Source organism: Clupea harengus, chromosome 8 (genome assembly GCF_900700415.2).
Source record: "Clupea harengus chromosome 8, Ch_v2.0.2, whole genome shotgun sequence".
NCBI classification, from domain to species: domain Eukaryota; kingdom Metazoa; phylum Chordata; class Actinopteri; order Clupeiformes; family Clupeidae; genus Clupea; species Clupea harengus.
In genome coordinates, this window is record NC_045159.1 from 6,634,986 (window position 1) to 6,754,256 (window position 119,271).

General features: G+C 42.8%; 3 protein-coding genes across 12 annotated transcripts; all 3 read left to right on the forward strand.

Moving 5' to 3' along the window:
• The first annotated feature begins 5,758 nt into the window (after positions 1 to 5,758).
• clk4b (CDC-like kinase 4b) lies at positions 5,759 to 13,046 on the forward strand. 3 transcript variants are annotated; one of them, XM_031571649.2, is made up of 13 exons: positions 5,759 to 5,855; positions 7,016 to 7,173; positions 8,286 to 8,553; positions 9,160 to 9,250; positions 9,562 to 9,628; positions 9,901 to 10,017; positions 10,478 to 10,644; positions 11,217 to 11,311; positions 11,640 to 11,769; positions 11,893 to 11,975; positions 12,108 to 12,187; positions 12,531 to 12,621; positions 12,735 to 13,046. In XM_031571649.2, exons 2-13 carry the CDS (start codon positions 7,016 to 7,018, stop codon positions 12,873 to 12,875), a joined length of 1,488 nt encoding a protein of 495 aa, XP_031427509.1. In that variant the 5' UTR covers positions 5,759 to 5,855; the 3' UTR covers positions 12,876 to 13,046. The 3 variants fall into 3 exon arrangements, with proteins under 3 accessions (XP_031427509.1, XP_031427508.1, XP_031427510.1); XM_031571648.2 differs by having other exon boundaries at positions 5,787 to 5,950; XM_031571650.1 differs by lacking the exons at positions 5,759 to 5,855; positions 7,016 to 7,173; positions 9,160 to 9,250 and having other exon boundaries at positions 8,374 to 8,553.
• Positions 13,047 to 13,684: 638 nt separating this feature from the next.
• On the forward strand, positions 13,685 to 87,214 carry LOC105907470 (collagen alpha-1(XXIII) chain). Of its 4 annotated transcripts, none has more exons than XM_012835817.3 (31): positions 13,685 to 14,298; positions 14,817 to 14,886; positions 65,054 to 65,089; positions 68,850 to 68,857; positions 69,932 to 69,958; positions 72,197 to 72,223; positions 72,491 to 72,517; positions 74,495 to 74,521; positions 74,783 to 74,809; positions 76,943 to 77,014; positions 77,729 to 77,854; positions 79,236 to 79,262; positions 79,399 to 79,425; positions 79,541 to 79,594; positions 79,798 to 79,860; positions 80,092 to 80,136; positions 80,281 to 80,358; positions 80,500 to 80,535; positions 80,688 to 80,732; positions 80,822 to 80,911; positions 81,375 to 81,428; positions 81,849 to 81,914; positions 82,417 to 82,443; positions 83,285 to 83,353; positions 83,505 to 83,567; positions 83,910 to 83,936; positions 84,054 to 84,107; positions 84,472 to 84,558; positions 84,871 to 84,936; positions 85,901 to 85,939; positions 86,051 to 87,214. In XM_012835817.3, the coding sequence occupies exons 1-31, from the start codon at positions 14,008 to 14,010 to the stop codon at positions 86,051 to 86,053; spliced, it is 1,758 nt and encodes a 585-aa protein (XP_012691271.2). In that variant the 5' UTR covers positions 13,685 to 14,007; the 3' UTR covers positions 86,054 to 87,214. The 4 variants fall into 4 exon arrangements, with proteins under 4 accessions (XP_012691271.2, XP_031427507.1, XP_012691272.2 ...); XM_012835818.3 differs by lacking the exon at positions 76,943 to 77,014 and adding an exon at positions 76,482 to 76,541 and having other exon boundaries at positions 13,686 to 14,298; XM_031571647.2 differs by lacking the exon at positions 80,092 to 80,136.
• A 21,919-nt stretch (positions 87,215 to 109,133) lies between these two features.
• On the forward strand, positions 109,134 to 117,288 carry LOC105907454 (heterogeneous nuclear ribonucleoprotein A/B-like). Of its 5 annotated transcripts, none has more exons than XM_012835788.3 (10): positions 109,134 to 109,321; positions 111,321 to 111,379; positions 112,684 to 113,081; positions 113,514 to 113,682; positions 113,760 to 113,918; positions 114,030 to 114,161; positions 115,038 to 115,179; positions 115,672 to 115,836; positions 115,931 to 116,016; positions 116,595 to 117,288. In XM_012835788.3, exons 2-9 carry the CDS (start codon positions 111,344 to 111,346, stop codon positions 115,999 to 116,001), a joined length of 1,272 nt encoding a protein of 423 aa, XP_012691242.1. In that variant the 5' UTR covers positions 109,134 to 109,321; positions 111,321 to 111,343; the 3' UTR covers positions 116,002 to 116,016; positions 116,595 to 117,288. The 5 variants fall into 5 exon arrangements, with proteins under 5 accessions (XP_012691242.1, XP_031427513.1, XP_012691246.1 ...); XM_031571653.2 differs by having other exon boundaries at positions 115,038 to 115,167; XM_012835792.3 differs by lacking the exon at positions 115,931 to 116,016.
• Positions 117,289 to 119,271: the final 1,983 nt, after the last annotated feature.

The window sequence follows — 119,271 nt, forward strand, 5'->3', positions numbered from 1 at the left end:
AAACCATATACACTTACACACTGATTTAGACTGATGGCACAACAGAACATTTAGAGAGGCAGGGCATTTCTCTGAGGGCTGTGAGTTAACTTCTAATCCATTTAGATGTCTCTGTCGTGCCTGCCCTCTACTGTTAGAGACCCTGATCTGTCCGTGTTTGCATATGTGCACGCACTCCTTAACATATTACATCACCATAAGAAGTCTAACTCAACCTGATTAAGGGCATTCACTTAGAATATACATTTACAATATACAACATAAAATCTATCTGATTTGTTTAGGTCTTTGGCTCATTTTCTAAAATTTCATCTTGAATGCTGATCCTGATCCTTGTCAAATGTCCAATGATGGCAGTTCTGGCGAGCCCGTGGTCTGTTTCACATCACAACATCATCTGTTGTGATGTGACTGAGCTGATAGAAAAGGCTGCGCACCACAGCATCAAGGAGCCAGTGTGCCCCCCCCACCCCCCACCCCCAACACACAAGACTCCTGGCTGGCTCTCTCCGTCTGCCTGTGCCATACCACAGCGGCAGTGAGACATGACAAATCCCCACTCTTGCAATCAGATAGCACCGTTTTCCAACTCTCTCCACGCCAGCGGCGGCTTTGCTCAGCTAGAGAGCTCTGCTAACGTCCCACTGGCTGAGAAACCAGGCGTGAAGGATTATTCACACGAGCATCTGAGATTATAAATTAAATAACACGCAGGTTAAGATTTATGTCTTCAAGACCCATAAGCATGCTTTCACAAGCAGTTTTATTTTTTTTTCCTTTTGAGCTGGGGGATGTTTCGGCAGAGGATTAATTTCCCCTAATTAAAAGAGGTCATTTTTCTTTAACAGCACCACTAAATGGGGATCCGGGGCCTCACGGTCACTGCGTCCTCTCAGAAGGTGAGCGCGTGTAAAAACTGGACGACAGCCCAGGATGAACTGAATCACCATTTCCTATCCCGAAGCGCAGAGAGGGCTCAGCACGGAAAGAGCACTCATTGATTTTCATCATTTAATTAAAGTAAAAAGAGTCTTGCTGCTGTCTTTTTCACATACATTTCTCTCAAGGTATTAATCAAGGAATGAGTCTCAGCCACAATTAAACTGTGCTCTCTATTCCAGTCAGTCTGCGGGAGAGTGCAGTAATTAATTTCATGGAGGACACTTTCTTTAACAAGCCCATAGCAGTAAAACATAAACCAGCCATCTAAGTGGTTTATCAATACCTGTCCCGCATCTTGTTCGGTAAGATCCGCACATATCATGTAGTGTGACAGTAACTCAAGAAAAGTGAACAGCAGAGCATCATTCCTGTGAAATACTGGGTGACATAAAAATGTAATAATGTTCTTGAATAGCATGTATATGGAATACAAACTGATAATATTTTACAGGTTAACTAATGTCTTGTGTCATATATATATATATGTGTGTGTGTAGCACCAAATTGAAAACTGCATACTATGAAACATCACATGTGACACTTATACACTTATCATTTAATGTAAGCCAATGTGTTCAAGTCCCTACAATTCTAATTATCCTCAGGAACCCTCTTTCTGGTAAGACTAAGCACTGCTTCTTATTGTTTTTGTCCAGTCAGGTCCTTGAATCCCATTGGACACTGAGACCATAGCAACTGAACTGGCCAGCTACTAGGCAGATTGAAAAAAATGAGTTTGGCCCAAACAGAATGTTACTGACTGTGAGCAATCTATAAATTAGCTCCACATTTAGTCCTCAGTCAATCTGTCAGTCACCGCCAGTCTGTTTATCTATCTGTCTGGATTTTTGCTATCTTGAAGTTATAGAAGCAGTCTGTCTCATACCCTGAGGCAGCCTAGCCGTTCCATCTCATTATTTTGAGTGCCCTCCTTTTCCACACCCGCTACACAGCCATCCATCAGGTTGCTACTGTAAATCACAGGCTGAGTTAACCGACTGTCAGACCTGTCTCACTCCCTTCTCCTCCATCTGTTATGTGGACATCAAATAGTAGGAAGTCATATCTCTCCTCAGTGTCATTATTGAATACCACAATAGGTACAGTATTACTACTTCACTTTTTACACACACACACACACAAACACGCACGCATGCACGCACACACACAGACACAGACACACAGACGCGCACACACACAGACACACACACACACACACTCTCTCTCCTCATATAGGCTCTTTAGGCTCCCCCCTTTAGGCTCCCCCTTCTCTGGGGATATAGTCTCCCTAGAGGTCCCTAGCTAAATGTGTTTGGGTAGATTTTGAGAACAAACAAACAATCTATTGGAGATCAATAATATGTGGGCTGATGTCCTTGCCCTTGACAGCAGTACCAGGTCAAGTTTTCCAGGACTTTTGGAAAGTGGCATTCTCCGAAGTTACATTAGTAGTGAACTTGCAACATTCTATACAGTTGTATAAATACCCCAAAACATGCTATAAATTACCCATAAAAACTCAGTGTGTTCCCATCCTAGTTATGTCACAGACTGCATACAAGTTATACATTCAGACAGATGTAAACTTATGTAAACTTATTTTACTCCCAGACAATTAGAGACAGACTATATGAAGAGAACTTTAAAGAGCCAACACTGCTAATGTGAGTGCCATGACATGAGCGCGTTACACAGAGCCAGTTGCAAGGTGTCCCAGCACGTCTTACTCACCCTTCTGTGTAGTGCTGTCATACTTCCAGGACTTGAAGCAGGTGAGTCCCATGCTGCAGGTGTCCGTCTCTGTCTCTCGCAGTCTCCTAGCCGCGCCACGGCAGTTGTCCTCTGAACGTGTCCATCATTACCCGGCGTGCTCAGTGGAGACGGAGGGACGGCTGTGTCATCGCCGAGAGGACGCTGATCAACCTGAAGCCGCCCGAGCGAAGGCTCCACAGCGCTGCCATGGCCGGACTGCTGCACATTCGTCTCCCTTTCCCGATATCTCCCTCCCCATTCATCTCATCAATAAACATACTGTTCCATCCCTTTGGCACCACTGTGTTCAGGGAGATGGGGCGGGTGGGTGGGGCTGAGGGTGTGTGTGGGGTGGGGGTAGACGGTGTGTGTGGCGGTTTGGGGGCGGGGCGGGGGGGGGGACTGCCGGCGAGCTCTGCGGCAGAGCGGTCCGAACCGTAGAGGTAGAGCCTGGCTTCAGCATCCTGCCACCAGCTGTAATTACTTCAGTTCAGTACAGTACAGCATCTCAGGCAGGGCCAATTTCCCTAATGCATACCCACCACCACCCATCCCCCCCACACACACTCACACACGATGAGCCCTCCCTACCTCCCACCAGGCATCTGGTTTAATGGCCATCGATGTGATCGGCCCTCACCCGCACACAATGACTCAAGAGGTCATAAAGATGTGAGCGGCTGCCCGGCATGTTCAACTTTTGAACCGTCGTCCATTACGCTAAGAGGAGACGCGCTCACGTCTTTTACCCACTCCCTCCCCCACTACGGTTGAGACACACACACACACACACACACACACTCTCTCTCCCTCTCCTTCTCTCTCTCTCTGGTCTCCCTATCCCTGCATGTAGGATTTATGGCCCTGCCCAGGCTGAATCTCAGGGATATATTGATCCTGATGAAAGAGGTTCACTTCATTTGGCACAAGAAATGGTCTTCTTTAGAAGACTCTACAGATCCCATCAGACCAGTGTGGTCTGGCTGGAATGATAAGGCCACTGATGTGACCCCTGAATGACAAAATCAGCACCATAAAAAAACCTGCTGCCGCTAGAAACATACTTGTTAAGCTTTTGTTATCCAGACGCAGTTCAATATGAGTCACAAACATCACTTTATTCAGCAACAAAATTCTAATCAGAGCAATTATCTGTGGTTGCCCTGTACTTAATCGTATTCCTCTGTACCTCTACATAGAAAAGATTTTTCTCAGGACACACTGGCCAACATCTTTAAAGTGTCCCACGAGGCACCCTGACCCACTGTACTGCTTCTGTTACCCGTCAGCTATTTCAGGGTGGCAAGATAAATTGCTTTTAATATATGTCACTCTGGTGTGCTTTTTGTAATCATTGCCCAGAGACTCAAGTCACGCAACAGAGAAGTGAAGACGCACAAATGTGACAACTGCCTCTGTGGAACCTGCGAAGGTCAGAGGTGGATATTTTCTCTTTTGAAGATGAAGGCTCATTTATATTCAAAGCTTAAACAGGGGAGTCATTTGCCTGTCATGGATGCTCTCTGTGTTTGCCCATGGAAACATCATCCCCACCATGCAGCATGAGAAAGAGAGTGATTCAGTCCACTGCTGTAACCCATTCCAATTACCACTGAGAGCTTTCAACTCCCTCTGTGTCAATACACCTGTCCCATGGCATTCACGAGGGGAGAAAGGGCTCTTCGGAAAATGAAAACAGTCACATGACCCCCACCCACCTCACACCCACTTCTTATTTCATTAATGCTCTTTCATCCTGTCTCACCATGCAGTCCACTTGTTATTGGAGAATGGGGGTCTTTCTTTGTGTTCGCCTTCTTCAAGTTCTCCGTAGCTTGGGTCAATTAAACTATCTACCTTTAGAAGATTGTATTTATCTCCAAATACATTTTGATGGTATATGTTCATGTGAAGGACCTGTCACCAAACACCTGTCATTCCCACTAGGTCTGTGTTCCGGGACAGAACACCCTGCAAAAATGTAAGAGAAGGTTTCACTATACAACATTGCCAAATATATCGTCAAAATACACCATTTAACAAGCATGCTAACAAGGTTTTATCAGTGCTATCTGGGCTGTTGGTGGTGTTTGCAAGGTCTTTGCATGCCTTTTAGGTAGTGAACCCACTAGTTTTAGACCAAAACTCCTTACTCCCTCTTAACAGCCACTTCTGCCATCTACAGATAAAAAGATAGAATGACAACAACTGACCTTGTTTCATTTTAATGAATCAGCTGTACATCTCTGTAGGTGAGAGGAATGGATGTGTGCGGTACAACGGGAATGAATCTCTTTGCTTTTAATCTTATAACCACCAGACCTGAAGGCTGAGATGCATCTCTGTGTGCCAGCACATAGTAAAAGCTAAGATTAGCAGAGCTAGTAAACTGTACCCATGGTGCACTGCCATGAAATGATTACTTCTCCATGTCAGGAGACAGTGGTAATGAGAAGGGTCATGGCAGGACAGTACACATCAGCATCTTTTAGAAATAGTATCTGTAATAATCACATGTGATGGACTACTACTGAGTTTAATACCATCTGCACTGGGTTTGGCAGGAGAAGAATATCAAAACTATGTCTATTTTCTATTATTATAAAGCTACTAGGACTTTTGTCAGAATAAAATATACTCTCTTAGTAACATTTAGTATAGAGCATTGATAATTCCTAAACATCTTTATGACAATGATGCCAAGTACACCCACATAGCAATCAGAGTCAAAGCAGTCAGATGAATATGCCAAACATAGGACTATGTTATGATCATACGCCTGTACTTATAATGTGTTCAGAGAATGCCTGACACTAATCATGGTAGACCCAGAGAAGTAAAATAGGCCTACTTCGTGTAGTGATTGAGTCGGCCCAAAGGAAATCTATTTATTTTATTTAGCATCTGAAGTGCTTCGGCCTGCTTAGGCCCGGGTAGCCTACTTTATACTTAAAGCTAAAGTCTCCACTTTTCATAACTTTTCACTTAACATTTAGATTTTCTGAGTTACTTGTACAATTTATGCTAAACATCGGCGTAGATCCGGTCCCTGAACTGGTGTTGATTCGTTTCCTGTCATCAAAACGATTTCATCATTTCCTCGAAAACGACTACATTTCCCGTCTACTGTGGGGAAGGTACACACATCGTCGCCATTTCAGGTTAGAACGTTCGACGTGGTGAAACAGAAGTTAACAGAAGTCGTCGTGTGCTAAATTACAGTGTCTTCAAGATTTGAATTAACGAGTCGTTTGAGGTAAGGACATATGTAACGATATTCATAAAGGATGTCATTTAAATTTAAACTGAAGACGTATATGTGATTGCTTATTATAAACCTTCTGAGTAGGCCCGTTTTCGTTAGCTAACTTAGCTCGCATAGCTCATCTTAGCCAACGTATTAGCTATCGCTAAGGTTTTCGTGGTCTGTCTTATTAGACTGTCGACATTTCTAGCGTGAAACATTTTAAATGTTTTCTCACAATGTGTGGATGTTATTGAATGTATGTTATGGCAATTATCGTATCATGCATTTGAAAATACATAAGTTACCGATTGTTAGCCTAAGCTAAGGCTAACGATTGCTGGCTTCAGTCACAAATCGAGCTTGTTGGCATTGTTCTAGGCGGGGTAGGTTCGAGTTTATGCTAACGTTAGGTCGTCATTTGCTAGATGTTTACGAGACGATAACTAGGATGGCAGGTTAACGCAATAGTCTGTACATTCGCCAGGGTTAAAAGCGACCACGTGATAGACCTAATGGTAACGTTAATCAGTGTTATGTAACTAGATGATTGATTAGCTAGTTATTTTGATATCTGGACAAGATTATCTTTTTTACAGATGGCTAACGTTAACCAGCCAACGTTAGTCTAATATACGTCTAGCTAACGGATCTAATTCTCGGGTAACGTTAATATTAATAAGTAAGAATTGGTTGTTCAGATCTAACGGTTGGTTTTTAGAACAGGCAGAATAGTTTCGGGAAGGATTATTTTTGCAAGTTTAACAACTCATTTCGTGATATTTGAATTACCCACAAGTCTTTGCGCGCAAAGCCCCCCTTTACATAACAATACATATGCGCCAATTTGCTTGATAACGTTATCGTTGTTCTTAGCAGAGATGCCGTCTCAGTTTTTTCGCAGCAACAGTATTTTACGTTTATTTAGCATGCCAGTTGGCGGTGTGCTTGTGCCAGTGTGCTTGTTGATATCACTGCCAGTGGATTGAATTTTACAACCTAGACGCGTAGGAATGTGTAGGGATTGACTTCCATGTCGTATTTTATGATGGACCTTTTTCTATTCTCGTTTGACAGATGCGTCAGTCCAAACGAATGCGTTCGAGTGATGGCTGGTTGTCGGAGTATAGCTTGGAGGAGAGACTGGAGATTCGCAAGCGACCAAGGCGAAGGTCGCGCAGTGTTGACAAGGAGAGGAAACCAAGAAGGCTTCACCACTACAAAACATACGAAAGGTATATCGAGCGACTTTGGTGTCAACTATAACTTGTAAACTATGGACATATATAGATTTTGTATAGATACAGTATTTACTACCCACGAAATTCCTTATGTAGTGTAATGAGCTAGACCATAGGTATGTTACCTATTTCTACATGTGGCATAGTTTAGTTACATACTAATTCATTTAGCTGTCAGTATGATGGACTGTTTTCGTTAACATATTTTCTTCTATGGAATGATAAAGCTATATCTCTTCAGACGGTGGGCACTTTCATTTTGGAATAAAACATAACCTGTTTTGGGGACTTGAGTAATTATTGTAGGCTATGAGGCTTCTAACTTCAGGGGTCACCATTGAGGCCTGTTTATCTGTAAATTGTTGCAAACAAACTATGATTGAAAATATACAGAAAATGAAAGTGAAACGTGAACATTCTAAACCTAATTATTCAAATAACTAGTGGGTCTTATCTCTAGGTTTGCAACACTTGCTTGTGTTAGTATTGATAACTGGAATTTATATGAATATCACTTGTGTGTGTGAACTTTTTGGGGTGTTGGTTCAGTGGAATGTGAAATCAATAGCGACACTATTTGTTTAGCCAAGTAAGATGCTTGTACCTGCCATATTTTGAAGTGGCCGCGTCCCTCTAAATTTACTATGACAACTGTGACGGGCTAAGGCATGGCTTCCGCTCTTGGCATGCTGACATCTTGGGTGAAAGAGAAGCAGTAAACATCTTCCGAGGGCGTGCCTGCGATTTCCTCTAAGTATAGTGCACCTTAGCAGGGGGTTTTCTTTTCTGGGAGGATACTTGATGCTTCTGGTGCCTGTCAGATCAGAATTTAGTGTCCCCGACCCCATCACTCCTGCTGAAAGGTCCAATAAATTCAGCCATAGGGAAGAGGGCAGCATTGGCCCTTAACCAGAAAGCTTAAGGGCCTAAAGCTTTACAGTTCTAGAGTGTGTTTTAAAATCATTTAACAGTGACTATGGGACTGCAAAGTTTGGCTGTTGTATAGCAGTAGCGTTCTTTCTAGAGGAGTGTACACCAGCTGTCGTAAAACACGGTTTTAAAGGATGCCATATGGCGGTGTGTAATTCTGCCATTTATGATTTCAGGTGTCACGTGCACACTAGGAGACTGGAGGTCAAAGAGAGGCGTGTTGTGAGGGAGGCCAGTCTGGAGCCTGAAGGCCATGGGGCGAGAGACGCCGATAGGAGAGACCCCGATAGGAGTGACCCCGCCAGGGAGCGCGAGCGAGACCGAGACTGGCACCACTACAGCAAGTCCTCCGCTCGCAGTGGCCGCAGCTTCAGGAGTAGCCACGGACACCATCTCTCCCGGCGGCGCAGTCACTCTAGACGGCGCAGCCATCACTCGGACTCGGTACGGCGCTTTCCACAACATGCGCACACTCACTTACTTGGATGTTTGCTCAGCAAGTTCACAGAAACAGTATGCATTAGGTTACTTGAAAAGTCATTGAGGGTTAATTTGTTTTGGACAGGGAATCTGAATTTTATATAGTTGTTTTCTGAATGTAATGTTGTAGCTGCATAAGCAACATAATGTTTCCAGTTTTCATAAAATCCAGTTTAGTGTTAAAAAATGGCTGGAGGGTTTGGTTTTCAAAGCAGTAAAGTCAGTATGCGGGACCTCTTAAGGCTGTGGTATTCTCATTGAATACCTGCTAGATTGTATTTCTACTCTGTAATCACCAAAGCCCTTTTTCTGAAAATGTGTTGCCATGTTTTTCTTCTGTAACACACACTATGTGGGCCCTGTGCCTTTCGCGGGAATTTGAAATTGCTGCCGCCGTGGCCCTGATGCGGGTTTCTGAATGGGCCGAATGTCGTCCCCTGCGGTCACCCCCCTCGCTGAATGAATGAATGGCGCGTTCTGGCCTGGTTCTGGCGGGTGTGTGGTGGTGGTGATGATGATGGTGGTGATGGTGGTGATGCTGGTACCCATGAACCTACCTGCCCCCTCCAGAGGAGCCAGCGCAGGAAGAGAACCAGGAGTGTTGAGGATGATGAGGAGGGTCACCTGATCTATCACAATGGAGACATGCTAAGAGCAAGATGTATAGAACATATACCTTTCTCTCTGTACCTTTTTTTTTGTTTTGTTTCTTGTATTGTGGTGGGATGACTTGTGTCAGTGAAGACTAGCATCGGGGGTTTGGCAGTTTACTGCTTCGCTAAATGTTTTTGAATTCAGTTCGTAACTGGAATCTGATAAAGATTCTGTGTTCAGGGAAGACTTTATATTGTCAGGTGGGAACACAGATTAACAATAATTACCATTTTAAATGAATTTGTCTAGTTTAGTTTCTTTGGTTCATTTCTCTTGTTCTGGCGATTCTAACGGCTGAATTTTTACTCCCAAACACAGATGAAATTGTGTGTACTCTAGGCGAAGGAGCCTTTGGGAAAGTGGTGGAATGCATTGACCATTCAAAGTAAGTAATAATAATTTATTTTTATATAGCGCTTTTCTAAATACTCAAAGTCGCTTTACATGTGCGAAGACAAACAAAACAATACAACAGCAAAAAATAGAAAAGACAGAGGATCAAACAGAACAAACAAACAGAACATTTTAGTACTGAAAAGTAATGGATCCCAGTATGATTGAATGCATATGAGTACATGTCCATTACTACTGAAGCAAAGCTGGCCTCAACAGGCCGCTGCGTTCCATCCTACTCAAGAGAAATGTTGAATGTTTCAGGGACGGCCTGCGTGTCGCAGTGAAAATCATCAAGAATCTTCAGCGCTACCGCGAGGCGGCTATGTCTGAGGTGGAGGTGCTCGAACAGATGAATAAACTGGACTCCAGCAGCAAATAGTGAGTAGCAAAGGTGTTGGTAATGCCCTGAATTAAATAGTGAGTAGCAAAGGTGTTGGTAATGCCCTGAATTAAATAGTGAGTAGCAAAGGTGTTGGTAATGCCTTGAATTTGTTAAGTGTGCTTAACTTGGTACTGTTGCAGATGGGAGTGGGGAAAATTAATCTAATGGCAATATGGCAAGTCAGTAATTGCTCTGCTTGTAAGCTTATTACTTCAAATAATCCATCTTCAAGTGCTCGTATACTTTGCCCATGTTGGTCAGTGTCTGTCTTTGATTTGCCTGTGGCCCTATATACATAAATATATGAGCTAGTATGGAGTACATGTGGCCCTCTCTGCTCTGTCGCTATATGATGGTAATATTATTTTTCCACACCATGTGGCTGAGAGTTGTGTTTCTGACTAATAAAACCGGGTGCGTGGAATGTGCTGAGTCATGAGTCTCCCTCTCTTGCAGTCCTTGTGTGAGGATGCTGGACTGGTTTGATTACCACGGACACATCTGCATCGTGTTTGAGCTGCTGGGCCTGAGTACATTCGACTTCCTGAAGGAGAACGGCTTCATGCCCTTCACCATTGACCACATCAGACACATGTCCGACCAGATCTTCAGAGCCGTGTTGTGTGAGTATGCGTTTTCACCGTGGACAAATTAGCTCAGTGGTACTGTTCTATCTTTTTTCTGTGACCCTCTTCAACACAATACACGCACACAGAGTATATGATGTGTGGAGAGAGTCAGTGGAGTGGGACAGTGTGCTAAAAAGGCATCATGGTACTCCAATATTATCAATATTGAGTGCTTCAGATATGATTGACTTGGATCTGAAACACTCAGTTCTTGCATCCTTGACATCATCATCATTAGGGTTTCCGTGAACTTCGTAATACAACTCTAAGGGGTGTTTCATCTAATTGGTGGTGGCTAATAGCTGAAAAAAGTGGTCAGCCTATATGGGCCTCAGAGTTTCTGGTAGTTCTCACGGTGCGGGGCTGACCCAGACATTTAACCAAAGCGTAGGCCTGTGGTAATTCTGGGCAACAGCTTGGAGCTATTCTGGTTTGAATATAGATTCATGTAAGTGTGTCCATATGGAGCTGGCTTTTTAAACTGTTTCGTTTTACAGTTGTATTCTTGTGTTATCCTCTTTGGACTAACTGAAGGTCTTTGTTTGTTTGTTTGTTTTTGTTTTTAGTTCTTCATCAAAATAAGCTCACTCACACTGATCTTAAGCCTGAAAACATTCTTTTTGTGGACTCAGAGTACGACATTGAATATAATGCCAAAATGGTAAGTAAAATCATTAGTTTATACAGATGAATTATGTTGTGGACAGGGGTTCTTATTGTTTGTTTTCTGTGGGTTTTTTCCCCTTGACTGTAAAAAAAAAAACAAGTTCAGTAGGTTAAATGCACCATGGGAAAAACAAGACAAAAAGAATTTGAGGAAATCATTCCTTCAGAATTTTATAAAAGACAAACTCCAAGTAGAACCTTAATTTCATTATAAAAAAATAAACAGTTAAAAAAATAAACTCAAGCCAGAATGCAATACGAAGATGGTTGTGATTTTTTTTTTTATTATTATTATTATTATTTATTTTTTTATCTCTTTACAGAAACGTGACGAGAGAACTTTGAAGAAGCTGGACGTCAAGGTTGTGGATTTTGGGAATGCCATTTATGAGCACGAGCACCACACGTCAGTCGTGTCGACGCGTCACTATCGAGCCCCCGAGGTCATCCTCGGTGAGTGGCCCTCTATCGGGCAGCATGGGCCATGGGAGCTGCTGGAGAAGTGGGTGGGTTTTACATTCATGTTTTTGAAGTAAGCCCTACTAAAATGTGTTTTTATTTTCTTCGTTCCCCCAGAATTGGGCTGGAATCAAGCCTGTGATGTGTGGAGTCTCGGCTGCATACTGATCGAATATTATCTGGGACTGACTCTCTTCCAGGTAAGAAGCAGCAGGCCATTTTGTCCGTTTAGATTTTTTTTTATCCTGATATTTGATACCGTCACCTCTGCTGCCAGCATTACTTGGTGTTGTTCTGATAGCCAAGTGACCTTTTACTTCTTCTTTTGGCAGACACACGATAGCAAAGAGCACCTAGCCATGATGGAGAGGGTGTTGGGCCCAATACCCTCCCACATGCTTCAGAAGACCAGGTACGTCCTCTGCATACTGTTGCCGTTTGTTTGGCCGTCTGTTTATTTGTTAATTGCACACCACCGAGTTCATGTTTTTCTAAAATATGTTTGTAATAACTTCTCATGGTGTTTGAAAGTTACGCTTTGTAATGTATTACCCATGGTATTCTATTTAATATGTTGTAGTAAAATTTTTGGAATACATGAATCTATCTATACTGCCCAGTGTGAATTGACACCTACAGTGAATTTGCTATAGAAAGGGTGATGTGCTCAATATTTGTCAAAGCCTTTTCCAAATTAACTTTGTGCGTATTGAAATTACGAGTCTAATTTTGTCTTTGTGCGTCTGTGTATACAGGAAGAAACGCTTTGTGTATCATGAACGGCTGGACTGGGATGAACATAACTCTGCCGGTAGATACGTGAGGAAACATTGTAAACCGCTGAAGGTAACGGTCATTCTGATTTCATTAAATGCCATGACATGAAAGAATGCCTGAATGTATTCCATGAACTCAAAAGCATGACTTCTAGGTAATGAGTTGTCTCTTTCTGCCCTCAGCAATACATGTCTTCCAAGAGCGCTGAACACGAGCAGTTGTTTGACCTGATCCATAAGATGATGGAGTACGACGTGTCCAAACGGATCACCCTGGAGGAGGCCATCAGTCACCCCTTCTTTGCTCCTCTGAAGGATAAATGACCAAAAACCCTTCACTGCCCGTTTATTCACGCTCCAAAGGAGAGGGACCCACCGGACTGTATCAGTCTCACTTAAATTGTTCATTCTGTGCATATTTATTTCTTGTCATTAGGAAATGTACATTCACAGTTGCTCTTTGTCTTTAATAAAACCTGATTTATCTAGCATTAATTTCATGTGTACGTGTTTTCTCTTGCATTGATTTTATTTGCATTGAACACTGCTACATTTGACCACTGAGTGTTATTCACAATAATGATCATCTACTTTTTTTTCCTAGTGTATATTAACCGTATTTAGATCGGAAGATATTGTGGTCTTAATTACTTAACCCAGAACCAGCAGTGTTCTTGATAACAGCTCGTTATAAACGTAGAAGCATGTAGTAGAATAGTTTGTCCAAAGGATGGCGACAGAGAGGTGTTTGCAAACGGTTTTCTTGGACTCATGCAGTGAATCAATTATTTGTACTCCCTCTATTTACTTACAATTTAATCAAAGTAAACGTAAATTAAGACGATATTAATGTACGTGAGCTGTTTATACTGTAACACCAACTTGATTGTTGCTTAAATGTTGCACACCAACCATCCACAAAACATCCCATGGGATCAAGTTCATTGTAATAACAAAGGCCATTATTAGTTTTTTTCTTAGTTAAAAACTACGTTTGGAGAAAATCACACGTGCAAACGGGAAAAAACTATTATGTATGTAAACAGTACCTTGAACAAGAAACAAATGGAGGGGTTAAAATATTTTTTCATCACGTCTTAATATCCACCGCCTGAAGTAGTCGCAGGAAGTGAGGGACCCCTATGTTGGTTTGGGATTCGCATGCCTCAGAGTGAAACAATTTAACCTGCCAGCCCGCGTGCAACTGTGCACAGCTGAGAACAAGCACTCCAAGTCGGACGCTCAACAGCAATTGGGCAGAGTTGCGCACGCTGCATGTACACGAGGGTGGTTCATGGTCATAAGCGCAGGGGTGACATCCGATAACTTAGTTGTCCCTGGCTGGCTGTCTTACCATCCCACTAATCAGCGCTCTTCGCGTAATTTAACGAGTGAGCTGGAGTTGGTTTGCGCGCGGTCACCAAATTAATTTCGAACTTTTTAAGTAACCGTCAGGATGGACGCGAAGGAAAAATCGAAATTAAACCTAAAAGAGGAAACCAGTAAAGGACAAAAACCTTCTTTTTTGCATTGTTTGGGAGGATTGCCAACAGTTTTGTGTGTCATGATGTCTATTTGCTCGATGGCTTTTTGTTTTATGATGAATTTCAAGACGTCTCATCTGGAGCACAGAGTGCAGGTTTTGGAGATGGAGCGACTGTCCCTGATTCATCCCTTACCGACAGCACTAGAGCCAAATGGAACAGTGTTAGGACTGCAGAAGACGATCGAAAAACTTTTACAGGAGGTGAGAGAGCAACAACTTAAAGGTCCTGTCTATTTATACCGTTGTCATAGTACGCTTTGGCATGACTACAGTGAACGAACTGATCCCAGAGTTCGTTCCATCCCTTCACAACACAAGTGCCGCCTGTCGCACAGGATGCCATCACGCGTCCCGTGTTAAATATGGTTGTGTATGTGTAACGTTGCTAGCACTCAAACAGTTATGTCTAGATGTCCATCATCAACAAGCCTATTTTTGCCCGCTCATTTCTACAGATGACACCCAATTTCTAGTTATTGAGCAGGTGTTTAGAGGCTAATGTCACAGCAAAGGACTTTAATTTCATTGTTAACTATACGAGTAAGCAGTCTAGGTTAGATGCAACATGTTCGTCATCAAAGTATTGAGTTTTAAGAATCTAAAGCTTCATAAAAACAGTGTTGTAATACTGTTGGCTGGAAAGATTGTGAGCTTTATCAGATCAGTCAGGTGGATTTTTACTCCATGTTACATGTGTTTCATTCTGTCTGCCATAACAGAAGCTTAATTCCATGGTGCCCAGACTTCGCACAGCGAGGGAGGCAGAAGGTGCATGTTCCTGTCCGCCAGGTTTGTCCCTTTCTTATATAACACATGCTCCTGTCCTCAGACCACTTCTCTCAGTTGCCCAGAGGGTGAAAAAGACACACAAAGGTACATTTAAGGCCAAGTGTTTGGGGTCAGTATGTAGCTTGAAGTCATTGTGAGTGTATCTCTCATCTGAGATGCCTTTACTGAGATGTACTGCCGCAAACTGCAGCATGGGCAGGTGGACTTAAAAGAATCTGACCTTTCCGGTGGTGTTGAGGTGTGTGCATGGATGCTCTTTGAGGTCCCTGCGGATTTCATCCTGTCCCTGTAATGTTTCATTCACAGAACAAGTGGGTGTCTTATGTTTCGTAGTTGTATTAAATCTCTTCTTCATGTACAGAGCACATGGGATTGAACTGTGCTGTCTTCACTTCAAGCAGTATTATTTGTGCCATTGATATAAAGCATATTTCAAACAGCATTTTCACTTCACTCATTGATCGCCTCTTGGCTTTTTGCGATTCTGAAGTAGCCATTCATTTATGGCACATCTTCATTAACTGAGGCGGCACTGCTTTGCCCTGGAAAGATGCACTGTGTAGACAGTTTGATAGCTGCAACCGCAGAGCCACAACAGAATGCCTTTCATAGATTTCATACAACAAGAAGCACTTGCATGTGGAACTTATAAACTTTAAAATGCGGTTCTTCTCTCCACAAAGACAATTCAATGGTATGGGCGTATTGTGCAACCTTGGCCATAAGGCATTCAAATTTATAGCCGGCTATTGAGTGAAAGCAGAGCAGACGGAGTGCTTAACCTTTCATGCATCTGTACACTTTTTTGCGCCCCTCTCATGTTTTTATTCCCTGGCAATCTGCTTTTGTGCCTCAAAGACAACGAAGGGGGTAACCTTCAGAGGGACTTCAGAGACGTGCCCCGTCGGTGAATAGCACAATTATGAGCGGAGTGAATGGATCTCTAGTGCAACAGAGTGATTTCATGGCATCGTAGCCTGCTGAGGCGTTTTTTGTCTCCTGCAAAGTCCGCCGGTTTGTCTGAAATGTGCTTGTGTTTTTGGCTAAGTACCCTGGGGATGTTAGCCTTTGGAGTAGATTCACATTTCAGGTTTTATGTGTTTAACATTTTATGTCCATATCCATCTGAAACACCATGCATATGTTACTGTTAAATCTGTTACTCTTCAGATAGGCCCTCAGCAGCTGGTGCAGATATAGGGGGGTTCAAGAGCACATCAATTTTATTCTTATCAGAGTGTTAGGGTTTGTTGGTAAAGAACTCTACAGTTGCTCACAGCTATGGAAGAGATGTTAATCTCTCATAATGGATCACAGTGTCCATATAAAAAAAACACTCTAGTGATCCGTGTAAATCACATGAAAGTTAGAATATTTACAAATATCTTGATATCAATAGACTGATTAATCAGTAGTAGTACCTACTACATTAGGTTGATCTGATGGAAGTGCTAATTGTTGTTAGGTTATGGGACACAGCTGTGGTTCGTTAGTTAATTAGTCATGGTGATGACACATTTTCAATGACATGAGGCTGACACACCGAACAGTCAGCTCTTGATCATGACTAATAAATGCAGCTCATTGCTATGTGGGTTTGGAACGGATTATAAGTGAAATCCTGTACATCCTATTGATGAATATCATGGTGAAAATCAAGGAATATCACTGTGAAGCAATTTCAGGGGGGGTAGGCTATATTTCTTTTGAAAGGTCATTTGATTGACATTACATTGAAGTGATTCAAAAGAAGCTATTTTCCAGATTGTGACCAGGTCCATCAGAATTGTTGTTTACTAAGAGTTTACTTGCAGGCTGACTCATTAAAGGTCAGGGGTCTATTTGTAAAGAAAACAATTCCCATGCTTACTAGTCATCGTGAAGTTAAAATAGGCCGAGGTAATGACATTCCAAGGTTCTGATCTGTTCTCTCTCTCATCGTTACAACATAATTGTTCTTGAGATGGAAAAGCACACTCTTACATACACATACTGTATACGATCTTCTGAGAAAGATACTCCAACTGGATGAGACATACAGCATTGTGGACTACAGGCCGGGTTGTCACTAAATCATATACAGTGGACATGTTAATACATACCGGTAAGACGAGCTAAGCAGAACTCAGTATCTCACTGCTGAGTCATTGCTTCCTACACAAAACGTTTTCATTGTATATTTTTATATATTCCAACATACAAAAACAACAGAGCCTCATAACCTCTGTCTGAAATCGCTTGAGGGATATGTAGACATTTGTCTTGGCCCTACCCATAGCTCTAGCCTGTGAAAGCAGGGGTTCATTTGGAGAGTTTCTTTTTTTTCTGATTCAGAGGAAGAGACCTCAAATCTTAGCTCTGCAATCTATGGCTGTATATATGATACATTCATGCCTTTGGCTATCAGGTGTTTGCTATTAACATGGTCTAGCCCCCCACATCTAGAATCAGATGGTATACACATTGGCTTTTAGAGGGAAACTAAGAACGTTCTCTCAGCTTGCGTGAATGCTGTTCTCAGGGAGCCTTGTTTTATAGGTGTGGCAGAATGACATCCCCCCGTGGAGGAGGCCAACTCTAGCGGGTTTCCCTCAGCGGCCCATTACCTGTCCACATAACTTCACCTCAGAGGTGGTTCTCAGTGAGCTGCCATGGAACCCTTCTGCTCTATCTCCACGGCTTAGCGCTCACACTCAAAATGTTTGGTTTCTGGGCGCATCTCACTCAAGGGGTTCTGGAAAGTTGGCATGCCAGGTGTACTCAGTAGCGTTTTAAACAGACATGCAAGGGAATTTCGGGGAAGGGAGGGAGTGTCTGTAATTTACAGTATAGAGTGACCTCTAGGGGCCAAATGTCGGGGGAGGGGACTGTTGTACTGTTTAGCATTTCAGGTTTATGGTGTCTTACATTTAATTGCCTTGTAAGTGTGGTCCCCTAAAGACACTGTAATGTTCTTGGGTGTTTATGTGCTGTGTAAATGGCTTGGATACATGTATGTTAGGCACAGTTAAAGACTTGAATGCATTTACATTTAAGAGTAACCGTCTAAAGTCATCAAATGAACATCGAGGTTGAAATTGTTGGCATAGTTTAAACCTAGAATGTTCGAATGAATGAATGTGGCGGCAGCCAAATACTGGATTTCTATCATGAAAATGGACAGGTTTGCTTGAAGCTCGGTGAAGTAGGATTTGCCAATCCCACACTGCTCTTGGCATAAGGATATAAAGTAAATGGCTGTTGTAGTGTTCGCCCTTTCCCAATTAAAGCTTTGTGCTTAAACAGGAACACTAGACCTTGGAGTTCTCCACTTAATGTGGATACCTTCCCTTAGAAAATGACTTATTCAGCCAAGAAAATAACTTATTCAGCCAAAGGATGTTGGCACTATGTTCTCCTAATGGGAATGCCTGCTGAAAGACCATTCGACAGACGACCAAGAAAGAAGTCTGCGAGAACATGAACTAATGGGATAAACAAATGGTGGGTTGACCCAATGAAGGCTTTTCAGGACTTGCCTTTTGCTGGTGAATCATTGGCCTCTGGGACCTTCGTAAGTGAAGAAATTATCCAGGCACTGCATCATACAGTAAATCTGAGCAAAAAGAGAAGTTGGACTTTATCAGCTCCCTCAGCTATTCAGGCCAAAAGAAATTACTGTGCGAGTTCTGATAAGAACAGAAAATGGTTTGACCCTGACCGCAGAAGTGCTGCAGTACAACAAAAACACTTGAACATTGGCGAGCATTGTCGGTGGTCTCTGCTGCTTGCATTGTTTTGTTAGCTCTTGAACTCGTAGGAGTGGCTTTTCTTCGTAAATGGCATGTTTGTCTCTAAAGAGTGCCAGCAGTATTTCAATAAAAAGGAATCCTAAAAAGGGTCCTTAAGTCCCCTTAGACTTCTATGGTTGGCTCAAGTCTGGTCTGTTGTTACACCATACTTTCTGGCTTATGGCAACAGTATGGAGTTTTGGTCTAAAACTAGTGGGCTACCCATCTAAAAGCATCCAAAAACACCATTGCTAGCCCAGTTGGCACTGAGAAAAGCTTCTTAACGACAGGTTTGTTTACCAGTCCTTCGCGTGACCATGTATGTCATGAAGATGATACCAAAAGTTGTTAACAAACACATACCTCAGAAAGTGGCAAATGTGTTGCATAGTGTTGCTGTAACAACGCAGAAACACATATTTCCCCAACTTGCGTGTATGTTCATGTGGGAGAATTTTATTAATGTGTCAGAAAGATATACTGAGAGAATGGATGAAATGGAGATCCTGTTGCACAGATGTACTGGATTATATGCGGTTTGTCCTGGGAAAAAAATCATGCCTTTCCTTTTAGATGCATGGCCTACTCATCCTCACATGTAATACACACATTATCACATAATTTCTCTTGTTGGTGTCTGAGTAATGAATGACTGTGGTTGTCTTAATTCCCTGGTTGCGTGCACTTATGCACTTGTATAACAGTATGGGGACAGATGGCAATTCAGTGACAGTACTTTTTGCCTGTTGTCTTTGTTTCCCCCAACTCTGACATTGGCCAGAGCAAAGATGTCTGTGTTCTTTCAATTCAAAGTCTACAACCCCTGTTAACAGAGAAAGAGAGCATGTCTGGCATTTGTGTGTGTGTGTGTGTATGTGATGATGTGTGTGTGTATGTGTGTGTGTGTGTGTGTGTGTGTGTGTGTGTGTGTTTGCACATCAGGAAGAGGGAGAAAAGGAAATAATGGAGTAATAAAGAGCAGAAGCAGACACTTCTGACTGAGGGTCTGGTGTAATGGCCACACGTCCGCTTGTGAGGTCAGGGAGCAACAGCAGGAACAGTGGTGATCTTCCTGGATAAATGTAGCTTTAAAACATTAATCCCTGTTTTATAGGCCTCCCCATGGAGGGAGCTGTAATGTTTAATACTTCCTCCCAGCTCTCCCTATGTGGTGCTTTGTCTGACCCGTAAGACTGTTATACCTACTGTGTAATAATGACTTCATGCATGTATTCATTCTTTGATATTAAATGTTGGGCAAAGATATGGGAAGAAATGAGTGTACGTGAGAAGCAGAGGTTGTTTGGCTGCTTGGGTTGTTCTGCATCTGGCATGAGCGGGGCCAGATCTCACTGAGACCTTCAGTGCTCGCCGCAGGAGTGTGCAGCGAGGTTCTGGAATGTTCACGGAGTTCATCCGTGTGGCCGTGGCTCTCGGGGAAGTGAAACCAGAGTCCCTCGGCGCCCCGCGTTAATAGCTTCATGCCTCATCAGGTATTGGCTTGTGGAGTGGGTCGGGTTTTTGGAGGTGTCAGGATATTACAATACAGCATGGCGGGGAAAGATATCCGCTCAAGTTATTTGTGTTGTCGCCAGTGCTGCTTGTGATGTTTGAGTAACTCAAGCGCTCAGAGATGAACACTGATATGCAAGTCGGTGTTTGTTATCGTGGGGTGTGGTAACCCACGGTTTGTCAGGTTGTAGAGCGGGAACTTTGTTTCATTTATTTGGTTTCAGTAAGGAATGCTTTTGCAGCCAGCATCACAATCTAGGTTATAATAAAAACACTGAGGACCAGTACAGTGCCTCAATCTGGTCTTATTGAAAGCATGTGTACATAGTTTGTGGGAGGGCATTTGGCGTTCTCTCAAATGCAGTAAAATCCCTCTGCCTCATTCTGTGGCAACATTTCACAATTTCATTTATATGATATGTGAGGCCTTTTACTTTCCACGATAGCAGCGGGAATGGAAGCAATTATGGGATGTTGGGCTTCATTATCCCCAAAATAGGTGATTGTTTGATTGTCTGATCTTGTGGGAGATGCACTCTCTTTCACACACACGCGAAGCCCAGCAAATAGTGTCACTGGCTTCGCAGAACACGTCGTATGTCCTCTGTGTGACTGCCTGGTTCCATTGTTATCACTGCCACAGTTAACCGCAATGGTTGGACATTGTGACAGGTCCCATTGATCAATATATTTGCAGATATAATTAAAACAAAATGTGTGATAGTCTGGGTGTGGTGCTACGATGTATCGCCACATACAGTCATTTATCACCTTTCTATGAAAGTGTTGTCTGCAAAACTGTCAAAACATTGAATGGCATGAAGGTTTTACTTTGTTTATCAGACTTCAAAGATGACTGCAATGTGCCACACCGTGAGAAGAACTAATGTCATAATTTAGTAGCCCAGTAGAGTCAGTGTATGCTAAAAATATTAGTCCATTCATAGATTGATAATGATAGATATTAGGGGTGGGGAAAAAAATCGATTCTTCGATTTCTCTCGATTCTCTCTAGAACGATTCTGTCTCGATTCAGAAAAGTTCATAATCGATTTTTTAAATTTTTTTTAATTTTTTTTAATTTTTTTACACACATCCATTTTGTGTTGAAATGCAAGCTGCATCGATTATTGCATTGTTCATTTAAAGTCATAATTGTGACAAGGAAAAGCTTTTTCTCTAATAAAAGAAAAGAGAAGGTAATTCATCTGTTGATTTTCTTTAATTATCAAACACAAAGTAGGAAGTGATTTGAGACTCTGAGTAGCAAACTCAAATGTTTTAAAAAAAAAATACATCGATAATCATTTTATCGGTTTAGAATTGATAATCTATAATCGGTTTAGAATCGATAATCGGTTTAGAATCGAATCGTTGACCTCTGAATCGGAATCGAATCGAATCGTGAGGTGCCAAGAGATTCCCACCCCTAATAGATATATTGTAAAACACCTCACATTAGCCTTCTTAACCCCCTCACACACACCATAGTCGTCATCATTGTGACTGACTTTAATCACAATGCGTAGGTAGGTTGAAAAGACATGGGGACATATTACAGGAATATTTCATATGGTAGTACAGTAGGATGAATTGCGCTGTTTAGTGAAGTCAGGTTCAGGGACATAGCCAAAAGAAAAAAACACCCAGACCCCACACCTAGATAAATGTGTGCTGCCTGATTTATGGCTATGGGTTTTCGTAGCAATGTTTGCTGTCGAAGAGTTTGTCCCTGCTTGTAAATTGTCGGTTGTTTTGTGTCAGTTTGCATGCATGGGAGGGTTGGCAGGCCTGTTGCTCTTAATTTGTTGAACTAGTGTGAAAATGCTTGTTAAGAGCCTGTGGTTGGCTGAAAAGGATTTCACTCTCTCTCTCTTTCCCTCTCTCCCTATCTCTCCCCCTCCCTCTCTCCCTCTCTTTCTTTTCCTCTCTTTCTATCTCCCTCTCTCCCTCTCTCTCTCTCCCTTTCTCTCTTTCCCTCTCTTTCTATCTCCCTCTCTCTCTCCCTCCCCCCCCCTCTCTCTCTCCCTCCCTCTGTCAGGCAAGTTTGGGGTGCAGTGGAGTACATCTGTATTACATGCTGATGGCAGCTGCGCTCATTGTCAAACAAACAATTTAATGTCACACAGAGCATTATGAGTGCTGGGGCTGTGGGGTCAAGGAATTCGCAGTGTGCTCTCTTGGTGTGTGTATGTGTGTGCATGTGTGTGTATGTGTGTGTGCGTGTTTGTGTGTATGTGCGGTATCTGTTTTTGTGCGTGTGAAGAAGGGAAAATTTGAATTGAAAGAAAAGTGCTCTGTTGCGACCACTGCACTAAATGGGCAGCACTATGTTGAGTTGCGTGAGCATCGGCGTAATGATCCAAAGTGCCTTCAGCCAGCCAGAGAATGTCATTTTTTTGTTTCCTCCAGTTGGGTGGCTGCATGTCATTTCTTCTCTTAATTTAACCTCAGTCCTCTCTCACTAATTCCTCTGAACTGCCTGACATGGTGAATTAGAGCCAGGTCTCTTAAACCGTCAGCGTACTGCGATTACTATGGTTTTTGGCATGACACTGGAAGAACTTTCTCACCTGTTGTTTAAGGTAATATTCCCTTTCTCGACACCTTCCTTTAAAATACCATGTGCACCATAATATCACCAATGATTCAGACCTCGTGCATTTTACCAGTGCGGATTGAGAAATCTTTCCCAGAGAGTTTTGTGATCTTTCCCAGCCCCAGTCCATCAGTGATACAGTCAGCCATTGCTCTTTCCTGGCAAAATGATAATGGACCTGGGCCATTTTGAATGAAGCGTAGAATCCAAGGCTGGTTATGCAGACTGCTTTCCAGTCAAAGTTGCGTGCTGGGATTGTGTTCAGATGATCCCAATCTCCTAATTGCCCCGTGTGTGTGTTTGTGTGTCTGTGTGTGCCCTGTTGTTGGTTTCTCTGATTGGCGGGCGATAAGATGTTCAGGCTTCCTCCGGAGCGCTGAGGAGGTTGAACACACAGACAGGGTTGCCCAGGCCCTGGGATGCCTGCAGTGTGTTTACCGTTGTCTTCCTTCACTGAATGATGTCTGTTGCATAATCAGGCTCAGATGAAATCCCTCTTGTTATATTGCTCTCAGTCAAAACATAGAAATGTGCTGGAATGTGTTATCTTTTTCCGATCTTAATTCATACCAAACCATACTCTTGTTCCATATCAGTTTTCAGAAAGATTACCAAGCACTTCATCCAATAGATGACGCGATAGATACAAATACTGTTTTAGATTTTTAATGGTTGGAGACAGATCTCGACAGAAACGTTTAGAAGCACCACTGCTACTCATCAAGCTGGGCCCAGGAGGATTCATCTTGACATGCCTGTTATTTCTGGACCTCTGTAGGTGCTATGCTCTCTGCTAGGAACTCTGAGTGAGCACATCATTAGGCACATTTGCTCTCCATGCGAAACAGGTTCACGAGATGGACCTGTGTAATAGATATTGTAATCACGTCTTCACTACTCCAATAAGTGTACATTAACACATTTACCACTGGACACGATTAGGCTTGACAGTCTCTGACAGTCTAATTTCAGATTCTAAACAGCTTTAAACGACAACTTAATTGATGTGAGAAAAGTAGTAACTCAGGTAGCTCAAATGAATAATGTGATCAAACTACAGACTTGAGACCCCTGTTTGAGTGAAGTGTCTGTGGCTTCAGATGCAAAATCGACCTGTGTGCATATGTCTCTCTGCGGGCCTCATGTGCCTATTGCCCCTGAACAAATATGGTGGGCAACCAGCTGGTCAGTTTAAGAGTGTGCAGGACTGTGAAAGCTGAAATTCTCACAGTCGGCTGTTTATACCGCGTGTCACGACTTGCCAAAGGCTGTCCGTCCATGAGTGGTCCGGCGTTTCGAAACTAAACGACTTGCTAACACGTCAGCCTGCTCTGGCGGTCGCGAGTGAGATGCGCCGTGGGCAGGGGAAAGAAAACACTAGACACCCGGGGACTGTGTAAACATGCCTTGGACTGATTAAGCCCCTTTCCCGCTGATTCACGTTGATGGGACGATAAAAGCACAAAAACAAAAAAAACGCAAGTCCACATATACATTGTTGCAGGTTTGTTGGAGTGGAAAGATGGGGTAGGGTTTGCATATTTTCACCAGGTCCCTAGACAAACAGGGAACAGCATTTTAGTTCTAGTGAAGACCTCTTCAAAAACAGCCTTTTGTATCCAAATTCATATCACTCTGTATCATATTATATTGTGTTGAATTCATCTCACTACTGTGTTATCTCATGTATAGAGTTATCTTGTGTTTGAAACTGAGATATGCTACCAGCCGCAAACAATACTACAGATGGTATTAGAGTCTGATTTAATCAGCAGACACTTTTGTAGAGCACTGTTTGGAAAAAAATAGTTTTTTTTTATTCAGGCAGAAAAAGGGAATGCAACCCATTAGCAATAGCCTGTTGAGTGACCATGCATCCTTAAATAGAAATGACCATGTGTCACTTAAAATAATAACCGTTTCAACAAAGTTAGTAGCTGCTATTTGATCGCTTCAAGCTTTATTTAGCATTGCTTTGAGTTTGTGGTGTATTTTGGCTAAGACTGTTAGAGGCTGTTGGCTCGTATGGGAACAAAACAGTTCGGCATATCTGACCTACTTAAACCACTTACTTGAAACAGTTCTGGAATAATTTGAACTACTTCTGAGTTGTTTGTGTGTCTCTTTGGTTTGCGAGTTTGTTTCCAACTTGTTTGTTTGTGTGTTTCTTTTTTTTTTTGTAGGTCTTTAATTCATTACACCTTTATTTGTTTCTTGTTTGGCTATTTGTGTTGATGTCTTTGTTTACATGGCTGTTTTTCGCTTGTTTATGTCCATGTTTGTGCCAGTCTCTGTGGCTTATTTGTGAGAGGACTGAGCGAGGCTGGCGGATAAAACAGGCTTGCACTCCAAGAGGGATCTGTGTCCAGATGCAGGAATGTTAGCTGCGTGCCTGGCAAACCTGAGATATCAGAGCCAGTCAAATATAGGCTCTCGCTGGCACACCCATCTAACACATAAAAGCACTTCTGCCTCTGCCCTCTGCCCTATGAAGTCCACACTGATTAAGGGCTTAAGAGGTACCATCCTCTGCACACCATGTTGCCTTTCACTGTTTGCCCTGGGCTGGTTATCTCCATTAAGAGGTGAAGACGTTGCTCTGATTCCCTTGCAGCTACTGCCACCGTGACACTATAATCTTACCAAGATTGTCTCATTCTGTCGTTGGTCCCCTGTGAATCGTCGTTTGACCTCAGCTTGCAGACTCTCCCACGCCTGGCGTGTCCTTGTTGTTGGGAGGAAGTGTGTCTGTCTCATTTCCTCTTTATCTCCGGGGCTGAGGGAAGCTTACACCCTGCGCCGACAGGCCTCAGTCCAGCTGTCCTGACATGTTGTGATTGATGAAGGTCGAAGTGCACGTGTGTGTGTGTGTGTGTGTGTGTGTGTTTGTGTGTTGCGGGCCACTAAGAGGACCCCTAACTTAACGCGTGGTGTGTTGAGCGTTGACTGTGTTGAGTGTGCTATTGCAACTGGATTAGAGATGCTATTTCCGTGGCTTCAAAGAGGCCAAGTTTAGTCTCATGTCATATTTCCTTTTCTTATTTTTATGCCATCACTGTCTATATTGGCTTCATCTCTGCTGTTGCCCCGACAACTGCATTTAAGAATGCAGAAGTATGGTCACCTGGTGTGGGAAGATGTTAGCAGATCAGACACAGGAACCTAGAGTGAGCCTCATTTTATGGAGGGCATAAAGCCCAAGTCTTTCTCACACACACACACACACACACACACACACACACACACACAGACACACACACACACAGACGCACGCACACACACACACACACACAGACACACACACACAGACACACACACAGACGCACACACACACACACACATACACACACACACACACACACACACACACACAGACACACACACAGACACACACACAGACACACACACAGACGCGCACACACATACACACACATACACACACACACACACACACACACATACACACACATACACACACACACACACACACACACACACACACACACACACACACACACACACGTCTCTTGACACTGTCTTATCTGTGCTAACGGCCCCCCGCCAGCAGAGACATTGCCCATGCAGAGTCAACCATGGGTCAGGCAAAGAAAACCGGGGGACATCCTCTCAGCAGTGCGGGTCAACGCAGACCTTATGAACTCTGCTCGTGGTGTCCGGCAGTAAGCTCGTTTTCCCCGGTCAAGTCAGAACGTGTGTTTGGTGACCCAAATAGAATGTTGCACTCACAGCTGCCCCAGGATTTGTGGTAAACTTGTTTCACATGGACTGTGAGCTGTTAAGTTGCAACAGGAGAGCTGAACCTCCCAGCGCATAAGCAACACATCTGCCAACAGTGTAGACTTGATTACAGATACAGTTACAGATATACAGATACAGATGCAGACACACTCATATACTCACGCTGGGTGACTTCAGATGAGCTAGTAGCCTTTAAAAAGGACAGATACATAAACACAAGCTAAATAAGAAGCACCATGAGATGGACGAAAGGTGGGGGGGAATGTAAACTGTGTACCAGTACTCAGTACACAACACTTTCTCATACATTGTCAATACTGTCATATCAAGAGATTAAGGATAAGAAAAGGCTAAACTGGCTCTGAGGCAAACAGTGCAAGAGGCGTGGAGTTAAAAATAGGTCTTGAATTTAAAAAAAAGCAGTTGATAATCTGTACTATCCATAAACTGATGTTCGTCACTCAGAAAAAGGAGGCTTGTGGTTAGGTAATATGTGACATACGATGAGGGCTTCAGATTTTACTGTCATATTGAAGTGGATGTTGGAGCACTTGACTGTTTAAACAGATGGTGAGTTTAGTCTCGGCGTGATTCTATGGAAACAGAGAAAGCCAATTCCAGAGAGAGAGAGAGAGAGAGAGAGAGAGAGAGAGAGAGAGAGATAGGGTGTGTGTGTGTGTGTGTGTGTGTGTGTGTGTGTGTGTGTGTGTGAGTGTGTGGGCACGTGTGTGTGTGTGTGTGTGTGTGTGTGTGTGTGTGTGTGTGTGTGTGTGTGTGAATCTGTCCTAGCACATGTGTACTTTAATCAGATCTAAAATGGGACGCATTCATGTTATGTGGTTTGTAAAGGTTTGTTCTGCAGGGACTCACTAAAGATCAATTAAACAACGCTGAAGCCCATTTGTGAAATGAGAGGCGGACCTCTTCACTGTGATTGAGCTTAATGGTGCTAATTTAAACTTCCAAAAAGCCCCTCCCTGCTTGTGGTAGAGGTGCCTCAGCCTCGGACTAGATCCAGCTGCTCAATCCTCGCCCCTGATTGACGATGTTTGTTCCTCCGAGGCCCATAACATAGATCAAGATCCGCTAAATATTTGAGAGCCTTATATTTACCAATCATCTAAACAGATTTGATCCCACTCCACCTTGCGAGCTCCAGCGCAGCACGAAGAGACTGCAGGTGTGTGCAGACGGGCCGGTCCTTGCCAAGGCATGTAGCACGAGTGCATTCCTCGCGCCGTAGAGTGTGGTCTCGACCTGCGTTTCTCATTAGCATGTCATTGAGTTTAACTTCCTTGGAAGTTTTTTTTCTCTTCTGCCACCCCCTCCATCCCGCTGTCGGGGCTGTCCTACAGAGGCTGGAGCCGGACCAGAGCTGCCGTGCCGTGCCGCGCATGTTTATGCCATTACCTCCAAACGGTCCTGCTAACAAGGACAAACAGTAGGGACAGTAAATTTAGCGAAAGTGGCAACAGTAAAACGCAGCCTTTCCTGTGTACTTGACCCTGACCACATTGCAGCAGGTGAGAGTTGCGGCTTTTTTTTCCGACTTGGCCTTCAGGCTCACCCTTGCACGTTGAGAATTTGTGAACTTTTTCTTTATATCTCACACGTTCCTGCACATGTGTGTGTGTGTGTGTGTGTGTGTGTTTGTGTGTGTGTGTGTGTGTGTGTGTGTGTGTGTGTGTGTGTGTGTGTGTGTTTGTGACAGACAGAGAAAGATTCAGATAAAAATAATACAGTAATAAAATGATGTTCCTACTGTGCACCAGTATCCACATGAGGGAAATGAATTAAATATCTGTCTTTCTCTCTCTCTCTCTTGCTTCTTTCTTTATTTCTCTCTCTCACACACACACACACACACACACACACACACACACACACACACACACACACACACACACGCACACAGTCTCTCTCTCTCTCACACACACACACACACACAAAGTCTTTCTCTCTCACACACACACACACACACACACACACACACACACACACACACACACACACATCCACACACACATGTACACACACACAAACACACAATTACACATACCTTGGGGGAGGTTATGGACAAGAGTTTTTCAATCCTCTTTGTTTAAAAAAAATTAAATGCGTACAGCCATGCTGATAGCTTTAGCATCGAGGCAGTTGCTGCTCTGTTTAAAATTCTCAGTTCAGTGCTGTCCAGTTGGCATGACGCGAGAGCTTTCAAGACCATGGGAAAACCTCCTCTTATAAAACAGGAAACTAGCAGTGTAGTCAGGTATGTCTGGATAGTGTGTGCTGAAAAAATTGCCCTAGGCCATGTTTTTAGTAGGTTTTTATTAACAATAACCCTAAAAGGTCATCAAACAATAATACAATCTCATTGGAAGCTACCTTTCTAAAATACTCTTGATGACCTAGAGTTAAGTCCTAGACGTTAGCTAACATGGGTAACGTATCTGCTGAACAGCTCTTTAAAGAGGGTCAAATGATGAGCCACAAACACAAAGCAGAAACCTCTTTTTACTGCTCTTGGGCAGGGCTATGGGGCCTGTGGTCTGAGCTGGGATACATCAGTTTTATGCAGACAAATAAATTAATTCACAGTTTTGCGATCCACTGGGTTTTAAAGAGAACTGTTTAGTGTAGTATCCCATTTGACAAGGAGTATATGTAAACTATAGTATAGTCTGGGGTCTTGTCACAGTCACGAGCCAAATGTGAGTACTGTAGGTCTTTATAGCTGTGATGTTACTAACAATACCATGTGACCTCAACGTGTTCTGTTACTTTAATACAGCACATAGAAATAGTTCCTTAATAAAACCTGAAACAATTTGATATGACAATCTGATTGTTGTGTAATTGGTAATAAGAAAAGCATTACAAACCTCATTTCGACTTCATCTGTCTTATTACAAACTCGATAATATAGTTTTCCCTGCGTCAATGGAACGCAATGGTTCTCCTTTACAAACTGGGCCTATGCAAATACATGTGTATACAGCCTATATAGTGACAGTTTGGTTTAATTTATGTGATTCGTTAGTAAGTTCTTTATTTAAATTTGTCGTTACCATTCTAAAATGTAGAGTGTATTACTTACTTTACATTGTGTCCTGTGGTGAGATGTTGAGAAACAGACATCAGTCGTGTTCAGCAAAAGTAGCTTAGTTTCTTTTATCCTGTTATCGGTATGAGTAGTGGTGGGGGGTTGCAATTAACTTATTTTTGTCCGTTTTGTTTTGTTTTTGTTTTTGTTTGAGTTGTGGAATATTTCTATTGAAGAATCTGATTTATACGAGTCATATTGTGCTTTAAGCCTTAAATTGACATTTCAGTTCTGGTAAAATATTTTTTTTTTAAATGTATTTGACACACCACAGCTGATTGAGCTGTGCACAGTAATGTTGAATGCAGTGACTGGTTCAACATGACAGAGATGATGATCTATACTCTTCAAGTAATCAGGCTCACATGTATAGCACTCAAGAGGAAGGTCCCTCCAGAAGCCTCAGACCGAAAGCATCCTCAGTGTGGGAATATTTTGCGGAAACTCAACAAAATGGTGGTTTGTTGTCCATGTTGTTTACATATTTGCCTAGTTGCAGACTTTTGGGGTTTGGCCCCTGTTTGGTTCTGCAGGCTGTTATCCTCGAGGCCCTGTTTTTAACAACCCTTTTAATGGAGCGCAGAACAGCATGTACTAGTGACGAAATTCATAGGAAGAAAAAAGAATCCAATTATAGACCGATTTGTTTGTGTGTTTCATTTTACTATTTCAATAAATAAATAAACAGTAAATAAATAAATGAACAATAAATAAAATAGTTTTAATATGTTGGTTTCTGAAAGCCTGATGCTGGCTCATACATACACAGACACATACACACACGCACACACAGACAGGCGGGCAGGTGAGTGGTATGACCATGCTGCAAGCTGGGATGTCAGCAGGGTGGAGGGATTGAGGGTGGAGGGATTGGGATTCTTGTGGCACCGGTGCACTAAAACAGCACAGAGGGGACTGTGGGGGGGTAATATCCATTCAACACTGCCTGACAAACACCAGGCTGGCCACTCCAGCCCACCACAGAATGTCTGGAATCCAGGGTGTCCGCGCTGCCGCCGGTAACTGGAGGATGGCGCTCGCGTGGGGTTTGTGTGTGTAAGAGTCCGTGTGCGTGTGTGTGCATGCGTGCGTGTCTATGCCTCTGTGCCTGATCGTGTGTGGTTCCTGCAATGAGAATGTGTATGTTTAACCTGGTCAGGTTTTGCACTGAGGGGTTTGTGTAAATAAAAGGGTAAGCCCCGCGGGTGAGAATCAGAGCAGTCAGACAGCCTCTGAAGAAAGGCTAACACCTGCCAAAACATCTGAACAGGCCTCTGCTATTTCAATGAGCCATTCTTATATGGCTTTCGATTATTAATAGATCTGAATCATTCATATAAATCAAGGTGAAGTACTCACTGTTATTGCTGTTACTTTTCTTAGACTTTACCTCCCTCTCGCTCTTTTCTTTTTTTTCCTCTTTTGTTTTTCTTCCTCCTCTGTATAGATATGTCAGGGAAGCGAATACGCTTAAAAGAGAGGGAAGAAGAATTGTAGACCTACCATCTGCTTCACTCCCATGCAAAATGAGTTCAAACTGACCACACAGTGTGACGTTTCAAGGTGCATGCTCTTCATCAGGCTAAAGACCGTATTATAAACAGGTCGTAAATTCACCGGTATATGCGGGCTGCGCCGTGCTCTCGCTTTCGAACCGATGAGGAGCATGTAGCCGTGGACATCACGTCTGGGAGCTGAGAGTGGACTCATTCGGCATGGGAGCGAAACCGAGCAGACTCTGTATCCTCTGGTCCTGTGTTGTCTCGCTCTGCCACCTATGATTGACTGCGGATGTGCACGCTCTTTGGCCCCTCTGTAGGTAAATACACAGCTCAGTGACACCCCTTCCTATCTCTTTTCAACCTCTGGTCTCCTAAAGAAGAACTATTGTCTTCTCATTTTTTATGGTTTCAGAGAAAGACAAACATAACAAATTAAGTGGCATCAGTAAACCCATCAGAATCACGGCCAAGAGGACTGAAGACACCATTAGTATTGCTCTATAAATATCAGTGGGGTTATCTGAACATCTCAAAACATTCCCATCCGGTAAGTGCATGCTAAGAAAACATTTGTGATTGTGTTCCCAAGGACATAACCTTTGGTTCTCAAGATGTCAAGTGCAGCTATTTTAAAGGGAGGGTAGAGGGAGGGTCGCCTTTGGATGTGAACTTGTCAGTTCTCGTTCAGACACCTCACCTCACTCAACCAGTTTAAAGAGAGGGACTCCACAGGAATGAGAGGAAATCTCGAACGACCGTAGATACTTGCATCCCTGAGACGGTCACCCAGCATTTTGAGTATATGTCAGTGTCAAGTTGCCATCAGTGGTGGATGTGGGGATGGGTGGTTGAGGTGAGGCAAGGCAAGGCAATTGTATTTATATAGCGCATTTCATGCACATGTGCAACTCAATGTGCTTTACATATACAATAGCAGGAAAGACAATAAAGAATTAAAATGATAAAAAAAATAAGAGTAAAGTGAAACAAGTAAAAAGAAGATGATAAACATAAAAATAAAAAGATAAGAAAGTTAGTGTACTGGAAGAACATAATCATATGGAATATAGGTGCCACAACTCACAGTTTAGACAGGTGAGAGGGAGTAGTGGTGGAGGGTGGGTGGGGGTGTTTTCCTCCTTTGGTGGACTTAACTGGTTGAGCTGTGCTAAAGTACTGGCTAATGCTGGTATCTATAATTGCGCACAATTCACCCCCGAAATAGCCCTTTTAAATGGTCATACCATTGTAAGTCAGCTGTTTGTTTCTCATTTTCGGACAATAGAATTAATTGGATCGGCACTCATGTGCACATGTTATGAGCGAGAGACACCTGTTACGCATTATCTCCGACCTCCATTAGCCCCCTTGTCTCTCCCTCCCAGTTTGTGTGGAATTCAGTTTTGAATTTAAATGTTCACTTTAAAGCTCTTGACTGTATAAAATGATCAAAGGGGGTATACAGTGATCAACTGAGCATCTGGACAGATATGTGAAACTCCTTGAGGTCCAGAGAGCTGGTGTTAGCGATCCTCTGGGGAACTGAAAGCGGTGTTAGATGCCAAGTGTGATGGTATAGTGAGGATGCAAGTGTGCATCAGAGGTCCACTCAAGGTCGGGCCAGACAGGGCTGAGAAAAAGGAGCCGATCTATGGCTTTCTTCATAAATGTTATCTCACATCATAAGGTGTTTGAAAACAGTTTGAGGATTTTGTCCTGAACTCTCGGGGAACCCCTCCTCGAGTAGCTATACTACCTACTACTATGGGGCAGTCTGTGTGGGCCACATAAACATTCCAGATTTCCATATGGCGCAGGGTGAAATGTTAGCTCAGTCTCGGCTCAGTTGGGACATTGTGCAACGGCACGCTTCCTCTCCCGGATCAGCATGCAGAGGGCTAGAGGGGCGGCTTAGGGGGAGGGGGGTGGGGGGGTGGGGGGGGTGGTGCTGCGACAAGGTCACCTTGTTTCCAAGACCTATTCCAGTTCATTGTACTGTATGTCCTGAGTGAAAGAACTCAGTGCTCTCTCCTGATAATGTTAACAAACATTTGCATATTCTTAATGGCTTTTCATATGGAGTATTATGGTGTGACCTCTGAATACAATGTTAGTGAATGAAATTAAATTTAAAAGTTAGTTTGTGATTTATTTTTGGACATATTTGTACCTGTTTTTGAGCTTAGCAGAGTTACAGCAGTCTCAGGATATTTGTCGTGTTGATGTCTTCGACAGCTGCGGACTTGTGTGCTTTCTCTTATGTGAACGACCCCTCATTCATTATGATTTCAGGGGAACTGCACTGTATCTGCATGGTGAAAGTGGAGCACAATTATGCTAAGCATTTCCTGCGTATCTAATGGCATTCTAATGGCTGCGGCTTGCAGTAGGTCGGAACATATAATGCATTGGTAGCTTTTTGGAGCTCTTCCCACAGGGCAATGACTGCTCTGGGCTGGTGGGGCGTCCCTGTCGGTTAGGCCGCCGCCTCAGTATCTGCTGCTGGAATGAATTAAGTTCAGCTCTGGAGACTGTGGTCAGTTAGCACCACCGTGCCAGTTTAAGTGGGACAGACACTCTGATCGGTTTGGGGGCGGCGGGACGGGGAACGAGGACGGGGGATAGAGGTTCTGGAAACGTCTGCGGCCCGTTGACACCGGCTGAGCCGAGCCCAATTGGATTTCCAGCGTGCCTATTGCGAGAATGTGTGCGCCGTGTGTGCATGTATATATTTGTGCGTGTATTTAGTCTGCGTCTCATTAGGGGCCGAGCGCACCCACAGCAGCCACGGTTGAAATGCTTGTCTGCTGTTCGGGGGGCTGGAGCAGAGTAAACTTTAGCACAAATGGTTTACCTCCCCGCGGAGCAAAGCCGAAAAAAAAGAAACAAGTAACCAGCACCATATGTGACCTTCTTTAACCTAAATGTTACCGCCATACCATCATTTACATAAACTAGTCTCACTGAGGAACAAACACGGCAAGACAGACACTGATCCATGGAATATAGTATTTGTGTATTTGTGTTGATCTTTTATTGACTTTTATAACAAGGAAACAAAGACAGAATTTATGTAGCGATTGTGCACCACACATTTCACGCTATCCTTTATGAATAAGACAGTAATGGCAGTAAACACGATTTCAGATTGTAAACAGTAGCCCGCCTGCCACTTCTACTTGTTCCAGAACAAGATCCAGTGAAGAATGCCAAAATAACGAAAAACCTTGACTTGCCCTTGTAGCAGAACTTGAATTCCTGTTGTAAAGCAAGCGGGTTTAAATTATAATAGTCTCTGGAGTGTTTTCCCTTCGGGATTCACAAACACACTTCAGCAGAACTCGAACTGATCTCTCTCTCTGTATATGTGTGTGTGGTGTGTGTGTTTTCTCTTAGTGTCAACACTACAGGTGGATTTATAGCGCAGTCAGTCTCATCAAAGTAGTCCACCCCGAATAGACTGTCAATGTCACCAAGCAACAGACTTTATCTTACCTGCTTCCCCCGACCCCTCCATCTCTTAAATTTGTTTTGGAGCCACGGATCCCTCAACCTGCACCCCACAGTAAGGTGCTGACAGGCAATCCTGTTTGCTTAGGTGTGTGTGGTGTGTGTGTGTGTGTGTGTGTGTGGGGGGAGTTGGAATCTCACCTTGTGCACATGTTGGTTGTTAGTCTTCATTATAACGGTTGACCTCACAGACATGCTGACCCACAAAGGTCATTGAAGAGGAGCGAGAGAGATAAGTTACAGAGGGGTGTCAGGGATATGTTAGATCTTCATACATTTGCCTTTATTACATTTTGTCTTCGTGTATTTTAAGTTTTCGACATAGCTTTCCTTTTTTTCATGTTTAGATAAGATGTCCTCAGTCCTCCAGTTGCCCTCAAGCCAGATTGATAATTTTGTCAAAGAATTTAAGAGGGTCTGTTTCATCGTTTCCTAGGTCAAAGACGGATGGATGGATTCAGTATAAAACAATTTTTGTCTTTCTGGTACACTTTGGGCTGAGCTCAGTCATGCTCAACCATTGGCAAATATGGCAAACATTTCAAGTGATCAATTATGGCCCGTATTTGTATAAAGATGATCTGAAGGTGTAGACATTCAGGCTCCGTCAGCCTCTTAAAATGACAAACATCAGATATAATATATATAGTGCTTGATAAAGATGGCGCTTAGTGAATGGTGCTGTCACAACTCCCAAAGGTTGCTTGCGTGAGAGCAAAGGCTGCATTCAAGTCCTTCTCTAAGGTGCTCAAGGGTTACAGTAAGTCCTAGACTCTGTACTATCGCTGTACGATGATATGGAGCATTATCTTGTCAAAAGCACCAACTCTCTTCTGGGTACCTGGGCTGCTTTGAAGTTAAACTATGCTCTGATGTCTAGGCATTGATGGTCAGGTATTAGAGGGCCCAGGAAACACCTCATAATTCAATTCAATTTTCAATTCAATTTTATTTATATAGCGCAATAACAATACAATTGTCTCAAGGCGCTTTACAGAGCCCAGAGCCTGAACCCCCTTAGTGCAAGCACAATGATGTAATGTCCCCAGACCGGACTATTGCACCACGGGCGACCTGTTCAGTTCCTGGTACATGGACTTATCACGTATGCTGCACTCACATTGCAGATTGTCTGCCAGGCCATGTGGATGAGTTCATCAGACCATGCTGGACGGTGCCAAAGGATTATTTCTCACTGACCCTGTTCAGCATGTTATCTACTTTGCTTCTCTTACAATGTGTGTTACGTTGAGAACACATTGATGAGTCTCTACAAAGATTCTGTTTAGAAATGTGATGGGTTCCCACGGTCCTGGAAATCCGGGAAAAGTCATGGAGTTTTAAAATCCCATTTTCCAGGCCTGGAAAAGTCATGACATTCAGTTCATTCATTGAAAGTTTTGAAAAAAGTCACGAAATTTGATTAATTATAGGTCTAATAATTAGGGCTGAACGATTTGGGGAAATAATCTAATTGCGATTTTTCCCCCAAATATTGCGATTGCGATTTAATATGCGATTTTTTTGTTTTATCCTAATTTTTTTCCCAACAAATCGTAATGAATGATTTCAATATGACCAACACAATATTAGATACATTTATTGTAAAATATTATTTCCCACAATTAGATTTTTTATTTAACTGCTCATTACAGAATCAAGAACAACAAATCGGTGGCTTTGCCACTGTGCATTTAAGTAATTTAAACAAAGTAATTGTAAGAATAAACACAAGGCATGCACTTTTTAAACAATGTGCAAAATTTACCATCTTAAAAAAAAAAAAAAAAAAAAATATTATTTAAAAAAAATTTTTTTTTTAGATCACGTTTTTAATCGCGAACGTTGCGGTTAGAAAATCGCGTTCTATCATATCGCGATTAAATCGCAAATGCAATTAATCGTTCAGCCCTACTAATAATTTTATGATGTTATTGTACTCTTGCATGGATAATGTTTCATTGTGCGAATTACTGCAGCGTGATACAGTTTCCACTTGAATTGACAGCTTAACTAGCCTATTTACTAGACAGCAAATGGAATTTGTTTTTTTCATTCAATAATTAGACTCTTAGAATTAGAAAAATACGCAATTTTGTGTAGTTGTAGGTTGTGAAAGGTCATAGAAATTTCAATAAAGGTCTTTTGAAAAGTCATGGAAACGTTTTAAAATGCTATGAATGAAAATGGGTGGGAACCCTGGATGTAAGTTATATGGTTCCCACTGTCACTTCCTCTTTAAGACTTCACAATGGACATTTTCCATCCCATTGACCCCATTGCATGCAACAGACTGTTTACTGCAAAAAAATGTGGCTTTATGAAAGGCCATAATCAGACGTGTTTATAAGGATGATTTGTATAATGCTATGATTGCTGTGAGGGATTTTACCATGATACATCATAATATCTGGTAGCCAGGTTCTGGTTAATCGCGAACGTTGCGGTTAGAAAATCGCGTTCTATCATATCGCGATTAAATCGCAAATGCAATTAATCGTTCAGCCCTAGTCTTTACTCTAGTTTACACTAGTGAGAAAAGAACATATGTCAGTTCCATACGAGCCCATTACCACAGGAAAAAAGTAACAGGTGATCACAAAATAAATTTTATTCTGAAAAAACTGGTGTGTTAATTATTGGCACCACCTCATTTAGTTTTGTGTGCAGCTCCCCTTTTGCCAACAGAAAAGCACGGAGTCTCCTCTTGTAATGGCATGAGAACACAGAAGAAGAAGAAGAAGTTTTTCGACTATTTCTCAATGCAAATTCTCTTTTGAGTCCTGGACCTTCTCTTCTGCACTCTCTTCATGAGCTCAACCTACAATTTTTCAACTGGATTTAGGTCAGGGGACTGGGATGGCCATGGGTTGATTTTGTGTCATTTAACCATTTTTGAGTCGATTTTAATGCTTTGGAAAGTTGTCCTGCTTGAAGATCCAACCACAACCAGGCTCTGGCTTCTTGGCAGAGGCAGCCAGATTTTGATCTAAAATCACCTGGTGCCTAATGTCATGTATGTGAACAATACTGACCTTTGGAGGACAAACAGCCCCACAGCTCCTCCACCATATTTAACGACTGGCCTAAATATTTGGGCTTTAGGGACCCAATGGGTTTTTTTTTTTCAAATCAAAGTTTTAGGAACCAACATTTACATCTCCAACATTAAGTAAAGACAAATATATCATGTTGCACACTTTGTTTCTGTGTTCAGTATAGTTTGGTTTTGCCTCCTTTTGTCTGCCAACAGCACTTCGCTTTGGATTTTGTAGCTTATCAAGGCCCCCCTTTACTGGTGATGGGCGATAATATTTAAAAATAATATCATGACATGAAAAGGTATTTTTGTGACAACAATATGAGTGAGATATGATCAAATACATGAAATTCACACAATTCTCACAATTAACTGTCATATCTTCCTTGGATGATTTCTAAAAAACTGGCTACCACAAAAAAATGAATTTGACTCTGTTTGGCTAATACTATATTCAGTCACCACATCTTAACCACACTATAAACATCAGTCAGGCAACATCAGGCAATCAATCTTCATAGACTACACGTGAGGACAGTCTGCAGTACAGAGTCTACACTAGTCCGGTTGCCAAAGTTAAACCTAGAAAGGTTTTGTCAGGCTAACTGTAGAAGATCTATACATTAACTACATTAGCTCACCTTACCATGTGTTCACCTGGGGGAAGGTCACCACTGGCAACTGACCGGGAAAGAAATGGTGGCAAAATAAAAAAAAATGTAGTTGCACTGGCGACCATTTTAGGGATGAGCACCTGGCAGCCTGCTTGGTGTATGGTGCTCTTCTCTGTAGCAATCTTTATTTCTACGCCAAACCCACCTTGAGCGCTTGGAGTCAAAGAGCTCCATTTTTGTTTCGTCTGACCACAGCACCCTGTCCCAGTTAAAGTTCTAGTGGTGTCTGGCAAACTTGAAGCATTTTTGTTTGTGACGATAATATAGGAAAGGCTTTTTTTGGCATACCGTCCAAACAGTTTGTTGGCATAGAAGTGACATCTTTTGGTGGATTTGCAGACATGGTGACCCCAAATGTTACCAAACTCTGTAATTCTGAAATTGTGGTCTTTGGAGATTGTTTTACTTCTCTGACCATCCACTGCAATGCAGCTGCTGATGAAATAGCTTTGGGTGCTCTTCTAAACTGGTTCATTATTAGTTTTGAATTTCTTAATGATTGCCCTAACTGTTGATATAGGCATTTTAAATCGAGCAGCTATTTCCTTGTATCCATTCCCTGACTTGTGCAAGTCAACACGTTGGCCTTAGTGCAATGGAATACTTTTGAATCTTTCCTATGGTGATGGATGACTAAAGGATTTGGGCCTTGTGTCACCTCATTTGTACATCCCAGTGAAACAGGAAATCATTGTTGACGGCTTAAAATGTCCTAAACGCTGAGGCCAATTTATAATTAGTTAAATATGCGTGGGAACATACTTCAGTTATATTTCTTTAAAAAACAAATGTCTTGGGTTGCGATTTGTGAATGTATTTCTCACTAGTGGTTCCTTTATTATCAGAATAAACGTACCTGAAAAAAAGGTTAAAAACAATATGTTTAATATATAATAGGATTAATAACTAATAAAGTGAACTTTTCACTTTCAATCATCTTGCAGGTTATGGCACACCCTAAGTCAGCCACTGTGGTGTTGTTGGTGGAACCGGGATTCATTGCACAAGACAGCCCTTTTCCAGTCATAGGCCATCTAGTGGTTGTAGTTCTATCCTGGTGCGAATAGCTTCAGTCATTTATCATGGTCAGAATATGTAGTATCCTTAATGGTAGGTATAGGGAGCACTTGTTGCTATTGTCTACCACTGGTGTCTGCAATATGGTGATGCAATATGGAGAGACTCTACATTGTACTTCATTTTGAAAATCAGTTCCTACATTGGCCATCTGCACCACGCAACATGAAGTAACTTGAATGCATACAGTACTCCTCGGGGCAAATGAGCCAATGACAAATCGTTTTTATTGGAAAAGGGATTATTTCTATCATGAAGTACTAGCACCCATTATTGTTTAGACTTTCCATAATGGTTCAATAATGGAATAACTTTTGACATGTGAGCCAGTCCCATATTTCATCAACTCGTTATGGCTCCGTGTTCATGGTACTGTTGAAAAGCTTAGATGCTGTTGAATTCAGTAATAAGCTTAAACATTTGTAGCTTGGGCACGTCAAATTAGTAATTACATTGTCCATTGAATGTGGTGAGTGAGAAGTATACCAGCGCTGACTGGAAATACAATACCAATGCTGGAGATGATCGAAAGCTTATGGTCTTTTAAACGCACCCATATGCATCTCTACATCTTAAGCATCAGAATCACACTTTTCATCCTCGGTATTTCTCTACTGGACACTCTCTCTGTTTTTTTACCTGGTGGGGCGTTTAGTTTGACTTGTAAAAAGAGATACCATTTTTTTTACCCATTTCAGATATGGCCTACTCTTAACATTTCTTTGCCTCTGTATAACCTTGGAATGGTTTCGAGCATTTAACCACTGTAGCGACCAAGATATACTGTACAGTATGTGGTCACATTTCTCAAGCCAATTGTAAAACAAGAGGTACTTTTCTTGTTTTGTATTTTGACCATGGCAGACATATTTTTGGCAGCACAGATACGCTTTTATTTTATTATTCAGAGCCATGGGTTAATTTGTGGTCAGATGTTTATGTGGCTCTGACAAATGACAATCGAGCTAGAGCTCTCATTGTCTGCCTTACTGAGAAACAGGGAGAGGAGGGATTGGCAAGATTCACCTGAGTTTGTTCATTTAAGGGCTGCTGAAGTGTCGTGGAATTATTTGCCTCCGCTTCGTAATTGTGTATAACTGACACCTTGGCGGTCGTTATCCCGCTTATACCCCGGTTACAACACATGTATTTAGGGATGCATGTATAGCCCGCAAAGGAAACATTTGGGTCTGTTTAAAAGGAAGGCAATCTATTTAGTTTGTAGTACTACTTTCTTTAGTCACAGACAAGGATGATGTTAGTAGTCTGCATGGGTACAGTTGATTCCACTGGTGCAAAGCCCAAACCCTTTGCTTGCTAGCTGTTTCTGATTCTATGCTTGCTACTTCTCCAGATAACATGTGGAGACATTAAGAATACATCGTGTTTACACCACTTGGCAAAATGAGAGAATACGATTATTTTAGTCATTCATTAGCTTGCCTGACTATACACTCTCTATCGATGGGCAACTTTTCAAACCGTTTTTAACTACCATTGTTATAGTTACCGTGCAAAATGCACTCTGCTCAAATGAGGAGTTGTGCAACACTACGCTGTTGACAAGATGCTGTCTTTTAACAGCAGTGTTATTTTCTGCTCATTTCACGCTGTTGCACGATACACACATGGAAGCTATTTGACTATTGTGAAGGAGTGAACGAGCCCGACTCAATTGTTTCAAAATTAGAATTGTATAAATCTGCCACATGTGGCTGCTGAACGACAGAAAGACTTGTCGTGTCCTGCAAACATTTCATTTCATAGTAGTGTGTATCAGATGGAGGCGAAACAATTTGGCAGAAAGGGCAAAACATGGCCTTGATCTAACCGCCATTTATCATATATTCTGTCAAGCAATGTAGTTGAGTCATTCAAAGCACTTGTTCCCGGAGATGGCTCTTTGGCACAAGTTGCTAAACAAGAGTGTTTCTAAACAAGCATCTTTCTTCAGCTCAGGAGGTAATTCTTGAACAGCATTTTCTTGTGTGGGAGGGTGTGTGTGTGTGTGTGTGTGCGTGCTGTAGTGTGAGTGTGTGTGTGCTGGAGTGTGAGTGTGTGTATTGAGGTGTGATGGTGTTGGGTTGGGTAAGGGGTTATTTATGACCTGATGTACATGAACAGAAAGCATTAGGGATCTGTGTAAGTGACATCATCACTAAAGTATAATATAGTTGGCTCCATAGGGCCCAGCAGTCGGCATAAATAACACAGAGGTAATGCTGCGTAGTGTTTCAGCTTACCGATCTGTGAACTCTGGCAGATTTATGTCCAGTTGTTCTTCCAGGGCATGTGTTTGTAGAGGACCATGCCCTAGCACACGCATATGGGCTTGTTTTTGAATTTCAACAGCACGAGGATACCTCAACCCCCGTCATTGGTATTGATGGTCTTGTCGTGCAAGCAGCCCTGTTGATAGCTGCGTTTGTAGATGTTTCTCCCATAGCGGGTTTGGCGCCCACACCCCATGGTATGTCAGGCCCACATTAACACATGATCTGTTGCCAGACAGGTGTCGGACATAGGCTAGTAGTTTTGTCCACCTGTCTTCATTCAGTTCACCCATGTCCGTGTCGAGTGGGAGTGAAGCTGACATTGCACAGGTCTCAAAAGACATGTCTCTCCAATACCTCTTCATGCATTGTTGACATGTATTCAGTGTGCATGCCAAGTATAAATGTACATACATACATACATACATACACACACACACACACACACACACACACACATACATACATACATACATACATACACACACACACACGCACAAACACACACACACACACACACACACACACACACACACACACACACACACACATACATACATACATACATACATACATACACACACACACACACACACACACACACACATACATACATACATACATACATACATAAATAACAGACAGGCCCATATACATGTGTTCTGTATGCATTTGACTGTGGGTACACATATGTACTGTCTCCTGTAGGTGGTCCATCCCAGGCCTGGTGTTATGAGTTGTAGTCTCCGCTGGTTTTTTCTTGAAACTTTAGTGCACAGATGTTGTGATTTTTTTAGTAAACATACCATTCATCATGATAACAGTATTTCTCTATTAACATGTAAACATGATCCTTAGTGTTCGTGTGAACACATTTCCTGTGACCAAATATCATTACATGCGAAAACATAGGAAGTCATTGGGTTTCATAGATGTCGGGGGATACGGTGTTAGCTAAGTTGTTTATCTCTTGAATCTGCGGCGAGCTTCTGCAGTTGCGTCTTAAAGTTGCGAGTCTGCTTAAAGGAGCAGTCCTAGATTCTAATCCAGTACACTTTTTGTCAAATTTTGCAAATTGCTCCTCACGGTCCTCTAGTTGTCCATTCAGTGTTTGTGCTCCAAAAAACTGGTGTTTGTACACAATCCTGGGCCTGTATATGGGAAACAAACATTGAGGCTGGGACTGAGCCATAAACAATTCCAGCCAATCAACACATTGCCATAGGAGCATGGAAGGGAGGGGAGTAATTTGTCAACAAATATCAACAACCTTTCTCCAAAATCCCAGACTATGCCTTTAAGTGTGTCCCCGTGTCCTCTTCCTCCTCTTTCCCACCCCCCTCGTGACCGAAACACGACTGCAGAGTCCCTGGCCCAGGCAGCTGAGAGAGAGAGAGACAGGGCTGGCGGAGTCAATCTCAGTGCTTACTCTGCATTTCCCAATCAGGTTGAGACTTTCCCCCGCAGCGATTCCGACAGAGCAAGAGCACAAGTTACAGGCCAAACGCATTTACTGCGGAGAGCCCTCAGTATGAGCCCGACAGACTGATGTCTGATGTCTCCTGGCTGGTCTTGGGAAAATTATACTTTTGAGTGGAGGAACATGGCAACCGAATTTAGTAGTCTGACAGTTTCATCGCATTATTTCTTCAAATTGTGACAGGACAGATGTTTGTGTCGTGACTTGCATGGCAGATTAATTCTCACTGTAAGCACATCACTTGTATTGACTAAGCAGTCTGACAGCGTTAAATCATGTCGGGTACCCCCCTCTCACATAGCCAAGGCCTTGTTGTATTAATTATCGGGGATTCTGTATTGGCAGCTCTCGGTTCTGATCGCTCCTCAGTATTCCCTTCGGCCCCTCGCTCAGACGCCTGTGGACTCCCAAGGATTTGATGCAATTTCCTTCATGCTGTCTGTGGTACCACTGCAGAATGACATTTGCTTGCTTTCTCTCCGCTCCAGGAACATTGATATATTTTCCTATTGCATTTCCAATTTTGTCTGCATGGTGCTGCAGCTTTAGCCCGCTTTGGCTTGTCGTCGGTGAATAATGGCGGTTTGAATGAACCCTGACGAACTAAGTGATCACAGTTACTCAGTCTTCATTTTCTTTTAAATTTAATTCCCGTGAAATGGGATGCTTGAGACCATTAATCACATTACGGTATGTTGTTGCTTTATGGCCACAGAGATATGTTCAAACTTCAGCGTGAGCTGCTGGAACAAGAAACAAATCCCCTCAGCATTGTGCTTTAGAGTGGGAGTGACATATGAACTGACGTTTGGTCGTTAGCGTCAGGCAGCTAAATCCAGACTGTCAGTGCATGCCCCATTCTCTTGGCCATGCACGTTCTTCACAAGTGTAGCTGATCTCAGATAGACCCAGAGTCTCTGTGCTATTCTAAAAGTCATGCTCACTCTTTTCATCTCACTTAAATGAGCTCATAAGACACTGTGTGTAGATGTGTATAAATGAGTATCGGCCTCTCTGCTTGAGTACTGCCCTGCCTAAGACATTCTCTCATGTTAATGGATTGCAGTTTTATCATTGAACATGACATTGTGTATGCAGTAGCTGTTTCATTTGAATAGTTTGTCCGCTGGATCTTATGAAAAAAATGTACGATGCCTACAAGACACCCTGATGTTGATGATGATGAATTGTGAGGACCGGTTGTTTTTGATAGGTAAACTAAAGCCATGCTTCAGCTTGTCTGTCTTAGAACTGGTCTGCAAATTCCCTTAAATGTGAAGATTGAATTTTAATACAAAGTGATTGGTATAACCATGCTGTATTTCCACTTTCCGAGATGTAACTGCCCTGGACTTTGACTGCTTGAATTGTTACAAATAGCAATGCAACTGTTATGGTTATACTAAAATGTTTATGTGCTTCCTGTAGTTTAGCTAATAGCTGAGTGTTCTGTTTAGCTAGCACCATGACATTTTTCAAGATAAATATATGGTTTGACTCGCAGATGGTCATTATTTTGTTCATTTTTCCTCAAATGAACTGGCTCCTCAGAAGTCACAGTGGACCGGTGAACCACACGACTCACTTCTCTAATGGCTCGACCGCATCGTAATGTAATAACAATTTGCTGTGGAGAAACTTGTTCTGCCCTCTGCTTTCCGTCAGCATGAGAACAACAATAAAAAGAAACGTTTCACTCAGACAATTTCCTGTACCGTAAACCCAATTTATAATCTATATCTGTAATCTATATTTATTAGCATTCTCTCCTATGTTAGAATGTGCTTATCATGAAATATGTTTTTTTTTTTTTTCAACCACTCGAGAAGAAACACAAATCACTCGAGCGACTGCGTGGCTGTGGAATGTGAGTAAACAGGCAGTTTGCGCCCACGGAAAAGCATCAGCCATTAGGCATGGTTTACCTCACGTTCCGCCATCACCGCAACAGCGGCAACCCGACAGAGATGTTATTGAGAGTTGGATGGCAAGGAGAGAGATACAGAGAGAGAGAGAGAGAGGGAGGGAGGAGTATGGAAAAGAAGCAGGCATCTAAGGGGTAAAGGTCAAAGGTTAACCAAGAGGGACTTGACGAACACCAGTGTGGCCCGAGACCTGGTGCGCCTCCATGGCACTGTAAGTCCTAGTGGGCGGACATCATCCCACAACGTGGAGGGTATGGTTCATTTTTCCTCCGCTGCTGACATGAGGAGCATCAGGGTGATGTGAGGGAGGGCCAGAGTTGAGCTGGGAGACTAATACAGGCCTGAAGAAGTATTTGTGAATCTGACAACATGTCTGGGTGTCTGTGTGTGTGTGTGTGTGTGTGTGTGTGAGTGAGTGGGGGGGTTGTTCGAGGTCACCAGAAGTTACTTTGTGACCCCGTAAGTGTAGATATGTCTCAAGAGAAAGAGCAGACTCTCCATCACTGAAGTGGCAGATCTACCAAGAGGATCCACGCAGCCCTATACTCGTGTCCGTAACAGGCGGAGAGGGTCCCACTACCAAACCATAGGCATGTGTTGAATTACAGAGATTGACCTGGAGAAGGAACTCAATATGGGTTGTATGGCATTTGGGATGTTAGGAGTGCACTGACTCTAGGCTGAGAGTTTACATAATTTATCCTTCTCCTGAATGTGTGTGAGGTAAACAAGTAGAGCTGGAGTTTATTCCCCTCTTCTGCTGCAGGTTTAGGAGGGAGGCTTTGATGTGGTATTTATGATGTCAGTAGAGTGCCGCTTCAATGTGTGTGTGTGTCTGTGTGTCTGTGTGTGTGTGTGTGTGTGTGTGTGTGTGTGTACTGTGTGTGTGTGTGTGTGTGTGTGTGTGTGTGTGTGTGTGTGTGTGTGTGTGTGTGTACTGTGTGTGTGTGTGGACAGGACATAATCTGCCCAGATGCCAATCTGAATGGATCAATTTCTGAGCAGCACGTTGATGTCAGTAAAGGGATTAGGCAGTCAGATTAACGTAGCACATTTCTTTCAAACAAAAGTCAGCTCTAAGGTCGGAGGTCAGAGGACTCTCATAAACAGTGTGACTGAGTTAGAAGGTGGATTTGCCCTTAGGTGCTATGTTTGACAACAGGACCAAGGGATCTTGTCATCTGTCCAATGGAGAAAACCAGATCTCTTTGCTCGCCGTGGAGGATGAAAGTGTTCATAAAGTATCTGTTGTTAATAATCTGTTACGTTATATATGTATCTAAGGACTTCAGTTATAAATTGTGAACTTCTCTGTTATAAACTGTTTACGGAGACTTACATGAATGAGGAGCCCCCTGTCCCATCTCCAGTCTCTGTTTACCAGTATCTGTCAGACTCTACAGTCAAAGCTTTTGTCACCACCATTCAGCTTTCAGTTTAATGACTGAACTCTCACTGCATGTCAAACCACAATTGGGATTGCATTGGGAAAGATTACACATAATAGTCAGTACTGTCACCACTGAGAAAGACCAAGGTGCAACACCCTGGCCGTATGGCTATTGCTGCCACGTGGTAAACTGCTAAGCCATGAAGTGTTCTCCTGTCAGCAGTATGGGATTAATATAATGAATGATGCGGGCACTGGGGTTTTTATTAAAGGCACTGAATCACAGGGTCAAGAGTGGCAAAGCCTTGTAGGCGATGTGACTAGAGAGGCTATTTATCTTCAGTTACATTGTGTTCCATACTCCAGGAATCTGCTCCCAATTACTGAAGACTGCAGAATTTCAGTTTTTTGAGGGCTCTTCAGCTCAAGGCTATACAGAAGCCTATAACATTGTATCTCAAGGTTACTATTGAGTCTTGGCCACATTTGTCTTGAGTAAACATTTATTCACACAGATGTTGAAAGTCTTATTACATAGCATACTTTGAACATTTTTGGTTTGAATAGTACAATGCACTCTAATATAACGCTCTTCAAGAATGTGTTTGAACATTTTATTGCCCCAGTCTTGTAAAGGCACATGTGTCATTATTTGGTGTTGGAGAAGTTTGAACTTGTTGATGTGATAAGTTGGTAGGTTTTGGTATCCGACCAGTGCAGCCCACCTTGGCCTCTTCTGCAGGCGCCCTCTTGTGGCTGAAAATGCAGTTATCAGAGTTGACAAATGAAAATCTCCATACTTTTCCCCCAATACTTTTTTGACAATTGCAAAACCAGAGTGGTGTCTCACTTTCTGTGGCCATTAACTGTAACATTTTACCTTGCTTTCAGACCCCCCCTCCTACTTCCACCCCCGTCCCTCCTCCTCATTCTCTCTCTCTCTCTTTCACTCTCTCTCTCTCTCTCTCTCTCTCTCTCTCTCTCTCTTGTCTTTCTCCCTGAGGGGAGGAAAAGGCCTTTATGTCTCCTGTCTGTGTCTGCCCCTGTGGGGGAGCGGGGAGCTCGAAGGATCTCTGATGTGCGGGCGCTCGAATTCCTTGACACGTTTTTAAACGTTTCCTCATGAGCAGCGTCCTGCTCCAGAGTGGCGTGCGCCGTGGAGTCCCTCTGCTGCTGCTCATCCATCCACACGAGCCCCCCCTGTCCAAGGAGTGCCAAAACCAGGGGTCTTAGGGACGGAAAGCAGCACTGGACATGTTGTCTCTCTTTATATCTCTCATATTCATACGTGGTAGCATTTTGTCTTTCTCCACTTTTGTTTTTTCAAAGACAGTCCCCCCCCAATTCCCGAGAGCTGTCAATCCATTTATTTTTCCGAGTAGCCTCCCTGATCTGACACGCTGTTGACGGGCCCCTGCTCCACTCTGGTCTACAAAGGAGGGCTAAATCTATCAGCTCTAATGGCTGCAAAGTATATTGTGATGGAGAGAGACTTCCCTTGTCTTCTTGCATTATTCTTGTGGATTTTTTCGCTGCCAGTGATAGCAAAACATTGGGTCAGGCATACGGTCCACTGTCATGCGGTCCGTTGTATTGTTAGAGTAACGGTGCGTGCATGAGCTGCTGGTGTACATTTTTGAAGGGTCAGATATGAGGCAAAATGGTCTTGTCGTTGACCCACTTGTAAACTCTGGTGGGATTAGTAGTGGATAAAGTGGATGTAAAAGCTCTTTTAAAATGATTTATTTGGCCGAGCTGGAGTTGGTTATTCCACTGTGTTGCGGTTCGCCATGCAGGATTTACCAGGAATGTATATGTTCGATGGGCTGCTCAAGAACTGCTTCCCTCCTAGCAAAGGTCAGAGGAATCCTGTTGTTCCAGCATGCAGCAGAAATCTGCAGTTAGTTTATTATGCTTCCATAATCCACAGACCAATCCACAGCTCTTAGACCTGCGCACCCTTGACTTAATCTGGAACAGCAGAAGGTGTCCACCATGGCCATTTATCTTTCCCACTTATCTCTCTCAGACAGTTGTCAGGTTCTCCCTGGCTAGACTTTCATGGCTGTGAACATCCCCTCACCTGTATGCATACTCTGTGGTTTAGCCTAGTAAGAAAGCTCAATATATCCCAGTTTGCTGAAATGTGCGGTGTTGTTACCGTGCTAATTAAACATGGAAATGAGATGAGGGCATAAGGTTAGTGGGAGTGGATAAGCCAGGCCTTCACACCCATAAATTCCCATAAATTGAACACAACGTCTGTTTATACCGCAGCATTTCTCTTTGGCAGCATTTCCCCGATCTCTCGTTCCGTCTTCTTTTTTAAATTAAGGCTATGTCTGAACTGTATTAAAGCACTCTCGTCCTGTCATACATTGTATTAAGTTTCATCCTGGGACTGCTTTTTGTTGACATTTCTATTTTCCAGCCAAAGTGTCTGGCTGACTGGAGCTCCCCTTCTCTGTGGGGTCAGGCCCAAAGCTTCCTCAAGAGCAGCTTAGCATAATGGGGAGCAGATAGGAGTAATTTCACATGGATCTGTGTTAGGCCTGTTGGATAAAGACGAGGTGCTTACAGGCATGCAGGGCGGCCGAATCAGGAAAGATTTATCACTGGAGGAAGTCCGAAGGTGAGGCAGGCAACAGGATCAGGATCAGCTCTGCCAGGATCAGCTCTGCATGTCACTGATATTTTCACCAAGCTAGGTGTAACAGTATGAGATTTTCACTGTACCCTAATCATTACAAAAAATATTACATTTTTGTGCGTGTGTATTTGGACCAGTAGGCTATTATCGGTAGTATCATGTTGCCCTGATCTTTCTCTTTTAAGAACTTGATATGTGTTGCAAACAGTAACACACAATCATTTGCAGTTCAATGTGCCGTAGCTTTTTGGGATTTTTGTTGAACGTGATGGAGCATTCATGAGGTAGCCTATCTGATTTGTCCTTGCTTATGCTGGGTTTAGATTACACGATTTCAGCCCAATTTTGATATTATTTAGTCGTAGCCGACAAATTTCCAACGTCTGGCCCAAATATGAAGGTTGGGAAAGACGCCCAATGCCGTCTAATCGAAGAACTGTGATGTGGTGTCTGGGACATCCCACAAGACCCCAACAGAAAGTCTAGCATACAAGACATTTCTCTAAAATATCTCTTTTAGAATTTTGTTGCTGTTTTGTGGCTTCCGCTGAGAAGAGAACTTTAAAGTTTCAGGTATTGAGTAGCAACATGTTACTTGCTAACTGCATATAGTTTTCCATAAAATGCCTCCTTTATTGATTTTGTTTTACGGCTCCTCAGAATTTTGCAGAAAGTTCCATGGGCCATCCCAACGTTCTGAGGTCCTTCTGCTTTTGATTCAGAACTTTCATATCATTCCGCAAGTAGTTCATTAACGTAATATCACGGCAATTCATTGTTACTTGCAGTCAGCAAGTAATAAATTGCTACTCAATACCTGAAACTTTAAAGTTATATATAGTTTTCCATAAAATGCCTCCTTTATTGATTCATATATGTATGTATGTATGTAGTATATGTATGCAGTGGTTCTACCCTGTTACCTAACAACATTAGCGATGGAAGACATTCACCTTGTATTGATTTAAAAGCTTGCTTATGAATATATTTGCAGGATTGCCAACTTTAATGGCCATCATTGATTGAGCTCTCGGAACGTTGAGTGAGGTCTGAGCAATTTGTTTTAATTTTTTACCATCCTTAACACAGCTGAATTAGCATTTTCCAGCATAGCTAGTTGTCAGTGTCTCTTATTAGCTAGCTGTTTTAAGTGGGTTTTTGAGCTTGAACTTAATAAAACATTTGGTGAGCATGATTGATGGGCATGTGTTGAGAGTGATTTACCACAAATAACACTGATCCTGATAGAGTTATACATGTCTTTTTTATGGTGAAACTGCCATTTTTGGGAGAAATAAGTGTATGAGAGCCATGCATTTTTTTAAGATTGTTGTGTTCTGTGAAACAGTAGAATACACCTATATATCACACAGCATATATCCAATATATTAAACACTCACTTTGAATGACTGTTTTATCTTTAACCCAAATACAATAATTTGATGTAGCAGACACATGCTGGTTTTGAATCATGGCTCAAGAGCCCCTGCAAACCATTCAGTTTTTAACAAAAAAAAAACAGAAAAAGAAATGTCCTCGCCAATGATGAATTGAAAACACTTCAGAACTGAAGAAAGTGTTGTGGCAGCAAATACAGGGAGAGAAAGAGGCTTTTAAAAAAAGGCTTAACACTTTTGGACAGAAATCAAGCAAAGCCATTTTTAATCCAAACCGATATCCCCTCCTGTCAGGCTCCCTCCCCTACCACTGCAGCCATTACTGTTCCTGTGATCTAGGACGGCTGGTCCCAGTTAGCTCCGAGGAAGCCCACTGTGCGCTCGCTCTCCTCACAAACTTAAAACGGGGGGGGGGGGGGGTTAGGGGACTTCCTCCCCGCTGAGCCAGCTTTAAAATGTAATGCCGATCCGTTGTCCTGCTGGGGGCGCGAGTGTTGAGTGGGCCTGTGGTGAACGCTCAGGTGAAGAATGCATTAACTAACACGCCTCGACCAGCCCAGTCGAGCTTCTAATGGCCGTCTCGCCCCTCTGAAGGACACGTGTTGAGTGCGACTAAAATGATGCGGCTTTAAAAACTGCTGCAGGGCCCTGGAGGTTCGAGTCTGGCGATCAGAGACAGCATAAGGGTCGGTGCTGAAAGTGCCAAGAACTTTATTAGCAAACACCAGCATGCTCTAGTCTTTTCTTCTCCCTGTGCTGTTTCTCTTGTTTCCGATGCTGGACAAAGCTTGTAAAAAAAAATATATATATATATAAAATATGACTTTTCAGCACTTATTGTTTGTCTTCTTTTATTTTGTGGGATCTAGGGATTTCATGCAGCAGAACAGAAGGAAATGCTGCTTTTATCATCCTGCATTCTTTCAGAATATTGTTCTTGATAGGTTGCAGAAAAAACTCAAGATACATACAATTCTTGATAATAGTAATTCAATATACATATTGCAAAGACAAGCCCAGGATTTCTGGGAATGTGAATTAATATGGTGCCTCTGTCAGTTCAGAAGTTCAAGAACTCTGGGTAATCTGTCCTGGTTCTCTGCAGGTCTGTCCCCCCTGGGTTGTCTGGGAAAGTGTTTACATCCTGGTCCCGGTGAGGACAACTTGAAGGAGTTTTCTAATGAAGTTAGAATTTAATTAATGACTCTCTCATAGTTTGCTCTGGAGGCATATTCCGTGCAGTGCGAAAGATTGTGTATTTTTCTTTCCTCCCAGCTTTGTCATAACCCTTTAGCCCTCTTGGTGACCCCGAGAGAAGAAGTGGTTTGTCTGGTCACTGTATGGAGCACAAGGAGTAATGGCCCAAATTAATCACCCCCTTGCCTTTAATGATGGGGGTCACTTTAAACAGACCTAAGACTGACGCTTGAAAAACAAATAGGGGAATTTATATAGCAAAGTAAGGTGAAGGTAAAAGTCAACGAGGTTAAGGTTGTTTAAAAATGTCTTAAATGCTTTTTCCTGTTTAAATCGCTGGCATTTGTCGGGGTACAAGGATACATATCAAATGAGCAGATGCAAAATTATTTTTGAAGATATCAGTGCTGCTGGCCCGGCTGCTTTGATGGGACTGAACTCCGCTTGGCCTTATCGTGACAGTAGAAACCTTGGGATTATGGGAAACACGTTGAGAGTGCAGAACGAACCCTGCCGACTGGCCAGCGCTCCAACGCTTCAGGGTGTGAAAGAGGTTACAGCAACAAGGCAGACTCAGGACGCTGATAATTACTCCAGCTTGAGGGGGTCACTGAGAGTTCCCCTTTGTTTTGGATCTGTTGAGGTGCCAGAGTTGCCTTGCTCACAAATATTTTATCTTCCATCGACCACTTGCCCAAAGGAATGTTTCCTGTAGCTTTAGTGCCACACATGGAAGCGTGTAAAAGAAAACACGTATGTGCACGAAAGTCCGCTCGGCCAGACGCGCGGCACATCACGCCGGTGTTTTGGCGGTAATAATATATTCTTGTCATACCCTCCACATAGAGCAGAAGGAGGCATCAAAGAGGACCTGGTGGCTGTTTAATGCACTCGCACGCAGAAGCCTAACTAGTGCACACACACACATCATTTACACCTCTGTCTTCTCACAGTTTACCTTCTGTCCGTACATGATGGACATGCATGAGTTTGGGCTTCTGAGTTGATGCCTTCCCTCCATACAGTAAAGGCCTCCCAAAAAATAGAGGGGGGAAACTGATTGCAGAAAGCCCAGTAACAGGATCCACTGTTTATTATTGTACATGTATGTGCCCCGCTGGCGTGCGTGGAAATGAGAAAAAGATGCAACCGCTCGGTTGTTGTCGGGACGACGCATCTGGAGCGCAGGACAGCTCTGCTTCAGGGACGGCGTCTCAATCAGTAGTTGGATATTCTATCTTCCCTTCCCTGTGCAGATTAGACACTGCTTACGGACGGGGGGGGGGGGGGGGGGACGTCCTCTCCTGTCTCTCAGCGCAGATGAGTTAGTGTTTCTTCCACACAGGGCCCCCAGAGCCCTGGCCCAGGTGTGCAAGTTATCCTCCAAATTCCCGGGATTTATAAATATACTTCCTGTCTGTCTGCCTGCCTGCCTGCCTGCCTGCCTGGCTGCCTGCCTGCCTGCCTGCCTGCCTGCCTGCCTGTCGGACCAGCAGTGTACATGTGTCTTTGTCTCGCTGTTTGATTAGTCCTTTGTTGTCTACTTGCATGGCCTTTTAGCAGGCGCACTCCTCCATTTGAGTTTTTGACTAGCTGTCCGTTGGTCTGTTTGCTTGTTTGTGTGCCTGTCTCAGTCTGCCCATCTGTTTGGAGGTTTAGCCCTGGATTCCCTCAGTATTCTGGCCAGCTCTCGCTCTGCTTAGGCCCAGAAGAGCTGGCTTGAAGGCTTTGAGGAGTGGGAACCCAGTTAGCATCCATCCAGTGCACACCACATGTGAGTGTGAGTGTGCTTTGTGGTGGTCAGGTGGTCTTAAAAGTCGTCTCCACGGTGGTGTAGCACTGATAGGTGCTAAGCTGTCTCTTTAAAGGACTTTAAAGCGAACCTCCATCTGGAACCACTGAAATCAAGACACAAATCAGAGACATACAAAGAAACACAATCTGCACAATTACAGTCACTCTGAAATATGTTCTGTGAGACACAATAGGAGCTATTGTTCCGAGAAGATAAACATACCTCTCCAGACTTTCATTTGTGGCATTTGTGCTGGTTTAGCGTCAGGGACGTAAATAAATAGACAAATGGAGTAGGACAGTCATAATGGTTTCAATTATACCCCATTTGGCGTTTGTCTTCATAGCCTGGCTTCAGTTAACAAAAAGAAGACTCCATGTTATGCCTTTTTTCCCCTTTTGTTCAACTAAGTATTTGTTGTTGAATTACAATGATCGTCATTTCTCAGTGGGAGCTTGCAGAGGGAATGACCATGTGTTTGTCTTTCTCACCAGCCTCAGAACTGAAGAGTGGCATCATATTTAAAGCGCCCACAGCCCCCCCAAAACTGTTTGCAGCCCTTGTGTGTGTTTTGCCCCCAATAACATTTGGTTCTATTTTTAGGATGTAAAAGAATTACACCAATTTCAAAGATGCCAGTGATGGTTGCGTAGGTCTGCATTGTCCTGTGGAATGAAAGCCTTCTCTCAGGGCTAAATGCCTTTTATGTGGACTCCGATGATATTATGGGATGGCCAATTAGGTACAAATGAAGCCTAAAAAACCCCATTTTCTTTAATTATGATAATCAGATCAGTCCTCCCTCCAGCCTTTCGCTGTGGTTTGGCTTTTTTGATGACTGTCAGATGCCACATAATAACTTTAGGATAAAGATTTGTCATTCTTGCCGTGTCATTCTTTGCTCCACCTGTCCATCAAAACTGTCAGCGTTATGGTTTTAAAGTGTGCAGACAAATGCTACAGTGTGTTGCCACCCCACGCTGTCCCCCACAGCTCCAGAGCAGACATCAAAGCAGTAGCACTATGTCGATGCTTTAATATGCTTCTTCTTTTTTCTGCATCTCGTTCTGTTTGGTTGCTGGTGCGTTTTGAAGCAGGCACACAGGATTTCTTTTTCAAGGGTATCAGTAAAATCAGTGTCAACCACAGCACTGATTTATTCAGCCTGCTCTCCGTGACCTATTATATTACAGGATCAATGGGTCGTTGGGCGAGGGGCTGGGGGGGGCACATACGAAGGCCAGCTAAAGAAGAATATGCTTACACATGCTGGTAGGGGTAGAACCCTGGTAAGTGTTACACAGAACATCATTCAAAAGGTAGACTGGAAAAACAAATGCTGATCATGCCCAGACCTTTTTTTTTTTCAAATAAATCAAGCCACAAAATTTCTATTCGTCTTGGGACTCGAGAATAATTACTCAAACCCGCATGAAAAACGGATAACCAGCAGATTTGAGGGATATATGAAACTATTTTTTATCAAGTGCAATAATCTAACAGCACTGGTGAGAGAATGATTCAAAACAGCCTATAAGATTAGTAGTCAGGAATAGGAGTAGGAATGTATGGTTACATGTACAATGAGAGGGCTTGGTAAGAAGAGCAGTTTTTTTGCAAGATATTTTTTACATAACAAAAATGTATTGATGGGGTCTAAGTCACAATAAGGATAGAGCCACGGTTGGAAAAGGCATGGATAAATGTAAAAGGAAATATCCCACAGAGGATAAATGTTTTTCTAGTTAGTTAATCAAATGCACCTTTTCTTATGGGAAGTGGCTGGGGGGGTGGGGGGGAGGGGTTGTTTGCCGAGCTCATGTTTCAGGGCGCAGATCTGGAGGCTGGGGTAATTATAATGGTCTGGGCGCGCCAGAGAGAGAGAGATGTGCTCAGCTGGAAGAGGTGGTTTCTCTCAGGTTTGGTCCAAGCCAGGATCACAGCTGTCTGACATGCTGTCTGTGGCCCTCAGCAGAGCTGGTGATCTAACACCCTGCTGATGTAACTCATGGACAGGGAGAGGGAAGTTCACATAGCCATGCAGCATGTCGGATTCTTCCAGTGTCTGTGTATTTGCCATGGGTTTCTTGTAATATCTTGTAATACTCTGTGATTTTATTGGGTAGATTTATAGATGCAGTACATCCGCATATAGGCGAGGTCATTATTCTGTATGCCTGTATTCCGTTAATTCATATATATGACCACATTCCCACTGTAACATGTCTGGTTGGGAAACGGCTCTAAAAATCGGGGTTGGGAAACAAATGTTTTGTACACTGACCGCAACTTTATTTTCCTAATACCAGTAACTAATCAACAGCACATTTCAGGACTACAACCAATATGGCAGGCCTACCTGGCCGTATAAATTCTTTGCGGTTTGTCTGATTTAGGGGGAATTGTTAGATAATGAGAAACAGACTCGTAATGGTGTCCACAGTCTGAACACATCCACTGACTCATCCAGCTCAGACACAGCACCCCTTTGACGACTACTAACTCATCCTGTCAGCCTGAGACCCAAGACACAGAAATAGGCAGAAAGAACAAATCTAAGTAGATATGAGGCACACAATAAATAGATACAGAGACAAGGCCTCACATAATATGAGAAGTATGAGAAGACAGTGACAGATACAGAGCTTTCCCTGGGAAGAGTTGGGGGGGGTGATTGGCCATGTGTGATGTGGCTGTTTTCATTCAGTTTTCATTGATGTTGGTTGAACCTTGCATATCCAAGCTGATTGAATGTGAATGTGTGAGACTCGTCCAGGGTTTCACATAATCATATTTTAAACCCATTAGTCTTTCAGTTTATCATGATTTATGAACTGTGTGACAAGGAAGGCCATCTATATGATGTTTTTGTATCTAAGCGATGTGACTGCCTGAACCTAGGTGTGTAGAAATAAGATGTTATTGGTTTTACCACTTTTAATCTCCCAAAGATATCCATAGCGTAGTGTTGCCCACTTCAGTTCATTGGCCAGCGCAAAAATATGAAAATGTGTGTCGAGGTTTTTTGATTTGCTTTGAGGTTCTTAATTTGATTTATGTTGTGTCTCAGTGAACGCAATGGCCGGGGCTTGTGCGTTCCAGCTCTTGGCTGGCTGTAAAATGATGTCATGTGGATGAAAATCCCAGATCTTTGGTGACGGCGGATTTATTTCTGATAACGAACTCAAGTAACGAATAAAAGAGCAGGCGAGTGATTCAGTAAACACATGTCATCCACAGCCCTGGAAGAGGTGAAAATCGGGAGTCTGCACATGCTCATTTAGGAAACAGACAGAGCTAGACAAAATGTCAAACAAACATCTTCAGTCTCACTGCGCTAGCAAACAGAGTAGAGTTGTAGATTGAAGCGATGGAGTTTCTACATCCCTCTGCTAATCCTTTTGGTTAGTTCTGTTCTGTTCTGTTCTGTTCTGTTTGTTGTTTTCTGTTTCTCTACAGCCACATGGTTTTGGTTTGGTCTTCCTCTCGAGCAAGGCATCTCTCAAATAGAGTAATCTCACCGGTGTTCTCGTGAGCGTAGCCCATTGGCCGCCTCTCATAGCCATTATACTAAACTGGCGGTGCACCCCAACCTGTGTTAAATCTCAGGAAGTCCCTGGTTGATCCCTGCTGCTATTGTACAGTTGACTGCAGCTGGATGTGGACATTGCCTGTAATGTCTGTGACTGGATAAGGCTGTTGATCAAACAGCTTCATCTGATGGTCACCCCCCCACCCCCCCCCCACACTTCACTGCCTGTTTTCTCCCGAAATAAGAAAGCTTTAAGAACTCTCCAGCATCTCACGCTTGCTGCTCACTTATGTCAATGAAGTTTCACGAGCTTCAGCCTGTGTTTACATCGTTACAAAACACTACCCTGCTCCACATCTGTGCCCATCTGGAGAGGATCTTTCTTATAGACCTTAACAGTGCCCTGTGTACACACGCACACATACACACACACACACACACACACACACACACACACACACACACACACACACACACACACACAGGCGCACACACAGGCATACTTTTGCACACACACAGATGCACAAGCTCGTTCACTCAAGGGTGCATACATACACACCCACACACACAAACACGGACAAAAAAACACACACACACACACACCCACACACACACACACAGAAACTTCTCAGAGAGACACGAGGTTCCTCTTCCTTCAAGGGTCACGGCCAAGTAAGCAAACGGCCCTGGTACTCCAAATGAAGAGCAACCTCCTGTGTCTCCTCTCCTCTCCAGCTCGCTCGCTCACTCTTTCCACTCGGGGCCGTCGTTGGTGGCAGGGGCAGAGTGAACGAACGAGCGAGCGGGGACTGAAGGATGGCTTAGCAGAGACGTTCGGCCCACAGCCAGCACCATGAGGAAAGGGAATGTTTTCACAACTGGAGTGGATTTACTTTCACTGGAGAGCTTGTTATATACAGCCACATTGTTTTCTGACCAGCAACCCTCCTCTGAGCTGTACACAAATGCAGCTATTGTACTTGCAGGGAGGTTTCACTTTCCCCAAGGTCTTTGTTATACTTTCGTGTCTCTGTCCCCATTGTTTGGCCGTTGAGGTTGGTGACTATATTATATGGGAGAAAATATGATATATTGGTTATTGTAACGTAGCTGCTGATAGTTTTTGAGGAAAGCCCAAGTTAAAACCGCCCTGGAGCCTAAAGAGTAATGGCAAGAACACTTATTATGTTTTCGCTGTCAGGATCTGTTACTGGTAAAATTATGTTCTTGAAAACTCTAACATAATATTATCTATCCAGTTGTATTGTGAATCCTTTCATTTCCAGTTTTTTTTTTAATATTTGGACTTTTTCAAGTATATGTCTAAGATGTAATGTTTTCAGTTCAACAGAGCTTGCACTTCTAGAGCCCTCTGAAAGCCAAGCCTGTGGTTTGTGGTCCTCATACTGGAAAGATACTGGGCTGTCGGTCTTCATAAGGTTCTGCATACTGACAGATTACCCCACAAACATGTAGCCATGCAATATATAAGAATTTATAAGACTTTTAAACAGTCACCCCAGCTTCCCTGTCAGAAGGAAACCTCCTGTGTAACCTTTGAGGATTGAGGCATCCTTTCCCTACTGTAATGCAGGGTCACTGGCGTTCGTCAGCGCTGTGACTGAGGACCCCCAGCTTATCCCCTGCATAGGCGCCCCACTTGATGCGGAGCAGCTTGATCTTCCCCACAAACGTGTCAGTCACTGTCGGGGCTCTGATTTCCGCTCTCAGCGGGGGTCGTGATACGTCGCTCCCCGAACCCCTCCGGTTTTGATCTGGCTCAGTCATAATACGGGATTGGGTTTCCTTTAGCCCGGCAGCTTCCAGGACAGCGCCCCATCGGTGCAGATCCTCTATTTGTTCAGTGGAAGTTTCTAATTTAGGGAGAGATCACAGACCTGTGCAGTGCTAACCTCGGGGAATAGCGAGGCACAACTCAATTAAGTGCCTTATCTGCAAAGCTGCTGTTGGATTTTGTGCTTAATATGAGTGTGTCCTGTCTATGGATCTTTACAAGCTGAGAGATAACACTTCCGTGTTATAAGCCAACGTGCGTCAGAAGAGTTGTACAGTTATTCGGCCATTAGTTATCTAACTTATGTTTTTTCTGTAAATCATGTCCAGGCTCCTGGGGTTATCAGAGATGTCTGTCCTGTGTGTGCTGGGGCCTGTGGGGAGTGGGTCACTCACCCCTCTAGAGTGGACGACTGCATGAGGCTTGACTGATGAAACAGCTTCCCTTTTATTTGACAGAATGTTTTGATTGCTTTGGCATAGCAACCGACCATATGTCCGTCTGTTTTTGTCATAAAAGTGTGTGTGTGTCGGGGGGGGGGTGAAAGATTTGCACCTGGTTTTCAACAAACAATGGCTTTTAAAATTGATTTATTATTTCTCAAATGTGTTACCAACTAAAGCACTTGCGGTGACACAAATTACTTTTAATGAGATCGATCCAAACAGGATTTGTGTATTTGGACTTCAACATTACATTGATGTCAACACAAATCCGTCTTCATCCAATGCCGTTTAAACATGAGGATCAAGTCGGATCGGACCGTGTATCAACGTCAGCTTAAGAAAAAAGACGGGTTTGATCAGCCTTGGCTTCTTTCTGGATTTATTTTGCATATTCCCTTGTAGATTCCATGCTAAAGTCCTCTAGGTTTCCCAGCGCACACATGCCCAAAATTGCAAAGGCGTGTAATTTCATGGATTAAATTGACGCGAAAGAATAACAATGTTCCCAAGGCTAGATTTCATCAAGGCAAGATTTAATGCAGTTCCAATCAAGCCCTTCACTGGAGCCGGGTAGAGTTTGATGAATTGTGTAATTGTTCCCCCATAAGTTCAAATAAGCTACAAATAAACATAGTCAGGTTAGTGAGCTTTTGCCTTTAAAAAATGGCAGATTTCCTCAGGTATCAACTTTCCATGGAAACTCTTTAGTCCCCCATGGATTTACTGTAGTTCTGGAAATATTTTGGAGACAGCAGCCTGTATGCATACTGCACCAATTAAATCTAAATTGAAGTGCAGCTTCACTCACTAGACTGCTTCCAGGAAAAGGTTCCCATAAGCACAGGTTGAGGATCAGGTTGCATGCTACCCAGAGACATTTATCTCATTTTAAGCTAACTTTAGAGCTGAACTCAGGGCTGTGGAGCTGTTAACGTGCACAGTGCATGCGTGTATGTGTGCTGGGATGATGAAGTGTTCTGCCATATTTGGGTTGCACATCCATCAAATGAGGACTACTAATTAAATAACAATTACTTTAAAACTAATTAAGCCACCAATCTCATTTGCAAACACTATAAAGGGAATCCATCTGAATGTCTGCAGACAGTTTCAATTTAATGTAGTCATTTATATACCAACTTAGATATTATTTATGTGCATATAACCTAATTACCTGCTGGCTTTGTGAAATGAGTATATTCCAATTTTTTTTTTATTATTTGTCAGAAAATGTCAAATGTGTTCAGAGAAGCTTTATGTTTTGGCAGAAATTACCTGTGAATAGTCTCCATGACATATGCATGTTTAGATGAGGTCAACACACAGGGCTACTGCCAATAAGCTGTGTTTTAGCCAAGGAGTTTGATCAGCTAAGAAAATGTAAAGAATTACCATATCATTGACTTGTTACACATCAGTGGATAACATGATGATTACGAGAAGCAGTGCTGACATTTCCAATGAAGAATGTTTGGCAGCATGTTCATTTATTTCAAAAAATGAACATAAGGAATTTGCAATTTAGAGAACAAGCCGGGGATAGAGAGAATGGACATTATTTCTGTATTGTGGAATTGGAGGTGATGTCCTGTGGGTTTCTAGTGTTTCTCTGTTTAAATAAGACGGTTATTGCAAGAGACAGGCTGTGAGGTTTGAGCCGACCCTCTCCAGTGAAACAAGCCGTCCAGGCCGATACTGTGCCCTTACATGTGCTCAACAAACAGTGAAGAATAAATCAGACTGTAGCAGTGAAGGTCTTTGTTGTCTTTGAACTGGATGTGGAATTGGTGGAATTGTTGTTGTGCCTCTACAAAGGAGCATGGTCCGCTTCTCTTTATAAAATCTGAACCAGTTCCACAAAACAGGTTTAGACAAACATTTTTGACATAAGTAAGGTGGACACGGACTGACCTAGGGCTTCAGATTGCTAACAAAATGTATGACAGAGACACAAATGTTTTCTTTGATGTCCATTGTATGCCCATTTGAATCTATAGAATTAGGACCACGGGTCTCTCTATACTAATGTGTTTGTTGAATCTTTGCGATCGCCTCATATCTGTGAGAGTGCACCACTTGATTATCTAGCTCAAGAAGAATGTGCTTTGGCTCCTTCAGAACTCCAGAGCTATGAAAATACACACATGCATGTTTCATACAAATATGGCCCTTTCATTCGCATCATTTCAATTCAGTTCATCTTCGGCCAGGTTTCTGATTTTGGCAGAGTTGTGCTGAAAGTTTTAGCACATGAAGTATCATTGTAAGTGCTACTGAAAACTGATGTAAATAAATGCATGCATGTACTCAGTTGTGGTGTGTGTGTGTGTGTGTGTGTGTGTGTGTGTGTGTGTGTGTGTGTGTGTGTGTGTGTGTGTGTGTGTGTGGAGGGGGGGTAGTCATGTTTCCTGTCGCGGTTTTTTACTCTAAGTTTATTTAGGCAGTGTTCTGCAACAGCGCCTTTGTATCTTAAGATGTGGAGAGGGATCCGTTAGTGGGAGCAGATGCTAAGGCCATTTATTGGTTTTTCCTTCTTTCTTTTCACACCTTTTGTGTGAAATAAGCCTTTTTCAGGTGTAACAAATTAGAAATCTTAACATGTAGCACCTGTTCAATTAGTGGCCACGGAATTTATCGTAATTAATGTCGGGCTTTGCCGCGCTTCTTAATCCGACACCGATGGAGGCCTAGGCTTAGGTGTGAAGTTACTAATCAACCCCAAAGCCCTGTTTGAAAGCTGAGAATAAAGGCCTTGTAGTCTGTCTTATGATCTGAACATTAGAATCCATTGGTACCTCCTCGAAGGAGGTTATGTTTTCTGTTCGTTCGTTTGTCTGTTTGTCTGTCAGCAGGATTACACAAAAACAAACCGGCCGATTTTAATAAAACTGGCTGGGGAGGTATAGCATGGGCCAAGGAAGAACCCATTACATTTTGCAGTGGATCCGCATCAAGGGCCTTGGCGGAGGTCTGCGCTCTCTGAGTGCCCGTCTGGTTATAATTAATTTTTTTGTTAAATTTTCTGTTTAATCTCTTTTTGCTATCTTTCATTTTCAAGTTGTCAATGTCACGATCCACAGAATACAAAACTAATTTAAACAAAGCTGACTCTTCCACAAGTGAATGGACTTGCAGCTCAGTTCTGTCTGTGTTTGTGTTGGGGACCAAAAGAACTAACAAAGAGAACCAGAGCAAAAACCGAGGCTGATAAATCACCTTCTCAGTAACTGGATGAGGACTGGACACATTAAAAATCATCAAACATGTTTTGGTAACCCATGACATTAAACTTACATCATCTAACATTAATTAAGTGCAGTAATTAACATTAACAAAGCATGTTTTACAGCCTGGTATATTGGTGAATGTTTAACCATTTTGATATTATATATTTTAGCCAGCTGCAAATTAGGGTACCAAGCTATGGGCTCTGGATGTGAACTCAGCAATATTGAACGTATGGTATGGGCTGGTTCAAGACCATTGCCCAAGACATAATTAGTGAGGTTTGCTAGTTAACAGTGCTGCACGTTACAACTTGCTTAAAGAAAGGTTCCATATTGCACACCGGAGTGCAGCCATTGCAGTCATAAAGTTCATAATCCGGCTACTTTACTTTACCTACAGCCATTTGAACTTCGCAGCTTTTGTTCAAGAGGCAAGTCAAACAGCAAATGCATTCCTTAAGCAGTACTTGTCAAACAAAAAAGCACACCATCCTGTCGACAGTTAGCCTAACGACAACAACATCTCTTTACCTGCATCTGGTTCAATAGCCTTGGCCCTAAAGAAAACAAGAGAGCAGACCATCCAAAACCCCAAGCATTCACATTTGACCACAGGTATTGCCATTCCCATGTTTGATTTTCATTGATTTGAAGCAGTAGACCAGCAGTATCTATTACCTTATCAAACCTCCCAGCCAAGCCCTGGGGATTAGAGGAAGAAAAATATAACAGCATAATGAGATGGTATCAAACTGGGGGTAAGCAGTTAAAGCTGTGGATTAAGCTACTACTACATAGAGAACAGCAGTCAAGCCTTGTCATGACTTGTTTTGTATGTTGAGTTTTCTTCACCCACTGTTTTGTCTGTCATGTTATCACAGCAAAGATATTGTTTAAGTAAGTTTTTTTTTTTTTTCACTCTGAAGTTGTCAGTAAGGTGAGAAAAGCTGGGATCGTATTACCTACAGCTTGTATTGATAGCTATTATGTCAACCATTTTTGAGCGGACTGTGGTGCACCCTGTATCATTGTTATGTCTAATAGGGTAGCGTTAGCTTTGAATCACTCGTGACCATCTTTTGGTCTCTGAACTAAGGCCAGATAATAAGGACAGATAACGTATATATTTGGATATATCAATGCTAGGACAGAAAGAAAACATCTGTGTTACACAGTCTGTCAATTTATTTTTGTTCGTGACAAGTCCCGCACAAACCTACAGGGTAAATTGACTTGAACCGTGGATGGAAAGGATTAGACGCTTAAGTGAGTTTGAAATGTCTTAACTGCTCCAACGCCTTGTTATAGTAAGCTCAAAGTAGCCGTGGTGATTTCACCATGAAAGTGCAATGGCGGTCTTGTCAAGACTGATCGTGAGCCCATGGGTGTAGCCTTGTCGGCTCTAGATTTCATCGCCTGTTCACTGCTCATCACTCAGCTCCAATCTAAGGGGACGCTTTATCAAAGCCGAGGGCTCTCGTTTTCCACTGACTTTTGTTGTTCCCAGTCATACTGAAGACAAAATTCCCCAGCTCCCAAAAAAACATCAGGGATGCCTTTCGAGACGTGCCTTGTTATTAACGGAGCAACAAATCTTTCTACATCACTTAGCCCCTCATGTGAGCCGGTCGTGTTAACGATTGAGTTTGTTTGCTTGGCTGCCGTGATGTCATTGTTGGCAGAGCGGGCTCTCCAGAGGAGGGGAAGCGTTCGGTGGTCCCCACGTTTCCTCTCGGGCCGTCAGGAATAGCCCTTTCCCAGCACTCTTATCGTGCAGGGGACACTCCTCAGGACGTCTCGAGTGTAATCAGCTCCGCCGTGTCCACAAATGGGAAAGGGACCTGCCTTTTTTCTCACGCTGGAACCCCCCCCCCTCCCCCCTCCTGTTCTGGGTGTTCGAACCCCATCAGAGATATCCCATGGTGTGGATGGTAACATGGCAGTCAAAAGGGAGACCATGGTTGTTGACTGCAGTGATGTAATTTACTTTTTTGCAGTCGTGATATCTGCCCAGTCACAGCCAAACACAGACGAGGTGATGCAATCGCATCGTGTTTGTTCACCCACTGTCAGTTGTGTTTGGAAGGAAATTGGGTTATCTGGTCAACTGAGGAATTATCAATATATTGGGGTAATGGGTGGGGCGAGAGCAAAGACAATAGACTGAAGAAGAAAAGTGTTTTGATTCTGATATCCTTTGTGATGTTTGGCATGTCAGAATGTGGTAATGCAATTTAAGATTTCAAATAACTTCATATTATAAAGACACTTAAGAAGATAAATACCAATGAAATACATGTTATGTTCTTTTTCGGCAGGACAGGAGTAAAATACCCATTGTTTTAAATTGACAGATTGTAAATGGTTATGGATGCTCATATTGTTAGCCTTTCACTGTAAAGCCACATTGTCACGTCTGTTTTCCACAAATGAAATATGATGATATTCAAAGCAAAAATGAATGATTAAAGTGATCTAGTGTGTATTTACTCTCGCTTTCTTTGTCTTTCAAAGGGCCTCCTGGGAAGCGTGGTAGAAGAGGCAACCCTGGTGAGTTTGTGGAGTAATGTCTCTCTTTGAACTCCTCATTTGTCGAACATCTGTGTGGAAAACAATCTTGTGTGCTCTAGCTTGAGTAGAATATGGTGAGAGAAAAAAACTAAAAACTACAAAGAGATTTTCATCCTGAGCAATGTTAACATACACAAACATTTCTGAGTTGTGCGAGTTCTCTCTTGAACAAATTACACGAGTGTTCATCTTTTTTGTCCTATTTTCCCATGTGTACGTTTTGTGATAAATTCAGGAAAATTGAGTCTTTGTCCAAAAACATGGCATGTTTGTGTATGTTTGGGCTAAATTGGTCAATGGAGAAGCCGGTGAGATAGTGGAAAGTGCCTGTCAGTCTGCAAGGCTGTTTATCTCCTTCAAGTTGAGGCAGTTCTTGTAATTTCCTATTTGAGTCATTATGGAGGTTTATTGTTTAGGTGATGGTGTTTAATTCTTCTAGCCAGACTAACCCTAGACCCTTATATGGTCAGAAATGGAGTGGATTGCGGAGACAAGCAGGGTAAAGTCCCCTGGATATTTAGTTGAATCACACTGTAGTCAACGTGACCGCATGATATCAAGCCTGGAGTCGGTGAGTTGTTAAAATCGAATGCCTCTGCGATCTGACTGAGAGAGTAATATAAAACATCTTGTAGACCAGGTCACGCTTTACAGAGAGGTGATTGATTTTCGACAAACATCTGCGCCTCTCCCGAGAAGTCTCATATCCAATAGCAGAGTGTGAAACAGCCAGGAAGGGCCCTTCTGAGCTCTACGGTAGCCACAGCTCAGGATCTGGCACCCAAATGTACATCGGCGTGCTTTTTAGTTCACCACAGGTGGGTCACAAAGCTCCTAAATCTTCCTGCTGTTTGTCTCCCCGGGTGGTCGGGCGATAGTGCAGGGGATTACACCGACACCCCCACAGACTGCATCCACTGAACAGAGCAGAGCAGAGCAGATATAGCTTTTGGCCACCTATGGTCCGCATGTACATTAGTCGAGTTGTTCGAAGCCGTGTAGATAGGAGGGGAGATTGTCCTCTGTGCGCAAGGGGGGAGGGTGTGTAGTCACCCTGCGTCTATGGATAGAGAGCCCTGAACTGTGCCAGTACTTGTGGGAGGACGCACAGACAGAGAATAACCACATCTTTGTTCTGTGTTTGATTTCTTTGGCTGTCATGACAGGGGGGTTGAGGGGGGTGGGGGGTTTGACAGGCTCCAAAAATCACAGCGACATCTCCATAAAAAAGCACCCCTGCAGCACCTCCCCTGCTGTCTGTGACCCGGTTTGATCTGCTGCAAACGACCTGTTTTTACTTCCAATCGACCTTGCACTCTCTGGGACACACACATGCACACACACACACACACACACACACACACACACACACACACACACACACACACACACACAAATCCAGTTGTTTCATGATGGATTGAATGACAGAATGTAACGGAGACCAAAATCATCTTATCTGCTGTGTGTCATTGTGCAAGATTAATCATTTGTTTAGCTCATAGCACGATTGCCTCCAGGGTCCGAGTCCTCCCCTTGGCTGCGGTGTCACGAGTTCTATTCAGTGTTACATTCCTTCAGTGGTATCAAATCTCCTCTGGCATCTCAATATGACCAGAGACAGACCCCCTTAGACTGTCTCATGCATACATCTCTTGTCTCTTCTGATGAGAGATCAAGGGGGGAACTATGCAGCAGTCATGGGAAATTGCTCTCATCTTAGTTCAGTGCTAGGCCTATCTCCTCTTTATGTCCTGCGACACTGAGAGTATGAACGCATGACCTCCCTCCCCATGGCTTTAAAAAAAAAGAGAGATGAAAGGGTTTCTTTTTCATCAATATGCTTTACATTCTTAATATATGTGCTTCATCTAAAATGGTGTCATGTGGGACCAGACTGTGCATGCTTCATGCCCGGTCTCTCTCTTCTATTTTTTTTTCACTCTGCCAAAAAAGAGCTCTCTGCCCACACATTGTTTCCACGCTGGGCTCAAATGTTATTGAGATCGGCTTTTTGGCGCCTGGATCTAATTCCTGAACTTAGAACAAAATCCTGAATTTGCATTTATCAAAAATACATTGCTCAGTCAATGGTGCCCGTGGCATAGCCGTGCCCACAACAATGCCAGTAATCACAAAGGAACACCAGTCGAGATGAACAGCCTATCCAGCCGTTGTCTCTGATCCACTCTACTCCCATCTAAACAGTTTACAGAAGATTGTGGTGGTTTTGTCTCCGTGTTTGTCCTGTGTTATTGAATACATTAGCATAGTTCATAAACACACATTTTCTACAGACTTTTACTTCAGGGCATGTAGCCAACATTAGGGGTGAAGTGTAACTATTAGGAACCCCGGTGACCATGTTGTTGTGGCCATTCCCCTTCAACAAGAAGGCTACACAGGCAGGGATTGAGGGTTGAGGACAAGCATATTCTTTGTCTATTCCCAATGCAAATGTAGACCTGACAGAACATGGTAGCTCACTCAGGCATCAGGAAATGGACTGAAACCAAATATGTTGCAGTAATGCTTCGGTCATCCCCAGTTAGCTAACTGCAGTGAGATGAGAGGGGGAGACAGCAGCAGCTTGTGTAATACTACCTTTATAGATGAGCGGACAATGGCTTGTGTTCTCACTGGCCACTAGTGGATGAAGTAATAGGCGCGAGGTGGGGTGAACGGTTGAGCTGCACAGGAGGTCTGGCGGGAATGACGGAGGTTTCGAGATCTAGGTAGCGAGGTCTATACATTAGCGGCTTGTCGTAGTCAGGGAGAAAGTGGATCGGCACGGTGGATCCAATAGCAATAGCTGTGGTCCAGTCCAAATGCCATAAAGAAGTCCATAAGAACGGTCTGAGCTAAAGGTCCTTTCGAGGTAAAGTGAGTTACAGCAGTGAGAATAGAACTAATGTGTAAATGCATGGATATCTTCAGCATCTTCCTCAGTCATAATGGCTGCATACGCTTAATTGAGGGATAAGCTGGCTTGAGTTTGTCAGAGAGATTTTCTAAAAGTATTTTGAGCAGAGGTGTGGTAAGAGGGAATAAGATCCGGGGGGGGGGGGGGGGGGGGGGGTGAAGTGGAATAATAAAGACATTTCAGCCATTACTGGGGGAGTGGAATAGGATAGTGTGACGGCACTGGAGGTCTTACATATGCAGATAAAAGGCTCTGTTTCAGGGAATTATCATGTGGATCTGCATACCAGACACGGGTTCTGTGTGTGTGTGTGTGTGTGTGTGTGTGTGTGTGTGTGTGTGTGTGTGTGTGTGTGTGTGTGTTTGTGTGTGTGTGGTACTCCTCATTGAGGAGAACCATGCTTTAATGTCAGTTATTCAGTCATTTGTTTGGCATAATTATCATGCTTAAATTATTTTATGTCTGTGCCCTGAGTGTAACTACCTGTCTTAATATTCTGTCTTAGTACAGGGTAGATAACTAGATTAATGTCTGTTTGTCCATTCCTGAGTGTATGTAAACCACTATTGCCTATAGAAATAATTATTTTACCTCAGGTGTATGCATATACATCAGGGCATTGCTGCAAAAGAGCCCTGTGCTCAGTCAATTCTCCCTGAATAAATAATGATGATGATGATATTCATATTCATAAGAACCACTTACAAAGCAGTATGCACTGCAGAATTGATGTTTTATAATCACGTTGTCCACCACAGTTGTGCCACATAAAGGTTCCCACAGTAATATGTCTGTGTTTCTTTGTCTCTTGTGTTTCAGGAACACCTGTGAGTAGCTTGTCTTGGTCGTCTTGGTAACGTACACATGAAGCTTTTGTTTGTTTGTGTTTTTGATACTGTGAATCCACTGGCTTTGATCCTTTGAGAACATTGGGTGGTTGTGCATCACCCGTGAAACTGCTTCTTCCAAAACTGTGAATGCCTCATCTAATGTAGTTGCCACTGAATATACAACTAATACAATTCCTTAGGCTTGACACAAACAAGTGATTTCTAAGCTTAACAGGTGCCCAAAAGAACAACATTGAGTGGTGTCTGATGTGTTTTTGTGTTGACGCTGCACTAATCCGGATCTGCTGAGAAACGTAGCGTTAGTTTACCGTTTTAATCATCCCAGGCTGAGGATCATGTGCATAAAGGCTCATGGCAAAAACAGAATGACTCAGAGTGAAAGCATTCCTATCCTAAATCCTTGGACCATATGTCAAATTGGTTGAGTTCCACATGGCCTTATGACATACATGGTGTAGACCTTGGCCATGCTGAGATGGAGTTCTATCACTCTTGCTTTCAGAATTGATTACATGTTGCCTTTCATGACAGCAGCAGATGAAAGTGTTACAAAAAGAGGGACTGAGGGAGGCCTCAGTCAGAGCTTTGACGCAGATGTCTATGTCCTTATAAATGTGTCTCTCTGCAGCAGCTGGGAACTTTATGACGCCACGGAGGGCAGCTCCTCTCTGCTATCATAAGCCAATACATTATGGCCTTCACAGATGCCTTGTCACAACAGGATGATAATATAAATACACTTACAGACGAACTGAATGTGTATAGATATTGCATCCAACACTTTGGATTCATTGGTGAACTTTGGAGTTTCAAGTGAATGAATTATGAGGTCATTATGAGGTTCAAGTGAATTAATGCATGACGAAACAAGGTTTACATACAGATCTAGGATTTAAATTATGTATGGTTTTAAACAAATGAAGTATTTACTTCAAAAGCATCTATATTCACAATGCTACTGCCTCATATTAATGAACAAAAAATCCATTTGTGTCTTAATCCTAATCCTGGTTTTGTCTTGTTTTGTTTTGTTGACTTTAATCCTACCAGGGTACACCAGGACGGGACGGCTATCCGGTAATGTCCATTTCAGTGTTCTCCTTTAATTAAAGAACTGCTCACATCTGCTGTCTTCCATGACCAGTACAGGCTGCAGTGTTGTCTTAACTGCAGCTTGTTCTAGTTTTTAGGGTCAGTGCCCCTTCTGAAGTAATGACTTTGTGTTACGACAGAGCAACACCTGGTGGCTCTATGATGAACAACAGCTTGAAAGAGCGTGTGTTCTAATTAGTTACTGTGGCTGTGCTCTCAACATACGAGATTGTAATTCAACATATGTGGAGTATGTTTTCTTTTTTAAGAAACGTTTGTAGATAATAATTTTTAATGTGCTGTAATTTATCTCCCTGATGAAAGAAAATTGCTGCTTTGGTGATGTGTGATTTTGCAAACTGTAGGAAATGCATCGACTCTATCTAAGAATGGATCATTAACAGGAATATATCAGCATATTTAGCATGCTTTCCGTCAGTAGGCCATGAATGTCTGCATCCATGCATCTGCATTAGGCCTGTTGTTCTGAATCGCCAATTCCCGATATCATAAAAGCAAGGGAACAGTCGAGGACCATAGCCAACCCCTGCAGACAACTGGGTCCAGATGCAATTGGTTGCATGCCTTGGCAGCCCTCGCGCTGCCGTAAGATCAACAGGGAAATGCAAAAGCCTGTGAAGTCGGTCCAATAATAACAAGCGAGCAAGTCGGAGCTGGATGTGCTGTGCAGAGCCACATGTGGGCTTAGCTGGACTTCCAGTTCCCTTTCCAAGCGATCACTAAACACTCCATCCATCTCACTCTCTCCGCGTTAGCGTCTGCGTGTGTGTGCTCGTGCTCTCCCTCTCACTGCCCAGCCCTCTGCCCAGGCCTGTGTTTATAACAGGCATTAGTCCGGTTTGGAATTAGTCACAAGTCCATTGACAGCAGTGCTTTTGACGCGGGTCATCCGCTGACCTGAAACGATGTAGCCGAGGCGAAAGCCTGGGCGTGTAGTGGACTGTAAGCGCAAGTGTTTAGTTTCCAAAAAAATAAACAAATATGGCCAGTGAGAGCAGGTGGCCTGCTGTGTGCACTTCATATGTGTTAAAGAACCAAAAAAAAAAAAAAACCTTTCAACCTCAAGCCAGAAAAAGAAAGAAACAAGTTCATCATCAGGTTTTTTCTAAAGAAGAGTTGAATGTTTTTGTTGGTTTGTTTTGTTTAGTCTTTGACTGTTTGCAAACAGTGGACACCGAAGCTCTCTGCTCCCGCTAACGAACATCCCTGACCATACACATGGAAACACTCCGCCTCGGCAGCGGATTCTCAGGGTTATGAATATGAAATGAGTTGCAGTTGCCCTCGATTTGTTCTTTGTTCGATTTTTTTTTCTTTTTCGGGGAGAAGATTTGCTCTGTGGCCTAACACATGTGTGTTAATAAGGGCCAGGGTGAATCTCACCAGCTGGGGGGATCTGACAGGAACTGATGCTGTCTCTGTGGCCCTGTGGCAGTAGGGTGAGGAAGGGGCACGTGGTGCTCTGAGCTCTGGGCAGGTCAGCGTGGTCGTTGTCAGCGGGGCTGTCCAAAGCTATTGAGTTCCTCCCCGTCAGCGGAGCATAAACACACACACATCTGGGCAGCATCTCCACGTGCCTCTCATGAAGGGATCACAGGCCCCTGGACTCCCTGATGGCTACCTGATCAGAGAACAGTTTAGGCTTGGGGTCAGAGAAACACAGGCTAAAAAAAAAAAAAAAGCGGCATACACACTGATACTCATTTTTCTGTACTTTGTTATGTTGATCTCATTTCATTTAGTAGACGCTTTTATCCAAAGCGACTTACAAGGATGTATACACATTTTACATTTACACTGATGGCACACAGCACATCAGGAGCAATTAGGGGTCTTGCTCAAGGACGCTTCGACAGGGAATCGAACTAGCAACCTTCTGATTACTAAACGACTTCTCTACCTCCTGTACCACCTGTGCCCCAATGTTCTGTACACGTGTGTTTTGGGGGGAGGGTGGGGTGGTGGTGGTGGGGGGGGGGGGGGGATTGTTCAGCAAAGTAATCCGTTAAGTAGTGGAATCTGAAAACCTTTGCTGGGTCCTATCAGTGTGGGAACATGTTACGACAGCCACGGTCTCTCTGACAGTGTACAGATGTGAGTGTTCTTAGATGACCTTTTAACGGGGGAAGCCCCCGAGAGGCATGCGGTCCTCTGGACTGCCTGTCATAACGTGCGTGTCCTTGATCCCCTCTCTCCATCCAGGGCCCCCTCGGCATGGACGGGAAGCCAGTGAGTATCCACATCTGTCATCACACTGTCAGATTAAGGCACAGAATAATGTGTTAAATGGAATATAATAAAGGGCTTGTTCTGCTGTCTGCTTGGTCAGCTCATAGCCTCCATAGCTCATGGCTGCGGCAGATCTATGTGTCACTGAGGGGTTTGCTCACTGGCCCACGGCCCTCCAAGCTGCTAGAGGCATGAAATTCAGTGTTTATGTTTTTTTTTTCCTCTCTAAATGTCTCTAAACTTCTCTTTTTTCTTCTGTGCTATCAGGGCATACCTGGGCCGAAGGGAAGTCAGGTATGTGAGTCTCCATGTCTTTATCAGAGTGGTTCTAAGAGCTTTGCAAATGGCCAAGCTGATGTAAACACAATCATTGGACCAGATACTGGAAAAACAATGAAATATCTTCTCAGACAGATGGCGGAAAAGCAACATGTGTATTTGACCAACTCATCTGTGACAGCAGGAAATACACCATGTCACAATGTATTAATCAGTTGTCTCGTGTCCGTTAGCTTCGCATGAGGACACCGGGGGCCAAATCTCACCAGAGGTCTTTCCCATTCAAATGTGTTGTATTTTAGCAAGGATGGATATGGATCAGGAATTTGGGAACCAGACGTCTAAATTGGAACTTCATATTTTTCAGATTTATATGAGGTGATAGAATACTTTAGCTATTTGTAAGGCTACCAAATAAATGAGCTACTGATTGTAAAATATATTTTTAGCACCAAAGCAACCTTAGTGGTATCTGCATTATAGTTAACAGGCCTGTATTATACTGTATATATATGTATATATGTACACACAAAAATGACTGCTATTTAGGTAGGCTTGAGTGCAGAATATCCTATTAGTGAAACCTGTGCACTTCTAGAATACAGCCACCGAAATACTCAAATCATCTGCTGCTGTTTCCACTGGCAGTCATCTGTGTAGCTGGTCAGACAGCAAATGCATTTGCACTGGCATCGTTCTGCCTGTAGTCAGTCACATTGCAGGGGGGTGAGGTTGCTAGAACCTCCAACAGTCCAACAGTTTCTGCTTTATCCAGAACATCTTAACATGGAACATCAGAACACAGCTTCTCCAGAACCGCAGAAGAGGAGAGGGATTTTCGAGTTAGCACATGCAGTAGTGATAAGCCACTCAACCAAACTGCCCCTTGAGAAGTTCAACACCAACTCTGTATTGTCTCTTAGCGCTCCCTGCTGTAGTCTCTCAAGGCTGCAAACGTAATCTAGTCTCTTCAGATAAATCTCTCTGCCATACGTGTGTGTGTTTACGTCTGAGGGGCCTGAGAGGAATGGCTTGGGTGAATGGTGTCAAGCGTCAAGCACACACACACACACACACACACACACACACAAACACACACACACACACACACACACACACACACACATACTAAAATAAATGAAGTGTGTCAAACTTGGAAGGAGACTCTTTAAAAACCCATCACATTAGAGCAGTTTACACATCTAAACCAGAAGAAACTAATAAACAGGTCATAATCGCTCCAAGGCCGGTTGAAAGCAGGTTGTGTTTTGCGGCTGTCATACATGTACAAGACAACTGCTTCAATCCTACTTGCTAGATGCACACTGAGTTTAGTCTGAGATATTTAGCTGCCTTTTAACGGTAAATCATTCTATTAGTATTGGCTGTGTGGCACAGTGTAAGTCCTCTCTCTTCGAGTCGAGTAATCTACGCGTATGGACCCGAGCTTTCAGGGCTTTAGCTAACACATGGGGAAGTGCGTTAGAAAGGGCCAGGACCTGAATGAGCAGCCGTGCTTTCTGAAACATTTTTCTAAATGCCGTCCATATGTCTGGGAGCCGTCAGAGACTGTGAGAGGCAGAGAGGCCCGTCCGTTTTCAAAGACAATATCAGCAGATGTACTTCAGCTCAATCACCACACGCATCCACATCAGGGCCCCGCGAGCATGTATGACTTCACAGGATTCATGGCAGTCAGGAGAAGCTTAAATGTTGCCCGCGGAGTGATTGTGTGCGGATCACGCTATCAGAGACAAGCCAAATGATTTTGTGTCTGTCATTTTCTTGGGGTGATGTGAGAGTTTGAATGAAGAGAAAGAATTGTGTGTGTTATAAAACGAACTGCTCAGTTGTCAAGTATGTTAATTTCTTAAAGGACCATGAAACTGTTATTTTAAAACAAAGGGCTTTTGGAGGAGGGGTTGGGGAGATTGTATCCTTTCATGCAAGTCTGGCTCACGATCCCTCTGTTTATTTCCTCTATGTTGCCAGGGATTGCCAGGAATAAAAGGAGAAAAGGTACGTTATGAAAACTGTCCATGTGTGTTACTGTACAGTTCACCACGCTATGAAAGTACTGTAGTAAATGTTTGGGGCATAATCAGGAACAGACCCCCGACATTACAAGCATTTTAGAACAATGGCCTCTCAGAAGAACAGGGGATCGAATTAGATGTCATTTGTGTGGTGCCTGTGTCAAATCCGATTGGCCAAAATGACCTCTTTTTTCTTTCTTTCTTTCTTTCTTTCTTTCTTTCTTTTCTTTCTTCTCTTTCACAGGGTGACCGAGGAGACATGGGGCCTAGGGTGAGTGCGTAACCTGAAATAGAGCCTCTTTGTAACCCAAGCAGAGACGCAGCCACAGCTGCCATTTGAATCATTTGGAGCAGCATCTCTGGTCATTAACCGCTACACTTATGTACAGCATGGAGCCTGCATGGGTAGCGACCCATTCCCCCCCTCTCTGTATCCCTCCACTGGCCAACCTCTCCCTTCAGTGTTCCTCTCCTTCCACCCCCCTGGGGAGAAAATATAGTCCATGACCAATCAGGAATCTGACCAAAAGGGTCGTACTGGTTTTCTATTTATAACATTCATAGTCATCACAGGCCAGCCATTTAGGCAGTTTTAACGGCAGTGACCTGAAGGCCCCATCGTCCACGAGCCAAATTGGCTCTATTAGAAACAGTTGCTGTTGGCCTGACCTCTTAAAGTGATTATACTGAAGAATGCTTTGAATAGTTTGCATCGCATAATGTCCACCATATTCACTGACGATGGAAGTTCTCACCAAATCATTAAGTAATATGACGAAACGGATATAAACGAAGAACATCCCATTAATAACTCACACAGAGGACTGAGTTATAAAGGAAAGTCCACCCGTCTGTGAAATGTTATTTTTAACAGTAAGTTGGAGGGAGTTCCTGGAATCAGATTAAAGTTCTCTGGGAAGAACCTCACAACTTTCACAACCCAAGAGTCAATTAAAGCGTTTTTTGGGAAAAGAGTTTTCCTCCTCACAGATGGCAAATTGTTGTGTAACCCTAGCTCACTTAACAGGTGGACCCATGGCCTTTCGTTTGTACTTGACCTCTGCACCCTTGAATGGAGGGAATTAAGGGCAGCTCAGGGTCACCCCTCTGCCTCGTCCATACCATCCATTACTGTCAGTGCTGACACGCCATTGCTAGAGGCGCATTGTTCTTCAGCCTTTAAAGCGTTTTTTGTTTGCTTCTCATTGAGACGGCATTCAGCATTTCTTGGATGCATGAATATAACATGAATGGCGAGAGAATGTCGGAGAATATGCGAGCTTGATTTACCCCGGGTCTTAGGCACGGAGTTGGGGATGCAGCGATCTGGGTTTTTAGCATCGCTATTTGTGAACTGCGCTCAAAAGTCAGTGTCACTGTGGGAAGAGAGCAGAAAGAAAAATCACTCCAGGGAAAATGTGATTTTACTCTCAGTGACCACAGCTATCCACTCAAACCACAGCCCCCAATGCAAACCTCATGGCCATTATGCGTCTCTTCCTCTGCGCTAGTTATTTCAGTCCGCGTCAGAGGAGTGTGGTATCTCCAGACCCAAACTGTTATGATATTTAGAATGCTCAGCGCTGCCATATAGTCTGCCAGAAAAAGAGAGTCACCCTGAGCCATGATATTCAGATTTGCACATTTTGCTCTAAATTTTTGCCCACCCACCCCACACACACCCCACACACACCCCACACACACCTACACCTCAACTCTTAAATATGGTCATGTAAACAATCTCCACAGCTTCTTGATCTGTGATGTTCCCCACCCTGCTCTCTCCTCGTCCTGCACTCTACCCCTCTGGCCTTCTCCGGCCCCACCTCAAACTCCATTCATTCATCCCTCCACCCCTCCACCCATCCCCTTCCTACCTCATTACCTGCCCCTGCTCACCCTCACCCTACCCTCTCTTGTTGCCCCCACCCTTGCATTCCCAGGGACCCCCTGCGCTCTCCACCTCAGCAGGCCTGCTCAGTAATCAGATTCTCACAGTGAAGGTTTGTTCTTCGTCTGCCAAAACCCACCCCGCCACACACACACACCGACACACCCACACACACACACACACACACACACACACACACACACACACACCCACACACACATATGCCCAGTACTGTCTGTCTCCACAGCCGTGTCACTCTGTGTTGGGGTCCACACAGTCTCCTCTTAATGCTTCTGGTTTCCAGGTCTTTGATGCTGTTCCGCAGCCTCTTCTCATCCCTCCCTTTTCATACTGTTCCTTTGCTCTCAAGCTTTTTTGCCTTTCTCTTCTTGTGGTGAGAAAAGGGCGTGTCACTCAAAACTGTCATCTTTTCATTAGCCGCCTTTGTTTTCAGACTCTCTGTTTTTTTCCCTTCCTTTTCCTGTTTCTTTTTCCTCTGCTTCTTGGCTGTAGATGGTCTTCCCTCGACACGACCACGGCTTTCTTTCAGGTGACCAGCACGTTTTTCAAAGGCGCCTTCTGAAGGTAGAGCCAGCCTGTTGCATGCCTTGGCTGCATCTTACAGTATCTTTCTTTCTTACCTTCTTTTTCTTCTCTCTCTCTCTTTCTCTCTATTCTGCTCAAATCTTGCATGTGTTCACTTTGCCGGCCTTTCCACTCACTGCTATTAGTTCTTTTATAACTTTTTGTCTGTTGGGACCCCTGGCTGTTTCCAATTAAAACTGAGGGAGAAAGTTGGAAAAGTTTAGACCCCTCTCATAAAGGCTATTTGAATGAATTGCTTTGTTTTATGGATATTGAGAAAATTACAAACCTGCCAGACCAAAAGAATAAAAATAGTATTTTTCTCTTGTCAACGCAAGTGCCCTTTTGTAATATAATTGGGCAAAAGTTATTTATATAGAGTGCTGTAACAATCAACCACAAAATCTCTTTTGGTCAACATTTTGAGTTTTCCAGCAACATTGGGCTGTCTTTAACACTTTGGGTTTGGCAAACTTCCCCCACCCTCCAAGATCTGCCAGGCAGGACTAAGGGTGCCTCAGCCGTCACATTAGTTGGAACAGGCACAGCTGACACACACACATTATATGCATGGAGCTATCATTGTATTGTTACCAATATACAGTATATGATTATATTTAGCATGAAAGTGTAACTTGTTCAGATGTGTTGTTTTGGTGCCTATATATTCTTTAATTCACTATCCACCCACCCACACCACCGTTATCATTTCAGGGGGATCAAGGACAAGCGGGGCCCCCGGGCCCTCCAGGGCCTCCTGGGACTCCTGGGACTCCTGGCCCCAGGGGACCCCCGGGGAACACCGGCAGAGACGGACCGAGGGGCTTCCCCGGGGAGCCGGTACGTTCTGTCCAAGTGCTTTCCCTAATGTGAGAAGGGACAGCAGGCTTGAGTCACTCATCGATGAGTCACACACACACACACACACACACACACACATTACATCCTCCAGCTCCGTGCTCCAGGTGCTGCACTCAGAGAGGGGAGGGCAGCGATGCTCGTGGCTCACGGCTCATGCTCCGGCCTAATGACTCACCATTAGTTACCACGACAACACTCTTGTGGCCTGTCCTTAACTTCACAGACTTCTTCATCCGTGAGCCATGTAGTCTCCTGTCACAGGGATACATGAAGCAGGCCAAGAAACCCAACACTCCACTGGTTTGAACAAACAAACAAAAGGCAAACAATGAGCAAGCCTCAAACCCCCCCCCCCCCCCCCCCCCCCCCCGTGTCTGTCAGGCTCGTTCCGACTGAACCCAAAAGGGTCCGCACAGCCCGGGACGCCACAGATGCGACAGATCACGCTGGTGCTCATATTGAGAGCAGATGTTTCAGGGTCAACGAGCTCAAAGGCCATTTCCTGTTGTTGTCTCCCTAATTGTGTTTATGTAAGCTAACCGAAACCACCTCATTAGCTGTTGGAGGAGGCTGATGCGAAGCTGTGGCTTCTCACCAGACGCGTGGTGTTAACAGAAAAGACACTCTGACGTCTCTGGGATTTAGTTACAACCCAGACACCCCAGTGTATTAGCAGTCTTTGAGGCCTGCCCCATAACTCAGTGCATCGAGAGCTGTCACCAAGTCTCATCGTTAGGCCATATGTATGTTAGTGGAGCATGACTATTTGACTATTTGAAGTGTCTCTGTGACATATCTTCCAAAGACATCAAATGCCTCTTGTGATGTGAAAGTTAATGATGTAATATCTTTGTCTGAAAGAGTTTTGACTTAAAGATGTAAATCATCTGGCGGCACCTCTCATCAGGCAGGAGCATGTCATCATTAATGAATGCCTGCTTAAAAGAAGAGAGACACTCTCCCCTTAAGGCAGCCCAGAATACAGTACTTGGCTTTTTGAATGCTGGGAGAGTTTAGAGGCTTTGTCTTTGTACTATGCCCTCAGTCTGTTGGTTGGGCACACAGACCAAAGAATTTATGACAGGAAGAGTGGGCTTAACATTTTATTCTGCTATGAAGTTTTGAAGTCTTCTGTCTTTGGCTCTGTTTAACTTGTGAGGTAAATTGTGCTTAACTACAAAAGAATGTCAGGCAAATACTTAGGAGCCGTCAACTCAGCAGCATTTCACTGAGCAGACCATTAGCCAAGCTTCATACTGACCTCTAGTGGTTATGGAGAGAAATTACTCCTCACTGATCATGTTCATGTTCATGTCTTGTATTAGATGTATTCATTTAAGCCTTTATCTGTCGTTCACAGGGACCCCCAGGACATAATGGCATTGAGGTGACCTTTTACATTTTCTTTACCTCCACTGCTCACATGCATTTTATTTAAATAGAGTTAGGACAAATAGAAGTAGAACAGCATGCCTTAGAGTAGAGATAAGAGATTTTAACATTACATTTTAACCTCTTAACAGGGACCGAGAGGGCCCCCAGGCATTCAGGTCAGCATAAAAACTCAGCCACAATTAGCCACGTGTAATAGCGCACACACGTAGACTCAAGTGTGCATACTCGCACACTCCCTTAAAGTGACTTGACGTACGGGTGTTCTTTCAGGGCATCGATGGTGAAGATGGGGAACCAGGGCCTCACGGACCCCCAGGAATAAAGGTGCTGTGATCTGGTCTACTATGATAAATGGAAAGAGTATGGTCAGTCTCCAACAAATGAGACATTTTGGAGACCCAGTTTCTGTGTGTGTTCCCCCCTGCCACAGTGCTGGTTGTGGGTAAAAGAAAAACAAAACAAAAACATCAGTGCTCCAGGACACTTCTTCGTGAGTTCATGTGTTGTCTCCTGTTGCTGTTGTCCAGGGGGAGGCAGGTGCGCCAGGTGGCCAGGGAGAGAGGGGCCTCGATGGGCTTCCAGGGATGAAGGTGAGCCCACCTGCCTGCCTAGCATCAGAGATGGAGTCTTGTACAAGTACAGTACTTGTACAGTAGGAGTCAATGTTTGAAGGGATGAGGGTTAACCAATAACTGCATGAGGCATTTTGGTGCACACTGGTTTAATGGCAGAGACAGGATTAGCATATGACATAAGCATATGTGAGGTATGTATGAGGACGATTTAATAATAATATAAATATATAAATGTGGTTTCTACAGGGGGACAAGGGGGATTTGGGAGAGCCGGGGCCTGAAGGACTCATGGTGTGTAGTTCTCTGTGTGTGTATTTATTTGTGTTTGTTTGTGTGTGTGTGTCTGTCTGTTGTGTTTATTTGTGTGTGTTGTGTTTGTGTGTGTGCGTTAAGTAACTTGGAGTTTTGCTTAACTCCTTCTCTTCTACTGTCTAGGGTACACCTGGAGAGAAAGGAGCCCCTGGTTCCCTTGAGAGACTTGACCTCTCTGGAGAACTGCACCATGCTCTTCGGGTGAGTTCTCTTGGAAAGATGGGTTTCTGTGATGGAGTTACAAAGCATCCAATGCTCTGCACATGTACACTGCATACATTTTTCGTTTTTGTGTGCCCATGTCCACAAATGTCATCTAAATACGTCCCTCTTACTCTCCAGGGACCTCCAGGGCCACCGGGAGATGAAGGACCCAAGGCAAGACCCTCTTATTTAGTTTGACACAGCATTAGGCAGTAGAACTGATGCTTGTCGGTGTTAATACAGTGGCTTTGAAGCCGGACATATGATTGCAAGTGATTTTGGTAATGTATGTCATGTGAGTGTGTTTGTTTGTATTGTTCTCGCAGGGAGATTCCGGTCTGCCTGGCATACGTGGAGCAGATGGACCACAGGTGGAGTAATATCTGACCAATTGTTATCATTCAGCATGAACAGAACAGGAACAGGACTCACTTTGGAACATGTTTGAAATCCTCTGTAGGGCCTGCAGGGGGTGAGAGGAGAAGACGGGATGCCAGGATACCCAGGGGTGAAAGGAGAGAGGGGAGAGATGGGTCTGTCTGGGCCATCGGTGAGTCTGGCGATCATGCATACATAAATACATATGCATATATGTACATGCATACATACATACTTTACATAGATACATGCATACATACAGTATGTACAGGTCATACATTCAGTGGCTGTTGTTGAAGCTGTAATAGACTAGGTGACAACATTTGAAAGTGTGTGAGGGTGGGTCTGCCCGAGGGCACACAGAATTGGGCACTAGCGTAGCTGCACTGGTTATCGGCCAGTCTGTTAAAAATCGGCCAGTCTGTTAAACAATCAAAATGTTAAGTCTATTAATTAGATTGACATGACGAACGTAGCGGATAACACACGCGTGCCGCTATTATACCCCGTTACGATAAGTGAGCAAAGACAGAGGGAATATTTCACAGCACTTTGAGTACACCTCTGTTGGGTTTGAAAGGAAATGACAAGTTTCTGCCTGCCATGTTATTTACATACACTTATCACTCTGTCAGGTTATGGATGGCCTAAAAGGAGAAAAGGGAGACGCCTGGATTCAGGACAACCTGGTCAGTAAAGCATGTCTTCACCTATGCAGATGCAATGCACTGAGTGGGAATTGTACCATAACTTGTTTATATGTGCTTGGCAAGAGCATATTATTGCAATTAAACCAATCATGGTCTGTTTAGAATACGTTTACTATCATGTCGACATAGTAGCAGCACAGTATCAATATTTTAATTGGCTAGATGTTATCATGCAAATGATTATGTTCTTTTGGGCACACATATTCGCCCTTGGCATTCTATAATACCCACGTTGTGGGCGCATATATGCCCCACTGGCAGCACACAGGTTAAGAAGTTACATAACAGTGAGAAACTGAACAGGTGCTCTGGCCTTTTAAGTGCTGTCTGTGCTATATTAAAAGTACAGTACGGTAACCTTGTTTTACTGAGGCGCAAAGGTCCCCCTCTTCCCTGCAGGCGCAGATCATTTCACTGCCCGGCCCCCCAGGCCCGCCAGGACCCCCCGGTCCCCAGGGACTCCAGGTGAGTCAGGACAGGTGTATAGGACATTTGAGGAGCGAATGATCGTATCCGAGTCTAATCAGAATGTATTTGTCTTTGAGTAGTATAGACTTGTTATTGGGTTTGAAGCATGATCTCTTAAAGTAACACTATGCAACAATTTAACAGTTTTTTAGGTATGGTTTTATAGGCAACTGGTTTTGGTACCATCCTTAAATTCATTTTGATAGCATATGGTCATGTGAAGGACAGATAAACACCTGTGTCTTTCCCACTAGCCATCGAGGATATGCCCTATTTAGTTCTGCATACCGGGCTGGAATAACCTGCACAAATGAAAGAAAAGCTTTCACTGCATGACATTACCAGCTGTACTGCCAAAAGTGTGTTGGCAAGATTCTATCTGTGTCAACTGGGCTGTTGGTGGTGTTTGCAAGGTTTTTGCTTGCCTTTTAGGTAATTATCTTGCTAGTTTTGGAACAGAACTCCTTATTGCTGCTTTAACAAAGCATTTGTCTTTCAGGGCTACTATGGAACACCTGGCCCCAAGGTAAACATCTTCTGTGCTCTGATCTCCACTGGTTTAGACTGGCAAAGCCTTGTTCTTAAACAAACATTTTGTGCTTTGAAATATAATATTTATCTGCCATGTCAAAACATTGTTCTACATACAACTTAGTATGTTCAACCCAGCCAATGTTCATTGCATTCATTTATGTGTGGAACTTTTCCACCGGACATGCAAATTGTGTATACTGTATGTAATAACTTATGAATCGATCCAAATGAAATTGAAATGATTGGACCAGCTAGTAGCTCTCTGGACAATTTCTGTTATTTCTGTTTCCCTTGGGCTTTTTTTTCAGACACTCTTTATGAAACAATCCACATAAGTTCTGATCTAATGGATCAAAATGTTCTATCTTTTCTAAACCCCTCAACAGTCATTTAAACATTTTTGTACGGTATATCAAATGAAAACATGAGGCATAGAGCACCACTCACTGTTCACTGACTGTTGAGCATTTCCTAAACAATCTTTGCATCATGGCCGCATTACCACCTCAGAAGTGCTTTCTTTTCTGCCACCCGAACACTGTGTCTATTTGTGAAGTATTGCCCCTACTTCACAAATAGATTGCAGATATTTCCCACCAAACCGGTCCTTAAAGTTTGACAGCTTCACATAAATAAACTCTGGTGGCTTAGAACCAAAACTCTGGCATCATGTTAAATGGGTTATAGTCCACACTAACTCATAGCAGTAGCCTACGTGCATCCAGACGCATGTGGCGGTATGTGATAATGAAGTGATAATTCAGTCATGTTGTGTTAATAATGATGTTTATTTGGTGTGAGTTTTGGTGTTAAGTTTGACTCTGTGCCTAAAGGGGGAGCCAGGTGAGGCCGTGAGAGGAGAGAAGGGGGGGGAAGGAGATCGTGGTACCCCCGGTCCAAGAGTAAGTCTTGAGCTGCTGCAGCAGAACTCCATGTTTCACCATTCCTTTAGACACGGACAAGATACAGTTCAGACAGAACCGTGTACCCATCCCACATACTGTATAACTTTCTATGATTTAGTTGAGCTAAGTTTGACTCTCCTATGACCAGGGTGCTCCAGGGACTCCAGGTGCTGAAGGTTTAGTCGGCCTCCCAGGTTCCAAAGGAGAAAAAGTCAGTACATTTCATCCATTCAGAATTCAAGTGTACGATACTCATGTTAATGTACAAGGCGTGGCTGTTAAAAAACGCGACTAATGCTGTAATTCAGTTGTAATGAAGAAAACATGTTATACTCATACAACTCGTATATACAGTACTTGTAATAACAGTCCCATTATTCATTAACCACACCTAGAGCAGGCACCTGGAGTGATTTCTGTCCTGGTTATAAATCCACGTTATGACTTGAATATTGAATGCACTTTATGTGAATGTTATGCTAGAAATCAGACTTTCATTTGTTCAGAAACATTTCTTCATTACTATTGTCTTCTTACATATGTATTGCCACAGGGCAAACAAGGCCTGCCTGGATTAGATGTAAGTATTGGATTCCATTTTGTTTGGTTCATGCTTAATATGGATTGCATTTAGTGTGATGAATGGATCTTTTCTGGGGGTCCTTTGATTGGGACTAAGAGTCTCTCTGATCATCAGGGTTTCCCAGGACTGATGGGAGAGAAGGGAGAACTGGGAGCCAAAGGAGACAAGGTTGGCGCCGCAATCAGTTTCACTCAGTAGCCAGCCAGCTAGCTGGAGATGTGTTCCATGGATCAATTGATTATGGAATTATGACGGTCATGAGGAAAATGTTCATTTTATTCATGTCTCCCTCTCTCTCTGTCTCTCTCTCTCTCTCTCTCTCTCTCTCTCTCTCTCTCTGTCTCAAACGTTCTTCACATGACAGTCAGTGACTACTACTTTGTAGTAGTAAAGTGGTCATAACGGCCAGATTCCATGCTAACAAACCCAAATTTCCGCTGCAAAAAGAAGGACAGCACGAAAGTCAACTGAAAGAAGAAGAAGAAGAATTAGAGACAGCATCCTCACGTCCCGTCTCCTCTCTGTCCTGTAGGGTGACCGCGGCCAAGGGGGGAAGAAGGGCCTGAAGGGACAGAAAGGCGAGCAGGGTCCTCCTGGGCTAGACCAGCCCTGCCCTGTGGTACGTGACCTACTGAATCATAGGCCACGTTAATGTGGACCACCACTTGCTTGACCAATACTGTAGGTGCCGTAACATCACTTCAATTATGGGCTCCATATCTTTTTCTTCTAGGCTGTAAAATATGTGGCTTCATGATAGATCATTTTTACTGGCTTTACTGGCTACTAGTGAGATTCTTTTTTTTCCCGGTTGTGTTATATTCCCCAATGGAAGATATATGAGTGTGTCCTGTATGGATGATAGTTGTAAATGTGTGAAGATTGAGACAGAAATGAGCATAACAGAGACCTGCATGAATTTCAATGGCAGGACACCAGAGATTTAAAAGGACATGATGGGGAAGCAGGGCTACTCCCCGCCGGCCCTTGCCCCCTGGTATAGTATATGTGTTCTGTGTCTGTGTGTTTCCCACAACCCCCCTCATCATCAGCCAGCTATCCCTCAGGCAGTGGTTACTGGTTTATGTGGAAATTAAAAACCAATATCTTACCGGCCTTTCCATACTGTGACCAGGAAATCAGTTTGACTTTGTGTTTGGTGGATGACTTCAACCAATAATCGGTTATGCACCTCTATCAGGGATTCTGAACATTCGTGTACATGTCAGTAAGCCAATACATGCATGATGACTAAAGACTATAAGCATTCTTCCATCTTGGCTAACTGCCTAAGGGGAATTCGAAGAGCAGAACTCCTGATGATCACAATGACCACTGCCAGAGGGGGGCCTCTGTGAATGGCTTGTGCTGTGTTTGAGTGTCTTTGGGGGCTCAGGGTAAACCACGTACTATTTTGTAGCATTCCAGTCAAGTAGCATTGGCTGTCAGTGCATGCAGTACCAGTGCTTGACCAGCGTATGTGGTTTAACCCCTCTGTTGAGCTCTCTGGTTTGCCCTCTGTGAAACGTTTTTGGGTGACAGTTGATCACACTTCGTGATATTCCACTTGATCTGGACTATGCCCCTAAAGATGCTGAATGTGACCTCTCCTTGGTTTCAGTGATTGTGGCTGTGATTGTATGAATACCAGAGGCAGACAAATACTAAATATATGTGGAGATGTGTGTGTGTGTGTGTGTGTGTGTGTGTGCATGGCGTTCAATTTGTGGTTTGTGTGGTGTACTCGTGCAATGAAAAATCATTATTCCTTTCTAAGTGATTGCGATGGAATGACCTCACAAAATCATGTGTTCCCTTTCAACACGGGTGCAAATGTTGAGATTGCAAATCGGTTAAATGACTGGTCTGCCTCGTGTTTGCCTGCTGTGATCCTCTCCTGTACCTCACGGCTGCCAGAGCTTTGAATGGCATGCAATAACCTGTTCTATTTCTGCCCGCAGGGTCGAGATGGGCTGCCCATACCAGGCTGTTGGAACAAGGTTTGTGCTTTTCGTGCTCTTGTCTCAGATCTCTAGGTAGATCGTAAGTTCTATCATCAAGTATGTCTGAAATGTAATATTGGTGTTTCTCTTCTTTTTACTCTTTTGCAGTGATCATTCACTTGGAGGCATGGGATTTGTACATATCGATATATATTTTGCAGCTAACACACTTTTTTTTGCCCTTTTTAATATTTTCTATTTAATATATTGAGGATTTATATAGGATCTGTCTATTTTTGGTGTTTTGTTTTTACATAAACGATGGCACTACATTTTGAATATTTGAATGAAGGATGATGCTGTGGCATTAACACAGTGCTTTGTACCGGACACCTGAATGGAGATGCATGGGAGTAGTAAAGGACAGCGCTCATAGGATGGACAGAGAATGCTGCTACACCTCTTGATGGGAGAATAGGAGGTCAAAAAAATAACAAACAAGACGTCATATGATTATTGCAATAGGATGCACATCCTACTACTTGCCATATGCATCATACACACAACAGCATGGCCCTCTGTTTAAGTGGAACATATGATGATGTTCTGGTTAAAAAAAAGGAGCCAGCCCAGGCTTACGTTGGCTACCGGGCTTTTAGCAAGTGGTTTGAATTCACGTTAAGGTGACCTCAACTCTCAGGAATTCTGTCTTTTCACATTACTCATATTGACAAAGAACTCTGCAAAGCAATTTAGTTAGAATAAGAAACACAGAACATGTAAAGTAGGATATGCTATGGGTATGAAGTTGTATTTTTGTTTGTTTTGTACTTTTTAAATAATGTGTGTTATGAAAACTGCTCAGCCGTGGAATCTAACGAAAGTCTGTTTGAATATGAAGATACTGCTTTATGAACTGGTCAGTTTGAGATTGTAATGGCGTCTATGTAATGTGCACATTGCTGGTTGTAAATAACATGTCTATAATAACTAGAAATTAAGGACATTTCAGTGTCTTAAGTATGTTTGTCTTTTCAGTATCATTTGTGTATATTTCTTTGAAATACCCGTTGGATTAAATATACATTTTGTTAATTATGTCTGTTACAAGTTCTCTGTATCAAATGGACATCCTTTTTTCAATTCACACATCATATCCTGTAAACTCTCTGTGGAATATTTACCCATAATTCAATGCAGTACTGTGTACTGCTCCTGCACCTGTGCCTTGTCATATTGTAACGTGTACCCATCTATCCGTAGACATGCAGTGCATTATGCTGGTAAAACTAAAGGGATTATCATAGAGTAAATCCAAAATACTTCTTAAAACGATTGTTTTGTTTTTTCTCTTGTTACCTCACATACTACTTCTACTACTAGTACTACTAGTACTACTACTACTACTACTACTACTAATCATAATAATAATTGCCATTGTTGTTATTATTATTATAATAATGATGATAAACAGTCAAATGTTAAATAGCGAATGAAACATCAATCCTGACCCCCAGGTATGTTCTTGCAGACTTTATCCGAGACACTGTGGAGACCTGAACATACATGCAGTGTTTTATGGACAAATCCACGTGCTTTTATCAACAAAAAAGGCAAAAACAAAAATGTACCAAATGGTTATTCAATATGGCAGATAGCTCTCCCACGGCTACCAGCCTCTCAGGAAGCTGTCGCATCAACCGTGCTCCCCCACACTCGCTTTAAATAAAGCCAAACGATTATCTAAATTGGGAAATGCCATTATGGATACACCAGTGTGTCAAATACATTTACAGTTATTAACATAGGATACATAGTCAGTGTACATTTTCCTATTAAGTACATCAAAGCATTATTATACCCCCCTTAATAGAATAATTACATTCTTGCATAATGTTACATTAATTAACAGAGCGTAATTATCCCCACACTAACCAGTCACTCTCCCCCAGCCCACTTAAGGGAATAAAGTAGACTATCTTGAGGGGGGAACTGTTGCGGGACCAGGAAGTGGTAGCGTATATTTGTTGGTGTGCGAAATTAACGGAATGAAATGAGTTATGGGGCAGCAATGACTGTATATAGAGTCTGGTCTGTATATAGGTGTAAAGGTGTAATGGTAGCCAGCCTGTACAATGTTGTGCAGTGAGTACTGTAAGATAAATTTGATTTATCAAATTTATCTAATCATATCACATTTAATCAAATGTATCAATGAAGTATAATCACAAGAAAAGGGTAGTCAGAAAACAGCAAGTAACATCTGCATGGGAAATGTAAAGCAGAGTCGGACAGGAGAGAGCAAGTTAAAACTGGGACAATGGCCCAGAAGAGGAGAAAGGCATAAGGATAAATCTTAAGTGGTCAAGGCTGGGGCACAGATAAGGGAAAGTGTCCAGACATACATGTCAGCAGATTAAAAGCAGAAGTTCTGTAAATGGGAAACACCACAAGAATCATGTGTTATAACTAAATGCCGAGTGGAAGACAGTGTATGTGGGCGGTGCAGGGGGCCAGAAGTGACATCACAGAATTAGGCCTTAAAAGTGCGAGCATCCTCTGTTTAGACTCTAGAATGCGAATTCTCCGGCTTGCTTGACTGTACTTGACTGTCTGTTGGGCAAGTTGTATTGTGTCAGTACCTACCAGTAAAACTCAACCTTGTTACAACAAATTGCTTCGTATGGTGGTTCCTCTCCAAAACAACACGACAGAGTAATTTAACTCTAACCCATGGGTATACCTGAGATTGCCTGAGATGTTTGAAGGTTAGTGAGTGAGTACTGAAAGTTTGAATTATAATAGTGGTAAATGAAGAACGAAATCAAGCCCGTGGTTGCCAGTGACTCATCTGATTTGGTTCCCTTTGGGAATTAATGTTCCCCCTTGTCTTTTCACCGAACCTCTAGAAACAAGAATCGCAATTGAGGTACAGAAAGCAAAATTGGCCAAAAGTATTGCCAACATCGTCGTCAGAGGTCTCAAAGTTTCAGGTGGAACCACTCACTTATTAAAATTCAGTTGCGCTTCTCGCTCACAATAGTTCTGTGAATACAAACACCAACAAACAAGGCTGACTTTCAGTCAGTTTTATTGCACCAGCGATTCACTGCAACACACACGTGTTAACGAGGCAACACAGGACACACACGCACACGCAGGCCTGAGGTCGCTGTGAATTCACTCTCTGCTTTTAACCCATCCCGGATCGTCCTTCCTCCAGGACCCTCCAGGAGCAGTGGGCAGCTTCTCAGCGCCCGGGGACCAAGTGAACCGTCCGTCTCGGTCAGGGACGGACAGGAGTGTTTTGTTCTTTTTTGCATGTTTTTCTGTTGGGTTTCTTAGTGGAGGAAGCCCCTTGTGAACACGGGGAGAACATGCAAACTCCACACAGAAAGGCCCGGGAGATAGCCCCCCCCCGAGCACTGAAGGTCTGGGGAGGACCTGCCCCCTAGAGCCAACAGCGCCCCATGCGGGAATCGAACCCATGACCTTCTTGCTGTGAGGCGGCAGTGCAAGCACCTGATTGTGCCACACACAATGCATATGGTAACCTGGCAAAAAACAAGAATTCTAGTATAGTGGCATAAACGGAACAGGAATTCCGAGGGGAACGGAATCAGGTGCTTGACCGGCACCACAATGCCAGTTGGTGCATGTCTGTAGGGGGAAAGTAAGTCAGTAGGCCTGTAAGTGTTGCCGGGTGTGTTAGCCATTTCAGTAAAAAGGAAGGTGCTGAAAAGTCCAGAATGGTAAGTAAGAGAATACCTGGTGCCATGTCCATTAATAAGAGGCAGGGGCCCAGCTTGCCTTTTCCTGCAGATGGGTGCGGATCATCAACAGAGAAGTTACAAAGGACTTTGTTATCAGTCAGTGGAACAGTGATTGTTCCACTTATGCACACCTTCCTGTCTATGACTGATGTAGGCCATTTCTAGACCGCAGCTGTCCAAATTAGGTTGTGTTGAGTTTAGTTTGATGGGAAATTAAATGAATGATCCACTAATTCAAAGTTTCTATGAAATCAACATTTGTATTAGCTTATTATGTCAATCAAGTGCGTGTGTGTTCTCTTTATTTCCGCAAACATAATAAATGCATGCTACCACATATGCAGGCTATAGCCACAATCACTATGCCAACTGCAAATAGCAACTGAAGTGTGGGCATCGGATAAATACACAAAACAGATTTCATTTTCGACGTTTTAACTGTAGCCTAGAAATACCTTGTATTCACAAACTGCATTAATATGACAATACATTGTACAATAAATTGCATTAATGTAGACATGCAACTGACTGATTCCTATTAAGGATATTTCACATACAAAGTGACCTTGCTATAGGCCTATACTGTAACTCTGAGGCATCATCATGTTGACGTGTTATTGCACAAGTTGCTAGGTGCTCCTCGCCCATCGTAGCATGCAAAAGGTTTTTAACTGTTTAAAGGACCCATATGTAATAGATGCACAGTACTAAATCATAAAATGACCATGATATGTCATCAGAGATTAAGGAAACTTTGAAAAAAACACTTCAACATTCGCGTCATCACATTCATACTCGTGGGGCCCTGTGCAGTTGGGTAGTTAAGGCAGTCAGCATTTGAGATACACAGCTGGTAAAGTGATCCCAAGTAGTGCTGGCTAATGGCGTCATGCTAACACACACTAAAGTTAGGTTAACTGCTATCAATCACAGCAGAGGAGCCGACTGGCCATGGCTGTTTACTGCCTCTGCAACAACAATCATGACAGAAATATAAGGCAAGTTTGACTCCAAATTGATTGAATTTAGGAATGTGATTACTCTATACTGAGTAATGTTACTCATGCCCATTTGTAGCCATAAGCTATTGATCTATCTTATGGAATAGAAACCATATTCCCGTTTATGAAGAGTTTATTACATTTTGTGATCATCAATGGATGTGGTCAAATTTCGCCAACGACACTTTTTCTCACTCTGTCATTCTTCCTCTGCACTTCCTCTCTGTGCATCCTGGACCAGGACCAGGTCCTGAACTCTCTCTTCTCTCTGTTGCTCTTCCTCTAGATCCTCTGCCTCTTATACCACTAGGACCTGCACTGTCTTCTCCTCCTCCTTCCTCTAGCTCGTCCTCTCCGCCCTCTGCCTCTCGGATCAACGCCACCTGACCAGCCCTCACTGGCTTCACTTGACACTGGTGAGGTAACTTCAGAACTGAGATATGCATCGGGCTGCAACATGGAAGAACAGTAGGCTACTACTCAGAAATAGATGTGAAATTATGTTCTCTATTAAATTGTGCAATATGTTACAGGGGCCTGTAAAGAAGTGACTCCAACTCCAGTGTTTTGTTTTCGTGATAACAGGCTTAGCTTTGGCTAACATACATAGCCAACCATGCATCTAGCTAACACTGACAGAGTATAAAAAATCCATATGAGCTAGTTTATAATTTACAAACAATAGAAACACTGCAAAGGTATACATCTACTTAGAGTGTTAGAATGTTGCTTGCCTTTGTCAAAGTTTAATGTTGAGCTTGTTTTGCACTTGTTCATGTATGTTCAGTGTCCTCAACCTGGCAACCTGTGTGAGCTTCGAGTCTGGGGAGGCGTGGGAGGTGGGAGCCATTGCTCTGTATATTTTGAATTTGGACTGCAGTACCCATTTTAAACGCTTGGTGTCAGTGCTACTATTGCTCCTTTAAGGTGATTAAAGAAAAGTTCAATTTGTATGCTATTCAGAGGTATTATATTTTTTAAAGGGGAACCAGATTTGGGAACGCTAAATCCATGTCATTGGCTATAACAAAGGCTAAAACCTGGGAAGCTCATCCATTTCCAGACTTCTGAACATTTTACGACAGGAGAAACACGAGCTTTCAATGTTTGCTTACAAGTCAAAGGACATAGTGTGGTGTTTTTCACCCACTGCAGGCAGACATGAGTGTATGTGTGTGTGTGTTTTAAAGGGACTATCTTTTAAAATGTTCCACATCAGAAAATGAGTCAGAAAATGCAAGGAAATAATTGAAGACTAAGTTTAATGCTGTAGCAGGGTACTTGTTATTGAACTTTTCTTTAATCACCTTAAAGGAGCAATAGTAGCACTGACACCAAGCATTTAAAATTGGTACTGCAGTCCAAATTCAAAAGAACCTGAACCACAACCTTTAAAAACTGCGGTCTGTGGAAAATGCTGTAAAAAGCAAAACACAATTGATAAAATAACTCACAGCCTTATTGGAATTCATTAAACACACAAAGATGCCAGGAATAAAGGGCTAGTTTCAAGGGGCCGGCTGCAGTAATTTATATAAAAAGTCTCAATCAGGAACCTGTTATTTTAATGTTACCTGACCTTTTTGTGGCGTAATCTTTTAATATTAGGCCAGTTCTTTTCCTTCAGATGTCTTTGTTCAGGCCTACTAGCAATGGAAAACCATGGGGCGTCTACTTAATGAATATTTAGATAGATATCTTGGGTTATGGATATTAAACTTATTCTTGCATTTTTCCTATGGATAATGACTTCTGAGTTGTGCTTATACAATCAACACAGTTTCAGTTTCCTCTAGGTCACACTTGGCATTTTTCTTCCTATTTCTGTTTTTTTTTCTTTATGTCTTTTTAATCTGTCAGTGCCAGGGGGTTGAGTGACAATGTAAAAGAAAAAGCCGTATTTTTTTGTAGCCTATGATAAGAACTAGAAAACCAGCTTCTTTTTTTCCTAATGCCATTCCACAGTCTTCAAGTATTTGTAAGGATAGACGCGTTCTACTTCCAAAATAAAGGCGATTTTGGGTGACTGTTAACTTAAAGTAGAAAAAACCGCAAAAAAAAATATTTTGACCAGTTTATCCACAGACGCGTTTCGGCCTAAGCCATCGTCAGTGTGTGATTCCACAAAGGAGGAGGACACCTTTTTTTGGAGATCGCAATTGGGTGATTTGTGGCCTTCACATGGATCTCCTCGTTCTGCTGGAGTAGCCATAAGAACTTCCTGTGTGCCGATGCAGATCCATTAGGTCACTTTTGCTTTTAGGTTATTTCTTTTGAAGAAACTATACTCATTACAAGCAATATATGTGGATGTAATTCCTCAATAGATAATGCTATTTTACTTCACAGATGCTAGTATTGTCGTGGGGAGGGGGGGGTTGATATTACTTTGGATGATACTCTTCATAAGTGGCCTCCACGCCCACCTACTTCTTCAAACACCAAACTGAGAGCATTCATGGATGGATTTGATGTAACTGATATCTGGAGAGAAAGAAATCCCCAGAGCTGTGTGTATACCTGGAGCAACAGACCCCTCCAAACATAGAATATTGGCTCGTGTCAAAGTCTGTGACTCATAATGATATTTCAATGTATATTCAGAATTCCTCATTAACTTTGCCATAAGGAAATACATATAGCACTCAACCTGACTTCAGAATATATTAACCAAGTGCCTTGTATTAATATATACGTTGTATGAATCATGTGCTTATGTAAGCAGGAACATGGCTTTTCTGTGTTTCTGTGTGTGTGTAACCTAGATTATTAGGTGCCACTTAGTCTGCATATGTGCAAGAGCATGTTTGGGTGAGCTCATTGGTGACAGGGTAGAAATGTGCTCTCGACCCTGGGAAGAACAGACATCCTTGGAAGACAAGAAGCTCAGTCATGGACCTAGAATGACTGAGATGTTAAACATTTATGACGTCAGCATTAGATAAACTTCTATCTATATAAAACATGTGCGATGTGTTTAATATTGCTTCTCTCTCGTCTGCTGCAGGCTGGGAGTAAGCCCGGGCTCCTTCTCTCTAGGAGAGAGGGCACGTGCTTCTCTCTGACCTGCCAAGACGTGGGTGAGCCCAACGAGCTTGTTGTTGTCTAATAAATGTACTTATATCCAACTCCGGAGTCCTGAGGTAACTTGAGTGAATTTTCACCTAACATAATTGGGGGCTCGTGTCCGGGATTCCAACAACCTGATCGACTCTTCGCGCTGGGCTAATCATCAGGACCTAAACCGTGCACGGGGGAGTATGGGACTCCTTTGAAGACCTCCAACTTGAATTAGAAGGAGGCCAGGGTCTGCCAGGGCCTGCCAGGGCCTGCCAGCGCGGAGAGCCGAGGGTGAAGGAATCGAACAGGACTGGGGAGAAGACTCCGAGCTGTGTGTGAGTATATCGTTTGTCTTTGTGTGTATGCTAAGTTCTTTTGGTTAATAGCGCTGAGATATGAATTCATGTTCGCCTGGTTAGGTGGGAACACATTTTCTGGGATAGATTGCTGGGCTCGGGTTGAGAGATCGCCTTGAGGAGGTTGAGATATATTCCTGTTAATAGCGCTGAGGAGATATGAATTCCTGTTCCCCTGGCAAGGAGGGAACGAATGTTCTGGGATATATTGCTGGACTCGGGTGGAGAGATCGCCCTAAGGAGGTTGAGATATATTCCTATTTTTGGGCTGAGGTAGAAAGATCGCCTTGAGGAGGCCTGTATATAGTTTTCCTGTGAGGTTGAGACGAACTTTTTGAGATATTCCTGTTCCTCGTACATAAAAAAAATGGGAAACAGGTATCTAAATTGAAGAAGGTACATCACTTAAATGGGGGTGTGAAATGAATGGTCATGAAGGGTGGTTTACAATACATGGGTAAAACACAGATAATTATAATCATATTATATCATATTTAATCATATTAAAAGACTGATCTCGCATTACTGAGGTGCCTTGACCCGTAACCAGTAAAACAAACAAGGCTGACTGCTGTCAGTTTTTTATTGCACAAACAACTCACTGCAACACACACGTGTTATACTGTATATGGAGGCGACACAGGACACACACACACACAGGCCTGAGGTCGCCGTGAACTCGACTTCTGCCTTTAACCCATCCCGGATCGTCCCTCCTCCAGGAGCAGTGGGCAGCTTCTCAGCTCCCACTTGAACTGTCTGTCTCGGTCAGGGACGGAGAGGAGTGTTCTGTTTGCATGTTTTTCTGTTGGGGTTCTTAGTGGAGGAAACTCCTTTTGAACACAGGGAGAACATGCAAACTCCACACCGAAAGGCCCGGGGGATAGCCCACCTGAGCACTGAAGGTCTGGGGAGGACCTGCCCCCCAGAGCCAACAGCGCCCCATGCGGGGATCGAACCCATGACCTTCTTGCTATGAGGCGGCAGTGCAAGCACCTGAGCCACCGTGCCACGTGGTAGGGGACTGATCACCCCAGGGAAATTCCCTGGCCTAAACCTCCTCACAAAACGAGTAAGACGGAGGACCTCTGGTCGGGCTCGGGTTGACTCAGCATTGCGATCTCAAGAAAAAACTGTGAGAGTCTGAAAGTAAACACATAACTAACCCTAGTGTGGAGGTCAGATAAAGGTAACAGACAAAGGTAATAGATAAAGGAAATGTAAAAGGTGTCAAGATCAGTTAGAGGTATAAAGATAAATAAATGAAATGACTTAAAATGGTTAAAAGTGTGTCCAAATCAGAAGACGTACATGATTATGGGTAGCCTGGATACCATCCGAACTTAGCCCCGCCCACAACATTTGAGGTCTGGAAGTTCGGTCTGGCATCGCTCCGTTGGGGAGAAATTATGCCCGACCTGAAGCTGAGCTTACCAATCAAATTGTCAGGGCGGGCTTTATACGATGATGGACAGATGATCAACCGTAACGTAATCAACTACGTCACCAACACACGGGTTGAATTCGTTTTCAACAAACATGGCTGCCGCTGGAGAGCTGAAATATATAGATTCGAGTCCATTTAGACATTGACAGTGCATTCATTTTGAAAGAGGAACAGAGAAACGCGATCAAGGTATTTGTCAATCGAAAAGACGTTTTTGCCTTCCTTCCTACGGGATCCGGTAAAAGTTGAATTTATCAGCTGGCCCTGGTCACATACTACGTTGCTCTGATTGGTTGTAGGTAACCAATTGAGCGAAGAAGCATTTTTTCTCCTGTTTCGGTTGAAACACGCCCCATAATCACAGCCCAATGGAGCAGTATCAGACTCATATTCTGACTAGAATTATGAGTATGACAACGTCAGGCTAGATTATGGTTTTAAAATGTCTACAACACAGACATAAGAGATTTCTCTAAAATATCAGACTGTGTAAAAAAAACAAAAAAACATAGGGAAACAATCCTTGAATACCTAGAACGACTGAAAGTATTCAAGGGTCATAATGAACTGCTAGAACCAGCCACATGGGCTGATGATGGGCCTTACGCCATGCAGTTAAAAATAAATAATACATTTATGACAGAAATTAGCGGCTTTGTTAAAAAAGCATTTGATAACATGGGCTACTAGAGCTTTTGCTCTTTTAAAGCAACATGCTGTGGTAATAAGATTAAAAAAAGGGGAAAAACTGAAAATCGATAAATGTGCTTTTTGTTTGTTTGTTTGTGGGAAAGCTGGACACTGGTCCCGAACCTGCCCACTATGGCATAGAGTTGTGAGAGAAATGAAGAAAAATCTTAAACATAGATTTTGAAAATGTTTTTGCATTATTGGCTGCGCCAAACAGAGCAAAGCTTACGTTAATGGTGGAAAGAAAGCCAATTCTTTTTTTGTTTTATTTTTGTTTTATGTGACTGGTGCCTGCAGAGCAGTAATCAGAGAACAAGATATGCCCAGTACAGTGAAGTTGTAAGAAGAAAGAGACATCTAAAAGCAGAGTCATACACATAACCGATTACTTTTGAAGAGTCTGAAACAGGACAGATATTTAAATTACAGATTATTGTTTCTAAAACATAACCTACAAACTTATTAGGAAGATATGTGATGTGGGTTGGGCATTAGAATTGATCCAACAATACATGGGTTAAAGAATAAATTAAACAATGGTGTGTCAAAGAAGACGTGTCCCACAATAGTATTATGTATAGAATATACACTGTTTAGCCCCCAAAAGATATAAAGACAAATTTAAGCCTGTCACACTAACTACATTAACCTAGACTGATGGACTAAGACAGGCTGGGTGGGGGCTGAGTGCTGGCTCAAAAGACTGTGCTGTTCTCCAGATAAGAAGACCTGTAAACAACATACCCTGGCGTTGTAAAAAAAAATTTAGAAAAAAAGAACCTCAGCCACCAACAAAGAAATAAATGATGTATTTTCTGGGAATCACTAAATTCTGTAGATAATAGATTAACTACGCGTTAGAAACACAAATGTTACAGAGTTTACTTTATTCTCAGCCCATGTCAGCTTGAGACATTATTAAAAAGGCCTGAAGAAGGGAAGGAATTTGAACAGATAAAACAACTGTCAGTTCTGCTGTCCTAGCGCATCCATGACATGACAAGCCGTTCATACAAGCTGTAGACTTTAAAAAAGGTTATAGACACCTGTGTTAATGCAGGAGTGGGGACTTGAGGTGGGGATAGGAGTTGAGACCAGTGGCATACGATTCTACACGGCTAGATCCAGTAGCCCAAGCAATGTCTAAATGTTTACAAGCAGTAGTGGCTGCAGCCTTGGCGGTGCAGGCCTCTGCTCCTATTGTACTATACTGGCACTTACACTGAAAGTTCCACATGCAGTATCTGTTTTGTTGCTATAACAAAAACATGCTTACATGTCACCAGCCAGACAATTATCTTGCATGACTGTTTTGCTCTCGCAGCCTCATATCACCATTGAGCCCTGCGTGACATTAAACCCAGTTACACTTTTACTTACGGCAGAGAATGGTAATCCACACGATTGTGTAGAAGAGACAGATAAAAACTATGGCCGCCAGAGCTGACCTACGAGATATGCCTTTTCCAGAAGTTGATTTAACTATGTTTGATGATGATTCAAGCAAAAAAGAACCTTGCTGGCAGTAACGCAACTGCTTACGCTGTAGTCTGAAGGGACCGGCATTTGAAGGGACCGGCATTTGAGATTCATAGTTAATAAGTATATGCCATAGTCAATAATTCAATGTATCTTATACCTAGTTATAATTGTTACTTTTATTTGGGACTTAAGTTAGAATGTAATCATCTCTGGTTAGAGAAGAGTTTATCCTGAGGGAGTGTATTGAAAGTGTCAGCAAATGGCTCAAGTCACAGCAGAGAATACCTTGAAAGTAGAGCCACCACTTCCACACTATCCTATTCCACACAGGCAGCGGGACTAATTGCACTGACTGCTCTTCGCACACACATGCAAAAGACCCGGTTTCATTGGGAAACCACAAGCAGACAAGGCCACTAACCAGGCCGCACTGCAACCACCAACTGACACGTACACAATTGAAGAATTAGATCTCACAATGCTAAAAGATATGCTGCAATATTGAGCCATGGGAAAAACATGCCTCAATGGGGATAGTAAGCATATATTTGTACTTCTTATTAATATTTGTTTGAAAGATGTTTAATCATTCAGTTATGGATTTGGATTGAGTTAAATCCAAACGAAAAAAAGAAATATTTTCTAGCCATAGACAATCACTGTTCATACAACCGCCAGTCAGCCGGACTGGTAGAAAAGAATGAACCAAACTATTAAAAGCAAATTGAGAATCCAAGAGTGAAATTTGTGAAATGAAGCATGCATGTTGTCAAGACAGAGTAAAGGGTTATCACTGTTTGAAATAAGGTAAGGAGGAACCTACACTGTCTCAGCTCTCAAACCATATGCTGAAACAGATAAAGATATTGAATATACATTTGCAGAATATATGGCAAAAATGTGAATTAGCAAAATGCTCTCAGAACTCTCTGTGCTCCGCAGGAACCTGTGAGGCTGAAACCAAGGTTGGGCCAGGAGATTGTGTCCTAATCAACAGCCTAAAAAGAAAACACTGTCACTTGCCCAAGTGGGACGGACCATACCAAGTGCTACTGTCAACACCTACCGCAGTCAAGATGGCTGAGACCCCATGCAGACGAAGCCTAGTTTGCCTGAACCCGGGTTCATTTTTCACACATATCAACTTTTTAAATCGCGTGCACATGAACCCAGCGAATCCGATTGACTCAGCTGTAGTACATCACCCACGCCTGTTGGTGGCACTTTGGTGCTACAGACAACTGAAGAAAATGGAGAAGAAGACAGGAGCATGCTATCAAAGTAACATATGACAGTAGTTGAGCTCCAACTAGCAACGTTTAGCTTAGCCGCATAGCCTACATTTAATCTGCACAGTAACACATTATGGTGGTTTATAAAATCAGTGGTAAGAGCAGACTGTAGGTTAAGCGAAAAATAATTATATTTGTTATTGATAATAAAGAGTTTAGAACAGTGCAACAAAGCAATGTGCAACATGACATGTCTGAGTTGTTTAAATGCCTGTGCTTTATGGAGATGCTGAGCTTGAGCACGAGAGACCACAATGCAAATGCTGTGGATCCTGGATGTTTCATGGTTTACAATTGCTTCCAATTTCATGGTTTTATTACTAACAACAAATGTAGGCTATTGTTGAGGGCTTTGTCCTTCACGTACTGTAGGCTACCTCCAGTGGCGGTGCGTCAATACAGGGCGCAAGGGCGCCGCCCCTCCTAAAAGTTTGAGATGAAAAAAAAAAAAAAAAAGTAAAAAAAACATTATATACCAAACAATTAAAACAGGAACTGTACTGTGTTAACGCGTTACATGTGTGTGGGAGACCGTAAGCCCCTGCCAACAACCACTTAAATGTGACCAAATATAATATATTGCCATTCGTTATCACTGAGCTAAGCCCCTCCTCCCTGGAGGGGCGCCGGCCAAATGGAAGTCAATGGGAGCTCTCATACTTTTCTGCAACATTTGAGCAAGGACAGCTTCTCATTGGCGGATGAAAGTTCGATCCTGGGGCGCAAAATTTTGCGCCCTGACCAATGACATCGTTTCTTATTTCAACGCGACTGGACTATTCGTCGAATCAGAGACCTTTATCATTCCCTCACATCCCATATACATCTCACGTATCTACGAGAGCAACATAGCTAGCAGAGACTTTGATTCTGTGAGTATGCCGACTGAAAACTTTCGAATCGACGATCAGATGTCGATAAGAAGAGACTGAAAGACATGGGACCCGAACGTCCGGATTTAAAAATGCAGCAGCAGAGCATCGACCGCGGGAGGACGTACACCCGTAGCTTCTCCTCAAGCCTGTATGCTAACCGGAGCTGGTTAGCTGGTTGTTCAGTGAGTGATGCGTTTTTTTGTTTTCCCTGCCTGTTGTTCCAAAGTCCTGGGACTGAAACAATCTGGACTGCAACGGGGATGAGGGATCTAAAGCACTTCAACGATAAATGTAAGAAGCACGAATCTTGCCGCAGCCATCTAACTAACAGCCTGAAGCTAAGCCTCTTTGGAAGACTGAGTATTGCAGAGCAGTTGGACGAAGGGTACCGAATTGGCATTCGAAAACATGTAGTATCATCCAGTGTTTCTGAATCTATTCAGCTCTAAACCTCTAGTATAATCGAGTATTTCTGAATCTATTCTGCTCTAAACTACTGGTATCATTCAGTCTTTCTCACTCTATTCTGCTCTAAACCTCTACACCCTGTGTTTAAAAAAAAAAAAATGATCTACTCTGTTTTAAACTTGTACACAATGTTTCTGAATCTAGTCTACTCTAAACCTCTACTACCCAATATTTAAACCTCTGGAACCCAACCCAATGTTTCTTAAACCATTCTGCCCTAAACCTCTCATGCCCAATTTTACAGTTTGTTGAGAGTTGTTAGTGGACAGTGTTGAGCACTGTGTTTTCATGAAATAAATATTTTGTTTTTTAATATATTCTACTCAAAACCTCTCTTGTGTTTTTGTTTTCTCATTGTGGAGTGCTATTTAAACCGCACTGCCCAACTGCGCCTATAGTCTATATATGTCTATGATTGCGCCCCAAAAAATAAATCACCAGCCGCCACTGGCTACCTCTGAAGTAACGTTAACGCTAGCTAGTAGCTATCGCTATCGTTGTCTGACAGGACTAAAGCTAACGTAACATTCATCTGTTTTGAAACTTCCGTCTATAATAAAAAATCTTTTCGCGTCAGATTTGCTCATATAGGCTATTGCTGACACTTTAAAAAACTGGTTTTTGAAAAATGGTCTGATGCACATATATTAAACAGTGATAGATTAAAGTGTGGCTTGTTAATGTCATCCCTTTCCTAACAACAGATAGATAGATACAGTATTAATCCCGTTAGGGAAATTCACGTGGAAAGAAGAATTTTTTTTTTTAAACTGGAGAGCTGTTATAACTGGCTGCGAAACTCACTGCGCCATGGCAACCCATTCAGTTATTAAATAATGCCGGTTGTGGCCGTTGTTCTGGCTGGTCTAATGATGCAATCACGTGGGGCAATCCGATTAGGTATGCGGATAGCGTGCAGACGAACACCAACAGCAATCGGATTTCGAGGTTACTCACTTTGGACCCCCTATTCGAGGGAGTGCGGATACAGTGTGCGGATACAGTGCGTTCGTCTGCACGATAGGGCTATCCGGAGACTGGGTTCACCGGGTTCAGACAAACTAGAGTCCGTCTGCATTGGGCCTGAGAGATACATCTGGATACACCTGGATACATCTAGCACATTGTAAACGAGTAAGCCTGCCTTATGCCCAATTTATGGTCGTGCATTTTCACGGAGACGGACACATGGCCACGCCTTGGCAACACCTTCCCCGAGGTGGAACGCCCCTCCGAGCCCCTCGGAGAGCTGGACGGACACCGACGTGCACCTCTCGAATTTTCTAGACAGAGACAGCGGATAGGAGCTGTCTTCCTCTACAGTTTCCCAGGGCCGGCCCACTGTGACGGAAGTCCAGCTACAAAGGGGATTATTTGCCTTAGGCAATTTTTCGTCTCAAACCTGGTGAAGCAAACAACGCTGTCCAGTGGGGTAGAAGAGCATAGTAGAAACTGGGAGGGCGGGGCGGTCCGATCTCTGTGAAGTCATGGGGAGTTACAAGAATAATTAAACAATGTGTGGGACTTTTAATAATAACTGTATTGCTCTACATTTTGGGACTGTTAGCATATTGATCACAATAGGCACCGGTCTTTGTCAAATGTCCGCAATGGGGCCTGGCTAAAGATCATCTGTAGGGGAAATGGGTGAACCAGACTGCCTAAACACACTTTCCACAAAGAGACTGTTTACAATGTCCTGCCCAGTGTAATATTCAACAGCCGATGTGTCCTGCAGAATGCCTGATGGGGAACAGGGCCTTCAAGGACACAGCAAAGAGGCCTTGTTTGAATGTTATCTGAAGCCTAGGCGAGCTAATGATACACACACACACACACACACAGTTGACGCCCACTATGTTGGCCTACAAATACAAAGTATACAAATGTGTGATGAGAAAAATGATGACATTTTAAATGATTGACTTATGATGATATGTAGTCATGCTCAGTAATGATCTCTGTTCCGAAAATCCATGTGATGAAGCTCAGAGTGATGATTTTGAGATTATCCATTGAAATTGATAATTGACGAATTATGAACGATGATTTGTGATTGTGATTATCATTGGGATTATCCCTTTAAATTGATAAAGGGAGGGATTGATGGAGATCATTTCGAAACACTGTTAATGACTTCAGAATATATTAATCAAGTGCCTTGTATTAATACCTTGTATGAATCATGTGCTTATGTAAGCAGGAACATGGCTTTTCTGTGTTTCTGTGTGTGTGTAACCTGGATTATTAGGTGCCACTTAGTCTGCATATGTGCAAGAGCATGTTTGGGTGAACTCATTGGTGACAGGGTGTTACGGGCCTGGTTGTTGTTGTTGTTTTGTGTTCACTTTTTGTCTTCCAAGATGCCTTGGCTGTCACCTGCGATCACGGGTGATTGCCTGCAGCTGTTGGCTCCCTTTAAGAACTGGCCACACCCCTCTTTCACTCTCACACTGCAACTGCTTACCTGGCGGCAGGTCAAGCACCTTGCTCTCCACTTACCTTTTCCCCTATACTTAATAAATATGTACTGGTTAACTTAAGGTATATGTGTCTGTGTTCTCCTTATGTTGCTTCCCAATAACATATGGGGGCTCGTCCCCGATTTGTGTAGAATTTAGTTTTTTTTGTTATATTCCCCTAGATTTGTGGTTAAGTTTTTTTGGTTTGTGGAGTAGTGCAAGGCGGTTGCAGTGAATTCCCTCCTTCGGTTTGGTGAGTGTGTCTGTTTAAGTTGTCTTTTCTTTGAACACAGTGCTTAATCTCCCTGGATAGGTAGGGTGAGTGTTCCAGCTGGACATTAGTCCTTTCAACGGTTCACTCTTTTGTTATTTTCCTTTTTTGTTTTTGAGGCTATCCTAGGGAGGGGGTACACTTCAGGATCCTGCATTGGGCTGCATCAATGGTTCACTGTAGAACTCTGAGTTAAGTGTTTAAAGTCGCCTGGTATGCCTCCGAAGACAGTTTAGGTTAATTAGTTTAATTTGATAGGTATCTGGGGTTTGCTTAGTACTGTTGTGTAAATCTGCACTGTGTTTTTGGAGAAGGGCACTTGACAAACATACTCACCTGTGTTTTTGCTGGGGGAGAGAAGGGAGCATTTTTGTGATTGAGTCAGTTGAGTTTTGTGCATTTTGAGGCATTAAATGGGGTCCATGATCCTGACTCTTGTGTTTAGTGGCTATTTGTAAGGTTCTAGTTAGAACTTTTGTAGGCTGGAAGTACATACGTGTTAACGCTTGAAAAATTTATTTTATTTAATTCGCAGTAATTTAGGATTACTGGCAGGTTCTATTTTGGGCTTGCATGAGGCAGGTAATAATCTTGTGTGCTACATTAGTGGCTTGAGGGGTACTATCCAGGCCTACTTTTGACAATGGTGTGACAGCCATTTTTTTGTAGTTTTGCCACTTTGATAGCTGTGTGCTATATAGGACCTATTTAGTGTGTTTTTTGCGTATGTAAAGCAGCAGTAATAGTGTAGAGCCTCATTTGTGGCTGTTGCTGATCTGTGCATGACTATAGTATGTGAAATAATGGCAACTCTTGAGAATTTTTGTGAACAAACTAGTGAAGAGCTGCTTGATGGTTTCACCAAGGAACAACTTCAGCTGGGGTCTCATTATGAAATTGGTATTTCTAATGATAAAAAGCTGAAGAAAAACATTAAAGAGCTTGTGGTCAGAGGTGCCTTAAAATGACTTCAATGGCGGAGAGTATGCCTATAAATCCTGTTATGTTAGATGCTGTTATTCAGTTAAAGCATAGGGAGTTTGCATTGAAAGCAAAAGAATTGGAGGAAAGGCAGGATCAACTGAAATGGAAAGATGTTATTAAAACACGAACAACTCATGAAAGAGTTGGAAGTTGAGGCCGGTTTCTCAGCCACCGAGAGATGAATTTAATGTGACTAGCCACATACAATTAGTTCCTCCTTTTCAGGAGAAAGATATTGAGAGGTATTTCCCTCATTTCGAATGTGTGACTACAACTTCCAAATTGCCTAAACAATTTTGGACATTGCTTTTACAGAGTGTTCTTGTGGGGAAAGCACAGGAGGCATACTCTGCCTTAAGTATTGAACAGAGTTCCAATTATGACTTGGTCAAAGAGGCTATTCTAAGGGCATATGAGCTGGTTCCTGAGGCTTATCGCCAGCGTTTCAGGAGCTATATAAAACAAGAGAATGTTGAATTTGCAAGAGAGAAAGAGCGCTTGTTCAACCGGTGGTGCCTATCGCAGAAAGCTGATTCTATAGAACAGCTTCGACAGCTTGTATGACTTGAAGAATTTAAGAGTTGTTTGCCAGAGGCTGTGTGCGTATATATTTGAATGAGCAAAAGGCGGTGACCTTGGATCAAGCTGCTATACTTGCAGAGGAGTTTGTCCTCACTCACAAAATTAACTTTACTGTGGGGCAATATCCAGGCAGTAGGAGAGGTGGCCTGCTTTCTAAGTTGCAGCCTTTTAAATCATCTCCTGTGCCTGCCTTTGTTTCCAAAAGGTCTCCTTTGGCCTCTTCGGAAGAAAGACATATCGTAGCTGATTGTCCTGTACTCAGTAAAAAAGTTTATCAAACCTGTGGCCTTTGTCAAATCTATTGAGGAGAACGGCCTGGTGCCACCTGATGGTGAGATTTCTGACAAAAAAGAGCTAGCTGGTTCGTTGTTTTTCTTGACTGATGGCTTTGTGTCTAAATTCTGATCCTGAGATTAAATGTCATCAAAATCTGGTGGGACACTGGAGCTTTCCAGTCGGTGATGCTCCATAATGTGCTCCCATTTGCTGAGAAGTCTGCTCTGGGTTCTCATGCTTTGGTGAAAGGGTTTGGGGAAGGGTTTTTGACGTGACCATTACACAAACTCAATTTGGACTCTGAATTAGGTCTGATGGAGTTGTGGTTGCCCTTTGTTCACATATCCCAATTGATGGTGTTTCATTCATCCTTGGGAATGATCTAGCTGGAGGTAGAGTGCTGGTCACTCCAAAGGTAACATCTATTCCTCAGATAGCTGATGTTCCTGACAAACTAGAGAAAATGTATCCAAACACTTTTCCTGTTTGTGCTGTTACCCGTGCTATGTCCAGGCAAAAGCAGGACAAATTAAAGATGTCTGATCCATTTGACATTGGCCTGTCAGTCCCTTTTATGGCAAGGGGTGATTTAGATCTTGCTGGGTTTGGTGACGCAATATCCTCACACGAACAGTTGGTGATTAAACAAAAAGCAGACCCTACCCTATGAGCTCTCTTTGAGGAGGTGGTATCAGAAAATGCTGTTTCTGAAGAGGCCTGTGGTTACTTTCTCTGTAATGATGTTTTGATGAGAAAGTGGACTTCTCCAAGGATGTCTAGTCAGGATGATTGGAGTAGCATGTTTCAGATTGTGGTCCCATCCTCTTTTAGACCGGATATATTGCGCTTGGCTCATGACCATTGCCTTGCGGGTCACCTAGGGATAAGAAAAACTTGGGATCGTGTGTTTAGGCATTTCTTAATTGATTGTGTTGGTCCTCTTCCACGTTGTAAGTCAGGAAACCAATATCTGCTGACAATTATGTCTGTAGCAACTAGATTATTCAAGATGGCAGCGGCGATGGAGACGTGGATGTTTCTGCTGCTGGCCTTGCTACCTATAGCCTGGTCTTTCTATGTGCCGGGAGTTGCTCCCATTAACTTTCACCACAACACCCCTGTAGAGATTAAGGTTGTGAAACTGACCAGCTCCCGCAACCAGCTGCCCTATGAGTATTACTCCATACCTTTCTGCCTGCCAGATAAGGTGGTCTACAAAGGAGAAAACCTTGGGGAGGTCCCACATTGTGAACACCCCCTACACGGTGCTCATGAACCAGAACCGCAAGTGTGAGGTGGTGTGCTTTAAGCCCGACGGGCCGAAGAAACTCACCGTGGAGGAGAGCAAGCCTGATGGCTTGATGCGTCATGGATGTTTATGGAGTGGATCATTCTCTGTGCTATTTAAAAAAAAAATGTGATGTCCACCAAAAACACTACTCCACTATTGAGAAGGAAGCTTTGGCACTTATTCTTGCTTTGAAGCATTTTGATGTCTATGTTTCAGGTGCACCACTGCTGGGGTACACAGATCATATCTATAAACAGTATGAGGAACTCCAATCAGAGATTAATGCGATGCCGTTTATTTTTGCAGGATTACGACCTGAAGAATTTCCACATCCGTGGCAGAGACAATGTTCTGGCTGATGCCCTTTCCCGGTCGTGAGTTCTGACATGGGATTATGGTTTATGTTTTCTTGGGGTTGGTTGCTGTAGGGCAACCTTTTAAGGGTGGGGGTGTTACGGGCCTGGTTGTTGTTGTTGTTTTGTGTTCACTGTTTGTCTTGCCTACAGATGCCTTGGCTGTCACCTGCGATCACGGGTGATTGCCTGCAGCTGTTGGCTCCCTTTAAGAACTGGCCACACCCCTCTTTCACTCTCTCTCTTACACAGCAACTGCTTACCTGGCGGCAGGTCAAGCACCTTGCTCTCCACTTAACTTTTCCCCTATACTTAATAAATATATACTGGTTAACTTGAGGTATATGTGTCTGTGTTCTCCTTATGTTGCTTCCCAAGAGCCGGGTCGTAACACAGGGTCGAAATGTGCTCTCGACCCTGGGAAGAACAGACATCCTTGGAAGACAAGCAGCTCAGTCATAGACCTAGAATGACTGAGATGTTAAACTTTTATGGCATCAGCATTAGATACACTTATATCTATATAAACCATGTGCGATGTGTTTAATATTGCTTCTCTCTCGTCTGCTGCAGGCTGGGAGCAAGCCTGGGCTCCCTCTCTAGGAGAGAGGGCCCGTGCTTCTCTCTGACCTGCCAAGACGTGGGTGAGCCCAACAAGCTTGTTGTTGTTGTTGTCTAATAAATGTACTTATATGCAACTCCGGAGTCCTGAGGTAACTTGAGTGAATTTTCACCTAACAATGTTAAAGAGCCAACAGTCATTTGCTGCTTTGCCAAATGTAGCAGATTTGGACCCATGTGTCTCAGCTATAGGACAGATTTTGACCCATATGTCTCAGCTATAGGACAGATTTGGACCCATGTGTCTCAGCTAGATCACAGCGCGGATCTCGGATTGTCTCTCTGATATATCCACATGGATGAAGAATCACCACCTTCAGCTGAATCTGGCTAAAACGGAACAGTTGGTCTTTCCAGCCAAACAGGCCATCCACCACATCAATATCAAAATTGACTCCTTATCTCTTGTTCCCTCCAAATCAGCAAGAAATCTCAGTGTCATTATCGATGACCAAATGACATTCACCGACCACATTGCCTCTGTCTTCCGGTCGTGCCGATTTGCACTATACAACATCTGCAAAATCAGGCCATACCTAACCCAGTATGCCACCCAGCTGCTGGTGCAAACCTTGGTGAGTTACAACGCCCTCCTAACGGACCTGCCAGCATGCGTGGTGAAACCACTACAGATGATCCAGAACGCGGCGGCGTGTCTGGTGTTCAACCAACCCAAGAGGGCACACGACACCCCACTACTCATTGAGCTTCACTGGCTGCCTTTAGCTGCTAGCATCAAGTTCAAGTCACTTATGCTTGCCTACAGAGTGATTGCTGGTTATGCTCCCATCTACTTAAATGCTCTTGTAAGGGCAAATGTTACCCCCAGGATGCTGCGCTTGTCTAATGAGCGTCGTTTAGCACTGCCGTCTGTGCAAGTACGGCAATCTAGACTATTCTCATTCGTAGTTCCACGTTGGTGGAACGAGCTGCCAAGCAATACCAGAGCAGGGGCTTCCCCCAACTCTTCAGAGAGCACCTCCCTTCCTAACTTGCACTTCTACTAGTACTTCACTTGCACATACAGCAGTTACATTCCTGCACTTTTTTTCTATTTCTTATATAAAATAGTGGGAATAATATAGCCAGCTGTAGATATTGTGACAATGCCTTATGTAGTGTATTGGACTGGTTTCATAGGTGACATCCCCTGGGAGACTGTTTGAACTCTGTCTTTAAAATATCTTCTCGTAAATAAAGTAAGAGAGGTCTCTTATAAACTTATACATAGATGTTACCCTGCTAATAAAATGTTATAATTAGAATATAATTAACCTCCAGAAACATCAGTACACTTATCAGTACAAAATTCTGGTCAGATGTTCTAACATTAATATGCACCATCTTTAAGTATAATTTAGAATTTTCCATCAAAAATGTTTTATTTTCATGGTTTCCATTGATTACTTCAATCCTGAGGAAAACTATATATGATCAATTTAAGCTTTTTATTAACAAATTACTTCACACACAAATGCAAGTAATAACAAGTCACTCCTCTCTATATTCCCCAATGATTGAAGGCATATAACAACACAACTCAAACCTCAACAAACTACAAAAATCTCTTCCTAAACTCTTTTCACCTCTGATGAAAGATCTTCTTTCTGTCTCTGCGTACTCTTGGTTTTATTTACTGTATGTTTGTTTTTTCTTGTTATCTGTTTGAATATCTAGTTTTACTGTATCAGTGTCTCTTCATGTGTTAAACAAAGAGATATTGGAGTGTTGAGGAGGGCTTTGAAGGTGGAGAATAATCTGTGTGTCTGTGGTACGGATCTTGTCACAGTAACATGTTGTTTTGGCAGCTGTTATGCTAGAAGCTAAAGATAGGGGATATTGATATACCTGGGTCTTTGGATTTTTGCCACTGCCTTTCCACTACCCTAAGTTTAGTTCTCCGTTTACAGATAACATCAGAAAGCCAGAGGTTAGTGCAGATGGTGTAAAGGATTGTGGTTGTTAGGAAATGGACAGTCAAGGCGAGAGGTGAGTTGTGTAAGGTCCCTCTTGCATCATTAAGATTAGCATGAATAGCATTCGAGAGTAATTAATCTGGTGTAAATACAACAGTGGACACAAAAGAGGGGAAACAAGTGAGTATCAGAGACTCGAGGTGAAGGAACCACCATAGTTTGCTGAATGAAGAAATCTGGTAAGTGCAAAGCAGTGGCAGTTACACTACAAGTGAAGTAGGTGTATTGCAGGTGACTTTGTGGTATTTTTTTTGTATGAAACTCACTACCAATTGCAATCACTTGACAAACTCCCACAAACAAATCACCACACAATTTCTGTAGTGTGTTTTTGTAGTAGTTCAGAGTTTATGCATGTAATCATTACAAAACAGGGACATGAAAGCAGAAAAGTCAGTTTGCCTGGATATGTTTAGCTGCAACCAACAGTTTAATGACATGGTTGTAGTTTGACCACCTTTTGAAAACGCAATGTAAAGAGCAGATATAAATAGCATGGTAGAGTGTACACTCTTGTTGTAACACCTCTGCCTTGTGTGTGTGTGTGTGTGTGTGTTTGTGTGTGTGTGTGTACGTGTGTGTACCAGGGACATCCCCCCTTCATTAACAAAACACTTGAAAAACACTTCTTGTTGCCTAGATTTCCTCAGTAGGCCTCCCTGCAGCTGCCTTATGGTACAGCCAAGAATGTCCCTGAAATCTCCTAAACAGATCATTTTTTTTATCAGTCTGACCCACCAACCTATTTGTGTCTGTCTATTGTCTGACAGAGAATTATTCTCTAAATGTGAGTTCTATTTTGATCTAGACAGAAAAGGGATGCACAACCTGAATGCTAACTCTAAACAACAACACAAGGCATGCTGGAACCCCCCCCCCTCCCATCAGCCACAATAGAAACAAGTCAACACTTTCGGTGTCACACCTACAAAGACAGTTCATGTAAATGACAGCCATGCATAATGGAGTGGGAGCAGGGGGAAAGCCATCAAGACTAGAGAGAACCTTCACCGAGACAGTCTTAATTTACATCATACTCTAAGTTCATTTGTAATGTGGGCCGGAAACTGTTTGGTGCTGCCAAACCCATACTACCTGGGCTCACTATAGCCTGGAACTGTTCATCCTGCTAGGTGATGCAAAGGTATATGCGGTCTCACAATTTTGCCATGACTTCTCTTAAAAGGATCCAAATGCTTTTCTAACTCCCTTGACAACTGGCATGTTTTTACAGGCCAAGTAATGCAAGTGCAGGCATTTATCCCCTAAAGCCCTGCTCTCAGGGTGAGAGTGTGGAACACAGTATATCAAAAGCTCTTCTTAGCTGTGCATTTTCACAGTAATCATAATCAAAACCAGACGATCAATCGGTACCGAAGAGGCTAGGTAGCCACGAGGTTTAGACATCTGCAATTCATGGCCTAGGATTGTGTGCACCACATCAGAATAAGATCAGAATCAGAATCAGGTTTTATTGGCCGAGTAAGTTTTCACAAACAAGGAATTTGACTTGGTAAAGCGGCTCTCAGTGTGCTTACACAAAATATGCATTACAACACAATACAAAACAAACAGTGCAACGGTCTACGAAGTTTAAGAAAGTATATACAAGGCGGAATGGCTATATACAGTAGCTGTGAATTGTTACACAACAATAGTGCAAAGAAGAAGTGGAGAGTGCAAGAAGTGCAGGGATAAATATATATGCTACAGTGGGTTAGCTGTTCAATAGTGAGAAGGCGAGGGGGAAGAAACTGTTTTTGTGTCTGAAGGCCTACTTGTGTATTGTATCCATTACCCTGAGAAGGCTGCACTAAATGTAGATCAGATGCATGAATACGATTGAATGTGTGAATTTCTCATGTTAGGCGTGCATCACATATACCAAAAGTCTGACCATTGCAACAATCATAAAGCAGACAGGTTAAGACATGAATCTGTCTTTTACCGTTATTCCCTGACCCTGTTCTTTAACAAAAAAAAAAAAAATCAGTAACACAAAATGGATTTGGTCTCTATCAAAAATCTCTGCTTTAACTGTTAAGCCAAAAGCCAATATTTTGTTAAGTCAGAAAACGTGAAATTGTAATGGTGGAGATGGACAATTGCATTTCTGATAATATACAAAACACAAATGTGACCTATTTTCTGTATTTATTGCATTTTTCAACTGTTCAGGACACATCTTGGAAAGCGTCTGAATGAGGCCTCTTTTAACCCACTATTACAAGCTTCAAGTATGTATATTGTTTATTTTCTAAATTGTGTTCTATTGAATAGGCCAACTTTCAAAGTTGTTTTCTTTTTTTTCCTTGTATACGTTTCCAATTAATTCCAAATAAGCAGTGGCATTACTTAATACGTGAAACTGCCAGAGCCTTACGAGAGGTTAATGTCCTGTGAACATCTGAAGAAGTAGCCTAAGACAACCTGCTCATTTGGTACAATGAATATAGCCTTTTAAAAATGTCAAAGAATTCTGTGCACGCAAAAAAAAAAAAAGATATCACAATTACATTGTCACATCGTGTTCAAACGTGAATGTATATGTATATGAATGTTCCATACAAAATGACGGTGAAGTAAAATGGAATGGTTGTATGTAGGCAGGGCCGCTTATTCCTCTGGAACATTTCGTTCCAGACCAGTATGAAAATACGTCAGAGGGGCGGGAACCTTTTGTAGTACCGACCAATTGAAAAGCACTATTATCACCTTGGCCATTCAGATACCAAATCAAGTGTTGTGTTATTGAGGGGGCACTTTCATCCGGTTAGATATCCATGCTGCCACGAGTTGGCGGTGCAGGGGAGAGTCCATTTTAACGATATTCCTCCGGCTGAATTAGTTCACAGAGTAAGCCATTATTTTTCTGGTTTTGTGCATGATACGTTTTAATCGATGGTCGGTCTGAATTTATTCGACAAAATGCTGTTCAGTGCATGAAAAAAAGACCAGGGACTTAGCTAGCTAATGTTATATTCGTTATATTCGGCCATTTGCTGCCTAGCAAGTTAGCCAACATGCTAGCAAATCTTTGAAACATTTTGATTATTTTGAACATATTCAATCGTGTAACTTGGGGGAATATTGAGTGATTTGTTCAATGCTTAATTTGCTAAGTTATTTTTGATAGGTAGCGCACTTTGCTCGAATCGCTATGCAGTAACGTTAAACATCGGCAATTCATTTTTTTATGTAGGTTAGCTGTTAACAATGCAGCATTAGCTACGCTAACTAGCCAGCTTTGTAGGTTTGTGTTTACTAAACTAAACCTTACTAGAGTTAGTTATTTGAATTGCCAACATGCAATTTAACTTGTCGAATAATAATTTAAGTATGCCTGCTGGGTAGTTATATTTCTGGGTTTTCTCAAATGAATGGACTTTGAGCAAGCCCTCATATAAACGTTAGGCCACCGAGTGGAGATCCACCCATCTTTTGCTTTGGTGGCTAGCTGATCATTGCGTAGCTAACTAGCTAGCTTGTATCTACACAGCTAACGTTAGCTAATGATTATTGTGTATTACTAACATTTCAGACGATCACAAAAAAGGCCACGATGTCAGAAACCGAACAGCAGCTTATGGAGACATCCGAAAATGGTAACGAAGGTGAACATCTCAATTCCGAAGAGCCCGTGGAACAGCCAGAGGAGGAGGAGGAGGAGGAAGAAGTAGAAGACGAAGTACCAGCCGAAGTAGCAGAAGTAGTCGAAGACGAAGTAGAGGACGGCATAGAAGACGGTGTACAAGACGGCGTAGAAGATGGTGTAGAAGATGCTGTAGAAGACGGTGTAGAAGACGGAGTAGAAGCAGTAATTAAAGAAGAAGAGGAAGAAGCTAGCATAAAGGTAGAAGACGCAGCAGAAGAGGATTCTCAGAATGGAACCTCAGAAGGTGGACAGATTGACGCTAGTAAAGGCGAGGAAGACGCGGGGTGAGTGTACTAAAATATATATACAATAAATGTTCAGTTGAATTAATTAGTTTGGCATATAACGCATAAGGGGATTGCTGAAAGGGTGCTTTTGTTCATTCGGCTTTTGTTGGCGCCATGTGTCCTCCTATGGGGGATGGGCATGAGCTAGCTGGCAGGCGGCGACATTAGCACATAGTGTAACAAGCTGTTGTGGTCTGTACAGTTGGGTAGTACTGACTGAATTATGTGATCCTTACATGTGTAACTCTGTATTGGCCACATGCCCAAATTTGCAAAAGCAACAATGCGCCCTTGTTGTTTTATATAGCAAAGATCTTCATATATTACATGCAAGTAGTGTTATAATTTAGCAATGGGTGGTTTGGAACAGCCATTGACTCTCTGTGTGTGTGTGTGTGTGTGTGTGTGTGTTATTTCTCGCTCCTACAGTAAAATGTTTGTTGGTGGACTCAGTTGGGACACCAGCAAGAAAGACCTGAAAGATTACTTCTCAAAATTCGGAGAGGTCACTGATTGTACGATCAAAATGGACTCGAATACAGGGCGTTCAAGAGGATTTGGATTTGTTCTCTTTAAAGAAGCTGCCAGTGTTGATAAGGTATTGGCATCAGCTGAACTTTTGCATTGTATTCTGAGAAATTCTGGTGTATTTCTAATAATAAGTGTGTTTTTTAGGTGTTGCTACAAAAGGAACATCGGTTAGATGGTCGACAGATTGACCCCAAGAAGGCTATGGCGATGAAAAAGGAGCCAGTAAAGAAGATATTTGTTGGTGGCCTTAACCCAGAGACAGAGGAGGAAAAGATTAGAGAGTATTTCGGGACCTTCGGAGAGGTTTGTTTTCCACCCTGGCTATTCTGGCTTTGTATTTTCTCATGTCCATTTTGTGAATGTTTTGCAAGAACTCTCTCAAACATTACCACCTTCCATTCTTTGTGTCCTCAGATTGAAACGGTTGAATTGCCACTAGATCCCAAGTCTGAAAAAAGGAGGGGGTTCGTCTTTATCACGTACAAGGACGAGTCTCCGGTCAAAAAAGTCCTGGAAAAGAAGTTTCATCATGTTAACGGAAGCAAGGTAATAAAATAGCCTTGTGTATACATAAGTGTAAAATTTAATCTGGGTGGTTTATTTCCTGAGGGGGACTTGTTGCATTTGAGGAAAGGTGCGAAACTGTCTGTGTGACCCATGACCCTTTCAATCCCCTAATATTCTGTGTGATTATGGCTGGTTGAGTGTCATCTGTACCATCAGGATGGTCCCAGTGTTGGTGAACAAATTACAAAACACTGGAATGAATGAACACTGTATGGCAAGACTGATAATATTGCTTGCCTCTGCTGTTTTTCATTATTTCATAAAGTGGGGATCATTATGACCAGATAAGACACTGAAAAATGGCCTTTTGCTTTAGCAATGCGTTGATGTGTAAAACCAAGGAGGTGACTAATTGAGTGTCCCCTCAAGAGTTAATTGTCCAATCAAAAATCTAACTGGAATGGGGGGGGAGTTTATATAGAACCAAGTAAACATATATTTCCACTGTGCAATGCAACATTTAAAAATGGTTACCAGTATTGGTGGAAGTGGCTTTGCAGGGTTAATTTGTAGCCATTTTAGCCCAATACTTGTATAATGACTTAGATCAGTTAATGGGTCAAACTTTTCAGAGCACGTCGATGTTCAATTATGTCACTGTTTGAGGGCTGACATTTTAGCTGGTTTTGCCACATTGTCTATGGTTTTTACAGAATTTGCAGAACTCATTTTACTATCGTGACAATGAATGCTCTGTCTTGTGACTGGTATACAATATGAAGCTGGTAATACCCGTTGACTTGCAAACGGTGAACATAAGCGTTAATGCATCATTTCACCATTTCCTCATCTTATTACTAGTGTGATCACAATGACGTTGCGCAAACCGACTTTTTGTTTTTGTTTCTGTTTCAGTGTGAAGTAAAAGTGGCCCAGCCTAAAGAGGTATATCAGCAGCAGCAGTTTGGTGGTCGGGGCGGTGGCTATGGAGGAGGTGGCGGAGGAGGAGGAGGAGGAGGAAGAGGGAGGGGCCGTGGCGGTGGTGGTGGCGGTGGTGGTGAGTGAAGTTACTTCATATTATCGGTATCCACTAAAACACGTACATTTAATAATTATCAGTTTTGATTAAAAGTATTAACTGATTTGTATTTTGTATATGGTATTTTCTGGTTCTAAGCTGTGTGCTTCAGCATTACATTTTGCCAGATGACTCTGATATTGTATAAGCGTTGCTCCATCACTACACCCTCATCTCAAGAAAATCAGTTTAAATGTTTGAGAACAGTACACCTAGTGTCTTCATTGTAATCATACTCTTCAAGATGTTCTTTGACATGGTTGTGCAAATCGTCAGTGTCAAGCTGGCCACAGTATTTTTAACCGAATATCACTGAATGTGCTGCACCTGGGTTCATCCAAAAACAGAGAGAAATATTCCTAAATTTGTAATGCTAAGCAATACTTGTACATTTGACAACTTCGTGTTGAAAGGAGAGGGGAAAGCATAACGGTTAATCTCGCGTCTACTTGTGCTTTGACACATTTTTAGGACAAAGCCAGAACTGGAACCAGGGCTACAACAACTATTGGAACCCAGGTGGCTACGGCAACCAGGGCTATGGTTACGGTGGTCAGCAGGGCTACGGTGGCTATGGACCTTATGGCCAGTATGATTATTCATCTGGCTACTATGGCTACGGAGGCTATGGCTACAGTAAGTGGATGGGCCCCTCATGTGCTTACCTGATCACGATGTTTAACTTGTCTCTGCACAGTGAGCACTCAGTCCTCTTTCTCTCATCCTCCAGACCAGGGCAATACAAACTATGGGAAAAGTCCAAGACGTGGAGGCCACCAGAGTAGCTACAAGCCATACTGATCACATGTAGTGCAGGTATGCATTTTTTAGATTTTAGATCATCTCCTACATCCTAGCTGTTCGTTCTTTTTGTGGTAGACACTCTCGTTGCCGTGGTTTCCCACGGCATCCGTCTCCCATTTGAATTTGGATGCAGAACTGTGGTCTTAAGTGTCGTCAGACGTCAGTTGATTTCCATAAGAGGAGGGCTGGGTTAAACTACTGCACGACCAATTTTGACAAACAAATCCAGTTTTGTGCAATTTGCCAGTTTCAGGTTGCCTAATAAAGGTCAACATTATAACTACACTACTTGGTCAATAAGGGTTGAGGTTGTGGTGGACCCTACACAAATGGGTTTTTCTTACGGGGAGAAGGGACCTGCTTGCTGTTTTCATGCTTTGAGCCTGGGAATCCTTGCTCCTCTTGCCTTCTTTGCTTAGTTCAGTCTAACAAGCCTCATTGATTTTTTTCTTAATGCTTCTATGGTTCTTTTCTCGCATGCACCTTACACCTTCCCCCTTTCCTAGTAAATGTGATTATTGTCCATGTTGGGATTTTTGTACATGCTTAAGGACCGCAGTGGCGGCACCTCCTCTCTCTTCTCTCCCCAGGACCTAAGTGATCATGGCAGCAGGAAGCCTGCAGTGCGAGCAGCGTGGGAGTGGATGGGCGACGGGGACCTGACTTTTACCTTCCGGATGAACAGACTCACACCTCATTTGTACAGAACAGACAATTGGGGAAGCAATGTCACTTCTCCGCCTTTTTTTTTGTTCACATTTCCAATGATGGAAGTGTAATTTTTACTGTACTTTTTGGTACCTCTATGAATTTAATGTATGTTTTTTTTTTTTTTTTTTTTTTTTTCTTTTTCCCTTTTGTTTGTATTTTTCATGTTCTCTGGATTTACAGTCGAGATGGAGATCGGTCAACGTTTTTAGAAAAAAAAAATAAAATCACTTTTGACATTTATCTAGGTTTCCTTTTTTCCCTGGTGCTGTGAGGTGCATGGCTGAGTGCTTTAGCAACGAAATTGTGGAATTTGTCTTGGAAAAGGGATTTTGGGTTAACATTGATCTAATATGTGAAGGGGGGGGAAGCATCGTAAGTAAAAAAGAATAATTAGATTGCAGTACTATATTTGACATTGGTTGGCTTAAGTTCCAATTGTTTTTGATCCTGCTTTATGTGGCTTTGATAATTAGTGCAATTGAAGTTTCTTCTCTGCTATAAAGAGTGGGCTGCAGCCCAACTGGAATTTCTTTCTTTTAGTGTCAAGTTAGAAATAAACATTTGATTATAATACGTTTGGATCTTTTGTAGTCTTTTCTGGTTGTTAATCATTGTAATGGCTTAAGTGACTTGCTCACAGTTACAGCGGGCTATGGTTATGTACTCCTTTTGTGGTTTGGTTTGATGTTTGTGTTCATATAATTTGTTTTTTAATGTGGTAAATGCTACTGGTACATGTTACAGTTTGTGTTTGCGGTTTGTGTTGAGTTGCTAACCGACATCCCTTGATAATAATGAGCAGCATTACACTCAGGCCTGTGTGCATGTCTGTAGGGAAAGTGAGTGCAATTTCGTATCCTCTGAAATTTCAATGCATGTTTCATACAGAGACCTTTTATCATCTGAAGGAATCATCTGACAAACAATACAGTTCAAGTTTTTTTTTGTGTCCCCATTAATTTTTTTAAAAGATGTTCAAATCGATTATCTGCTACATGTCTCAATAGATCGACTGTAGAAATAGTTTGAACCATGGCATTCCACATCGATCTGGTATACTTATGCAGGTGTTGCTAGCACATTTTAAAGCGAACAACACCAAAATTAACTATGTTGTCCATGTGATGTAATACTTGTGGCTTGTGTTAGTCGTTTTGTTGTAAGTATGTGGTGCATACTCTGGGTTTAATGTGTGCAGTGAGTGCATCGCCAGGCTAAGTAATAAGAGAAAAAGTTCACTTGGTGCATCTTTTAAATTACTGGCACTCCTTCATGAAAGAATGTGACTCCATTTTGACTCTCAGTTTGAGTAGAGCAGATAATATTTTCTGACTGTTAAGACCCATCTGATATCCTATGAACTGAGTATGAATGAACACTGACTGGTGGCCCTTGTCAAGTAATGATAAGATATCTGTTATGGCACTAGCCAGCCAACTGTGAAATCCCATGAATAGAAATGATCATAACTTGATGAGGAGGGTATGCTCTCAACAATTATGGTACTTTAAAAGGAGGGCATGTTATTTAAAAAGAAAAAGTGCAGCAGTGCCTTCAAATAATCGCTGCGCTCCATTTGTGGCCTGACACACAGCTTAGCTGCTACCTTGCTTTGTTAATCAAAAAGTACAGGTCTTTAAGAGTGCGTTGACTTTTCCTGGAGCGTATGTGAGTGCCTGTTTGTGAGAAGAATGGGTCAGTGTAGCTTTATATGCACACACACACACAAAATAATGGTGGTTACTAGGTCAATCAAAAATTGTTTTGAGGAGCCTATTTGAAACTGCTGCTACCTTTATTATGTGTAGACATTTTTTTATTTTCGAAAGAAGGGAGAATAATTTTGTGTTCATACACATGTGCTCATTGATTAAAATGTCCTGTTGAAATGTTAATTCTTACATCGTCTCCAGCATGGTCATGACATCTACTGTGCATGATGCATCAGGAAGGCACAACAAAGTCTAAAGGGCAGCCCCCTTCCTGCACACAGTCTGTTTAACAAGGTGCCTACTGGACCATTAGGGCCAATGCTGGCAAATTTAAGAACAATTTTTGAACACAAATAATCCTCCAACTGGAATTAGTCTAATTCTCCAACTTTACTTGTATGCAGGTATTGCCCATTGCATTTTATAAATTGCTACTGTCTTTCAACCTGCTGAATGTCTTTCTGCTGATACTGAGATGTAATAGTTTATGAATGCTTGACTGATGTAGACTAGAGCATATGCATACTACTTGAAGATGTGCACTTTGCTGACTTTTAAGTTCTTTGTCTTTTTTTCATTAACATAATGTCAGTCAGTGTACCTTTCAGACGTTCAGCAAAGATCATAATCACGGACTGGATTGCTGTTGGTTCTCCGGATGTACACACCAATCTGTTCAGTGTACGTTGAAGAAGGCTTGCAGTACAGAGTGGCAGAGATGACTCCAGCCTGCTATTCAGCAGCAGGTTCAGCAGCAGAAACCTTGTGTAGACAACTGTCTACAGAGCTTCACACCAGCTCAGGAAACATGCCATTTGCTCAACATGCTAAGGGACCATCTGTA

Excerpts from the sequence above, each read along its gene's own strand:
- clk4b (XM_031571649.2), top strand. The coding sequence starts at position 7,016 with ATGCGTCAGTCCAAACGAATGCGTTCGAGTGATGGCTGGTTGTCGGAG. Across the intron at positions 8,554-9,159 it reads GCAGCCATCACTCGGACTCG|AGGAGCCAGCGCAGGAAGAG; the intron begins GTACGGCGCTTT and ends TGCCCCCTCCAG. Across the intron at positions 10,018-10,477 it reads CTGGACTCCAGCAGCAAATA|TCCTTGTGTGAGGATGCTGG; the intron begins GTGAGTAGCAAA and ends CCTCTCTTGCAG.
- LOC105907470 (XM_012835817.3), top strand. The coding sequence starts at position 14,008 with ATGGACGCGAAGGAAAAATCGAAATTAAACCTAAAAGAGGAAACCAGT. Across the intron at positions 80,137-80,280 it reads CGGGGCCTGAAGGACTCATG|GGTACACCTGGAGAGAAAGG; the intron begins GTGTGTAGTTCT and ends TCTACTGTCTAG. Across the intron at positions 83,937-84,053 it reads AAGGCCTGCCTGGATTAGAT|GGTTTCCCAGGACTGATGGG; the intron begins GTAAGTATTGGA and ends TCTGATCATCAG.
- LOC105907454 (XM_012835788.3), top strand. The coding sequence starts at position 111,344 with ATGAGGCCTCTTTTAACCCACTATTACAAGCTTCAA. Across the intron at positions 115,180-115,671 it reads CGGTGGTGGTGGCGGTGGTG|GACAAAGCCAGAACTGGAAC; the intron begins GTGAGTGAAGTT and ends ACACATTTTTAG. Across the intron at positions 115,837-115,930 it reads CTACGGAGGCTATGGCTACA|ACCAGGGCAATACAAACTAT; the intron begins GTAAGTGGATGG and ends CTCATCCTCCAG.